Source organism: Limanda limanda, chromosome 3, assembly GCF_963576545.1.
Source record: "Limanda limanda chromosome 3, fLimLim1.1, whole genome shotgun sequence".
NCBI classification, from domain to species: Eukaryota; Metazoa; Chordata; class Actinopteri; order Pleuronectiformes; family Pleuronectidae; genus Limanda; species Limanda limanda.
Genome location: NC_083638.1, coordinates 33,224,425 through 33,327,413, shown reverse-complemented (window position 1 = coordinate 33,327,413; position 102,989 = coordinate 33,224,425). Strand labels below are relative to the sequence as shown.

The 102,989-nt window shown below is 39.9% G+C and overlaps 6 protein-coding genes and 1 long non-coding RNA gene across 8 annotated transcripts; 3 read left to right on the top strand and 4 right to left on the bottom strand.

The window, feature by feature from the left end:
- Positions 1–2,896: 2,896 nt before the first annotated feature.
- Positions 2,897–3,684, top strand: LOC132998193 (uncharacterized). Its single transcript, XR_009677981.1, has 3 exons — positions 2,897–2,970; positions 3,289–3,423; positions 3,617–3,684. It is a non-coding gene; the product is annotated as an uncharacterized LOC132998193 (long non-coding RNA).
- A 32,666-nt stretch (positions 3,685–36,350) lies between these two features.
- Positions 36,351–41,623, top strand: znf414 (zinc finger protein 414). Of its 2 annotated transcripts, XM_061068248.1 has the most exons (5): positions 36,351–36,543; positions 36,745–36,855; positions 37,409–37,514; positions 37,608–38,149; positions 41,153–41,623. In XM_061068248.1, exons 1-5 carry the CDS (start codon positions 36,495–36,497, stop codon positions 41,320–41,322), a joined length of 978 nt encoding a protein of 325 aa, XP_060924231.1. In that variant the 5' UTR covers positions 36,351–36,494; the 3' UTR covers positions 41,323–41,623. The 2 variants fall into 2 exon arrangements, with proteins under 2 accessions (XP_060924231.1, XP_060924232.1); XM_061068249.1 differs by lacking the exon at positions 36,351–36,543 and having other exon boundaries at positions 36,759–36,855; positions 37,414–37,514.
- Positions 41,624–44,413: 2,790 nt separating this feature from the next.
- Positions 44,414–56,729, bottom strand: mtch2 (mitochondrial carrier homolog 2). Its single transcript, XM_061068013.1, has 13 exons — positions 56,630–56,729; positions 55,546–55,630; positions 54,979–55,085; positions 51,507–51,533; positions 50,593–50,649; positions 49,662–49,719; positions 49,404–49,455; positions 49,261–49,320; positions 47,766–47,859; positions 46,873–46,920; positions 46,725–46,792; positions 46,038–46,113; positions 44,414–45,242 (listed from the first exon to the last, which is right to left on the bottom strand). Exons 1-13 carry the CDS (start codon positions 56,714–56,716, stop codon positions 45,156–45,158), a joined length of 906 nt encoding a protein of 301 aa, XP_060923996.1. The 5' UTR covers positions 56,717–56,729; the 3' UTR covers positions 44,414–45,155.
- Positions 56,730–58,915: 2,186 nt separating this feature from the next.
- LOC132998657 (hatching enzyme 1.2-like) lies at positions 58,916–62,943 on the bottom strand. Its single transcript, XM_061068386.1, has 9 exons — positions 62,935–62,943; positions 62,739–62,830; positions 62,083–62,154; positions 61,804–61,959; positions 60,806–60,926; positions 60,541–60,719; positions 60,163–60,244; positions 59,870–59,994; positions 58,916–58,996 (listed from the first exon to the last, which is right to left on the bottom strand). Coding segments are annotated over exons 2-9 (810 nt in total). The 5' UTR covers positions 62,812–62,830; positions 62,935–62,943; the 3' UTR covers positions 58,916–58,994.
- A 2,696-nt stretch (positions 62,944–65,639) lies between these two features.
- Positions 65,640–69,930, bottom strand: LOC132998646 (hatching enzyme 1.2-like). Its single transcript, XM_061068373.1, has 9 exons — positions 69,922–69,930; positions 69,726–69,817; positions 69,070–69,141; positions 68,791–68,946; positions 67,793–67,913; positions 67,528–67,706; positions 67,150–67,231; positions 66,833–66,957; positions 65,640–65,720 (listed from the first exon to the last, which is right to left on the bottom strand). Coding segments are annotated over exons 2-9 (810 nt in total). The 5' UTR covers positions 69,799–69,817; positions 69,922–69,930; the 3' UTR covers positions 65,640–65,718.
- Positions 69,931–72,626: 2,696 nt separating this feature from the next.
- Positions 72,627–77,031, bottom strand: LOC132998625 (hatching enzyme 1.2-like). Its single transcript, XM_061068353.1, has 9 exons — positions 76,976–77,031; positions 76,780–76,871; positions 76,011–76,082; positions 75,732–75,887; positions 74,750–74,870; positions 74,485–74,663; positions 74,107–74,188; positions 73,820–73,944; positions 72,627–72,707 (listed from the first exon to the last, which is right to left on the bottom strand). Coding segments are annotated over exons 2-9 (810 nt in total). The 5' UTR covers positions 76,853–76,871; positions 76,976–77,031; the 3' UTR covers positions 72,627–72,705.
- Positions 77,032–96,734: 19,703 nt separating this feature from the next.
- On the top strand, positions 96,735–100,507 carry LOC132998455 (low choriolytic enzyme-like). The gene is made up of 10 exons (XM_061068111.1): positions 96,735–96,812; positions 97,467–97,497; positions 97,579–97,644; positions 97,923–98,075; positions 98,407–98,524; positions 98,677–98,855; positions 99,106–99,187; positions 99,518–99,642; positions 99,824–99,881; positions 100,290–100,507. The coding sequence occupies exons 1-10, from the start codon at positions 96,750–96,752 to the stop codon at positions 100,294–100,296; spliced, it is 882 nt and encodes a 293-aa protein (XP_060924094.1). The 5' UTR covers positions 96,735–96,749; the 3' UTR covers positions 100,297–100,507.
- The last annotated feature ends 2,482 nt before the right edge of the window (positions 100,508–102,989 follow it).

Below are 102,989 nucleotides of genomic sequence, written 5' to 3'. Positions count from 1 at the left end.
ATTGCAGCCCAAAAGCATTATGCTTTGGTGTGACAAGACTCTCAACTTGTTTTATGAGCGGTGCAAATCGGACATTGTTTATTTGGATGCGACGGGCAGCATTGTGCACAAAGGAAAGGGGCAAACTGCCCTATCTATGTGTACGAAATGTTGGTGAGACATCCATCAAAAGGATCCTCCCCTGACCACTTATCTGACAAATGACCACACCACAACATCCGTGTCGTATTTCCTGGGGTCTTTTGTGACGGACTTAAGAAGACTCCACGAAAAAAGAGTGAATAAAAGGCCAGCAATGTTGATCTGTGATGGCTCCATAGTCCTCCTGCAGGCACTCTCCTACAACTTCTGTGGATTCAGCCAGGAACTGCTGTGCAAGTACTATGACATTGCAACCGGACAAGGGCAAGAGGACTCAATAGGGCTTCCGATTTTGCATCGCTGCTTGAGTCATGTGATTAAAAATGCAAAGGACCTATGCCGAAAACAGTGAGTGATTGCTGTATATGCTGAACATTTTCTAACATCATAACATGGGACATCTCTGTAAAACTTATTTTACAAGCTTTGTCCTTGCAGTGCCTCCCAACATTACCACCTGGCAATGCATGTGTTTGGCCTCATGTCCCAGGCTACAACACTAAAAGACATGGATGAAGTTGTCATCAGTGCTGCCATGGTGTTTTCCAGTTCCCACAGTGAGAGGAATGTTGAAAAACACTTCCAAAATCTCCAGAGGCCGTTGTTAATAGCAGGACATACTGGCATTGATGACACAAACATTGTGGAGCAAGACTTTGTGATATGTGATCATTGTCTCAATTGCCACCCTTTTATAGCAATAATTAATTGTTGTCATTGTTATGACTGTATTCACATCCATAATTATAGCAAAATGCAAATTGACTACAATCCTTAAGCAATGACGGTTTACATTTGTTTCCAAGATCCAACTCAAGAAAAAAAAATTCTTATTATTTTTTCTAGAATGATGTGGGACCAACACCGTTCCAACATCATTTTGAGGAAGTCATTCAGAGGGCAGAGCTTGAGCAAGATGGGGATCCGAATGTCTATTTCAGCCCAACATTCATCCCAACATTGCTGAAATACTTCCTTCCTCAGGCTGCTCTTTGGTCTGGCTTACTCCTGGGTTAGTCCTCTTCTATGGCATGTGCTTTGATAGATGTTTGTTTTAATAGCTTATTCAGTAAATAAATTAAAATTGCATTATCATTTGGCAGGTGACCTTGGACGCCACGGAATGGGTCCTGTGTATGACAGGCTTACTCAGAAGTTCAAAATAACTGCCCGTAAACCCACTCAGGTACTATAACACAAAAGATCTGTTTGAAAAATTAAAAAGCATTGCATTATTCAATCCTGGATATTACAGATTTGAATGCAAATAAGGTGAATGAAGCAATTTTTATGTTATATAGCGTACTGTACATGTTGAACTCCAGAATTACACCAATGGCTGAGGGGTAGAGTGGTCGTCCTCCAACCTGAAGGTCGGCGGTTCGATCCCCAGTCTGAACCATCTGCATGCCGAAGTGTCCTTGGGCAAGATGCTGAACCCTCAATAGCCCCCCATAGAATAACAAAGTGCTGCAAGTAGATGCACTGTATGAATGTGTGTATGAATGGGTGAATGTGAAACTGTACTGTAAAGCGCTTTGAGTGGTCTTCATCAGACTAGAAAAGCGCTATATAAATACAAATCCATTTACCATTACCAAAGACAACAAAACACAAGGAATAATTGAGAAAAGCCAGTGGGACCTAAAAAAGATCCGCTTTCAACAGAGACAGCTAACCAGACTGGACGATTTTGTACATACATACAAGCTCACACTGAATGCCCTTCTAAGGGAATACAGTGACTCCTGAAGAGGAAGAAGAAGGTAAAAAATTGAAGCTCTGATATATAAACTATACATGAAACTATTGGGATTGTTGGCTTTTTTTTTATAAAATAAGTCAAGTGAAATGTACTTCAGCAGTGCAGTAGCTGAACTATTAACATTGATTTACTCTGTTTGATCAACTGTAGACACACCGTGTGGATCTGGAGCGGTGGAAACAACGACATCAGAAGAAGAGAGGAGTTTATGTGTCCCCCCTAACAAAGCCTTTTGTTTTCAAACAGCAGAAGAAAAAGGTAAACATTTTGTAGAGCTATCTATTATCATTCCATATGTTTAAATAGCTTAAAAATGTAATCGATAAAAAGTTTGTGTCATACAGAATCTTTTTGTGTTTCTCAGACAACACAGAAAACACACGGATTGTCAACAAGCGATCAGTGTCATGCTCCATCACAGGTCATCAATTGTGGCAAAGTTACACAGGGACAGGAAGCTAATCAAAAGCATTAATGTTCAACAGCTGTAAATCAAAAGCTTATCGTTGCATTTTGTGCTTTAAACACTTCCGTGACCTAGTGAATTGCCATGACATGCAATTACCGAAACGTATTTCACCATGTTGGTGGTATGAAAGCATATAATGAAAAGCTTCCAATAATATCTAACAATTTCTATATCTAGAAACCAACAGACAAGGTCACTACCCAAATCCAATCAGACATGACAGGCCATCATGAGGAGGATATAAAGGGAAGTATTGTTCAAAGTCCAGTGGATGCTCCATCTCAGGTGAACTTAGTGTTCAAGTGTTATCAATACGTCCAATGCAATCAATGTATCTGGGATGTAAATTGTACATTTCATTCAGTGCATGTATTCATACAGGATGTGTTTAACTTATCATCTGTAAATTATTTATTTATCTACTCCAGCAAATAACTTGTATTATTTTTATGACCCTCAGCTCAAGGAATTGTGGAAAAGAAGTGACACAGAAGTGGTTGTGTCTGTGGTCCCCTCTCAAATCAGAGGGAACAGCTTCGTAATCCACCACAGTGAGCTGCGGACACTTAGACCTCACCAGTGGCTTACAGGCGAGGTATGTAGTCCTATTAATATAATAAAACAAATTACCATAAAAAAAAAAAACGAAATGACCCAAATAAAACTCTCCACTATACATTAATCTAATACCTATGTCATGCTGCTGACTAACTATAATGTGGGTGTTTAAATATATCCCCAGTCAAAACATTTTCCATAGTAGTGTACTAATGTGTGAATTTGTGATTCTGAATGTCAAGCATGTGATTGCAAAGTATTATGTAGACCTGTTTATTATGTAATTACAAATGTATATTAAATCAATTTATGATGTTTGATTGACTTTCTGTCTGTATCTCAACAATCTCTTAAGGTCATTGAGTGTCTTTTGCATCCCTTTTCCAATGAGCTCCATTTGGGGAGAATGATTTATATTCTAAATCATTACACGGCTGGTGTGATCCTCTTTGGGAAGAGAGAACAGATCAGGAGGAACACTTTGTCTAAGGTGACTTGTTTTTCTTTTGGGGATACATCCAGAGGTTTAATAACTGTCATATGTTAGCTGATGTTTGTGTGACTTTGTGTACAGTATGATAAAGCAGATACAATTCAACAGATCTATTGTAACTATAGGATATTTCCAAAAACGTCAATATAAAATGTTTTTATCAGGTTGTTCATTTTTGGATGTGTTACAGATCAACTTTGACAACTATAAAGCAATTGTGTCTTTTGTGAACATACACAATTCCCACTGGAAGCTTCTGGTTAGTAGTGATTATATTTATATTTATCTTGATTGTCTTTCATTTTCTTCTGGATGTCGTGAATAATCTTTGAATGATATTTAATGTGTTTCCAGTACATCAATGCAGCAGAAAAAAACGTGTATTTGGTTGACCCAGCACGCAGGTCCACAGAGCTGACAGACTCAGACCATGCTGCAAAAAGCTTATGGTACTTACGCAATTTCAACCATTCAGCCTATATAAATTATGTCAATTTATGTCACAATTCTGGAACAGGTAGTAAAAGGAACGTTATCAAGGAGGCAATGGTCAGAAACAGGCTTACAGTATGAAGCAACATCCGTTTCTGATGAGAGCGTAACAGCTGGCTCACCAGTACATTCAAAATAATAACAGGCACGTGTTTAGCAAGGCCAGCAAAAGCTTTGTTTTAAATTCATCTTTTCCAACATTAGAAATCAGAATGTGTTATATTGGTGTCTTAGCATTGAAGTCCAACTTCAAACTCATGTGTAATCACTGATGCTGAGTGAACAGAAGACATTCCTACTGAAAGCAAGGTTTGAGAGCAAAAACCATTGAGTGCTGATTATTCATTGCGGATATTTGAAGTTTCTTGAAAAGTTTAGAAAAAGTCTTTCACGGTATGAGTATAACATTGTTCTGTATCATGTCCCCTTCAATTTATCATGTCCCTGTTACTAGGTAAGAGGCAGGAGGCTGAAGAAGCATGTTAGGAGTTTAATTGTCATTGCAAAAACAAAAAAAAAACACTACAGCCAACAAGGCTTTCTAACTAAGTTACGAGGCAACCTTCAATCTATTATGTAGAAATAAAGAAATGAAAAGAGAAAAGAGGTAATCATTGAACACATCAAATTCAAAGGAGGTGTTCTGCAACACCCACTGCAGCAGGATGGAGATAGCTGTGGGGTACTTGTTATCATGGTAAGATTAATATTTATTGAAATGTTAAGATTTTCCAAAATAACTATAAATTTTGCATTTAGGATTTAATCTGTTTTACAGTATTTCCAACCGCCACATTTGGCAGACTTTGAAAATTATCCAAAGTACATAACTTATTGTGTCATTGTTTAGATGGCAAACGCAGTCATGGAGGCCTTTCCGAAAATACCAAACATTGCATTTGGTACAACAAAGACAGAGATGGTACATCAGCGTAAACATTACGCTCTGCAAATACTTAAAGCCTCAGGTGGTTGAGGAGTGTTTTTAGTCATTATGTGATATTGTAGTAGTCAACGTCTTAAATGTGTATTTGTATTTTAGTGTTTGACATAGATAACAACTGTGCCATGTGCTCAGCGACAAAACCACCAGGTCCAGGGCCTTCCTTCACTGACTGGGTATGTTTTGTTTTTTTACTCTTGTCATTGTTTGTTTGTGCATTTTGTACATTTTAGAGATGACAGGAAACGAGGGTAAAGAAAGATGGGAAATTACATGATACAAAGGTCTCTGGCCGAAGTCATTCTCATAGATTTCATAAAAAGGTGGCTAAGTCAGCCTTGTATTTCACATATATACTTTTTTCTGTTAGACAGTATGTGAATGCATTGCAACACACAAATCCCATCAAATCCGTATTAATCTAAATTCCCTGTTGTAATCACACAAAAATTTTGGTGTAAAATATATAAAAATGTCTGTTCACATTTCTGTTAACAAATGGACACAAACCAAAACGTTTTGGTGATTGTTATTCTTCATTGTCCATCGCTGTCTCTCCAAAATGTTGCTCTTTGCTATTATCAGCAGCATGCTACATCCAATTCAATTCAAGCGTTTATTGTCATTAAACAGCTGTACAACGAAACTTAAGTGCAACTCCTCTCAGTAGTACAAAGAGACAATAACAGTTGACTAATTAAAATAACAATGAAGAAATATGACCATGACAACAGCAATGTAGTATTTGGTTAAAGCATGGTAAAGCTCGTAAACATGAATAAAGCCTGCTAGTGTGGTGAAACATTTGAAATGATTACTAAGCAATTAACCTCTGTCTGTATTAAAGGTGGGAAATTTGAATTTTTACAGATTCAGTGTGACAGATGTAGCCGGGGGTTTCATGCCCAGTGCCTCCAGATGGACACAGCCCAGCTTCAAAATGTGCAAACCGCTGACTGGAATTGCTGTCTGTGTCAAAAATAATTCCACAATCAGTATGTGCTATGTCATTTTTTTTTATATGTGACACTGTTTTCTTCGTCTGTGTATGAAAGGGTCGCCTAAAACACATATTTTGCCTTTCATAGTATTACCAGCTGCAAAAGCAACGATGGTATTGTTTTCACTTTGTGAGTCTGTGTGCAAGTCCCCAGGTGTTTATATTGCTATCTCTCTGTGGACAGATTTTCTCATCCCAATAGCAACCGTGAACGATGCAGTCACAAAACTTTACAGGTGTTTATTTTATATCAAAGTGAAGGCCGCGTTTGAAGATGGGTGTGGCCCAACAATGGCCCCTGAATTACGAGGTTAAAAAGAAGGGGTTGATCAGGACTTTACGCCCCTTAACCAATTTAACGTCATGCCTGTTTAGGTTTTCTAATTTTGTTTTCGTTGAGTGATGTTTTGTGTTTTTACATAAAGGTTTGAGGTTCCCATTTTATACAAAATGACATAACAAAACGTTTTACCTTGTTATAAAGAACAAAGCTTTTGACAACTACTCCAGTGCTTTATTTATGAAAAGTATTTTTTTCCTCCATTGTTGGCGTTATGTATGTATTTTGTTATATATTACCTGTACTTACAAGTTTTGCAATGGTGAAATGGTGATAAATAATCAAGCTCAAAGGGAGCAAAGGAGCCACAGTTGGTGCCAATTCAAAAAATATTATAAAATACAACACTACTAATTGAACAGAGCATAATTCATAGGAAAACAAATTTTATTTGTAGTGTAAAGGGGTACCCCTAAGCATTATCCCTATAAAAGGATAAGATGATAAACAAAATGCTCGCCATAATTAACATATACAAAGCGAGTCTTTCACGCTGCGATCAAAAGAAATTGAAAAGACATCACTTTGGCAAGATTGATTTTTACATATGGGTGCGGCTGGAAGAGAGGGTAGGACAGTTACAGATTCCAATAAAAGGGACTAGTCATAGGAGTGGGAATAGAAGCATATCAGTCTCACTCCGGAATTATTGAGCAAACTGTTTTTATAGTACTTAGTAGAAATATCCAGAAATTATGTATTACACAGTAGAAATGTTGCACTTTACTTTGAAAAATCTCTTAATCTATACAGTAAAAATGTCTGATAGTCTGTGTGTGGGTAGCCTGAGAGGTCCTGGACACAGGCATATCAGTCTCTCTCTGGAATTATTGAGCAAAGTCTTTTTATAGTACTTTGAAATATCCAGAAATTACCTACTTGAAGCTACAAATGTGTAACTTTTATTTAGTAAAATTTCTTCATTGATTCATTGATTCGTAAAAATGACACAGGTAAGACAATATATACTTTTTCTGAATATAATCCAATACATTTTACTTTCAATTATGCAGTTTTTATAGGCTCCATGTCAACAGTTTATTTTGAAAACCGGACGTAGGCCCACATGTGTTCTTCCTCTAACTTCGAGTACTCAGCTGCCGGTCTGGGCGTTTTGGATGCGTTTTCCATAAATGTCAGTATATGAGTGCAGTAGAATTTCTGTGTCGGCTGATTTGACCACAGAGACGCGAGTGTCGGCTGGCTTGACCGCAGTTACAAAAGCCATGTGGGATGTATTCCACTATTGGTTCCCACAGGAGGCTGTATGCCTTGTGTTGTGAATAAAATGCTAGACACCATTTCTGAACAACAATATTCAAGTTCTGTTAATCGAACAATAACCAAACACGGTTCCTTCGCGAAGGAACTTTAAGTTTCCTCAGTGCACGACAAGCTGACTACTACACAAACGTGAGGAATTGCATCAAAAACCAGCAAACATCTTTTATGCACAATATATTTGTGCTTGATTTTTGGGGAAATTGCCCTATGGAATAGTAGTGTTAACGTTTGAGTAAATGACAATGCACTATTTGAAGGGTAATAATAAGAAATATGATTAATCATGAAATTATAATTATGATTATTATTGTTGTTATTGTTATTATCATAATAATAATAAAACTGTGAACAGTTGAGTTTCTCTAAACTCTTTAAAAAACTCCGTCCACACATACATACATACATACATAAACACATACATACATAATCAGGAAGATTGACAGAACTCAGCAAGAGTTTGTCGAAAAGTTTGTTGAAAAATCTACTATATCTATAAACCGAAATTAGTTATTTTGAAATCTACTTGCTTAAACCAAATTCTTGCTCCTCAGGAAGACCCATCAAGATTTACCCTTAGAAAAAAAACAGAAAATAAGAGATGAAATTAAAATTATTTGAACAAATGAAATTGTAAAAGCAATTCAGTCCAGTGTTTTATTTTTAAGAGTAACAATTGAATTAGTAGTTCAACCTAAAAATGAAAACAGAGACCTTAACTTGACAACTGCATTTTTCCCATTGTGTTGGTGAATGACAGTTTTAGCTTTTCATGACAAAATATGTAAAAGCAACATCAAGTTAAACATGTATGGTTGAACATCTAAGTAGCCATACAGGACACCACAGGGTCTTTGACAAGTTTTTGGGGTACTCAGCATGGAAGATATTATAGAATACAAAGGCAAATCGTCCTTTGTATTCTATCAAGGGAGATGTCTAAGCTGCCATCATCAAGAAACATCTAACTGTCATCCATCTTTACAGTGAACTCCTGCTCTGTAGGAAGGAATTGGTTCATGCAGTCACTCATAACACATGTTGGTGCCAGATAAACTGGATTCTGTAAAATACGTAATAAAAATAGTCTGACACACTGCATTGTCCGAAAATGAGACAAAGTTTAATCTAGTCGGCCTGCCACTCCTAAATAGATCCTTTTAAAGCAACCTAAGGTCCTCAAAAATACTAGCCTGATGTTGTCATACTCATTATTCTAGTCAGAATATGAGTCTGATACTGCTCCATTGGGCTGTGATTATGGGGCGTGTTTCAACTGAACCAGGAAACAAAATGCCTCTTCGCTCAATTGGATAGACCTACAACCAATCAGAGCAGGGGCGGCTCCTGGCATAGGCGAAGTAGGCGGTTGCCTAGGGCGCAAAATGCAGAGAGGGCGGGACAAGGGACTGATTTATCATGACGTGACACATGCAATATAAACTGATACATTCACATCACAACATCATCTTCTAAACCCGGGGACGCACTGGAGATAGAAGCGCCGTGAAGCGCCACGAAAGCTGTCCGCTTCCTTTCCGCACCCATGTTAAATAATTGGCCTGTTCGCACCGGCAGCGCTGCGGCCGGCTCGCGATCTGCTGCATGGTTTCGGGGTCTGTTCTATTTTTTTTTCAAATCGGGCCGGAAAACACACTGAAAATTGACATATTTTAAACGATATAAGTGATATATTATATACATGATTAAATATACATCCCATACTTTCGATTTCTCCGCTGTTCTCCTGGAGTTTTATTTCCCTGTTTATTGCCGCCACATGATAAAAATGTTCCCATCTTCAATTATGTACTTAATCCCAGTGTTGGGAGTGTAACGCGTTACTGTAATTCCACTACTTTTAGCGATAACGAGCATGTAACGAAGTATTTTTTTAAATCAAGAAACGCAGTTACAATTACTGACATTTAAATGAGTTCGTTACTCGCGTTACTCTCTTTTGTGAAAAATGAACACTTGCAGACAAGAAGACAAGGTTGGACGTCAGACAATATTTTCACGGACCGGCCGTTAAGGTTCGGCTACGGAGCCTCACCACGGAGTCCCTTTGGTACGGCCTCTGGTGACATCGGTAGATTTTTTTTTAATTTAACAAAATTAAAGCTCCATTACGCACACGATGCGCTTCGGTGCGCGTTGGAGATGTTGTTTTGTTATTTAAAATAAACATTAATTTGTTAATAAAAAAAATAATTCCACCGATGTCACTACAGATATGATGTCGGAAATGGCAACAGAGTTGTTAGTGCTGTTGTGGCGATCTCAGGGTATTCTGCCGTGACTTTAATCCAGGACACCGCCAGAGTTGTTTTCTCAAACATACTTTTCAGGTCGCCGTCATTTGCGATCTCCAGCAGCTGATCTTCTCCTTAACCAGACCTGCTGGATTCACCTGGTTTGTTGACAAATGGGTCCGACAAATACCGTGTGCGTTTGTGTTCAGCGAAAAAGTGACGTGACCGAGACAAGCATCTTGACGTGCATAAAGCATGAGTCATAACGCAGAGGATCCGGTAATTTTTCAAAATAAAACGGTTTTATTTTGAAAAATTACCGGATAATAGATTAAACAGAAAACATGTAAAATGTTTATTCTTTCTGTGCGGCCCGGTACCGAATTTTGTCTGCCTGTGTGTGCATCTGTATACAGTCCAAAAGTTCTTGAGGATGCATGACAATTTGCGTGTGTATGTTGGGGGGGGCGCCATTCTGAAATCCCGCCTAGGGCGCCAACATTGCCAGGGCCGGCCCTGGATCAGAGCAACGTAGTATGTGACGTATGTCAAGCGACGCATAGTTGTCAGTTGTCTGTTTCACGAGTTTATTCACTCTCTAAATAAATCAATGGAACTGCTGCAAATGCCGCTCGTATCTCCACCGGAGGCAAAGCCCCCAGGAAGCAGCTGGAGACCAGGGCTGCTCGTGAGAGCCCCGGCCGGCGGCGGCGTGAAGAAGCCCGCTACGGATCTCTCTCAGAGCCTCGCTACCGGCCCGGGACCGCGACCGGCCTGTAGCGGGGCTCTGAGAGAGATCCGTCGCTACCAGAAATCTACGGAGCTGCTGATCCGCACGCTGCGCTGCAGAGCTCCGCTGTCATGGCTCTGCAGGAGATCAGCGAGGAGGAGAAACGGCAGTTAATTGTTTTTTTCAAGCATACACTCACTTGTTGCTCCAACATTAACCGCAACAGCGTCCCAACTTGTGTCTTTTTTGTCTCATATGTGCTGAGGAGCGTAGGCCCCCCCCCAACTCTCTTTTTATTTATATGACTGCTTGTGTGGCCGCAGCATCGGGGCCAGCTGATAAATTAAACTTTTTATGAATCCCGTAGGAGGACGGCTTAAACATCTTTTCGATCTACAAATGCCTTGATCGCGTTCCTCTGTTCCTGTTTCAAAAAGAATGCGCTGTCGATGTCTCTGAAACAGACTCGATGGCAGTGACACATCTCAGCTCTCCAGCGGCAGGCAGCGCTCTTTGGTGACGTGGTTGATAACGTCACTGTAGATCATCTGTCCATCATCGTAAAGCCCGCCCTGACGATTTGATTGGATCGAACCGCTTCGGTGCGATCATAGTTTCTCCCCAACGGAGCAATGCCAGACCGAACTTCACGAACTCAAATGTTGTGGGCGGGGCTAAGTTCGTCTGGCACCCAGGCTACAAAAATACCTTTCCACAGCAAAGTTATCTGCACAAAAACAATTTGTCTGCTGCACCTTGAGTGCTATGGATGTTCCAGCCCCAGCACCATCGGTGCTCAGGCCCTAATGAACCTACATGAAATGTAGTATAAAAAAGCATTAACTTCAAGGATTCCCAGTCCATTTTTTTAAGGAAGCTCAATAGACCTTTCCCAACAGTTAGGCAAGGAGTCTGATTGATCAGATTCTGATGAATTAGAAAACAGAAGTATTATTAAGCACATCATCTATGGCTTTTAAAACATGAATTTGAAACCTCAAAATAGAATAAATGTTATGTCTGAATAATTCGAACTACACAAAACTCAAAATAATTACAGAACGTGAGACAGAATCCTTCAATAAACAGCTGTTGTGCGTCCCCTTTGAAGACTGATGTTAGGAGGAGTACTAGAGCATTGACAATCTTGCCTGAAAGAAGCAAAGACTCTGCAAAAGACAACGGTGATATTCTCAATAACACATGCCATGGAACAATAAATGTAAATTAATTAATATATATATATAATCTGTGCAGACTGCAGGTCAAACAGCAGTGCAGAGCTTCAAGCTCCTCCATGATCTGCAGTAGTAGTGATAACTTCCGGACTAGTTCATTACACAGTTTGAGCAAATCTGGCAAGAAATCACACTGATAATCATTATAAACAATATAATTGTAAAATATAACATTATAATTGATCTTGTTATAGTACAATATGCATTTGCTGTTCTCCGACATGAGTTTAACTTTTAAAATCATTTATGAAATAAAACTAATGATTTTAAAACTTTTTTGTAATCATACAATTAGCCTTAAACATGGAGAAATAAACTAATTCAGCCATTTTATTATTTGCTGAATTGTGTGTCTGTCATGGCCTTTACTTCACTAACAGCCTGAAGAATGGTTAGCTAACCCTAACTAGAAAGCTAATGCATAGTTCACTCTTTAATCAAACAATGTGAGACAAAAACATTACAATGAGCTAAAGCTGTCATTCTGTGTGAAATGTACTCACAGTTAACTGAGACTCTACCACCGATAAATAATTTCATCACATTGTTTGTGTCACACCGCGGTGAGGTTTGTCTTGTCTTGGGGTTTTTGTCTCGTAACTTCCTGTTTTATTTTGAAATCCTAACTCTCCTCTCGTTTCAGGTCACTTGCCTTTCCTCATGTGTCACCGGTCTGATTGTCTCTGATTGTTTCCACCTGTTCCCTTCACCCTCATGTGCTTATAGTCTGCGTCTCCCCTTTGTCTTGTGCCGAAATGTTTCGTTCTTGTTCGTGCACCTAAGCCTTACCCACAGTCATTGTCGTTTTTGCCAAAGAGTTTTTTGCTACGCCACGTAAGTTGTTTTCTGTTTCCTCCTTGAGAGTGATTTTTTGTTTGTTAAAGTTTTCCAGTTTAGCTTTGTTTTGTGTTGTTTGTAAACTGTTTTTCTTCCTCCCTTTTGGAGCGATTTATGTTAAGAGAGATTTAGCTAGTTTGTTGAGCCTCCTGTTTAGGTGAGCCTTTTCTTTTGCCCCATTTATTAGTAGTTTGGTTTTCCTCCTTCGGGAGCGCTTTTGATTTCTTGCTCTTGCCATTTGTTTGTCCTCCTTCGGGAGTGGTTTATGTTTAAAAGCTTTTTCTTTTTCTAGTGTATGTTTTGTATTTATTAGGAAGTTCTTTTTCCCCAGTTATTGCTTGCCAAGTATTATATTATTATATAGATATAGTTAGTGAGATTTTCATAGCCTTCTTGTTTATCACTCTGCATTGAGGTTCTGAAATCAATAAAGTGTGCTGGTACGTGATATTCTCTGCTTCTGAGTCCTCATTCCAGTCCAGGCCTGACATTACACTTCGGCCAGTATGGACTCAGCAGGGATGACACAACTCACGGCAGTCCTGCAAGCCCAAGAAGCCCGGCTCTCCCGTCAGGAGGAATTCCAGACCGCTATGGCATCCCAGATGGGGATTCTCTCGACACAACTTCAGAGCCTGAACGATTGTCTGGTGCAGATGACAATTACAGCACCCGAGCCTCCAGTAGCAGCGGATGCTACACCCGTGGTTCCCGTCCTGACTGTGCCAGCCGTTGGAGCGGGATGCAAGTTAGCCCCACCAGCACGATTCGCTGGTGAATTACGATTATGCAAAACATTTCTCATAGACTGCTCCATACACTATGAACTAAACCCCAATGCTTTTCCTTCTAACCGAGCCAAGATTGCCTTTATGATTTCCCACCTTACCGGAAGAGCCAAGGCATGGGCCTCGGCAGAGTGGGCCCGGGATTCGCCAGTTTGCCAATCCCTCACAGACTTTGAAGCGGCGCTGCAGAAAACTTTCGACCTGGTAACGACCGACCGGGAGAAAGCTGGGGAGCTGAGCGGGCTGAGACAGGGCAACGACTCCGTTTGTGATTACGCTATCCGTTTCCGCACTTTGTCGGCGGAGAGTGGCTGGAATACAACGGCCTTATACGACGTGTTCCTGAAGGGGCTGGCAGCTCCTATCCAAGACCTTCTGGTTCCCTTGGACCTACCCACAGATCTCGACTCACTCATCGCACTCGCAATCCGGACAGACAACAGAACCCGTCAACTCAGGCAGCAACGTCTTCCGAGACCCACAACGATGGAGAGACCCCTACGCACTCAAGCACCAGGATGGTCAACCACCCGTCGATCACCGCCAGAGCATCGTCATCATTCCCATCCGGAAGGAGAGGGAGAGCCCATGCAGCTAGGAAGAGCTCGACTAACACCCGGGGAACGACAGAAACGTCTGCAGGAGGGCCGATGCTTCTACTGCGGTGAACCCGGTCATCTCGTCGCCACCTGCACTGCCAAACGGACCATGGTGGTGAGTGAATTCAAGGTTTCAGGCACCACCTCACGCACTCTCACGACAGTCCAGGTAATGCACCACACCACCACTGAACTCAAGGCGCTCATAGACTCAGGGGCTGATGAAAGCTTGATGGTCTGGGAACTAGCAGAACAACTGGGCCTTAGCACAGAACTTTTAGCTAAGCCCATCAGAGCTAAAGCTCTTAATGGACAGGAACTGTTTACTATCACACATATCACAGCACCTCTCAAACTGTGCATTAACCATCACCGGGAAAACATTCGTTTCTATGTATTCAAGTCACCGTCACAGACTCTAATTTTGGGACAGCCATGGTTATTCCGTCACAATCCCCATATAAACTGGAGAACAGGAGAGATCCTGGGCTGGGGAGGGGACTGTGTGAGCAACTGTTTGAACCCCTCAGTTTGGGAGGAGGAAGTTACGAACATTAAATTGATCTCTGTCAATCCAGCCGCAGATCCCAATTACCCGGACCTGAACTCTGTGCCTTCCTGCTACCACCACCTCAAAGAAGTTTTTAGCAAAAAAAAAGCCCTCTCACTTCCTCCTCACCGACCCTATGATTGTGCCATTGAGCTGATTCCGGGCTCAACCATTCCCAAAGGCCGCCTGTACGCGATTTCTGGGCCAGAGAGGGCAGCCATGCGGGAGTACATTGAAACCTCCCTGAAAGCGGGTCTGATTCGCCCCTCATCATCATCAGCCGGAGCCGGTTTCTTCTTTGTGGGGAAGAAGGATGGCTCCCTAAGACCGTGCATTGACTACAGCCCACTCAATGACATCACTGTAAAGAATCGCTATCCACTTCCTCTTATGTCATCCGTGTTTGACCAGCTCCAACAGGCCAAGATCTTCACCAAGTTGGATCTTCGCAACGCCTATCACTTGGTGCGGATCAGAGAAGGTGACGAGTGGAAGACTGGTTTTAATACACCCAGTGGACACTATGAATATAAAGTCATGCCTTTTGGTCTCACAAATGCTCCTGCTGTTTTCCAGGCTATGATAAATGACGTGTTAAGAGACTTTCTTGACCATTTCGTGTATGTTTATTTAGATGACATACTTATCTACTCCTCTGACCTGAAAAAACACCAAGACCATGTAACTCAGGTACTGAAAAGACTGCTAGAAAATAAACTATATGTCAAAGCAGAAAAAAGTGAATTCCATGCCGACACTGTCTCCTTCCTGGGCTTCATCGTAGCCCCTGGAAGTGTGCAGATGGACCCGGCTAAAATTAGCGCTGTGGTCGAGTGGCCTACACCTGATAGCCGCAAAAAGGTTCAGCAGTTCCTTGGGTTTGCTAACTTTTACAGGCGGTTCATCAGAGGCTTCAGCGCAATAGCTTCCCCTCTCCATGCTCTTACCTCCACAAAGGTGCAGTTCCAGTGGTCTCCTGAAGCTGATGCTGCTTTTCGGATCCTCAAGCACCGCTTTACCTCGGCTCCCATCCTCACCCTGCCTGACCCTCAACGACAGTTCGTGGTAGAGGTGGACGCCTCCAACGAAGGAGTCGGGGCCATCCTCTCCCAGCGGTCAGAGCAGGATGGTAAGGTGCATCCTTGTGCCTTCCTGTCACGGCGGCTATCCAAGGCGGAGCGGAACTACGACGTTGGTAACCGGGAGTTGCTGGCGGTCAAACTCGCGCTGGAAGAGTGGAGACACTGGCTCGAGGGTGCTGAACATCCATTCATTGTCTGGACTGATCATAAAAATCTGGAATAGATCAAGAAAGCCAAAAGACTCAATTCTCGCCAGGCCAGGTGGGCGCTATTTTTTAACAGATTCTCTTTTTCTCTCTCATACAGGCCGGGGTCCAAGAACGTCAAGCCAGACGCCTTGTCTCGTCTCTTCGACCCCGAACCTGTTGCCAAGGACCCAGAAACGATCCTCCCACTTACCTGTGTGGTTGGAGCACTGACTTGGCAGATAGAAAATGAGGTTAAGCAGGCTAATGGTGAGGTCCCATCACCTAGTGGGTGCCCAGATAATCGTTTGTTTGTCCCAGTTGAATTGCGCCCACAGGTGATCCACTGGGCCCACACCACGCTGCTTTCCTGCCATCCGGGAGTTCGAAGAACGATGTTCGCTATCTCCCGGAGGTTCTGGTGGCCCTCCATGGAACCGGAGGTCCGGGAATACGTAGAGGCTTGTTCGGTCTGCGCCCGAAACAAGACGACCTCCGGGTCACGCATGGGTCTTTTGCAGCCACTTCCCATCCCCTCCAGACCGTGGTCCGACATCTCGGTAGACTTCGTCACGGGGCTTCCGGTCTCTCAAGGTAACACCACTGTCCTCACAGTGGTGGACAGATTTTCCAAGATGGTTCGATTCATCGCTCTGCCAAAACTGCCCTCCGCCAAAGAAACGGCGGAGATCATGATGAACAATGTTTTTAAGGTTCACGGATTTCCCAAAGACATTGTCTCAGACCGGGGTCCCCAGTTCGTCTCCCGGTTCTGGAGGGAGTTCTGCCGGCTCATCGGAGCTAAGGCCAGCCTGACCTCGGGTTACCACCCGGAGGCCAACGGCCAGACCGAACGCCTAAACCAGCAGCTTGAAACCAGCCTCCGGTGTCTGGTCTCCCAGAATCCCTCGACATGGAGTAAACACCTGGTCTGGGTCGAGTATGCCCACAACCTACTGCCCACCTCGGCCACAGGTATGTCACCATTCAAGTGTGCATTTGGTTACCAGCCCCCTGTTTTCGCAGACAACGAGTTGGAGGTGTCTGTGCCCTCCGCCCATGCCATGGTTCGCCGCTGCCACCGCATCTGGGCAGCCGCCACGCAGGTATTGATTCGCCAAGGGGACAGAGTCAAGAAAACTGCGGACCGCAAGAGACGACCCGCCACCGCCTACCAGCCAGGACAGAGAGTGTGGCTCTCCGCCAGAGATCTACACCTTAAAGTTCCTTCCAAGAAGCTGGCGCCGCGGTTCGTGGGCCCGTTTCCCATCATCAAGCTCATCGGTCCTGCAGCAGTTCGCCTTCGTCTGCCCCGATCCCTCCGTGTTCACCCCACCTTCCATGTGAGCCGGGTCAAGCCCGTCAAGGAGAGTTCGATGGTTCCAGCCGCTACCCCTCCGCCACCCCCTGAAGTGATTGAAGGCGGTCCGGTATACAAGGTCAAGCAGTTGCTGGCGGTTCGCAACAGGGGTCGAGGTAAACAGTATCTGGTGGACTGGGTAGGATATGGTCCTGAGGAGAGGCAGTGGGTTCCGTCTCGTCACATTGTAGACTCTACACTCATTACAGACTTCCACAGGGACCACCCTGACCAGCCTGGGCCGTCAGGAGTCGGCCCTAGGGGGGGGGTACTGTCACACCGCGGTGAGGTTTGTCTTGTCTTGGGGTTTTTGTCTCGTAACTTCCTGTTTTATTTTGAAATCCTAACTCTCCTCTCGTTTCAGGTCACTTGCCCTTCCTCATGTGTCACCGGTCTGATTGTCTCCACCTGTTCCCTTCACCCTCATGTGCTTATAGTCTGCGTCTCCCCTTTGTCTTGTGCCGAAGTGTTTCGTTCTTGTTCGTGCACCTAAGCCTTACCCACAGTCATTGTCGTTTTTGCCAAAGAGTTTTTTGCTACGCCACGTAAGTTGTTTTCTGTTTCCTCCTTGAGAGTGATTTTTTGTTTGTTAAAGTTTTCCAGTTTAGCTTTGTTTTGTGTTGTTTGTAAACTGTTTTTCTTCCTCCCTTTTGGAGCGATTTATGTTAAGAGAGATTTAGTTAGTTTGTTGAGCCTCCTGTTTAGGTGAGCCTTTTCTTTTGCCCCATTTATTAGTAGTTTGGTTTTCCTCCTTCGGGAGCGCTTTTGATTTCTTGCTCTTGCCATTTGTTTGTCCTCCTTCGGGAGTGGTTTATGTTTAAAAGCTTTTTCTTTTTCTAGTGTATGTTTTGTATTTATTAGGAAGTTCTTTTTCCCCAGTTATTGCTTGCCAAGTATTATATTATTATATAGATATAGTTAGTGAGATTTTCATAGCCTTCTTGTTTATCACTCTGCATTGAGGTTCTGAAATCAATAAAGTGTGCTGGTACGTGATATTCTCTGCTTCTGAGTCCTCATTCCAGTCCAGGCCTGACAGTTTGACTGAACCAAAAGTGGAGTTACATGTATTTTGAAGAACCTGTCTCTTGAATTCACCTCCACAAAGAACCATAAGCAGCAAAACAAGGTTCTTTAGCGAGAAAAGGTCCCCCAGGGCACTCAAAAGTTCTCCAGAGCACACAATTTTTCATAGATTGTATAATATTGTATTGACTTAACCTTATGTAAAGTGCCTTGAGATAATATATGTTATGATTATCATGCAACATGCAATGACTTGCACAGCTGTACAATGCTTTCTATATCTATCTTCAAGGTGCAATCTTTTAGCGCTTCATTTCACTACAGCCCATAATACACAGGTGTAATGTTCAAGTCTTGCATTAAAGTCAAATCAGGTTCTGTTTTGGCTTTTCACTGGCATGCAGAAAAAAATTTGAATGTTTAACCCCCTTTTGTTTGCCATCTCTCACAGTGCTGTGGTCAGAGAAGGAGTTCCATGATGCTGTCAAGAATAACAACACAGGAAAAATGCAGGAACTGATCAAGAAGGGTGTGGACATCAAGGCCAAAAATAAAGTAAGCTTGCCAACAGACAAACATGTCCACCTTTCTGGGCCTTGCCAGTCATTGCTTCAAACACAGCATGTGTTTCCACAGCAACCTTGTTATTAGATGTAACTGAAAATCAATGCAGACTTCATTCAAGAGCTTCTTATCATCTTCTCTGTAATGTGTGCATCTTTTAATGTTTTTAATTATTCTCCAATTATTAAATGTCATATTACCTGCTGTATAAGGGTGTTAGTGCAGAATGACTACTCCAGTGCTCAGTACTTGTTGTCTCCTCAGGGGATTTAACTTTTCAATGACTAGTGAATGTCAGCTAAAATGTCATGTTTTGACAGGTCATTAATTTTAGCCCAGCTTACAGCTGTAAAATATAATTCCCACTTATCGCAGACTCTCTATTATGCAGTTTCTCAGTTGAGCATCCGAATTAAAAAGATTTTCACGATATAGTGTAGTGGATATTTTACTAAGAAGGAAGAATGAGTCCGACCCTCTGGAAGTAGCGTAATTTCTAATCAGAGAATCGGACTCAGTCCACCTTCAATATATAGCCCCATGCATTTTAAAATCCTCCTTCTTAGTGTTTACATTCTCATGATCCTTTGGGTTTTTATTGTCCCTATATGTGTCTCTTCACTGATCTTCTCTGTGATGCATGATGCTACACCATTTCAGTAGCTGTTATGTTGTGACTCAAAGGTCACTGGGGATGTTAAAGATGCAAAGATGGAGATATTGCATATAAGATATACCCATCTTGGATGTGTGCTGAGAGGGTGTAGATGAAATGACACTACCACCAGAAGGCCGGATTCAATTCTTCCATTTGATTACAGTGCATTGTTCAGGAACAGCAGCATCTTGCGATGTCTCAGCCCAAGCATGATATCAGATTTTTTAGGCCATCTGAGGCATATTTATCATTTCATCATTCAAACACTGAGTTTTCCTTTACAAGGTGAAATGTATGATTTTGTAACATTATACATTTAGATGTTGGTATAATGTGAATATATCATGTAAAAACATGAATATATCTTGTTATTACCGTATTTCATGTTATAAACTGTATGTCTTTTTCTTGCGCGGCAGCTTCTGTACCTGTTGACAGCAGATACTTTAACTGACATTTCAGAGACAGTACATTAATATGGCAAAATTGGACACAGCTGTTGAAGGTACTGTGGAAGTGTAGTCACTGGTAGGACTTACGAGTCCACCATTAAATGCAATTAGTTACAGCTATTTTGGAACTGCTATTATAGGCAAAGAACAAGCTATGTGTAACCAGTGGAAATGTCACATGTAAACAGAGGGCTAAGGTGTCACTGAACAGTTGCTGCTACCTGCTAATAGGTGCAGGTGATGAGCATAATTTCAAGGCTCAGTTTTGATTAGTCAGTATCTGAGCTGTGCATGAACTGTGAAGCCATGTCTGTCTCTCTGTCTGTTTGTCTGTCTGTCTGCCTTTGCACAGGTAGACCGGAAAGCACTACATTGGGCAGCAGGAGTTGGGAATGAACAGGCTCTTCGACTCCTTCTGCACCATGATACTGAAGTCGATGAGAGGGACATTGTACGTACACAAGTGTGTGGTGTTATATTTCTGGAAATTCATTCCCCCTTTTGATATGGCAGACTTACAGTATATGTATATTTACATATTTCTTATGTTTGAGTTTTGTATAATGTAATATTTAAAATGTTCTTTGAGTTGTATTTTTTGGTGTCTCAAGATTTGTAAATGTTGCTCTAAAGATTTTAAAAAAAAAAGATTTGCCATTGCTCCGGTGTCTTCGTTTGCGTTTTTATCAGTTAATATTAGTTAATAAAATTAGTCAAATATGAACTTTTATTAAGAAGGTCCTCTATACAGTATAATAGACTGTTACTGTTATTACAAGTGTGCTGTCATTTACAAAATAAAGTTTTTCAATTCATAAATCAGACTACAACAGTAAGTCTATGACAGTGGTCAGTGCTCTCCAGACTGATTTGACATTCATTCAGTTTAAACCTATTTGCTGCACCTAAGGCCTAAAGGACAAACTCTGATAACAGTCTTTAATGTATCATGGGTACCCCGCCGAACCTGTTATTTATATTTTATATTTAATCAATACATTTGTTGACAGGGAGCCTGTGCACATACAGAATAATAGTAATTTATTCAAAAACAATTAAATAAAAATAAAAAAGCACCCCAGAAATAGGGCACCTTCTCTCGAGGAAGAAAAGGGGCAGGGGCTCAAGCCCCCTTTAAAGTCTACGTGTGAATGTGTATGGCTAGCAGGGGTTGAAAACTCTTGAAATGATGCACATAATAACTTGAGGGTGTCCCCTAGAAAATTACAATGAAGTAGCATCTCTTTGAAGTTTCTCCTGCATGTACAAAACCTGGGGCCTGTACTACAAAGCAAGTGTAACGTACCCAGGAATTTATTTCCAAGATCCAGCTGGACTTAACCTAACAATCACAGTCAGGCTAAGCGGTCACACGAAGCCGGTTATCAACTCGATAAGTCAACCTAGGTTTTCCTCATCAAGATCTGAACTCATGCACATAAAATGGGTGTTGTTTACTGTATATGACCAATCACACACATAGACAAGTGAACTGGCGGCAGAAACACATATTTAACAGAGAGGATCAAACTGTTATATGATAAAAATAGTAGAAAAACATCTCATTATCCAGGCTAGAGGAAACAAAGTTACAGCTGCTAAATGCAGGAAGGACAGCTGACTGTGTGAATGTGTATATTATGGAGCCCCCGCTGACCTTTGACATTTGTAAAAATATATTACATGACCACAACATAATAATGGGCTTAATTTACTAACAGTGCCTACGCACAAATCTGTGCTTAAACAATGCGTACGCAAGTTTGAGGCACGAATCTGGGATTCATCCATATGTTTGTACCTATAGATTTGTTCCTATTCTGCAAATACATTTATAACTTCCTCAGACCAAGCATACGCACAGATGAAGGCCTGGCTGTCCTAGAAAATGTAAACACACACCCTTTTAACTAAATGCATAGTATATTAAAACTCCATTTATAAAAAAAAAAAGGTAGATAGACAGCAATAATTTAATTTAATCATGCATTGACCAAATGTATTAAAAACCTATGAAATTGACGCCTTTTCACACTCATTATCTCTATAAAAACCTGCTGAATTCATATTAATGTTTATGGATAAACCTGGCGTCGCTTTTTCTGCAACAATTAAGTTAAAACACTGCGTTAAGTGGTAATCTGCGGGAGGAACTCTTCTGTCTGCTGGAGCGTGTCTGTGTGTGTTTGTCTCTGTCCCTATATGGTTATTAATCCATGATGTTGATTAATGTCTTCGGATCGTTCCGTCACTTGAACCCGGATGTCCTGACTGTGCGCGGCACGTTACGTCTCCTGTTGTGTAGCATGTTTAAACATGTGCTTAATAAACCCTAGAGGGAATCAAACAAACACAAATTAGACATCAGTCCTGTACGTGTCCTAATAACTTGTGATCAGTGATGGTGTTTATTGTTAAAGTGTAAAGTGAGCGCAGGGCAGAGGGAGTGAGGAGGAAATAGACAGAGAGTCAGACAGAGACACAGGACGGCCGGACCTTTAATGTGCGTCTGTCTGACCATGAAGCAGCGGTGTTATAATTGTAGCCGAGCGTTTCCTTCGCATATACTGTAAGAAACAGCCGGACAAGAGAAGTAAGGACAAGAGAAGTGCTTATTGAATCGGGACAACACACCCGTTTACTTTTCTTCACTCGTGAACTCTCTTTTGATAGACCAGAACACACTTCGGTTAGAACCCACTCAAAACAAGAGTCCCAACCTACACCCTGCTTATAACAGGAAATACCCACCAACCTTCCAAAATAAAACCACTAAATAAAATTGCTTGGACAGACATGTGGAAATCAGCACTGATGAATGACTGTTGCCCCAGAATCCACCAGTATGTTGACTTACGTCCGTTTATTGCATCCTTTCACATATGAGGTGCTCTTTACCCTCCAATGGCCCATACATGTTGTAGCTGGTGCCTGGGCCGCAACATCAGCTACTGATTGGCTGAGTCCTCTCTTTTGGGAGAGAGAAACTGTACGCCGTACTGTCTCTGCGTTTCATCATTAAAGGGGCCCCTCGCAGGTCTCGGGCTGCCAGTTTGGGGAGGGGGGTCAGTTATTGTCTTGGCCCCGGTAATATTGTCTTTCACTGGAGGCACCCCCGGTTTCACTTTCACGGCAGCCATGGTCAGGGGAGCATCCAAAAGCCTCTTTTAGTTTCTCCTTTACTGCTGAAGAGTCCTCCACCGGAGGTGATTAACTTTAGTTATCCCATGAGTAACTTTATTTTTCCTCCCCAGTGAACGTCAGGAGCTCAATCATGACGTTGCTTGCGATGAATATCTCCCCGTGCTGCACTCTATGTAGTCTAAAGGGATCAGTGGCACGCCGCAACGTCTCGATATATGTTGTCGTTTTTCCAATTCCTTCACTCTCTAATTGGTATAGTGAGGTTGAGCGCTGGATTTCAACGTGGAATACTGCACAGAATATCTGTCCACCACTTTAGATAGAGGGGGCTAGCTCTGGCTAACATTAGCTAATGGGCTGAAAATGTATGAGCTGCTTCGTTCGTTTTCACAGTGCGCTTATCTTGCGATGGGCTTCTGAGTGGGCAGAATCCCACCACTGCCATGTAGACCAGATTGATGTTTTTTTAAACACCATCTCTCCCGAGGGCGCGCTACAGAAAAGTGTGTGTATTGTGTCTTCCCCCTCTGACGCCTTCAATTTCTACTGTTGTGGGATTCTTTTGTTTTTTACCTTTTGGGTGTCCTATAACTTCCACTGTTTAGGACACCGCTCTCTTCATGACAAACAGATGTCCTTGCATGGCAATTTAGAATTATTCTGATTAACAAACGCATGTTGGTGAGAACAAAATAGGCTAGTGCGCACGTGTAATGAATCCGGCAGCAATCTTTCTGCGCACATGTTAGTGAATGAGGCCCATTGTTTTATAATTCACTTATCCTTCCCCTTAAGGAGACAGTGTAGTGTCACTTTTGTGAGGACCGACTGTCAGAGAGAGAGCGGGAGGGAGGGATGGATGAAGCTGTCACTAGGTACATAGTGTCAGGCAGTCTTGTTGAATTAAGTCTGTGTACACCTACTCTCAGTCTGACCTTATGTATAATAATGTTAGCATTGTTGCACAATTTGATAATCAATTGTCAGTGAACATCCTAATACTCCTACCTAAGTCATGCATTCAATGCATTCAACCCTCAACAAGAGTAAGGAAAAAATACCACAAAAAAATCTTTTAACGGGGGAAAAAGAACATAGAATTCTCAGAGAGCCACATATGCGGGATCTCTCTGCCAGGACGGAAAGAAGTGTAATAGATTCAGCACATGCATCATGGAGATCATGGGACCCTACTGGAAATGCTAAGAAACTGGGTTTGTCAATCTAGAGCTACAACAACTTATCGATTAACAGTCGACTTCAACAACTGGTCAGCTTGTTGGAAGAAATTAACCACTAGATGGAAGCAACCCTTATTTAGCTTAAGAACAGGGAGAAAACAGAGATCATGCTTATGGGTTTTAAAGCATAGACATTAGAGATGCATAATATATCTAAAATTTACCGTCATCCAATATCAACATGCACAATATACATGGCGCAAAAAACTGCTTGGACTGCGATAAATGGTGTTCAATGTGCCATGTATTCACACTCTGCATGTCAAAATATCTATCCAATCAGATGAAGCCCTGCTGCCCTACATAATAAGTTAAAGATATTCCGATCATTGGGCCTCATTTAATAATATGTGCGCAGAAATATTGTTACTCTCCGCAGAAAACAAGTGTGTGCTCAAAACGCGCCGGACTCATGACACGTGCCCACCAGCCGATTTGGCTACTACCATGCGTATGTTTGTGATCAGAATTATTCTAAATTGACAGGCGCAAATCCTCTCTCTGCAATTGGCTTACCGCCACGCCTCGATTTCTTCATATAAGGACATATACGTTTTTTCATGAAGACAGCGGTGTGCTGAACAGTTGAAATTATGAGATACGGCCCAAAAGGTAAAAAACACAAGAATTTCACAACAGCAAAAATTTAAGGCGTCAGAGGTTGAAGACACAAAATTAGAAAATGTCTGTAGCGTGCCCTCCGGAGTGACGATGTTTTAAAAAAAAAAATGTCTGGGCTGCAATAACTGAGGCCCTGAATGTTGTTCACATGCTTAGCACTAGAGCTGTGGACATTTCTCTTAGATGCATGGCGTCAAACTGGAGGCTTTTCACAGACTTACTGGGACATCCTGATAATAAAGAATTACAGTCATCCAGTCAAGAGGTAATAAATGCATGGACAAGTTTCTCAGCATCCTTCTGAGACAGGATGTTCCTAATTTTCACAATAGTGCGCAGGTGGAAGTAAGCTGTATATAGAGACTTGTTTTATATGTGGGTCAAATGACGTGTCCCGGTCAAACATAACTCCAAGGTTCCTCACAGTGGAGCTATGGGCCAAACTAACACCATCCAAGGAGACTATCTGGTCAGACAGTGTTTCTCTGAGATGTTGAGGTCTAATTACAATTACCTAAGTTTAGTTTGAATGGAGAAGTAAAAGTTCTGGGTCATCCAGGCCTTGATGTTCTTGAGACAATTCTGAAGTTGAACTAAGTGATTAGATTCATCAGGCTTCATAGACATGTACAGCTGGGTGTCTTCTGCATAACAATATTACAGTCTTCCCTTTGATTTTTAACATTGCAGCTCCTTTCACCTAAACCCCCATGCAGCCCCTAGTGCCTAGTACCTAGTGGGTGCATGTTTTAGGAGGACCAAAAATATGAGCTACTAAGATGTCACATTATGTGTCTCTTGAGCTCATGGAAATGACCTTCACCTTCCACCTATTTTCACCTGAACTATACCGTTGTTTCAGTATTTACTGTGACCTTTAGCAAAACATATACTAGAGGATAATGAAAAAACCATAGTGCTGTCAGTTAAACGCGTTCACCTCCAGTCTGACCTGCTCTCGCTTTTTGTTTTAATATTTCGCCAACTAAAATACATATTTTTAAGCTAATAGGCTGCGGCTATATGTTATTTATTTCAAAATAGGGTACTTCTTATTTCATACATTTTCCACAAATATGGGGAGGACTCAAATAGCCCTACAAAGTTCCGTGTTTAATTTATTTCAAAGTAGGCCGACACTTGCCTGTGTATTTAGTTTGTTTGTTATTTTGTTGCTTGTCTGTTTGAGTAGCTAGCTGAAAGCAAAGAAGTAGTAGACTTACCTTTTATTGGTAACCTAACTGTTATGGTTCATTGTTTCTGAAATAAGAGGCCTGACTGCTATGTTCACAGCAAACTTGAAAAAAAGAAATATCAAGCCATGGTTTAACTGCACTATAGGCTGAGTCCTTGTTTACCTGAAATGTGCACTTTATAATTTAATTTGTACCGCCCTGTTTGGCAATGTTGTTTTTCAATAAAATAAAACATTTGCATAAAGCAAGCCAATCTACTTTTCCATGTTGATAAGAGCATTAAAACGAAAACAAAAATTATAGAAAAAAATGGAAATGAAAGGATATTTAGAGTAGATAAAAATTTGCGATTAATTTTGAGTTAACTATGACATAAATGCATTTAATCGCGATTAAATATGAAATTTAATCGTTTGACAGCACTAAAAAACAATAATACATCTTATTTATATACAGCTTTTCAAGAGGTTAAAATACATCATTGATGGAAACATAATACAAACAATATAAATATATGTAAAACCAAATACTAGACATTTCTTGATGTGATTTCAGATTTAAATTTCAAGGAAGACGATGAGAAAAAAATTCTGAAATATGCAAGCCTACATACCTCAACACCATCAACTGTTCATACCTGGACTATATCTTAACTCTATGTGGTGTGGAATAGCCTCACATTTGGATGTAGACCAATTCATAACATATTTGCTTATACTGGAGATCTTTTTATGTAATTTGAAGAAAAATTATTTCTGATTAAAAAAACTGCCTCATTCATTATTGTATTAATTTGGTTGAATAAGTCAGGCTGCTGCATATCAGCTACTGATTTGACAAACATAAGTGATGGGATACTAAAATACAGGTGACAGCAATGTTAAATTGATTGTGTGAAGTTATGTAGGTGTGCCTACCTGGGGCTATGAAAGCTTAACCAGTGCTGAAGCAGTAAACACCTACAGTTGCAATCAGAAATATTCAACCCCCTCACCTCAAAAGACATTATAGTGATGTGGATGAAAGATAATGACTATAAATGACCAAAAACCTCATTAAACATCAAAAGATATTTATTGATACATATTTGAGTTATTTTGACAACAGAAGTAGACTTAACTTTGAAGATCAAATGAAATATGTAACTCTTTTAACACATGTGCATGTATTATTCAACCTCTACTCTGCGGCACATCCTTTAGCTTTCATAACTTCTAACAAACGTTTTCGGTAAGTGCGGACAAGCTTCTTACACCTCAGGTGCAATAGGCGGATTCTATATCGTGCGGGCTGATCGTAGAGGGAATGGCGGATCCTTTGTCGCATTGGCATCGGATGGCGGTGGACCAGGACCGAGGCGGCAGCCCATGATGGATCCTAATAAGCAGCAGTGGTCAATGAATGTGGACTAAAGTGGCCTCTGATCGGGATGGCGGATCATGATCCTGCTGGTTGCTGACCATAGACTATGATTGCAGCAGGACAGCTTGACATACCGTATTGAAGTTATCCTTCAAAATGTTTACCCTATCAATGCTACTAAAAAACTTTAATCTTGTTTCCTACACTTGACATCCATTGCACTTCTGTCCGTCCTGGGAGAGGTATCCCTCACATGTGGCTCTCTCTAAGGTTTCTACATATTTTTACCCTGTTAACAGGGTTTTTTTAGTAGTTTTTCCTTACTCTTGCTGAGGGTTTAGGACAGAGGATGTCACACCATGTTAAAGCCCTATGAGACGAATTGTGATTTGTGAATATGGGCTATACAAATAAAATTTGATTGATTGATTGATTGATTGACCTCTCGATCAGAATCTTTGCCCGTCTTTCATGTGCAAAAGCCTCTAGCTCAGTGATGTTTGATGGCTTCCGTGCTGCAAATGCCTTCTTTAAATCCCACCAAAGATTTTCGATCAGATTTAAATCTAGTGACTGAGAAGGCCACTCCTGGACGTTCCAGGATCTTTTTCTCAACAAAGCTTTGGTTGATTTGGAGGTGGGCTTTGGATCATTGTCTTGCTGGAAAGTCCAATCATCACCAAGGTTTAATTTGTCAACAGAAGGCATCACATTCCTCTTTAAAATGGTCGGTATTGAAGGGAATCCATGACAGCTTTAAAAACAACAATATTATATAGGGGTTGAATAATTGTGACATAGCTATCTTAACTAAATTTACTGTTATACACAAATACTACATCATGCCTTTTCTGTGTTGATTTTATGTATCACTCAACTCATAAAGAAGTCATCCGAAGCAGAATCTTGCTCTTTGAAAAAAATGTAATTGATAAATCCTTAAAATCTTTTGATTTGCAACTGTATGTATCGATTTACTTGGGAAAAAAACACTTTGCTTAAATTACATGAGTAAATGTTTAAACCCTGTAATAAATTAAAGTGAAATATTTATGCTTTACTCTGTGTTCATTTCTTTGCTGTTAGACTGTTTCTCATACGACCTTTATCTGATTGCATTGTGAAACAGCACTGTTATGCAAGCTTGATGTTACACAACTTAAACAATATGATATGGGTGCCACTTAGGCAACAAGAGCTGTATGCTTTGCTGTGACTATAATTTGACTGAACCTCAGATAAAGGAGACAGTTATTATGTTCGGACTTCAGTAACCAAGGTACTCTCTACATGATCTGATGTGCCCACTATACTTCAAGTCCATTGGATCCTTTTGTGTGTTTCGATTAGTGATTTGAAAGTGGACAGTTCTGTATATTCTCTGATGTGCTAGATCTGTCACCCCAGGTTTGCTGCTTGCCGTGATGGAGATAGGAGGTTAGCATCAGGAGCAAAGGCTGCGGAAAGGAGTGTGGTGGTGGGCATAGTGGTATATCTTTAGTTGAGAAGAACTGAACTAAATTTGGTACAAACATTAACTTGAACTCAAAGATGAACATATTTGATTTTGGTGACTGAAAGTCAAAGGTCAAGGTCACAATGACCTCATGTTACAATTTCAGTTGTCAAAAGGTCACAGTGACCTTTATCTGAGAAACAGTATATGGAGATATCTACATAGAAACTGCACTGGTTGGCGGAGGCATACAACTGCAGTGCGGTAATTTTAGTTAATTTTTAAATAAATGGGTTAGCTTATTTCTACCATCTATAAATAGTAATTAATACATTTTGTCACAGCATGATACACAGAGAAATCGGCATTAATGGTGGCATCTTGTTGTCTCACCATCTGACGAGACAGCTGAAATCTTAACTGCTTAATGCTCAGATAGTGTCCTTCAATGTTGATCTGCAAGTCATTTTGATTGGTTGGTCCTTGTTGAGAGGAGAATCAAATTTATTCTTGCCAATATCAGTTTACAATCAAACCTTTTTGTGTAGACATTGTGTTTCCCCTGTTAAAAGTTTTTGGGGTTTTGTTTTTTTTCCTTACTCTTGTTGTGGGTTAAGGACAGAATATATCAAACCTTGTTAAAGCACTATGAGATTAATTTTGATTTGTGAATATGGGTTTGTGAATATTTGATTGATAAACAGAGACAAAGGACATTGTGCAACAATGAGATAATTTTTTCCAAAGTATCTGTCTCCACTGCTGAACATCTGACACCCATTACTGTGTAGCGTAGATTTTCTAAATTGAAAAAAATAAAACAGTTGGGTGCCAGACAGGGCTTCTTCACCTAATAAATAATAATGTTAATATCACCCGGTGAGAGCGTTAACCCAGATAGCTTATTTACCTAACTACAAAAGGCATCAAAGAAAAATAAATCACAAACAATCAATTCAGTTAATCAATTTATATATAATTGAATTATTCAATCAAGTTAACAATGAAATCAAATATTAATAAACAGACAAAGAACTCATAACGACCAAAATATCCAGTAATCAATAGCAACAAATTCCTTTCCAAATAAGAACATATAACCTTCCATTAAATAAACATATGAAGAAGTTTCCATTAAGAGTTCATGGTGAGTATAGTCCGAGTTCAGATGAAGTCTGAGATTGTGTGTGGGGAGTGTTCAGGAAAAAACCTGTATAAATACAAAAGGCCATTCAGTTCATTATTCGAATTTCAGTTTAAAGATTTGTTAGTACACATACTGAATGGGCACTTCTAACATGCTATGGTGCCATGTTCAAAGCTCAGACCTGAAGCTTGTACGAATAACAAATGTTCCCTGAGTATTCAAATCAAGGTACAAGGAGAAAGTAAACAATAAGAAATATACTTGAGGACGCAATCCCCATACATGTGTTGTACTGAGTCTACCAACCGAAACTCGTTTTTTTTATGTAGTTTGCACTGTTTGTATCTTTTCCTGTGGAAAAGCAACGCAACTATGTTCAAAGACAACTGAGGCACACCTTGTGATATTTTGGGACATTCAATATGTACAGTACAACCTTTCAAATAAGCAAATGCGGTAACCTCCCTAACTCTATCAGAAAATTATTCCCTTGAATTTTTTCTTCTATCATAATGGTATGTATTTTAATTCTGATTTAAACTTGTAGGTATGAAAAGCTTTAAAGAGCATGGTCACCGTATGTTGTTAATCTGGCTTCATAGTGTTGGGGTGGCAGGGAAGAACCCAATCAAAGGCCTCTATGAGGGGCTGGTGGAGATCTCTTGCACAGACCTGGCAGGTGAGCCCTTCAAACAGTTTGTGTTCTTCCTGTCCTTTAGTGCTTTTCATTATTCATACATTTTATATAAGTACCACATACTGTGTGGTTTGAACCAACTCCATGCATAGATCAAGAACTATAAAGTTGCATTTTGACAATTTTTGTTCTGATCCAGTTCGTGTGTTACTGTCTGGGAGGTGGTGGTGGTGGTTGTGGAGTGTGCAGGTGCATGATATCCTGTATCCTTTGTTTTAATCTTTCAGAGTGCATCAGACAGAAGGCAAACGCAGAGACCAGCTCTCCTAAAATGTGCTCTGCAATGTGAAGACAACATAGATGATAATACCCTGAACTAACCTAATAAAATCACTTCGTATTGAATGATACATGTTTTGCACTTTTCTAGTCTTGATAACCAGTGCTTTGTAGTACATTTACCCATTCACAGACACTGATGAACATGTGAACTAATGGGCAGGTGTGTTCAAACTGACATTTTCAGACATTTTTATCTTGTTTTACTTACAACTTCACCTCTGGTTTACATATTTTTATTTACAAAAATATAAAGAAAAACAAAATAACTTAATCTATACTTGGCTTAAATTGGGGAATCCTATGGTGAGTGTGAGACATGATCATGGCCATTAAGTGATGTCACGCCTGAAACAAACTTGACACAGTGTGTCAACCTTTGGAAGCGTGGCATTGTAGTACCATTTTTTGGTTCCTCGCTTCAACTTGTTAAAAATCATTTGACTAGTTACAAAGCAAGCTTTATTAAAACTAGTATCGGTTTTAATAAAAAACTGTGGCTGAGGGGTAGAGTGGTCGTCCTCCAACCTGAAGGTCGGCAGTTCGATCCCCAGTCTGACCCATCTGCATGCCTAAAGGCCAATTTACGGTTCTGCGTTTTTAAAAAAACGGACAGATAAGACCGCCCTATCCGTCGTGAAACGCCCTCTCCGAGCGCTACGGAGAGCTTTTCGTACGCGTCTGATTTTTCTAACTATCCGTCTTCTTGTCGGATAGCCCACAGACAGCTCTTGGCTGTGATTGGTCCGCGAACGACATCATTTCCGTATTTCACATTTCCGGACCTCAAACTTCCTGCTTCCTTCCCTGTGTCACAAAAACCCAAACACAACTACAATTCTACGATTAATGTGTTAGTGTGTGTTAAGCCAGCGGAGTTGTCCGGCTGACGGTGGCTCGTTAGAGCACTGACGGCATGTGTGCACGGTCACAGACGGTTAGAACGAGCTTACAAAACGGCGCTAAAAGGCTAGGCTAGCGGGCTAGCAACCATGCTAACTGCGGTGGTAACAGTGCAAGAACCCGCCGTCACGACTTTAATTCCACTTCTATCATGACACTGTTTCTATAATACCGTCAGGTTAGAAGCAAACACTGGGTAGTAGTTAGTGTCGGGAGTCCCTGCTGACTGTGTGTGGAAGCTGGGGGGGAGCTAGCTCCGGGTAGCTTCTAGCTACATGTAGCCTCAAGCAGATTCAAGCTGTGGAATCAGCAACACAGTTCGGAAACAAGACCGGGGAACCTCTGCGCTAAGAAACGATAACATCAGCATTTTGACCCGCTGGGTGTCACTTTATTTAGTTCTGTTAGTTGCCATGGTTCAGTGTGTGGGAGGCAAGCTAACAGATGTAAACAGAGACACGTGGACTTCTTCTTCCCAAATGGGGTAGGCTTCTCTGAGCTCGTCTTCCGTTGCACCACCTATGGGTTTGGCGGTGAATTTTTTCACGTACACTGGTCGGAGAGGTAAAAATCAAAAAGACTCTTTGCCCCCCGTCGAGCCCTCTCCGAGAAACGGAGAACGTAGAAGTATATAAGAGCCTTAAGTGTCCTTGGGCCAGATGCTGAACCTCGAAATGCTCCCCATAGAATAACAAAGTGCTGCGAATAGATGCACTGTATGAATGTGTGTGTGAATGGGTGAATGTAAAACTGTACTGTAAAGTGCTTTGAGTGGTCATAAAAGACTAGAAAAGCGCTATATAAATACAAAACCATTTACCATTTACTACAGGGATCACAGGACCTTCAACAAAAATGTCATTGATGCTGAAACATGAAATGGTGCAGATGTGTTTTCTCCTAAGTGTGGGCTACCTTAAACATATTGGTGTGTATATGTCTCAATTTTTGTCTTTGCATGACTTCATAAGCAATGATGGCATTTTTAACATTTGTTTCTCATTCAGTCTGAACATATATAAGGGAGTTGGAGACAGTGGTTGGACAGAAACCATACACAGACCTAGAAACACTGTGGGGCACTAATGCAGAAAAAACATATATAACCCATATATCATCCTACAGAAATCCTCTAGAGTTAAAAATACTCTCTGGCAATACAAAAATTTCAGTTTTGATTTGATTCATTTGAAACAGAATCACGTCATCCTTGAAAGAACCAGAACTGGTGTTGATCTCTCTCTCTCCCCCTCGCTTGGACTTACTCCTCTCTCTCTTCTCTACCTCCTTTTCACCGACCTCCCTGATTATACCTGTTTTGCATGTCTTTTTTTATGGCTTCATTCACAAATGATTGGGTTTAAAATAATTGCATGAAGTGTATAAATATTATTTCCTCCAAAGTTCTTTGACAAAGTAAAGACACAAGTATTTATAATGCTTTAAAAATTTACGGGATTTATGTATTGTGTTAGGCCTATAGGTATGACATTTAACATGAATTCCCCATACTCTGAATATACACCATCAAGAACAGAGTGAGCATGTTAACAGTTTTGCTGACAAACAGCCTGAGTATGTATGTGTAGGGTATACATCTAAGGCCAATTTATGCTTGTACGTCTTTTCTAAAACGGACAGATAAGACCGCCCTATCCGTCGTGGAACGCCCTCTCCGAGCGCCTCGGAGAGCTTTTCGTACACCTCTGATTTTTCTAACTGTCCGTCTTTATGTCGGAGAGCCCACGGACAGCTCTTGGCTGTGATTGGTCCGTGAACGACATAATTTCCCTACGACGTCATTTCCCTACGACGTCATTTCCGGAACTCAAACTTCCTGTTTCCTTCCCTGTGTCACATCAAACCCGAACACAACTACGATTCTACGATTAATGTGACGTGTGTGTTAAGCCAGCGGAGTTGTCCGGCTGACGGTGGCTCGTTAGAGTACTGACGGCATGTGTGCACGGTCACATACGGTTTTAACGAGCTTTCAAAACGGCGCTAGCGGGCTAGGCTAGCGGGCTAGCCACCATGCTAACTGCGGTGGTAACAGTGCAAAAACCCGCCGTCACGACTTTAATTCCACTTCTATCATGACACTGTTTCTATAATACCGTCAGGTTAGAAGCAAACACTGGATAGTAGTTAGTGTCAGGAGTCCTGCTGACTGTGTGTGGAAGCTGGGGGGAAGCTAGCTGGGAGGGGAGCTAGGTAGCTCCGTCTAGCTTCAAGCTACACAGAGCTTCAAGCTGTGGAATTAGCAACACAGTTCGGAAACAAGACCGGGGAACCGCTGCGCTAAGAAACGATAACATCAGCATCTTGACCCGCTAGGTGTCACTTTGTTTAGTTCTGTTAGTTGCCATGGTTCAGTGTGTGGGAGGCTACCCGATAGAGATAAACAGACACACGTGGACTTCTTCTTCCCAAAATTGGGGTAGGCTTCTCTGAGCTCGTCTTCCGTTGCGCCACCTATGGGTTTGGCTGTGAATTTTTTTCAACGTACAGTGGTCGGAGAGGTTAAAAATCCAAAAGACTCTTTGCCTCCGTGGAGCCCTCTCCGAGAAACGGATACGTAGAAGCATACTGGAGCCTTAAGGTAATCTAAGGCATGGGAAATTTATGTGCACAAAGTCACCTTTAAAAAAGTTAAGCAGGTCCCTCATGAGACCGCTCATGAGATAAGTGATTAAATAAAGATTAAACAATTGTGTATCTTAAATGTATAAACTTTAAGTGTAACTATGTACTTGGCATGAGATAAATAAAAAGTCTACTTTGAAAATGTCTCTTGTAAATCTGGACCTTCATCTACATGTGCGGGTTCGTACATGTGAGCTTATGCTAACAAAACGTGATGGTCCAAACTTGAGAATAACATCTAATAACACGCTTTGTTATATGTAAACTTTTTTTTTCCCACCGTAGATGGGCCCAGATCTGTGCTGGAGTCACTTTTAATACCGTAATATTTTTCACTAACCATATCCAGTCACTATTCATCTTTCCACATCCTAATCCAGTCAGGTGCAGGGAAGGGGCTGGTATCCATCCACCTCTGGTGTAAAAAATAAAGCCTGTTTGGGGAAACGGGAAGGATCAAATGGTTGATGGTGACAGGCTTGCTGTGTCAGACAGAGAAAAAAGGTGTGTATTTGCTGCAGGACGTAGTGGGGTACACCTACATGATATCCACAGAAAGGGAGAAGAGAGAGGAGGACCAGACAGCTCTGTACTACATAACAATGTGTGAACTTAAAATAGCTCTACAAGGTAGTGTATACAGCTCCAGCAGATGTGTTATGCAAGGTTCTTGCAGTTAGTGATTAGTTCAGTTATGCCAAAGTGTTGGAAAAAGGCAATCATACTGACATATATGTAAATCGATGGAGAAGATACTAGTTTGTGTATTATCTTATGTATTGGAACAAGAGTAATGATAAGTATGGATATTGTAACAATGTATAACTGGGTTAAGGACTTTTTAACTGATAGAAAAATGAGTCAAGATTTAAGAGTTTATTGTCATATGTAAAACAATTACATTTAGCAGTCGCTGGCAATGAAATGCTAGGGTCACAGGCTATCTTCTAGAAATGCTAAGAATATTACACAAGCAATAAAATATAGAATAAAATAAAGTAAATATTGAATAGAATATCAAAAGGTTGGAGCAGAGGTATCAGGGGACTGTCAAATAGAATATTGTGTCCCTCAATGGAGTGTAAATCGTCCCTGTTTTGTTCAATATAAAGATCAATTATATTTTTGCCAACTGAGAACCATGAATCCAATCTGTATTATGTGCAGATGATGGGAGTATCTGGATGAGGGGAAGAAATGTCTCATGTATTAGAAAATATAGGAAAAGTAATAAGGAAGGTGGAAAATGGTCTTAACTTACAGACATCAAGCTATCAACAAGCAGGTCTTGTTACATGATGTTCCCTAATAAATTCTGAGAAGCTAACATTATATGGTTAGCTGGAGAGGGTAAATTAATTTAAGTATCTTGCTTGATAACAAATATACATGGCAAGTATATCAACCATCTAGAGATAAAAATGGTGTGTTTATCCCTGAGTTCAAAGTATCAATCTCCAAAAGAATATTCAAGCATCTATCTGTATTCACAGCAGAGATTACAGCAGCCATTATTGGGTTACAGTGGGTGAGACCGGACAGGGTGGCATTAGGCACAAAGTATACAATCTATAAGAGAAAATTTGATGAGAACAGAAGGAGAGAGAATAAGAGACATCAGGAGGCAGCCACTACCATTTTAAGACACTGTGCTGATGATTTCTGATAATTTGAGAAATTTGTTAAGTAACGTGTTGTGTGATGTGATGTTAATCACACTTGTACAGTAGTTGGCGGTATGCACCTTAATTTGTTTGCAATCTGCCAGTAAATCGAGAAGAAGAAGAAGAAGAAGAAGAAGAAGAAGAAGAAGAAGAAGAAGAAGAAGAAGAAGAAGAAGAAGAAGAAGAAGAAGAAGAAGAAGAAGAAGAAGAAGAAGAAGAAGAAGAAGAAGGTGTACGTGCAGGATGGTGTTCGTAGTGCATTCTGGTTCTTGTAGTCCTTTCCTAACCTTCCTCCATTGTCGTTACTGCTGAGAATCTACTCTACGACTGTAATGTCTTCAGGGAGCACAGTGTTGCCGGCATCTGAAAAGGAAAGTGGAGGTTTGTACTCAGATAAAACAGATTCACGCCAAAGTCATCACGCGCTTTCATGCTAACGTATCTAACAACTTAAGCGATGTGACGATGCTAGCCGGAGAGCGAGTTAGCATGCTGACTACAGTGCAGTTCTTTTGTTATCCTACAGTTGTATTATTAATACACTTGCGTGCAACATTTTCAAGAGCCGTTCATTTCTTTCAGGGAACAAGAGGACGGCGTGTCCGTATCCCGGCTGTAAGAGAGTGTACACAGACACTGGCACCCTTGACCGTCACATACAGGACCATGAAATCCCTGCTCAGTCTCTCCCTGGTGAGATTCTCTGTTATGTTGTGGGCAGCGAAAAGACATGTTGGGGTTAAATGAGTACTTATGTCACAGGGGATTATTTCTCTTGCGTTATGAAGTATTTGTCCAGGGCAGGCAGTGGCGGATCTTTCATCTCACTGCGGGGGACGATAAATAGAAATGTCACCAATGGGGACCAGCGAATGTACATATGGCATAGTTGTGAGTAGATAATGAGTGAATTTTCATGTTGGGTGAATTATTCCTTTAAGGAAGATTTGGGATACCGAAATTTGACTAGACATGTCCTTGAGTTTAGGTCACAGACAAATTGTTCACCATTCATTTCATTTCAAAAAATTTTTCCAGCTCCATGTGTATCAGTGTGATATCCCCTATATAAAAGAAACAGCATTGTGAGTGATTATATTGTTAATATTGGAAAATTGTTACAATTTTCACCAAAGTTAGTTTTTAACTTACTGTTACTGGCTATACATTTTAGTTTGGGTGTGAAGAGGAGATTGTAAGATGCGGTGCAACACATGACGCTAGGGGAACACTGTTCTCTCTTTAGGAAAGATCTTGATGTGCTCTACCCTCGGCTGCAGTGGTTCCTTCCCTAACATGCAGAAACTGATGGAACACATGAGACATCATCACAAACCCAACATCTTCTACTTGTGAGTGGGTCTTTTTTTTATTCGCAGCTGAGATGCATGTTCACATTAGTAAACTATCCTTAGAGTCATGGAACATTGCCTCCCTTTATAAAGGTGTGAGAGCTGTCGCACAAAGTTGCGATCCTACCGTGGCCTCCTGACTCACCTGCATACCTGCTCCAAAGTACCACGGGGGAAATCAAAGCCAGCTGAACAGACGGCCCATCAGCCTTCTACCGTGATCGACCCAAACATGGTCTCCATTTCCATGGACCAGAAACCCCAGTGGAAGGATTCAATGTCTACACCCCTGCAACCTTCCTCTCAAATCCCAAACCAAGAGGGTTCCTTCCACATTGCTGTTCCTCAGCCAGACTCTGCTGTTCACCCTCTCCTTAGTCCCCCTTTCTCATCTCACCAAGATCCCCGCCTTCCTCAACTACATACAGAGGCAGTTCCCCAGTCTTTGCTAAAAAATGGAGACTCTAATCTGCCTCTATCCCTAAACATGGATGGCCCATCAGCAGCCCCAGACCTCTCTGATGCCCAGGGTCAGAACCAGACACAGAGCAGGTCTCCTGAGCCCATCCACCATGCTCCTGTATCAACCCCGTACTCTGCTCCCGGGTCCTCAGCAATCTGGAAGAAGAATCAAGGTGAGCCTTTTCCTCACCTACCTTGTTTGGGACTTAATGATTTTTCAGTTGAGTCCAGACAAAAAAAACTTTTCAAAGGTGGCTTGGACAAGGGCTGCAGGATATTAGGAAAACATGCGTTATATGATAATAATAGTTGAATAACGCGATGACGATATGATAAATATTTATAAATCCTTGGTCCCTGGCTACGGACGCAGAGATCACAGGACTTGACAGCCCGAAAGAGAAGGCGCACGCAGGTAGGCATGCCCAGCTACACTAAGTGCACACACAGTCTTCATTTTGGTACTTTTCATACATGCTTGGACCTTGAAAAGTTATTTTTGTTACAGTTTTCAGCAGCTCTGTCAGTAGTTCCCTGCCCCTGCCTGTGACTCCATAATTCATGCTGTGCACTGCGCCAACTGCGCCGCCATCTCCTTTAGCTCGACATACAATAATTAAGTTTAGGGATTCTGTGGTTTTTAACCATCTGAGTTTATACACATGTCCGATCACACTGTGTGTGTGTCATTGGGAGAGAGAGAGTGAGGTCAAGAGTGAGCGGGATGGCTGATGAATGCGTGCGCTGCTCTGATGAAAGATTGAACCAAGAAAAGTATCTATTATTAAGTGATGATAAGTGTTGATATTGTAGCTACAAACAAATCAATGTTTAAACTGTAGCGAGTCAGAGATGTCAGCTGAGAGAAAGAGATCAACTGCTCGTGGCGATGAATTTGACTCGGGACAAACGTGATCACTTGAAGTTTCCACATTAGAATTTGGTCTGGAGGAGGCAGAGCTAGAATTGATGTGTTGGGTGTGTGTGAAATGTACTGTTTCAAACACTTTTGGAATCAGTCCACCATTGCTACATTGTCTTATCCGGCAACTGTAACAGATTGTCCACAAAAAGTGCTATAATATAAGGCTTTACATTTTATACAGCCTCTCACCTGCTACAGTTTCACAATGAATTCAAAAAGTAATTTTACTCTTCTCAGGGCCATACATGGTTTCTTTGCAGTCAACCCCACATTAACAACTCTGACGATTATATTTCTCATATAATTACAATTATTTTTATAGATAGTCGAGATATAGAAAAACCCAACAGTTCCCGCAATGAGCAGCACTTTTGCGACCTGGGAGCGAAAAAACTCCCTTAATAACTGGATGAAACCTCTGGCAGAACCAGACTCATTGTGGTCAGCCATCTGCCTGAGTGGAGAAAAATAGGGAAGAGAGGAGATGTAGGTGGAAAAGAGGGGAGAGAGTCCAGGAGCAGTTGTGTAACCATTATGTTTCCGCTCTGAGAGACAGTTATAATTTCTAAATTATAAAAAACAATATAAAATATATTATATTAAATATAATCAAATTGATTTGGGAAATCAGTGTCAATACCATGTACTTAAAGTAAAAGTGCACAATAGCCAATTTCAAAATAATAATTGACAGGTCAAAAACACAGAAAAGGATTAAATCTACTTTATTTTAAGATGCCTTTTACAAAAGCTCTTTATTTTGTTTTAAAGGACAACCTTATTTTACTTGAAACAAGAATTTTATTTTATTATTAGAGTACCCTCCAGTTCAGTGTGAAAATTATTAATAAATGTGGTTGAAATATTAGTGTAGTGTACATACTTTATTTAATTTATAGTATGTCAGTTTCTGACTTCATACAGACTTAAAAACCAAAAAGTTACTTGAATTTTGCTTCGGTTTTCATGTCTTTTGTTGTTGGACAGCTAACTGTAGATGAATATATTCTATTATTTAACAAATCATTGTAATATTACTCAAAACATTTTTTGTTAGATTAATTGATAAGTACAGCCCTACTTTATGTACAAAAGTTTTTTACTTGATCGTACAATCATCCTGTGCCACTGCACTTCAGTTAAAACATTCGATACAAACCCCTACAGAGAAAAGTTGTATATAATGTACTTAGGCGCATTACTCTTGAGGTCAACAAGTGACTGCTCCTCTGATGTTTTCTAATCACTCATACGTAGAACAGATTTTTATAACAACCTCCTGAATTCATATTTACGTTCCTGGATTTACGTCTCCCTGCAACAAAAAGTTTAAACACTGCGTTACCTCATAATCTGCCAGAGGAAACGTATGCGTGTGTGTTCACATACAAACAGATAAACAAGGGATAATCACCATATAGTCCTATATTGTAAAATTGTTATTAATCGATGATGTTGGATCATGACTCTGGAGCGTTCCGTCACTTTAATCCTGATGTCCTGGTTGTGCGCGCCACGTTACGTCTCGTGTTGTGTAGCAGGTTCAAATATGTGTCTCATAAACGCTAGAGGGAATCAAAAAAACACAAAGTAAACATCAGCACTGTACATGTCCTAATAACTTGTGATCAGTCATGGTGTTTATTGTTAAAGTGTGAAGTGAGCGCAGGGCAGAGGGAATGAGGAGGAAGCAGACTCTGACACAGGACGACCAGACCTGCTTAAACAATAAATGTAGCCTAAAACATTGATCGATTATGATTAGTGATTGTATCACCTCTATTCAGGAGCCCAAACATGAGCATGTGTGCTGCTGCTGCTCCTCCTACACTCTGTGCTGCGTGCGTCACCTAACTTGACTTGGCTGTAACTCTATTCCAGCCACATGATTGGTTTGGTGATGCGCTGTTCTCATTATCATTGGTTGTTTGTGTTGTCTGTCAAAGAAGAGTAGTTATGAGTAGATAATGAGTGAATTTAAATTTTTCACTGAACTATCCCTTTAGTAATAGTAGCAACAGTAGTGGGAGCTGGTTCCACAGGAGAGGAGCCTGGTAGCTTTAGGATCTACCTCCCATTCTACTCTTACAGATTCTTCGAACCACAAGAGAGCATCTGTTTTGGGAGCGAAGTGATGTATTTGAGAAATATGGTGTAATGAGCTCTTTGATATATAAAAGGGGCTCATATGTCATGATCTCTTAGAAATTATTCCTTTGTTGAGAAATAAATTTGCCTTTTCTTATGTTAGGTAGGGTGTGCAGTAGACGCATCCTTTGGGAGCACACTAAAGGATGCTACACGTGTGTGCAGTGTGGTCACACATCATTCAACCGCAAGGACATGACTCAACATATCAACGATCAACACAGCGGAAACAACCATGCAGAAGATTCTGGAAGCTCAGCCAACAACACATAATGTATAAATATGATACTCATTTGTCTGCATGAAACATGATGGAAGGGACATTTTAAACCAAACACTGATCATGGTTTATGTATAACCCATCATTCTGAGAGTAGAGCCTCCAGCAGTAAGGTGCTCACTGATTGTTGGTTTTCATTAAAAACATTTAATTAAATCGTTCCATTGCTGCCAGCCACAAAGAGACTTTCATTTCACAAACCTGGTTATACTACCATCAAAATTGAATACCATACACAAACATAACATGTGAAATTATAGTGTCATATTTCAATAAAACTTGATATTTTTTAAATGTCCACGTTTCATTTATATTATGAACTTGTTTACTTCTATTTCCAATCAACAAACGTGGTTCAGGTTCCACCCCATTGCCGTGCGTGTCAAGGTCCCTCCATAATATGGTAAATGGTCTATTTATATAGGGATTTTCTAATCTTGATGACCACTCAAAGCACTTGCCATTCACCCATTCACAAACATTCATACAGTGCATCTTTGGGCAGCACCTTTTTCTGGCTATAAAAGGTCTTTGAACAAAAAATAAATAAAAAGGTATATTTGGTACTTGCTAATTTTACTAGCAGGTATGTGTAGTCAATGCATCATGTATTGAATATATATCACAAATTCAATTTAAAATGTGCTTTTTAAATGTATTTAAAACTATATTACCCTTTCACTCCCCTCTGCGTCTGCATCTGCCAATTGGCTTGTTGCCCCCTCATCAGAACAGCAGAGTCTACACATCTTCCACCGCAGACTAAAAACATCTCTTCAAACTGCACCTTGAATAATAACAAAATTCCCCAAAAAGTTCAGATTTAGTAGCACTTATATGGCATTTACCTATAGCACTTTGTAGTTTGACTTTTTTTGAAGAAAATTGCACTTCCTTGGTTCTTGTACTGGGTTTGTACCCTCATAGTTGAATGCACTTATTGTAAGTGGCATTGGATATAAGCAGATAAATTAAATGTAATTGGGCAACAGTTTCCACAATTTTAATTGATGCCACTCAACTCAAACAACTACGACATGACAGTATGTCATTTTATTTTAATGTAAAACTACATGCAAAAAGCTCATTCGTAAAGTGCTTCTTTCTCATGCTACTTAAGTTCAAACACACATTTCACTTATACTTTGACTTAATTATTTTTACTTCCAGCTCAGCCACTGCTTTGATTCTAGTACATGGATGCATAATTACGTAGTCACATGGAAAGGTTTTAATTCCTGAGGGAACAGGGAAAAATAGAAATGACCCCAAACATACCAATAAGCAGTGATGGGGAGTAACGGAATACATGTAACGGCGTTACGTATTTAGAATACAAATTATGAGTAACTGTATTCCGTTACAGTTACAAATTAAATAGATGGTATTCAGAATACAGTTACATTGTTGAAATCAGTGGATTACATGACGGTACTTCTCGAGTTTATTCACTCTCTCGTAAATCCACCGGCGGCAAAACCCCCAGGAAGCAGCTGGAGACCAGGGCTGCCGTAAGAGCGCACCTTCCCCCGGCGGCGTGAAGAAGCCTCACCGCTACCGGCTCGGGGCCGGGACCTTAGCTCTGAGAGACTTCCGTCGCTACCAGAAATCTACGGAGCTGCTGATCCGCAAGCTGCCCTTCCAGCGCCTGGTGAGAGAAGACCGACCTGCGCTCCCAGAGCTCTGCTGTCATGGCTCTGCAGGAGGCCAGCGAGGCACGCCGGGTTCACACCGGACGCTGAAGCGCCGGGCAGCGCTAATAATATCACCCGTTGATCCAGAAGTATAAAAGCATATGGTCACTTGTTGCTCCAACATTAACTGTAACAGCGTCCCAATTTAATGTCATCCATCTTCAAGAACTTCTCCGCTGTTTGCTCCGTTCAATGTCGGGTGTCGAGGGTAAATTACGTATTCTCCGCCCCCCTCTCTTTTTATCTTTATGACTGCTTGTGTGTCTGTAGTGGATGGGCAGAGGGGGGCATTTAATAATGTGATCGGTAAAATTGGTAAAATTAAAACTCCAGGACACCAGAAGGGGAATACAAACTATGGGATGCAAACTTTATCATTTATATCATATAAAATGTCATCAATATCGTTTCAAATCATTTTTCAGTGTGTTTCCTGGAGCGATACGCTCGCGTCAAGCGCAAAAAAAAATAGACTCGACGCCGAAACGATCGCTGCACGGCGCGAGGCAGCCTTGGCGCAGGGGGGGGGGGGGGGGGTCCTTCAGCCTCCGGTGGGGCCGGCACAGAGGTGGGAGAGGATGGGAGCCGGATATCCAGCTGGCCCGCCGCATCGGCGGAGAGAGAGTTTAAACTGCTGCTGCTCCACTGACTATAACAACGCCGCAATCATACACTTAAAAAATGCAATACAAACCGGAAGTATTCCAAGTATTCAGAATACGTTACTCAGATTAGTTAATGTAATGGAATACGTTACAGATTACATTTTTGGGCATGTATTCTGTATTCTGTAACGGAATACGTTTTGAAAGTATCCTTCCCAACACTGCCAATAAGTTGTTTTTCCATTGGTACTGGTCCACACTGGTGATGAACTAAACACAGGAAACAGCTGCAGGAGGCGGAAGCCAAGTGGGCCAGAATAAATAATCAGATCAGTGGTCCCAAACATGCAGTTATCAGTTTCAAAACCAGTTTGTGATCTGGGGCAGCATAAGCACTGGTTCATTAGGCTAAAATAACAAGGAAGACATGTCAATAATGAAGGGCTTTGTCTCAGCTGTGTGTATGGCAATACTGTAATGCTCAAGACTAGAAAATCTAATATATATATATATATATATATATAAATAAATAGAGCATTTAGTCTGTAGTATACTGATTAAAGGATGAGGCTGATGTAACAATGTGTCTCCTATCAACATATCCAGCAAAATCATCCAACAGTGTGTGAGTGAGATTGTGAAAGTGACTCGTGCTCTATTGACCGTAAGAAACAGAACCTCCCTTGTCCTTCAGCTCATTGAACATCTGTACCCAAGCAGCTCTCCATAGTACCCTGGTTTTGATAGTCTTCCAAAATCTACATCAAACACCTTTACAAGAGAAGCAAGGTCCAAAAAGCGTTTTTTTATTTGGGTAAGTCAGGATGAGTTTATACCAGCACTTAAGTGTTCAGTGTCAGAGATTTTGGTCAGTATGGGCTCTTCTCCATGCCCCTGTACAAGAACACATGCTCCTGGAAAACCTCCACGTCAGAGTTTTTCACCTCCTTTTCATAAGCATTACAAGCCCATCCAGCAATAAGCTTTAGAATAACTAACACAAGAAGACAATACCACATGACAAGAGGTCCCACTTGATCATTAGTGTGAATTTTTAGACATTACCACATGCAGACTGAAGTGCTTTTTTTCAACAAACAATCCCATCACACGGAGGAAGGGGAGTTATTGATAGATCACGATAGATAATAAAAACATGGGGGATAACACATTGGTCTGTCATAACAGTATGCATGGGTTGTTTGCAACTACAAGTCATCCTCCCATCAATTTTTTAGTACATGTGGGTTTCAAAAGAAGAGATCCTGATCCATCTTACTGTATTATTAGCCTGCAGTTTCAATCTGTTAATACATTTCTATTAATAAAACATCCTGATGGAGGTAAACTGGAGACTATATATATATTTTTTAATCACATGGTGGCCAGTTTTAAGAAAAAAAAACCCTCAGAGTAAACAAGTGCATACAAAGAATGACGTGCTGACTGTCCAACCCGAGTTCAGGTATTGTTGATTTTTTTCTGTTTCATTATCACAGCTATGTTCAGCTGAGTTCTCTTGAGGCTTCAAAAAAATCTCTTCTGTTCAATTGCATACATCTTTCCTGCCGGACGTTTCCGAAAAAATAAACTGTTTCCTCTGCTCATGTTGCCCTGGAATGAAGAGGAAACAAGTGTTTAGTGGTGATGATGTTACAGTGTACATGGATACTAAAGGTCAATCAGTTTCAGGTCTGTAATTATTAAAAAATAACTTGGTGAAGGCATAGGAGGAGATCAACAGGGCTTTTAACCCCACATTTGGATAACTGAGTGCATCTAATACATACCATAAATATTCATACAAATGGCCCACTAAACAGATTAGGTGTGAAAGCACTATCACATACAAGATCTGGTCTGTACATAAGGAAAATACTATTGAATTTGAACTTCTGGACCACCTGTGGTTATACTGTACTGCAGGGGTCTTCAACGTTTTTCAGGCCAAGGACACCCAAGCAGGGACCCCCTACTATACATATGTGTGCATTGCAGACTGAATTGACTGACTGACTACATGTTCTACCTCTATTAATCCGTTGGCTACAATATGTAGGATTCATGTTAATATGTTTTTAAAGACATTTATATTTGTGGGAATTTTTTTTTTTATTACAAATATATTAAAAATAATCAACCTAAAATTTCGACACCCCCTGTTGAAAACCTCTGCTGTACTCCATAAAAACACAAGTTCCAAAATCATTACAGAAGCTAAATTGACAACTTTTATCTTCTTACAGTTTGTATAATGTGATGAGCTTTACTTTAGACTTCTGACCAATAAAATTGTTAAGTGAAAACCATGTACAATGTGAAAAGTACTGAAGACGATAACATGCATTGATTTATGTGATAGCTGTATCTGGAACATCTATCCAGCTGTTTTGTATATGATGCAGTTACCTCTCTGCTTAGATGTCTCCAGCAGTCCACCCAGGTGGGATATATTGATGCATAGGGAGGCAGGCCTCCAGCGAGTCTGAAGAACAGTGGAAATGTAAGGCTCAATCCCATTTCACCCTTTCTCCCTACCTCTTAGCCCTTCCTCTTTGTTTTGCACGTTAGTGAATAGGGAAAGGCTTTCCCTATTGGGTCGGAGGGGGAGGGCCAAGTGTTCGGGCAGAGATTATTCAGACCCACACTTCAAACCGAGGACTTTGAGAATTTCCCAGAATACCTTGTGAATCACCGGCAAAATGGGAGATAGACCAACAAATGTAGTATTTTCTCCATTAGTAAGGATTTAAAAATGATGCTGATATTGTATATATCTTAGTTTAATATCATTTAAATTACATTACATTATAGTCATTTATTTTCACACGATGCACTTAATTGAATTAGCATATAGCAGCGATGTTACTGATCTTAAATGCTTTTCTAATAACAAAGCATCCTGGCATGGTTGTCTACAGAGGGGGGACACTTGTGAAGACCATCATCATTTACCACAGAACATTAAACAGGGCATCCAACAACCAGCGGAGAAAGTAGAATCGTGGGCTGACGGGCGGGTCCGGTGTGAACAGCCAGACGTTAGTCTGTTTGATCGGACACTTGTGAGGATTTACAAATATTATGTGAACTCACCCGCAGTTATTGACAGCCATGAGGTTTGACACCAAAACAAAAGGGTATGTGAGCATACTGGCAAAGAACTGAAAGAAAGAGCAGAGGAGGAACATGAACAAACAAGCTTCAAACAGATGGACTAAGATCATGCATGTGTGAGACTCACCCCTGTTACAGCCTGGGAGCAGTTCTTAATTTCGCCTGTGTGACTCATCTGAGCAGAGGAACAGATTCACTGTTATATATATTCAAGTTGAAAATCATGTATGAGGTACTTTGGATAACTTTTGATACCAAAATAACGTAATAACAGTCAATGGAAACCAAAATCGTAAACCAAATGAGGACTGGATTCAAAACCACACAGAAAATCTAAGTAAAACATTTAAATCACAGGCTCACAATGTGAGTCAGTAGAGTGTATGGCCAGGGGCGCCGCTAGAAATATTGGGCCCTATGAAAGAATATAATACTGGAACCCCCTAGCAAACCGAAACCACCCACCAACATGAAAAAACATTTGATGATCCCCTGTTCAATAATAAAGAAAAAAAAATACTACAACAACCCAACATGACAACCCCAAAATTAGCGAGATAATGAGTAAATATACATTTTCAAAGTGACTTATGGACCTGTTGTCCAATATATATCAACTTTTTTTAAACACAATAGTGAATTTTACATGAACAAATTAGTAATAGCATGCTGCATGGTGATGAATGCATAAAAATTAGGAAAAGGTATTTAGAGTAACCTGCTGGTAATGGTGTCCTAATTTCGATGGGGTATTGGTTATATTTAAATAGATCTTTTTAAGATCAGTTAAGTTGCATCGTTTTACATTTTCAGCTTCCTAACTTTTCTTCCAGCTTTTGTGCCAATTACTTAAATTTCAAAAGCAGCAGATGCAGTCTCATACTGTATGCTACTGGTATTTATTTGAGTATATAGGACTAGTGTCTGACAGTTTGATCACAGGGCAATCAAGTCCTTAAACCTAACCACTACAGAATACAGAGCCCCTAAATGAACTGTGATATACAAGAAGCAGCATACCGAGTCATCAATGGCGTATGTATTGATGAGGTGTGCCAGTAGGTTGCAAATCCACAGGGACAGCACATCACCGAGCAGGCGAGGAATCAAACCACTAGGGTAAAAAAAAAAGCAACATAATATCTGATCAAAGAATCTTACATACTGGATACAAGATCACAGACAAAGTTTAGGTTACAATTTAGGTAGCCACTGATCTGGTTTTCCTTTCTCAGGCTTTCTGTCCATGTTATGGGACCTGCCAGGTTCATTTATACTCATCCCATCGATCTCATGTGTTCACATTTGGCATTAAAATGTGTCCTGAATGGGACAACTTGAGATCTAATGCGACTTCCCCACTAAATATGCAAATAATAATGTGTGGAATGTTTGTTCGCGAAGATCAAATTATGTTGTTTTAACCCAGTCGCAGATTACAGATGTGTCCAATGACATTGTGTGGGTAGCGTTGTGTGTTGGCGAGAGAAAGAACATTATGCATTGGTCAGTGTTGATATATTTTGACAATGGCAACAAACAACATATGGGCACTGAGAAATACAAAAAATACTTTACATCAGCTGAGTGGGCAGTGCTTCATATGTGGCCCATATGCATTCTCCTGATATTCACATAGGAAAAAGAATGTGGCCACATCCATCCAAGAGCACCTCCGAATGTGGTTTCAGGGATCGGATGAGGACGTACTCAGATGAGTACTTAGCTCGGATCATTTGTTATCAGATCACTCACAATGAATATTAATACAGACCACTATAAATAGTGTTCCACAGGCCTGTCAATATATTTGGCTCATCAGATGGAGCCCTGCTGCCGTAGATAATAAATTCTAAGATATTGCGATCATTGTCAGAAGAAGAGAATAATTAGACAATAGAGAGAAATGAGAATTTCAAAACAGAGACTTGATGGTAAATGTATGTAGAGCTGGAGGAGATGGCGGTGAGGTCAATTTGGTTTGATGCAGTGCACAGCGCGAATGATGGAGACACAGAGAGGAGCAGAAAATTACTGACAGAGCCACTAAAAACTGCCAAATAAAGAAATGTTTGAATTCCAAATATGTATGAAAAGACCACAAATTAACACTGTAGGTGGACTTAGGCCATACCCTTGTTGATTTTCTCCATTAATAAAGATTTCAAAATTACGATAATGACTAATATCTTAGTTTAATATCATTTCAATATTTTATGGTCACTTTTTTCAAATCAACCTTATAAGAAAGATTGCAAGCATGCTCTTGTCAGCATGGTTTTAGGATCTCAACAATGTTATTAAAATGACATCTCTGGCAAAAATGTGTCGTCTGTTTACATCAACGACAACTGAAGATTGGGACTTGGTGGAGCTGTGCATGGCTCCCTGCTTGTGTTACTGGAATATAAAAACTATGTTGATGGGACATACTGAGCTTTTGTAATGACTCACTGGACTCAACTTAAGGTTCACCATTAAAGAAGAGAAAGAGAAAAACGAGTGTCAAACTTACGCAAAGAAGCCCAGTACGCCTTCTTCTCTGTAGACTGTGATGATGGAGTCAAACACACCACTGGGAACAGATGGAGAGATGAAAAGATCTTTCAAGTTTGGCTCCTCTCATTGTGACATTTGTCTACAATGTCAAAACATTACCTGTATTTTGTTTCTCTCCCAATAAACTGGACCATACACCGCAAAGTAATCACTGAAACACAAGTCAAGGAAAACATACTGACAAGAATTATCTACCCACACAGATACGTATGCTAACATTAAGAAAGTAAACACCTGAATGTCTCACAACTGAAACCACATCATTGCTTTCATACAACCCTAGACATCTAATGAACACAGTTGAAGTGAGTCAGATAAAAGCATCGGTTTGAGCTGTTGCACATATTCATGACATACCATGAAAGGGATGTGTGACAATCGTGGCACAGGAACGAGCTATCATTTCTTTAGTTGTCTGTGGAGACAAAATGAATTTGTCAGTAACACTTAAAACTGAAAATGTTATATAAAATATATCGGAAAATATTTTACTCATATTTAATGTAATAATGAAAGGTTATGTTGTTTTTGCAAAGCCATTTCACATACAAAAGGTAAAAGGTGCCCTCTGGAGGTTCCTTATATACAAACAAGTTATTTTCATATGCAGTATTTCTCACTAAAACACAGTATCCTTGTTAGGTGTCATATGTTTTAAATACCATAAATGGAGCATTATTTAAATCCAGGTTTTCTAGCCAGTGGTTTACATCTTATTCACCGTTGTGTGACAATGCATATTTCTAGTAGTTATGACTACACACCATAAAGATACCATTTTGAACACCATTTATCACAGTTGAAGCAGTCTTTGGCGATATGTACATCGCACATGTTGATATCGCGATGATACATTTCCGCTATATTGTGCAGCCCTAGATTCAACAAGCATCCACTTTTGGGTCAAATGACTCTTAGGTCGACACAGGTTATTATTAACTCCGGCTCAGATTTGCAGTGATGGACAGGTGACACCCAGGTGTACATGCTCATTTGGCAAGACAGCTAGGTGAGACTGGCTTCGGCTTTCAGTGTGTTAAGCACCTGGGGGGAAAAAGAAAGGCAAACTCCTCTTTTGGCAAGAAGTCAGTTGTTTACCTGTATTTAAACACATCTGAGTATACCTGTTAATTTAGGTTTAAAATAGGTATAGGTGACATTCATAGTTGTCCCTGTTGTGTGGTCCCTATCCAGTTGGAAGGTGAAACTTTACTGAGGCCAAATAGTTCAATCTTTGTCTTGGTGTGTTTCTTGCCGGCAACATCTCATATCTGTACAAGGATCTTACCTCATTAACAACATGCTGAAGGGAGCCCTCCACCGCCTTCTGTTGGCTTCCCAGTACCTGGGTAGAGACAAACCTTATGATTATCTATCGTTTTAGTGTTTTTTCCAACTAAATCTTTTTCAGAAAGAAAAACTAGACAGACGACTTTTTTCGAGGATTTTCGGACCACTAGAGCAAATCAATCAGCGTTTCAGAGCAGAAGTTGGTTTGTACTGCTTCCGAGTGTCTATCCAAGTGTCCTCCCTCCCCACTCGTGTTTCATTTAAACACATTGGAAAAAAAAGTCCTACAAAGCATAGCCATCCCATCCTGTTTACTGAGCCGCTAACATATCCTATGACAAATGTTTAATATTGTTGTTTGGTTAATTTTCTTCATGTTTTATGTATTAAGGATATCTTAACATTTCTTATTGTAATTTGTTGTCATGACAATCTAATAATGTACCAAGGTAGAGGTTTACTTGGACCTAGGGGTTGGCAACATATAAAATATACTAAATGTATTATAGCTTTTTCCAACTGCACCCTTTTCACATCAGACAGCTCACTCCCCCGCACATCCAAAGAACTCTCCTGCGCCCATACGTATTTTTGTATCAGTAGAGGAGAGAAGAGACTCAGAGCATGGAGAGACTGAAAGGAAGTGAAGAGCCCCAGCGAGCTGACGAGAGTTCAGAGACGGTTATTGACATGTTCATGTTCATTGTGAACGCTGAACCAAACAAATCAGTTTACAAATGATTAACATGAGCGGCGTTCACTCCAGTGATAGTGGATACATTTTGTGTGTGGGTCTGTGCTCGGAGCGACTTGGAGTTTACACAGACACATAGGACCCGGGGTTCTGCCCCCACTCACTCCGCAACACAGTGAGATGCGAGGCGTACAAATGATGAATAAGAAAAATCTTACCTGAGATGTGCCTTGTTCCTGACACCACTGTAAGACATAAGCAGTTCACAGTTTAAAAACGTGTGAAATAACAGTTGGTGAGTTATATTTAGATACATAGACATATAACCCTTTAAATACTACTAAAATGCATCCTGAATGTGTGCTTAACCAAATAAATCCAAATGTGAAGACACCAAAAACTATCCAGGCTGTAGTCAGTAGTTTGTCTGGTGTAAACATCAAGCAACACACATGTGGAATCTAATCTCCAACAGTACGCATTACACCCACTTCTACTTGTGTTGCCATATTGCATGTTGAGCTGCTTCTTGCACAAAATACACTGAATTTGCCTACAGTAGGGCTGAACGATTAATTGCATTTGCGATAAAATCGCGATATGATAAAACGCGATTTCCTAATTCGCAACGTGCGCAATTATAACGTGCGAACGAGAGTCGGGCACCGGTCAGACACGCAATCCTAGAAAATAACCACTCTTATCTTTACCACAACATATTCAAGCCGAAGCAAAATGTGGTGTTGCAGGCCAACTCGTAAGGCCAACACAAAACGGCAGACACACCAACAAAAGTATATTGACTAATCCAAGTGGAGTGTGAGCCATCAGTAGAGTAGGGTGTGTGTGAGTGAACATGAGCTGTTGCAAGGTGCATGTAAACCAAAGGGTAATAATCCAACTGAATACAACTAAGGCTGCAACATAACCAACCAGGGGCCTGAAGAGAAGGAGATGGACAGGGAGAGAATGTTAGTGAAGGTCACACTTTATAGACTGTGGACACTGGGTCCAGCTCCTCACAACAGAAAACCCACGTACACCCAGAACAAACTGACAAGGAGGAGCAGGAGTCTTGGAAATATCTCTCATTCAATTCAGCTTTTCCTGCATAAAATCGCATTTTAATTTCTCAGTGCGCCTCATCTTTTCCATCTCCGTTTCATATTCTTGCCTCATCTTGCATCTTGCAAGAGCAATCTGCTTATCTTTCTCACCATCTAGTTTTAAAAGAAACAGCTCTTTCTGTGGCTCAAAAGCAAGCAAACGCCCAGCAGTACCAACTAGACTAGTACCAAAACTTTTTGTTTTTTGTCGTGGTATAGAGAATCATGGATGTTTTATGGTACTGGTATCAACTACAAAATGTTAGGTATCGTGAAACTCCCTAATGAGGGTACACAACATATCCTTGTTACACACACACAGATGATCCGTTTCCTCTTTATTAGAGCTGTCAATTAACGGCGTTAACGCAAACCCATTTTAACGCGTCAATTTTTTTAACGAGAGTTAAAGCAGAGCTGCAACTGCAGCTTCAGTATCTGTGTTCGGATCCAGTCTGACCTGCTCTCGCTTTTTGTTTTAATATTTCGTCAACTAAAATATATATTTTTAAGCTATTGTAGCGTCCACGCTTCCACATGTCACGGAACTTCTTCGGGGTTTAGTAGCTTTTATTATCCTCTACACGGACATGTGCACTCCGTCACTCGCACACATCAACAACACTTCACTTCCTCATTGAGCCCCGATCCCCGAACAACCCCATCCTATTGGTCCAAACAGTCACATGCTCCACCCAGACCCCTTTACTGACCCTCAGACATCAGAACGCTCCTTCAACACAGCGTTTTACTGAACATACGTCAAAACCAAACATAAACATAAACCCAGTCCGTTACACTTTTAGGCTGCAGCTATATGGTTTTATCTATTTAAAAATAGGGTACTTCTTATTTCATACATTTTCCACAAATATGGGGAGGACTCAAAAAGCCCTACAAAGTTCTGTGTTTAATTTATTTCAAAGTAGGCTGACACTTGCCTTTGTATTTTGTTTGTTTGTTATTTTGTTGCTTGTCTGTTTGAGTAGCTGGCTGAAAGCAAAGAAGTAGTAGGCTTACCTTTTATTGGTAACCTAACTGCTACGGTTCATTGTTTCTGAAATAAGAGGCCTGGCTGCTATGTTCAACGCAAACTTGAAATTTTTTTAATATTAAGCCATGGTTTAACAGCGCTATAGGCTGAGTCCTTGTTTACCTGAAATGTGCACTTTATAATTTTATTTTGTACCGCCCTGTTTGGCAATGTTGTTTTTCAATAAAATAAAACATTTGCATAAAGCAAGCCAATCCACTTTTCCATGTTGATAAGAGCATTAAAACGAAAAAAAAATGATGGAAAAAAAAATAAATGAAGGGACATTTAGAATAGATAAAAATTTGCGATTAATTGCGTTTAATCGCGAGTTAACTATGACATAAATGCGATTAAATATTTTAATCGTTTGACAGCACTACTCTTTATAGAAGTGTGCTCTCTTACTTCCTGGCAAATCCAGCACCATTAGTTTAATCCACCAAGGAGAGCACAAATGTTACTTTAAAAACATAAACATACACTTGCTCCATGAGCTTTAAAGGTGACATATTATGAAAATTCCACTTTTGTAGTGCTTCTACACATTAGTTTGGGTATCTGGCATGTATACCGTCCCAAAAACTCTGGAAAAAAAAACCTCCCGCGATTTGTTGTGGTTCCTCTATGTCAGAAACGATACGCTAGATGGCGTCAAATGGGATTTTGACCAGAGTCGACGTCATAGTCTCGCCACACGGCCCGGCCCCATCAGCCCGGTTAGCTCGCAGGCTAACGCTAACGGGGGAGCCGGCCGGTCAGGTCAATTCGAGGAGGGCTGCTTTAGACAGGGTAAAAAGGGTGCTGTTTTAAATGATCCTTGTGGTATTTTGACCAAAATATGTTTCAGACATTTCATTTAAGACCCCAATGAACCATATCAACTGTGGTAAAATGGGCATAATATGTCACCTTTAAGTCATCAATGGAGAAAATAATTGACAAATCAGTATTAATACAAATATCAAATTAATCTCAATCTCATTCTTCATATTAAAAAAAACATGAATTACAATTTTAAGGAGAGAGAAAACTTATGAATTAAACATAGATGGGATATCCTTTTTTCAAAAATTTTCCAATAGTGAGAGCAGAAGTTTAAACTTATCAATACTATTTTTAATAATTTATCCCTGAGGCCTGTTAATAGCAGGTTTCAGTGGCCATCCTTACTCATGTGTGGCACAACAGAAGAGTAACACTTTTAGACTGTCAGCACTCAGCAAGAACACTCATTTATGTTGAGTTATAGTGCATTAGTTAATTACTGAGATGAACGCAAATCGGACATTTCAGTGTGTCAGAATCCCCTGGCCTAAAAGTGGGAAACTGATATAGTCAAATGAGTCCTCTCAACAAGTGGTTAAGTGCGTGTGACATACACTTAGAGAACAGTACAGACATGAATTACTGAGAGTTTTAGAGTTAAAGAAATTTTTTACAGGCAATACCAGTTGCACTAAACATAATTGAATCCCTGTATTAATCTGAGGAAAAAGCTTTGGGTGTAATACAATATATGCATGGAGAACTCAATGTAGTCAGACCTACCTGCAAAACTTTGCTGTGCACAACGGTGCCAATGGTGCCTGCACAGAGCCTTGGACCAAGTCCTTTGAAGAGCCCTGCTTTTCCATCAATTTGGATTATGTGTTTTGCTAAAAGATTCAGAAAATAGGATAGAAGGATGTGAAAAACAATGTGATGACATTTTAGTTAAATAAAAACTGTGACCTAAGATCTGAGCTGTCACTGTAAGAGATATACAACACAAAGTTGTCAAATACAAGTCATACAATATTTTTTGGACTGGTACACAAGTAAACATTTAGTGTATCAATGCACTTTAATGGGGTTATGAACAAACTTAAAAATGTAAAGTAATGCAATGCTGCACTGATTTAAATTGCAAAATTTCAAGAGTGTTAATGACAACATTATCCCAGCATTCTGTGTACTGTGCTCAAGGGAAGGTTTATCAACATTCACAATTCAACACTAACCATGATCAGATCTGCCATAAAAACTTGCCAAAACATCTACTACTGCCTTCTTAGAAGCATTGAAATAAATACAAATACTGATTTCAATTGTGGAAAGGCCTCGAGTCAGACTCACCATAAGCAAACAGTCCAGGGAGCTGGTAAACTTGTCTGCCAAACAAGTTCCTGCCCATGGTGGGAGGGAGCGGCTCATGTCCTACCTACCAACACAAACCATAGTAACAAGTGAAAGACGTGTACAGTAAGAGATCCGTGTAGCGGCTCTTTGAATGAACCTTCATCATATCTCCGCATTCTGTGACTCTCCACTTCCCCCTCTCTGTTTAGGTAACTTTGTAAGTTGCAGTTCATTTCACACGTTTGCTTTAAGACGCTAGTGTTAGCTAGTTTAGTGGGCTAAAGGTGAGATAGGCCCGCAGGTCCCGAAATACAAGGCTGTTAAAGGGAGATTAAAAAAATGTATTGCTATGTAGGATCAACGGCTAAAATGCATAGAGACAGAAGACAAACCGTAGACTAATAAGACAACTGTTAATACAAATAAAAACTAGCGAATGTAAGTGTATTGGTTCCTGACCCTTCACTGTGAGTGGACAGTACGAATCACTTCATGTTTTCATAAGCGGCGGCAGCCACACTGAGGCTGTGAGCTCAGACAGCAAGACGGAGCTGCTAAACTGTCAGCTAACTAGCTCTTATCTCTAGCAACTATTACGATTTGACTCGCTAGACACCAGGAAACCGTTTACGTGAATATGTCTCGGGGCGATTGATTGTTGCTCAACATTGTGTATACACACATTAAAAGACACAACACTGCATTTCGGTGTGAACTTTAAGAATGCGTTCACCCCCGTCGCTTCCGCCCACTACAGAGTGTTTTGGAAACAGAAGGTCATTGGGACAATAGCCGCAGTATAATGTAGTTAGAATTTGTGCTGCTGTTGTTCACAAAGATGCTGAATTTTACGGTCTGTGATGTTGATTCGTTAACAGCCTTAGGCTATTGTACGTGCTTTTAACGATAAGCGAGCCAACATTAAACTGCGGTATTTTCGATGGAGTTTGATACTCTCCTCTTACTAGCTTACTGGCTAGTTGAGCTAGATGAGATTTACAAAGGCGAGCAAACAGTTATTAAATTAGCTCTTGAAACGTTTGCACGTTAGCACGAATAATTCTAATTCTAATCCCCGTACCTGGATCAGGACTTTGATGTACATCAGAGGCTGGGAGAGGACGGTGAACCCTGATCCCAGCAATACTTGGCCACACGTGTCCGCCATCTTTGGAGAGCCAGGGGAGACAGGAAGCTCTTCTGGTTCTTCTTGCGGCCGAGGAGCCCACAGCGCCTATGTTGCGTCTGATTATAACGGCACTGCCATCTAGCGTTTACAGCCAGAACTCACTCACTGGCAGAGCTTAAAATGAACACTCACAACGATAACATAAAGGTTAAATAACGTGAAAGTGAGAGTACTACCTCTAAATCAGAACATAGTGGTGAAATGATTCAACCAACCTGAAGACAAGTTATTTTATCTGTGGATCTCTGCCTTGTCTTTTTTACCTGCCTGATTTATTTCCAAAACAGTATTTTTGGGGTCAAGATTCTTGCTTTATCCATCAGCTGCCATTCACCCTGCCTCTGCTTATTCAGCCCCAATCAGCCAGCGATTAAAGAAGGAACATCATAGAAACCAGGGACTATGACATGAAACCACATTCATTCAGTTGTGTCCATTCATCCTGCTTTGTGTTAATAAATATTTTGCTTTTTACCTACTCCTGTTTTCCCCACCTGTGTTCAACACATTGAGTCCGACATTCTACCATATTAAAAAGCCTGCAATGTGGAGATGCAGTGGCCGCTGAAGTGGTGTCCTGAAAAAGTCTTAGCGCACAATATGAAAGAGTTCATGGACCATTAAGCTGCAAACACACCCCTCATCTACATCAGCATTCCAGAGACATTTACCGGACATTTAAAGTCCCAAGGAGGTTCAGCAGCTTTGCATCCAGATCACGCCTATGTCTGAAAAACCTAATCAACCTCTGCACATCCCACAGTATGCAATCTCATGATGATGATGGTTAAAATAATGAATGGTGAAAAAAATAACCAACAACAACAAAAAAACATTTTTAAATGTGTGTATGCACTTCATCAAGTTATTTAAATCTTTATCGGTAGGGGTCCCATTTAGCCAATTTATAATATGTGACATAATATTATCTTTTTTTTGGAAAGCAACTTGTGGTGTACATTTAAAAACTGGCTACAAGAATGGCATGAATACAGTAATACATGATTGTTACTACATGGTTTATTGTTGTTAATACAACTATACTGAAGGCAGATAGAAAAATAAGATTAGTAAGGGAAACATCCAACATCTGTGCTATCTATGACTACCAGTACCGACTTTTTGGAAGTGAAAAGTAATTTGATAATTCCTGTGGTCATGGGCCAGTCTAAATACTACAGAAACACTTGTAAATGTCAATACAATACATGTCGCTGTATGCACTATATGAATGTGTGTGAATAGGTAAAAAAAACTGTACTGTAAAGCCCTTTGAGAGGTCATCAAGACTCTAAATACAGATCATTTACATTAACTCAGTCAAAAAACATTCGGATTGGGTTAATTGGAAACTCTAAGTTGCCCTTAAATGTGCATGTGAGTGTTTATGTCCCTGTATGTCAGCCCCGCAATACACTGGCAAACCTCTTGCCTATTGACAACCAGGATTTGCTCCAGCCATCCTTAAAGGATAAGCGGTATAGATAATGGATGGATCGATGTAATCTGATGATTAGATGTGCAATCTATATCATCTTAAAATTCTTTTGAACTGAATGTGAAATTCTGAATTCACTGTTGTTCATTCTACCACATTGTGAACTGCAACATTGGAACCATGACAAAGGTTTTTAAAAGCAACACCCTCTGAAAGAGAAGTAGAGGATATGTGTTTAAAAAAATGTCTTGGGTATGATGTAAATCAAGTACAGGGAATAACAAAAGCCAATCACATCATGTAACAAAAACATATTGTGGTCTATGTCAGGGGGAAGTCAGGTTAAAGGATTCACAGGTGGCTGTTATGTGTCATTGTGGCCAAGCAGCATGGCAAAAGACAAGACAAGAAGGAGCAGAATGTACAACCAACCAAAAGAAATGATAATGAAAAACATAAGCCGATGTGGCCGTTTTGTTTGGTCAACCTTAATTCCTGTGAGAAGAAGTCTGGTTTTGATATGACAACCTATTTGTGTTTTATGGGAACATTTTTTAATATATTCATCTGAATTTCATCTATCAACTTGAGATATGATAATGTCAACATTTCATGTGAGATCAGGCTAGAAACGCAACCAGTTGGTATTATAAAAGAATAGACGATTGAATGAATATGCCTCATTTAGTTGAAGCAATATTAAATGGATGCTATGAAAGAATGAAAGCAGTCTCCTGTGATTCAGTCTCAATACATTTATTAGGTGATGATTGAATGTTGTGCTGGTGTCAACAGGCCTACAGAACATTTGGGCAGGCTTCCTGTAAAACAAAAAAGCAAAGGCAGCAAGTGGCGTTTTATTTCTGCTGCATAGATCACGTAATTATATTTAAAGCACTCCGACACCGTTGTTAACTCATATCACCACAAACTCTCTTGACATCACTCGCTTGCGGTGAATCCAGCGGGTGATTCCCTGCTGTGGTCTCACATCAATGTCACCTGGATTTCTATTGACTTTATACTTGGATGTCAGGTGAAGAAAGTCCACAGAAACATGTGGAGCATCTCACTCCGACATTTGCGTTCACACAGGGACACTCCCCTTCCTGATGTCCTGGCTTCCTCCAGCCAGGACATCAGTGTTAAAATGACTGGAACGGTCTCGATTCATGATCCAACATCATCGAGACCAGGGTAAAGTCCGAAAACTCGAGGGTGGGGGCTGCTGGCTCCATGTCAGCGGCTCGCTTCTGGTGGACGTGTTGCTGCTGCCTCTGCTCTATGTGACTTTTGACAGACACACAGACAGACAGACAAAGGGATCGTGTGAAGCTGTGCAGCTGCCAAATTCTGGACGCGAGTCCAGCCGGGAGCTGCACCTCTGCGCAGCAAGCACCGGCAGGGTGCTTCCGCGCCTCGGCACCTCGGCACCTCTCCCTCTCCTCGCGCACCTCATCACAGATGGTTCTAGGTATAACCTTTTACGGTGGGTTTTTGGCAGAAACCATGGAAAGGGTTCTACGTTGCACCTTTCTAAAAATATTCTACCAGGGAAAAAAATGGGTTCTCCTGTGGACAAGACACATAACCCTTTATGGTTCCACTTAGCACTTTTATAAGTAAGAGTGTGCAACATGTTGAAAAGTATTCAACACAAACTGGAGTCTGGCACTATGCATGTGGACACTCACAGCACTTGTAGAGCGTGTTGAGCCTGGCAATGTCATTGCGGCTCATCTCCCTGGCATTGCCAAAGGACACATTGGAGTTAGGGATTGGGACCATGGTGGGCTGGTTGTTCTTAGAGAAGGCAGTCCTACAACAAGACAGCAGCAGTTAGGTAGTTAAACAGCATATGCTGCACACACACACACACACACACACACACACACACACACACACACACACACACACACACACGAACACACACACACACATGTATGATAAAACATGAAAGGGCTGGTGTTCAACCAGTTGTTCTCACTTGTGGTACTGCATGACTGAGTTGTAATCGTAGGGAGTGCCCTGGTTGAGGGTGGCAATCTTCCTGAAGTTGTGCTCCATTCCTGAAAATAAAAAAGGTTGAAGATTATCTTTGTTAGAAACCTGAAGTTAAACAATGAGCATCAATTTCATGTATGATTAGGATTCTTTGATCTTTGATCTCAAACTGTGTGTTTCTTTGACTGGATTATACAATACCACAGTGTATACTTGGCAGCATTGTCTATCATCGGTGATGCTTACCAGTTATCTATTCATGAAGTGTACATTATATCTGAGTTTATTTGATCTTATCAGTCTGCAGTTTACTTAGTTCCCTCTCTATCTCACCATTGGGGAAAATGAATAACTCCATTACCAGACTGGACATTGTGCAGCAGGACTTTGATGTGGTTGTCCCTGTCAGAGCGGGTTTGTTCATGGTTGAATCCCAGAGCATGGAGCAGCTCATGCTGGACGGTTCCATGGTAAAGGCATCCGCTACGGGCCAGAGACACCACCTGCTTACCACCACGACGTCCAACAAAGGAATAGCAGCTGGACAGGATGAGACATAAGTTGAAGATCAGTGAAATTTGACAACAGCTTTCAAGTCAAACTCTTCATTTATATAAATTTCTCACCCATTCTGGGACTCAATGCTTAGCCAGTCACGGTCGCTGCTTCTGCTGGGCCTGAAGTTGATGCAGGAGAAGGAGGAGAAGGACTCCAGTCCACGGGTGATGATGGCTCTCTCTCGGGAGGCTGGTAGTATGGTACCACACAGCATTATGTTGTTTTAACATCCCACATCACAGAAAAACAGAGGAACATGTTGGCAGCAATGTACAGTATTATGCCTATATAAGCTATGTGGGAATTATGCTCTGCACTAATGGAACAATTTCATGTTTCACTTTAATGCAAGATGGATTTTGTCTTATTCTGGTACGAAGTGTCTTTTGAAACGGTTCAGGTGTCTTAACAGCAGTTGACAATGAAAGTCGCTATGCTAGGGGTAATTGGAGTGTGAAATTTAATATATTAACTGTTATTTAAAGTAAAGGTAATTCAATATATAAGTGCAAAAACTCTTAACAAATGATCATAACATAATCAAATTGGAAATAAAAGCTAACCTGTCTACATTTAGTAGGCTACGGGCTGCCAGAGCCATGTGTGGGCTGTGATGTTTATGTTGTCTTTAAGCAGGGCAACTATTTCAGTATCTAGCTCAGGCACCACAAAGAGACATGGAGATTTGCTTTATGATTCGGTCCACCACCCAGTAGGTACTGGCTGTGTAGGAATTTCAAAACTCAACCCTCCTTATATGTTGAGAAAACTTTGTCTGGGTATCTCACTATCAGGGTGCTCATATTTGGGCTAATAAGGTATATGTGTAAGGTTGTTGAACACAGACCCTTGTTTCAAGGATCTACTCAAAAGTATACTTAAGAAAGCTTTTTGGACACTTTAAAGTCATTCATGTCATGACTCCAGAGGACGAGAGTGATGCAGGAGTTTACAGTTGATAATTGGCAGCAAACATGTTTGATGCTGGTAAATAAACTGTTTGATCTATGGTCAATCTCACTCAAACCTTTTGACACTGCGGTTCTACTTTTCATCAGATACTCACAGAAGTGATTAGTGATGTAATACGGAATGTAGACCTTCCCGTCACTCCACTTGCCCCACATGCAGCCTCGGCTGGTGCAGGGGTCAGCATTTTTCTCTGCCTCGCTGCCAATGGCAATGTCTCCTCCAATCAGTATGGGATCATTGTTGGAGCGGACTAAAACACATCATGTAACATTACATAATTTCTTTAAAAGCTGTTAAAGTATCACTAATAAATAATGAGTTGAAGAAATTTAAGCATCAACAGTCTACATGAAAATCTTCAGCTCACACTCACTCAGATTGCTGTTGGCTCTTTCTAGAAGTTCCGAGACGGAAAGCTCCCCTGAGTCCACCTCTGAAATCTCCTCTGCTCAGTGAAATCATCAACAGCAACACAATGTTATTTTGCAGAAAAATACAACAGTCCTAATTCAGTGCATATCAATACAATAGGTCTGATTGTACATACCTGCCTGCAAATAGGAAAGAAGAAACAAACATGTTGAGTTATTAGAAAAACAACATGGAATTACAGTCAACAAACTTACTCTGTCAAATAACCCAAAAATGTGCCTTAAAGATACACGTTCACATCAAAAGTAATAAAGACAGGAGGTTAAGAGATGCCCACTTTGCATAATAGAACATAAAGTTATTGTACAGTTAAACAAAAGTCTAGAGATGAAAAAAAAAAAAAACTCTGTATGAAAGATATGTTGCTGTCATTTATTAGTGAGTAAATGCCTAAGCTTAAATCAGAGAATTAACTAAATGTTTGTGACTGACAGATGAGAGGCTTCTTCTGTGACAGAGGAAGTTTATCATGGTTGAGACTGACAGTTAGACATAAGTTTCACAAGCAATTTAACTCAATGTTAATTATGTCTAAAACATGCAGCTTTTAACGAGTAATAACATCTATACTGCGATAAAATGGGCCTTTGGATGGGCTTACCTCATTGCTGGCCCAACAGCAGGCAGAGAGAAACAGTAGAGTCAGAACTGAGACCTTGAAAACAGACATGTTAGACCTCCTAGCAGACCTACAGGAAAAAGAAAGCATTGAGTTTGTCTTGAGTGAAAAAACCGAATCAAAACCAAACAATCAAACTTTGATCCTGTTGTAGACATTAGCAGCCTAGCTCACCTGTGATCCTCTATGTGGACATGTGTATCTGTGGTTTGGCTTCAGGTTTTTATAGATATTCTGGTTTGTTGGTTGGACCAAATATGGATTATCTGAGTACAGTAAAGCCTGTAGAGTCAGCAGAACTAGCAGGCTTATCAGTCTCATTACATATAGACAGATATAGAGACAGAAATACCCCCAAAGCTTTATCAGTGGGAAAAAGGACGTTTGTTGCATTTGCCATAGTAACAGGTGGAGAAATGGATGAAAGTCACTGATGTCCTCAATGTTTTCTCAATATTCTGATTAAGCACAGTGTGATACCTGTTTATTTCTCAGGTGACCCCAGGTATTTTATACTTTATTAATGAAACTGACTCTCCAGTTCTACAAAATATCAGCAACATAAGTACAGTGTAATGAAATATAGCTTCTTTCCATATTTCCACCTGTTATAAAGGGACAATGTATAAGAATAACTATATCATCTAAGGCAGTCTTTTACAAGCAAAACTGCAAACTGAATTGCTATTTAATACATGGCTCATTCCATTAAGAATGCTGTACTGGATACTATTTGTAAACATTTACATTTGATGACTTGTGTTTCTTTACCCAGCAGCTACAGTCAGTTCTGTTAACGAAGGCCAACAAGCTGAGAATGCAAAAATAACATCAACTTTAGCTGCTATAGTTTACTCTGAATTCCATGTTAAAATAATAGTTAGAGCTGGTTCATGTTTGTCTTGGACCTGCTCTTAGTTATGCTGCTATTGGACTAGAAAGTCGGGGGACACATGGACCTTCTCTTTCCTCTTCTCCTTTTTAATCATATTAAAGAAATCAATGTCTCATCAATACATGTTATTGACTTGACTTCTTGACTTCTGTTCAACACATTCTCTATTAAACAGATCATCAACACTTGCTCCTCTTCTGCTTCAGAATTACTCTGTTCATATTGTTGAAGTCTATCTTTTAGTTCATTAACCATGCTTTTCAACTGTGCCATTTCTTGCCTTTATATGACAGTCTCCGGAGCTGAAGGGCAGATTGCTCCATCCTGCGTGAGGGCCTTGTCGTACAGTTCTGTATGGTAGTCTTGGAGATAACCTGGTGGCCTAAGAGAGGCCTTCCACTTCTTTCTTCATGTGAACTCTCTAGTTTGGCTCTTGGATCCATATCCAGTCTAGAGGTTCCCTCTGGCTCGAAGGACCATGAAAGGAAGACTATAAACTATTTTGATTCAGTTCTGCCGTATTACTTATATTATATAGATTCTATATTATAGAATCTCAAGCTGGTGTGCACATTCAAACACGTGAATCTAAGAGCCATTCAATAATTTATTAGTGGTTAGGTTGATGAAGGGCTGGAGAAAGGGTAGGAAGCATGGTATAATTATGATTTGTATTAATACATCCTCTAGGTTATGAAGTAATGCTTCAGGCCTTCCTTTAGACAGGTTCTCTTTTATGGTTCTGCCATAACAATATAGCATGGTTGGTGTGGCAGCATGGTCTCCAACAAAGGCATTTGAAGAGGACACACCCAGCCCTCGTATAGCCTCCCCTTCTCTAGTCTTCTCCCCTGTGACAGGTAACTCTCTCCGCTCACTCCCAGTCTCATATAATGATCATTTGGGCTTGAGATTCTTGAACAGGTCCCATAAAGCCAATTTATATATGTATACATCTATATATTTTTTTAATTACTATATTTAGCTTCACAAAGAAAAAGACAAAACAGTCAATAAAAACAAAAGTATGTACTGTACAGAGATAAGCTACAGCGTTACAGCCTATACTAATTCATCATTCAGAATAAAAAAAATTAAGCGTACAGCGTGGAATAGCCAGAATTGGTATTGTGCAAAGTTTGTGGTGTCATTTGGGAATGTTAAGGTGCCTATAAATTGAGCCAATTTATATTTTAAAACAGAATAATATCAGTTTTTTGGAAAACAACTTGTGTTGTACATTCAAAAACTGACTCCATGAATGTTACTACATGGTTTACTTTGCTTTAAAGCTATACTGTAGTCAGCAAGCAAAAACATTGAACATCTGTGCTATTTATGACTACCAGCACCAATTTTGTGCAGTTGAAAGATAGTCTGATAATTCCTGCAAAGGGCCAGTCTAAATACTACAGAAATACTTGTACTTAAATGTCCTTGGGCTGTATGCACTGTATGAATGTGTGTGAATAGTTAAAGAAAACCTGTAGACTGAAGCCCTTTGAGTGGTCATCAATACAAGAAAAGCAAAAAATAAATACAGATCATTTACATTTACTCTGGCAGTCCAAAAAGTAAAGTCAGGTTAAGGATTCACAGGTGGCTGTTATGTGTCATTGTGGCAAAGTATCAGGGCCAAAGACAAGACAAGAAGGAGCAGAATGTCCATCCATCCAAAAGAAATGGGGAAATGATAAACATAAGACGATGTGGCTGTTTTGTTTGGTCAACCTTAATTCCTGTGAGAAGAAGTCTGGTTTTGATATGACAACCCATTTGTTTTTTACAGGAACATTTTTTCATATGTTCATCTGAATTTCATCTGTCAACTTGAGATATGATAATGTTAACATTTCATGTGAGATCAGGCTAGAAAAGTAACCAGTTGGTGTTATAAAAGAATAGACGATTGAATGAATATGCCTCATTTAGTTGTAGCAATATTAAATGGATGCTATGAAAGAATGAAAGCAGTCTGCTGTGATTCAGTCTCAATACATTTATTAGGTGATGATTGAATGTTGTGCTGGTGTCAACAGGCCTACAGAACATCTGGGCAGGCTTCCTGTAAAAACAAAAAGCAAAGGCAGCATGTGACATTTTATTTCTGCTGCATAGATCATGTGATTAAATTTAAAGCACTCCGACACCGTTGTTAACTCATATCACCACAAACTCTCTTGACATCACTCGCTTGCGGTGAATCCAGCGGGTGATTCCCTGCTGTGGTCTCAAATCAATTTCACCTGGATTTCTATTGACTTTATACTTGGATGTCAGGTGAAGAAAGTCCACAGAAACATGTGGAGCATCTCACTCCGACATTTGCGTTCACACATGCACTTCCTCTGGAGAAAACAGGGACGATCTGCGGAGTCTAGTGCATATCTGAGACGCCAAGCCAGGACATCAGTGTTAAAATGACTGGAACGATCTCGATTTATGATCCAACATCATCGATTATCAAGGAAATGAATATGGTTTTCAGTTTATCAGTCTCCCCTTCTAAACAACCAGTGTTACATCACTTAGACATATTTTCTTAATCAAAACATTGGTTATTGTAAAAAGGTTTAAGTGATGAATGAAAATAAATAAATGGGATTCAGTAAATTTTAGCCTGGTCTGTAGAATATGCCAAACTTTTCGATACTTCTGAAAAGCGGGTTAGACGTAAAACCCTTAAAATATCATATATTTCTGAGCCAGTGGTGTGGATTCCAGAGGAAATCCATAGAATATACAATGAACACAAAATGGGCCTTGAAAAATCCCCTTGGTGGAATCCAGATTAAACCTTCTGAATAAAAAGGGGTATCATAGAAACCCATGTTTGAGTGCCACATGAAATTCTTGATTTTAAAAGGATCCTCAAGCCATGAAACCATAGAAAGGTTATCTGTAGAACCTCACATAGGGTGGGTCTCTGAGTGGAACCCTTCACAGATGGTTCTAGGTATAACCTTTTACGATGGGTATTTGGCAGAAACCTTGGAAAGGGTTCTACGTTGCAACTTTCTAAAAATTTTCTACCAGGGAAAAAAATGGGTTCTCCTGTGGACAAGACACATAACCCTTTATGGTTTCCACTTAGCACTTTTATAAGTAAGAGTGTGCAACATGTTGAAAAGTATTCAACACAAACTGGAGTCTGGCACTATGCATGTGGACACTCACAGCACTTGTAGAGCGTGTTGAGCCTGGCAATGTCATTGCGGCTCATCTCCCTGGCATTGCCAAAGGACACATTGGAGTTAGGGATTGGGACCATGGTGGGCTGGTTGTTCTTAGAGAAGGCAGTCCTACAACAAGACAGCAGCAGTTAGGTAGTTAAACAGCATATGCTGCACACACACACACACACACACACACACACACACACACACACACACACACACACACACACACACACACACACACACACACACACGAACACACACACACACATGTATGATAAAACATGAAAGGGCTGGTGTTCAACCAGTTGTTCTCACTTGTGGTACTGCATGACTGAGTTGTAATCGTAGGGAGTGCCCTGGTTGAGGGTGGCAATCTTCCTGAAGTTGTGCTCCATTCCTGAAAATAAAAAAGGTTGAAGATTATCTTTGTTAGAAACCTGAAGTTAAACAATGAGCATCAATTTCATGTATGATTAGGATTCTTTGATCTTTGATCTCAAACTGTGTGTTTCTTTGACTGGATTATACAATACCACAGTGTATACTTGGCAGCATTGTCTATCATCGGTGATGCTTACCAGTTATCTATTCATGAAGTGTACATTATATCTGAGTTTATTTGATCTTATCAGTCTGCAGTTTACTTAGTTCCCTCTCTATCTCACCATTGGGGAAAATGAATAACTCCATTACCAGACTGGACATTGTGCAGCAGGACTTTGATGTGGTTGTCCCTGTCAGAGCGGGTTTGTTCATGGTTGAATCCCAGAGCATGGAGCAGCTCATGCTGGACGGTTCCATGGTAAAGGCATCCGCTACGGGCCAGAGACACCACCTGCTTACCACCACGACGTCCAACAAAGGAATAGCAGCTGGACAGGATGAGACATAAGTTGAAGATCAGTGAAATTTGACAACAGCTTTCAAGTCAAACTCTTCATTTATATAAATTTCTCACCCATTCTGGGACTCAATGCTTAGCCAGTCACGGTCGCTGCTTCTGCTGGGCCTGAAGTTGATGCAGGAGAAGGAGGAGAAGGACTCCAGTCCACGGGTGATGATGGCTCTCTCTCGGGAGGCTGGTAGTATGGTACCACACAGCATTATGTTGTTTTAACATCCCACATCACAGAAAAACAGAGGAACATGTTGGCAGCAATGTACAGTATTATGCCTATATAAGCTATGTGGGAATTATGCTCTGCACTAATGGAACAATTTCATGTTTCACTTTAATGCAAGATGGATTTTGTCTTATTCTGGTACGAAGTGTCTTTTGAAACGGTTCAGGTGTCTTAACAGCAGTTGACAATGAAAGTCGCTATGCTAGGGGTAATTGGAGTGTGAAATTTAATATATTAACTGTTATTTAAAGTAAAGGTAATTCAATATATAAGTGCAAAAACTCTTAACAAATGATCATAACATAATCAAATTGGAAATAAAAGCTAACCTGTCTACATTTAGTAGGCTACGGGCTGCCAGAGCCATGTGTGGGCTGTGATGTTTATGTTGTCTTTAAGCAGGGCAACTATTTCAGTATCTAGCTCAGGCACCACAAAGAGACATGGAGATTTGCTTTATGATTCGGTCCACCACCCAGTAGGTACTGGCTGTGTAGGAATTTCAAAACTCAACCCTCCTTATATGTTGAGAAAACTTTGTCTGGGTATCTCACTATCAGGGTGCTCATATTTGGGCTAATAAGGTATATGTGTAAGGTTGTTGAACACAGACCCTTGTTTCAAGGATCTACTCAAAAGTATACTTAAGAAAGCTTTTTGGACACTTTAAAGTCATTCATGTCATGACTCCAGAGGACGAGAGTGATGCAGGAGTTTACAGTTGATAATTGGCAGCAAACATGTTTGATGCTGGTAAATAAACTGTTTGATCTATGGTCAATCTCACTCAAACCTTTTGACACTGCGGTTCTACTTTTCATCAGATACTCACAGAAGTGATTAGTGATGTAATACGGAATGTAGACCTTCCCGTCACTCCACTTGCCCCACATGCAGCCTCGGCTGGTGCAGGGGTCAGCATTTTTCTCTGCCTCGCTGCCAATGGCAATGTCTCCTCCAATCAGTATGGGATCATTGTTGGAGCGGACTAAAACACATCATGTAACATTACATAATTTCTTTAAAAGCTGTTAAAGTATCACTAATAAATAATGAGTTGAAGAAATTTAAGCATCAACAGTCTACATGAAAATCTTCAGCTCACACTCACTCAGATTGCTGTTGGCTCTTTCTAGAAGTTCCGAGACGGAAAGCTCCCCTGAGTCCACCTCTGAAATCTCCTCTGCTCAGTGAAATCATCAACAGCAACACAATGTTATTTTGCAGAAAAATACAACAGTCCTAATTCAGTGCATATCAATACAATAGGTCTGATTGTACATACCTGCCTGCAAATAGGAAAGAAGAAACAAACATGTTGAGTTATTAGAAAAACAACATGGAATTACAGTCAACAAACTTACTCTGTCAAATAACCCAAAAATGTGCCTTAAAGATACACGTTCACATCAAAAGTAATAAAGACAGGAGGTTAAGAGATGCCCACTTTGCATAATAGAACATAAAGTTATTGTACAGTTAAACAAAAGTCTAGAGATGAAAAAAAAAAAAAACTCTGTATGAAAGATATGTTGCTGTCATTTATTAGTGAGTAAATGCCTAAGCTTAAATCAGAGAATTAACTAAATGTTTGTGACTGACAGATGAGAGGCTTCTTCTGTGACAGAGGAAGTTTATCATGGTTGAGACTGACAGTTAGACATAAGTTTCACAAGCAATTTAACTCAATGTTAATTATGTCTAAAACATGCAGCTTTTAACGAGTAATAACATCTATACTGCGATAAAATGGGCCTTTGGATGGGCTTACCTCATTGCTGGCCCAACAGCAGGCAGAGAGAAACAGTAGAGTCAGAACTGAGACCTTGAAAACAGACATGTTAGACCTCCTAGCAGACCTACAGGAAAAAGAAAGCATTGAGTTTGTCTTGAGTGAAAAAACCGAATCAAAACCAAACAATCAAACTTTGATCCTGTTGTAGACATTAGCAGCCTAGCTCACCTGTGATCCTCTATGTGGACATGTGTATCTGTGGTTTGGCTTCAGGTTTTTATAGATATTCTGGTTTGTTGGTTGGACCAAATATGGATTATCTGAGTACAGTAAAGCCTGTAGAGTCAGCAGAACTAGCAGGCTTATCAGTCTCATTACATATAGACAGATATAGAGACAGAAATACCCCCAAAGCTTTATCAGTGGGAAAAAGGACGTTTGTTGCATTTGCCATAGTAACAGGTGGAGAAATGGATGAAAGTCACTGATGTCCTCAATGTTTTCTCAATATTCTGATTAAGCACAGTGTGATACCTGTTTATTTCTCAGGTGACCCCAGGTATTTTATACTTTATTAATGAAACTGACTCTCCAGTTCTACAAAATATCAGCAACATAAGTACAGTGTAATGAAATATAGCTTCTTTCCATATTTCCACCTGTTATAAAGGGACAATGTATAAGAATAACTATATCATCTAAGGCAGTCTTTTACAAGCAAAACTGCAAACTGAATTGCTATTTAATACATGGCTCATTCCATTAAGAATGCTGTACTGGATACTATTTGTAAACATTTACATTTGATGACTTGTGTTTCTTTACCCAGCAGCTACAGTCAGTTCTGTTAACGAAGGCCAACAAGCTGAGAATGCAAAAATAACATCAACTTTAGCTGCTATAGTTTACTCTGAATTCCATGTTAAAATAATAGTTAGAGCTGGTTCATGTTTGTCTTGGACCTGCTCTTAGTTATGCTGCTATTGGACTAGAAAGTCGGGGGACACATGGACCTTCTCTTTCCTCTTCTCCTTTTTAATCATATTAAAGAAATCAATGTCTCATCAATACATGTTATTGACTTGACTTCTTGACTTCTGTTCAACACATTCTCTATTAAACAGATCATCAACACTTGCTCCTCTTCTGCTTCAGAATTACTCTGTTCATATTGTTGAAGTCTATCTTTTAGTTCATTAACCATGCTTTTCAACTGTGCCATTTCTTGCCTTTATATGACAGTCTCCGGAGCTGAAGGGCAGATTGCTCCATCCTGCGTGAGGGCCTTGTCGTACAGTTCTGTATGGTAGTCTTGGAGATAACCTGGTGGCCTAAGAGAGGCCTTCCACTTCTTTCTTCATGTGAACTCTCTAGTTTGGCTCTTGGATCCATATCCAGTCTAGAGGTTCCCTCTGGCTCGAAGGACCATGAAAGGAAGACTATAAACTATTTTGATTCAGTTCTGCCGTATTACTTATATTATATAGATTCTATATTATAGAATCTCAAGCTGGTGTGCACATTCAAACACGTGAATCTAAGAGCCATTCAATAATTTATTAGTGGTTAGGTTGATGAAGGGCTGGAGAAAGGGTAGGAAGCATGGTATAATTATGATTTGTATTAATACATCCTCTAGGTTATGAAGTAATGCTTCAGGCCTTCCTTTAGACAGGTTCTCTTTTATGGTTCTGCCATAACAATATAGCATGGTTGGTGTGGCAGCATGGTCTCCAACAAAGGCATTTGAAGAGGACACACCCAGCCCTCGTATAGCCTCCCCTTCTCTAGTCTTCTCCCCTGTGACAGGTAACTCTCTCCGCTCACTCCCAGTCTCATATAATGATCATTTGGGCTTGAGATTCTTGAACAGGTCCCATAAAGCCAATTTATATATGTATACATCTATATATTTTTTTAATTACTATATTTAGCTTCACAAAGAAAAAGACAAAACAGTCAATAAAAACAAAAGTATGTACTGTACAGAGATAAGCTACAGCGTTACAGCCTATACTAATTCATCATTCAGAATAAAAAAAATTAAGCGTACAGCGTGGAATAGCCAGAATTGGTATTGTGCAAAGTTTGTGGTGTCATTGGGGAATGTTAAGGTGCCTATAAATTGAGCCAATTTATATTTTAAAACAGAATAATATCAGTTTTTTGGAAAACAACTTGTGTTGTACATTCAAAAACTGACTCCATGAATGTTACTACATGGTTTACTTTGCTTTAAAGCTATACTGTAGTCAGCAAGCAAAAACATTGAACATCTGTGCTATTTATGACTACCAGCACCAATTTTGTGCAGTTGAAAGATAGTCTGATAATTCCTGCAAAGGGCCAGTCTAAATACTACAGAAATACTTGTACTTAAATGTCCTTGGGCTGTATGCACTGTATGAATGTGTGTGAATAGGTAAAGAAAACCTGTAGACTGAAGCCCTTTGAGTGGTCATCAATACAAGAAAAGCAAAAAATAAATACAGATCATTTACATTTACTCTGGCAGTCCAAAAAGTAAAGTCAGGTTAAGGATTCACAGGTGGCTGTTATGTGTCATTGTGGCAAAGTATCAGGGCCAAAGACAAGACAAGAAGGAGCAGAATGTCCATCCATCCAAAAGAAATGGGGAAATGATAAACATAAGACGATGTGGCTGTTTTGTTTGGTCAACCTTAATTCCTGTGAGAAGAAGTCTGGTTTTGATATGACAACCCATTTGTTTTTTACAGGAACATTTTTTCATATGTTCATCTGAATTTCATCTGTCAACTTGAGATATGATAATGTTAACATTTCATGTGAGATCAGGCTAGAAAAGTAACCAGTTGGTGTTATAAAAGAATAGACGATTGAATGAATATGCCTCATTTAGTTGTAGCAATATTAAATGGATGCTATGAAAGAATGAAAGCAGTCTGCTGTGATTCAGTCTCAATACATTTATTAGGTGATGATTGAATGTTGTGCTGGTGTCAACAGGCCTACAGAACATCTGGGCAGGCTTCCTGTAAAAACAAAAAGCAAAGGCAGCATGTGACATTTTATTTCTGCTGCATAGATCATGTGATTAAATTTAAAGCACTCCGACACCGTTGTTAACTCATATCACCACAAACTCTCTTGACATCACTCGCTTGCGGTGAATCCAGCGGGTGATTCCCTGCTGTGGTCTCAAATCAATTTCACCTGGATTTCTATTGACTTTATACTTGGATGTCAGGTGAAGAAAGTCCACAGAAACATGTGGAGCATCTCACTCCGACATTTGCGTTCACACATGCACTTCCTCTGGAGAAAACAGGGACGATCTGCGGAGTCTAGTGCATATCTGAGACGCCAAGCCAGGACATCAGTGTTAAAATGACTGGAACGATCTCGATTTATGATCCAACATCATCGATTATCAAGGAAATAAATATGGTTTTCAGTTTATCAGTCTCCCCTTCTAAACAACCAGTGTTACATCACTTAGACATATTTTCTTAATCAAAACATTGGTTATTGTAAAAAGGTTTAAGTGATGAATGAAAATAAATAAATGGGATTCAGTAAATTTTAGCCTGGTCTGTAGAATATGCCAAACTTTTCGATACTTCTGAAAAGCAGGTTAGACGTAAAACCCTTAAAATATCATATATTTCTGAGCCAGTGGTGTGGATTCCAGAGGAAATCCATAGAATATACAATGAACACAAAATGGGCCTTGAAAAATCCCCTTGGTGGAATCCAGATTAAACCTTCTGAATAAAAAGGGGTATCATAGAAACCCATGTTTGAGTGCCACATGAAATTCTTGATTTTAAAAGGATCCTCAAGCCATGAAACCATAGAAAGGTTATCTGTAGAACCTCACATAGGGTGGGTCTCTGAGTGGAACCCTTCACAGATGGTTCTAGGTATAACCTTTTACGATGGGTATTTGGCAGAAACCTTGGAAAGGGTTCTACGTTGCAACTTTCTAAAAATTTTCTACCAGGGAAAAAAATGGGTTCTCCTGTGGACAAGACACATAACCCTTTATGGTTTCCACTTAGCACTTTTATAAGTAAGAGTGTGCAACATGTTGAAAAGTATTCAACACAAACTGGAGTCTGGCACTATGCATGTGGACACTCACAGCACTTGTAGAGCGTGTTGAGCCTGGCAATGTCATTGCGGCTCATCTCCCTGGCATTGCCAAAGGACACATTGGAGTTAGGGATTGGGACCATGGTGGGCTGGTTGTTCTTAGAGAAGGCAGTCCTACAACAAGACAGCAGCAGTTAGGTAGTTAAACAGCATATGCTGCACACACACACACACACACACACACACACACACACACACACACACACACACACGAACACACACACACACATGTATGATAAAACATGAAAGGGCTGGTGTTCAACCAGTTGTTCTCACTTGTGGTACTGCATGACTGAGTTGTAATCGTAGGGAGTGCCCTGGTTGAGGGTGGCAATCTTCCTGAAGTTGTGCTCCATTCCTGAAAATAAAAAAGGTTGAAGATTATCTTTGTTAGAAACCTGAAGTTAAACAATGAGCATCAATTTCATGTATGATTAGGATTCTTTGATCTTTGATCTCAAACTGTGTGTTTCTTTGACTGGATTATACAATACCACAGTGTATACTTGGCAGCATTGTCTATCATCGGTGATGCTTACCAGTTATCTATTCATGAAGTGTACATTATATCTGAGTTTATTTGATCTTATCAGTCTGCAGTTTACTTAGTTCCCTCTCTATCTCACCATTGGGGAAAATGAATAACTCCATTACCAGACTGGACATTGTGCAGCAGGACTTTGATGTGGTTGTCCCTGTCAGAGCGGGTTTGTTCATGGTTGAATCCCAGAGCATGGAGCAGCTCATGCTGGACGGTTCCATGGTAAAGGCATCCGCTACGGGCCAGAGACACCACCTGCTTACCACCACGACGTCCAACAAAGGAATAGCAGCTGGACAGGATGAGACATAAGTTGAAGATCAGTGAAATTTGACAACAGCTTTCAAGTCAAACTCTTCATTTATATAAATTTCTCACCCATTCTGGGACTCAATGCTTAGCCAGTCACGGTCGCTGCTTCTGCTGGGCCTGAAGTTGATGCAGGAGAAGGAGGAGAAGGACTCCAGTCCACGGGTGATGATGGCTCTCTCTCGGGAGGCTGGTAGTATGGTACCACACAGCATTATGTTGTTTTAACATCCCACATCACAGAAAAACAGAGGAACATGTTGGCAGCAATGTACAGTATTATGCCTATATAAGCTCTGCACTAATGGAACAATTTCATGTTTCACTTTAATGCAAGATGGATTTTGTCTTATTCTGGTACGAAGTGTCTTTTGAAACGGTTCAGGTGTCTTAACAGCAGTTGACAATGAAAGTCGCTATGCTAGGGGTAATTGGAGTGTGAAATTTAATATATTAACTGTTATTTAAAGTAAAGGTAATTCAATATATAAGTGCAAAAACTCTTAACAAATGATCATAACATAATCAAATTGGAAATAAAAGCTAACCTGTCTACATTTAGTAGGCTACGGGCTGCCAGAGCCATGTGTGGGCTGTGATGTTTATGTTGTCTTTAAGCAGGGCAACTATTTCAGTATCTAGCTCAGGCACCACAAAGAGACATGGAGATTTGCTTTATGATTCGGTCCACCACCCAGTAGGTACTGGCTGTGTAGGAATTTCAAAACTCAACCCTCCTTATATGTTGAGAAAACTTTGTCTGGGTATCTCACTATCAGGGTGCTCATATTTGGGCTAATAAGGTATATGTGTAAGGTTGTTGAACACAGACCCTTGTTTCAAGGATCTACTCAAAAGTATACTTAAGAAAGCTTTTTGGACATTTTAAAGTCATTCATGTCATGACTCCAGAGGACGAGAGTGATGCAGGAGTTTACAGTTGATAATTGGCAGCAAACATGTTTGATGCTGGTAAATAAACTGTTTGATCTATGGTCAATCTCACTCAAACCTTTTGACACTGCGGTTCTACTTTTCATCAGATACTCACAGAAGTGATTAGTGATGTAATACGGAATGTAGACCTTCCCGTCACTCCACTTGCCCCACATGCAGCCTCGGCTGGTGCAGGGGTCAGCATTTTTCTCTGCCTCGCTGCCAATGGCAATGTCTCCTCCAATCAGTATGGGATCATTGTTGGAGCGGACTAAAACACATCATGTAACATTACATAATTTCTTTAAAAGCTGTTAAAGTATCACTAATAAATAATGAGTTGAAGAAATTTAAGCATCAACAGTCTACATGAAAATCTTCAGCTCACACTCACTCAGATTGCTGTTGGCTCTTTCTAGAAGTTCAGAGACGGAAAGCTCCCCTGAGTCCACCTCTGAAATCTCCTCTGCTCAGTGAAATCATCAACAGCAACACAATGTTATTTTGCAGAAAAATACAACAGTCCTAATTCAGTGCATATCAATACAAAAGGTCTGATTGTACATACCTGCCTGCAAATAGGAAAGAAGAAAAAAACATGTTGAGTTATTAGAAAAACAACATGGAATTACATCAAAAGCAGGGCCGGGTCTAGGCAGGGGCAAGAGGGGGCTTGGCCCCCTCAAATAAATGTTGTGCCCCCTCAAACTAAATCCCAATTTATAATAATAACAATATAATAAAGCACAATGCCCCCTCAAGATTTGTGGCTGCCCCCTCATACATGCCTGTCTAGACCCGGCCCTGATCAAAAGTAATAAAGAAAGGAGGTTTTGAGATGCCCAATTAGCATAATAGAACATAAAGTTATTGTAGTTTAACAAAAGTCTAGGGATGTTTAAAAAAGCCACTCTGTATCAAAAATATGTTGCTGTCATTTATTAGTGATTAAATGCTTAACCTTAAATCAGAGAATTAACTAAATGTTTGTGACTGACAGATGAGAGGCTTCTTCTGTGACAGAGGAAGTTTATCATGGTTGAGACTGACAGTTAGACATAAGTTTCACAAGCAGTTTAACTCAATGTTAATTATGTCTAAAACATGCAGCTTTTAACAAGTAATAACATCTATACTGCGATAAAATGGGCCTTTGGATGGGCTTACCTCATTGCTGGCCCAACAGCAGGCAGAGAGAAACAGTAGAGTCAGAACTGAGACCTTGAAAACAGACATGTTAGACCTCCTAGCAGACCTACAGGAAAAAGAAAGCATTGAGTTTCTCTTGAGTGGAAAAACCGAATCAAAACCAAACAATCAAACTTTGATTCTGTTGAAGACATTAGCAGCCTAGCTCACCTGTGATCCTCTATGTGGACATGTGTATCTGTGGTTTGGCTTCAGGTTTTTATAGATATTCTGGTTTGTTGGTTGGACCAAATATGGATTATCTGAGTACAGTAAAACCTGTAGAGTCAGCAGATCTGGCAGGCTAATCAGTCGCATTACATAACGACAGATATAGAGACAGAAATACCCCCAAAGCTTTATCAGTGGGAAAAAGGACGTTTGTTGCATTTGCCATAGTAACAGGTGGAGAAATGGATGAAAGTCACTGATGTCCTCAATGTTTTCTCAGTATTCATGTGTTGCCCTCATTTAACACTGTGTGATGCATGTTTATTTCTCTGGTGACCTCAGGTATTTTATACTTTATTGATGAATCCATATTTATGTGCTTTAATCAAAAAGATAACCATAAAGTATGACACTTCAGTTTTACCAAATTATAGCAATTTATGAAATACAGCTTCTTTCCATTTTCTCTTATCAAGGGACAACGTAATAGAAGAACTATATAATCCCAGGCCGTCTGTTCCAAGAAAAATGACAAACTGAATTGCTATTTAATAATGGCTCATTCCATTATAAATGCTTTACTGGATACTTTTTGTAAATTCAATATATCTACAGGAATAAAAAATGACGTGCTCTTACAGGTGTGTTTGTTTATGTGGCCAGAAAAAGGCTTATCAACCACAGTGCTACATTTGATTACTTGTGTTTCTTTACCCAGCAGCTGCAGTCCGTTCTGTTAATGAAGGCCAACAAGCTGAGAATGATAGCAAACGTGGATTTAGCTGATAACAGGCTATAGTTTACCCTGAATTCCATGTTTAGATGAATTGTTATCTTGTTTTCTGATAATTATAGAAAAATGTCCAAATCCTGTTGGGTTTAATGCTGGTATAACCTTAATCTTTCCACGTTAAAATATGTACATGTAGTGGCACACAGAAACAGACTGACAGGGTTAGGTTTTGTGGATATGCCACTTAATCAGTTTAAGCATTCGATCAAGCTTGCTAGATGTTTTTAATGCAAGTGAAAATATGAGGATAGCATTTCTTATAAGCACCGTATAAAAGTCAGGAGTCACAATAAACAACAAACATAATGAACTTACAGTTCACAACATCATGTGTTCAAATGTTCTCCACTTTAATATAAGGTTTTCTCCTTGTATATTCCTCACATTATTAGATTATTTCAACATTTGAGTCCTGTATATTTTATTTTATTATTTTAAATCAAATCTGTTTAATGTTATTTCCTGAAAGTAAGTGACGATTAAATGTTTCCTCTGTATAAACTGAAGACATCTTTTCTTTGGACGTGTCATCTGTTTTAAAGAGGAACTTTTATAACTGACAGCACACAGCCTATAGCACTCTACATGTTGTGCTTTTCTTCTTTTATAAATAAGGTTGTATTTAAAAAAAGCCAAATGTAAGTGTATCGGATTGTCTCTGCACCTTGGTTCTCCTTTTCTAACTCCTACTTTAATCAATCAAGCAATCTGCCAAATCGATTGATTCATTAATGTAAGTGCAGGTAGAATAGGCCAAAGCTAAACTTGAATGATAGTCTACACATGCACTCAATTTCTTAATACTCACTGATAATGAATCAAGAGATTCTCCTTAAAGTACTTGGTCATTAGATTGGCTGTATATGATAGTGTTAAATTATATAATAATTAATGTATGTAAGATATTGAGTATAAGCAAATCAGGATGAAATATAAAAACATATCAAGTGATCTGCATTAGGTGCAAGGTACACTCCTGATCAAAATCTTAAGACCAGTTAAAAAATTGCATGAATTTGCATTTTGCACTGTTGAATCTTAGGAAGGTTCTAAGTAGAATTTCAAAATGCAAAAAGAAGAAATGGGAACAAGAGCCCAAAAGTTGTGAGCAGGCAATTTATTGAAAACAACAATTGAACTGAAGTAGGCTGTTTATCAGCTGATCAAAAGTTTAAGACCACAGCTAAAAAAAAAAAAAAAAACCTCCTAAAACAGAAATTAAAGTGTCAAAAACTGACTCAGTAATGAGTAGCTCCACCATTATTGTTGATCACTTCAAAAATTCGTTTTGGCATGCTTGATGCAAGTGTTTCCAAAAGGCTAGTGCGAATGTTGCGCCAAGTGGTGAAGATGGCTTCACGAAGGGCATCCACTGTCTGGAACTGAAGTCCATTTTTGTAAACTTCCCTTGCCATCCATCCCCAAATGTTCTCAATTGGATTAAGATCAGGGGAACACGCAGGATGGTCCAAAAGAGTGATGTTATTCTCCTGGAAAAAAGTCTTGGTCAGACGGGCATTGTGAATTGGAGCGTTGTCGAGCTGAAAAACCCAGTCGTTACCACACAGACGAGGGCCCTCAGTCATGAGGGATGCCCGCTGCAACATCTCCACATAGCCAGCTGCTGTTTGACGCCCCTGCACAACCTGGAGCTCCATTGTTCCATTGAAGAAAAAAGCACCCCAGATCATGATGGCGCCCCCTCCACTGTGCCGCGTAGAAAACATCTCAGGTGGCATCTCCTTGTCATGCCAGTAACGTTGGAAGCCATCAGGAACCTCAAGGTTAAATTTTTTCTCATCAGAGAATAAAACTTTCTTCCACCTTTGAATGTCCCATGTTTGGTGCTCCCTTGCAAAGTCTAAACGGGCAATTTTGTGGCGTTGAAGGAGACGTGGCCTTTGAAGACGTTTCTTGTTTTTGAAGCCCTTCCTTCGCAGATGCCGTCTGATGGTTATTGGGCTGCAGTCAGCATTAGTAATGGCCTTAATTTGGGATGAGGATCGTCCCGTGTCTTGACGGACAGCCATTCGGATCCTCCGGCTCAGCGCTGGTGAGATTTTTTTGGGTCTACCACTTGATTTTTTGGTTCCATAACCCCGAGGATCTTTTAAGAAATGCAAAATGACTGTCTTACTGCGTCCAACCTCAGCAGCGATGGCACGTTGTGAGAGGCCTTGTTTATGCAGTTCAACAATCCTACCACGTTCAAAGACGGTGAGCTTTTTTGCTTTTGCCATCAAGAGATCTTCACAGTGTGATTACTTGACAGGAAATGACATGGAATCCAAGTTTTTGCACAGATTTTGGCTTTTAAAGGCTGTGGTCTTAAACTTTTGATCAGCTGATGAACAGCCTATTTGAGTTAAATTGTTGTTTTCAATAAATTGCCTGCTCACAACTTTTGGTCTCTTGTTCCCATTTCTTCTTTTTGCATTTTGAAGCTCTACTTAGAACCTTCCTAAGATCCAACAGTGCAAAATGCAAATTCAGGCAATTTTTTAACTGGTCTTAAGATTTTGATCAGGAGCGTATAACTGTGTCTTTATCCACCTATAAAAAGTTTCATCTCTTTGTTGATCTTTGCAAACATGGATAAAAGAGGTCCAGGGTTATATAAATGGTTTTGTATTTATATAGCGCTTTTCTAGTCTTGATGACCACTCAAAGCGTTTTACATTCACCCATTCATTCATAGAGTGCATCTATTCACAGCACTTTGTTATTCTATGGGGGGCCTTTCGGGGTTCAGCATCTTGCCCAAGGACACTTCGGCATGCAGATGGGTCAGACTGGGGATCGAACTTCCCAACCTTCATGTTGGAGGACGACCACTCAAGGACTCAGCCTATAGTGCAGTTAAACCATGGCTTAATATTTTATTTTTTTCAAGTTTGCGTTGAACATAGCAGTCAGGCCTCTTATTTCAGAAACAATGAACCGTAACAGTTAGGTTACCAATAAAAGGTAAGCCTACTACTTCTTCGCTTTCAGCCAGCTACTCAAACAGACAAGCAACAAAATAACAAACAAACAAAATAAACAGGCAAGTGTTGGCCTACTTTGAAATAAATTAAATACAGAACTTTGTAGGGCTATTTGAGTCCTCCCCATATTTGTGGAAAATGTATGAAATAAGAAGCCTATTTTGAAATAAATAAAAACATATAGCTGCAGCCTAATAGTGTAACGGACTGGGTTTATGTTTATGTTTGGTTTTGACGTATGTTCAGTAAAACACTGTGTTGAAGGAGAGTTCTGATATCCTGAGGGTCAGTGAAGGGGTTGGGGTGGGACATGTGACTGTTTGGACCAATAGGATGGGGTGTGACAATCCTGAACTAGGCAGGGGCTCAGTTGCAAAGAAAGCACGTGAGTCAGAAAAATAAAGTAACAAATAAAACTTTACTTAAGTAGTCCAAAGGTAACAAGTCCATACAGGGAACAGGCAGAAATCCAATGTAGTAAATCCAAGCAGAGTCCAAAAACCAGGTAGTCCAAACACAGAAGAATTCGCTGGAGAGCATGTACACACACAGGAGACAATGACAATCTGGCAGAGGGTGAGGGGAAACACAGGGTATAAATAGGGAATGCTTAATGACAAACAAGGTACAGGTGTGTGGGGAAACCAACAGGAAGTAAAGCTAGACACAAGACACAAGAACCCAGACACCAAAATAAAACAGGAAGTGAAATCCAAACAGACACAGACTGAACAGATTGTTACATGGGGTTGTTTGGGGATGTCAGGCCCTCATTGGCTGGTTTTGTTGGGGGTCAGGGGTCAATGAGGAAGTGAAGGGTTGCTGATGTGTGCGAGTGACGGAGTAAGAGCGAGAAGTGCACATGTTCATGTAGAGCAGGGGTGTCCAAACTACGGCCCGCGGGCCAACTGCGGCCCGCCATCCATTTTTAATTGGCCAGCATCAATGTCTAAAAATATAATGTATAAAAAAAAAAAAAAATTTAGTAGCGCTCAAATGGCACTTACTTAAAGCACTTTGTTTTGGTTTATGGGGCCAGGCTTCTTCGACAGGGGAGAGGCCGGTGCATGCTTTTTGTAACTATACGACAAAGCTACGCAAGCCTCACGCACTTGTCAGAAGAGATCGGAAAGTATGAACACTTGTATAACCCGTCACTGACTAAATACAAGGACACGCAGATGACCTGCAATTCCTGGAAGGAGATCTCGGCTGACGTCGGTTTGCAGGTCGACGATTGTACGAAGCTGTGCAGAATGATCAGGGACAAATTTGTCCTCCAGAAAAAGTAATAAACAGTCGACAAAGATTGAATTGCTTTGCTGACTTGCTAGCTGTCCCTCAGAACGCCACCACGCCATGCCCCCCTGCCCTGAGCGACACGACTGTCAACAGTCCACTCCAGGGCAGGGGGGCGTGGCGGCGTGAGTGGCCCAGTCCTTGGTATTTTTTTCTGTATGTGGCCCTCGGGACAAAAAGTTTGGACACCCCTGATGTAGAGGATAATAAAAGTTACTAAACCACGAAGAAGTTCCGTGTCCTGTGTAAGCAGGGACGCTACAATAGCTTAAAAATATATATTTTAGTTGGCGAAATATTAAAACAAAAAGCGAGAGCAGGTCAGACTGGATGCGAACCCAGATACTGAAGCTGCAGCTCTGCGTTAATCTTGCATTTAAAAAATTGACGGCGTTAAAATGGGTTTGCGTTAACGCTGTTAATAACGCGCTTAACTGACAGCACTACTAAATTCACAACCAGAACAAAAACTCTAAAGGCTGAGTGAAGGTCCCAGATGCAGCCCTCAGCACAGTATAAACAGCTGTTTGCAATACAACTATAGTTTAGGCAAAGTAAAATGCAGGCAGTAGATCAGACGGTTCAGTTCCGGGGCAGATATCTCTAAAGGTTCAGACTCGACCCAGGGATTCAGGTTGAGTGAGCATAACTGAGAAGCAACTGTACACACAAAGGATGCAAGGGTATTGGCACTCCACCCACAGGGGGGAGGTCTCTGGTGGAGAGCCACACGTTTTGACCAGCCTATTGGGTGGAAGCTTAAATGTGGCCGTGGTTGACTGAGGTAGAGTAGCGGTTGGCAAAGCAGAGCAAGGAAGCTAGTGTTTGGGCCTAGGACGGACTGGCGCCTGCACTTCTTACCATTCCAGCACCTGTCTCGCTTCGTTGCACTGCGGTGGTAGTTTTTACTCTTACCAAAGGTGCTTTATCATCCTTGCTAACTCTCCCGGGATCATTGATGTGCTGGTTCACATTACAATGAAGTAGTTCACTTTCATAATTAATTTTAAAAAAAATGTTGAAATAAGTTCACAGTTCCAAAAATAAACTAATCCAAGCTCATTTGTTCCATAATTTAGGTGACAAAGCTACAATCATGTAGTTGTTAATCAATGGTGTCAAATCATGACTGCTCTGGTCACCTTAATACTGAGTCCTGACTGTGTGCGTCACGTCAGCAGGAGTGTGGAGGGAGGACACAGGAAACTCAAGCATGGTACAAACCAACCTTCTGATCATTGAGCAGCTGTGGACTGTTGGGGAAACTATGTAATCTCCATCTGATCTTCAACAAAGTCCCTTTCTTGCTGCTTCACCTTGACACTCCTCTCATCTCACTATGTTAGTCACTCAGAGTGAATGAGTGGGGGCAGAGCCCTGATGCCTGTGTGTGTGTGTGGAACATCTTCAGTGAACGCCGCTTATGTTTACGTTCATCAAATGTAAACTGATTTGATCAGTTCAGCATTCACAAAACATATGAAGTGTACATGCGCAACACTGCACGAGATCAATATATTTAAAGGGGACATATTATGAAAATTCCACTTTTGTAGGGCATCTTCACGTTAATTTGGGTATCTAGCATGTCTACCGTCCCAAAAACTCTGGAAAAAAACAACTCCCGCGATTTGTTGTGGTTCCTCTATGTCAGAAACGATACGCTAGATGGCGTCGAATGGGATTACGACCCTAAAATACGTCATAGTCTCGCTACACGGCCCGGCTCCACCGGCCCGGGTAGCTCGCGAGCCAACGCTAGCCGGGGAGCCGGGCTCCCCCCGGCTAGGGAAGCTAACCGGGCCGGTGGAGCCCCGGCTAGCGTTAGCTCGCGGGCCGTCCCGACTCTGGTTCAAAACGATATGGTTGCAAGATTGTATCTTCGTCTCCAGTAGCCATATTTCTACAGAGGTAATGGATAGGAGGGAGGAGGGGTGAGGGGGAGCACTCAAAACAGGTCAATCTAAGGGGGGCTGCTTTAGACAGGGTAAAAAGGGTGCTGTTTTAAATGATCCTTGTGGTATTTTGACCAAAATATGTTTAAGACATTTCATTAAGACCCCAATGAACCATATCAACTGTGGTAAAATGGGCATAATATGTCTCCTTTAAACAATGAACCTCTCTGTTTTTGTAATGCTTGCTCCTTCAATAGTCGCCTCCTTTTATATTCATAGCCAGATAATTTTGGTTGACTAGACAAGCTGCAGTAACCTTTCAATGGATTTTTTTTCTCAAAGACCATCTCTGGACCTACATACAAGTCTGAAATGAGGTTAAATAAAGTTAAATTGAATCGACCACTGGCTCTTGAGAGCTGGGGGCAGGAGGCCTTGAAAGAGTAAGCTGCAGGTATAGCATGACTGACACGTTCCTCAGCACTTCACATTTCGCCGCCCTTGCCAAAGTGCCGCTCTAAGCAATTGCGTAGTTCGCCTATATGGATGTGCGGGCATTGGGCCTAGGTCTGGCAGCAGCAGTGGAGAAAGGCCTAAATGGACCGAAATTAGATCTCCTATTCCAGAGCCAGAAAGAGTGGAGGTTGGAACTCATGTATGCACTGGAATGGGGAGAGTCTGGTGGAGGAACTGGTCAGGTAATTGTGGGCATACACCACAGGAAATGCCTGAACCAGGATGAGGAAGTCTGGAAAACCAGGCACCACAGGGCCGTCTGCAGCTCCTGGTTGACGCCAAGAACTCCTTGTATACGTTCATGCGGTGATATGCCTGGTTTGCCTTTTCTGGCACAAACTATAAAGACAGTAAATCTGACTGATTTGTTTTTATTTTGTAGTTTGGTATAATTTATGAAGGTCAAATGTCTGTCTTATGTACAGTTCTGGGGGAAACTGAATTTTTGACAAAAAACAAACATCACATGTGTAGTTGCAATCAATATTAAGATAAAGATAAGAAAACATTGTAGAACAGAATAAAGTCACTGTGTCAGTAAAAATACGATCCAATCAAATACCTGAACATTGATGCTGTTAAATGTTTGATGATGATCACATCACGTCATTCTTGTTCTCATCTGGCACTTGAACGGCACCGATCTTGTAGGAAAAAAATATGCATTATATGTGTGTCTGCTACTACACATATTAGAGTATTTTTACACTGCAGATGACCTGCATCACATAAACCCCTCTTTGATCTGGAACAGCTGGAGTTTTTGATCAGAATGATATTGATCTGATATTGATCACATGTTGAGCATCATCGATGGAACACATTGAGTGTTCCGTTGCATAATAGCGAGACACAGTTTGACAGTGAGGACATTTCTCTAATGAGTGGCATTAGAGACGTCTGGTCCTAGAGGTTGTCAAAGAAACTGAATTCACTCAGATAAGAATGTATTTGTTTCATATAGAACATTATTGAATCTATATATTTTATGGAGAAGATGATTAAATCTTTGTTTCATATAGAACATGATAAAGAGGAGACTAGTGGATCTTTGAATAGCCTATCCTGCAGATTGAGCCTCACAATCCTCCGATACCAACTAAGTTTTAAGATTGTGTAAGAATGGCAGTGCTAACCACAAACAATGCAGCGTAAATTGACATGGCTGCATACTTTGGTTAAACCTAACCTCCTTGCATAGTACCAGTTAACCAGGCACGTGCACAGATTGACCCCTAGTGGTACTCAAGCACCAGCCCTTTTGCCCTGGAGGAGAAAGTGCCCTTCTGCTGGAGTCCAATTTTTCCTCATTCATCAATATTTAAGAATAAAAATTACTCTCTCTGCCATCAATTCCCCCAATGTGTTTTGATATCTGACGGGGCATTTATTTGAGTTCTTGTGAGAATTTCGCCCCGACATGCTCCGCGGCGCTCACAAGCCCCTGCTGGCCCCTCCCTCCTCCTCCTCCTCCTCATGCAGCTGAGGGCCAAACGGCTGCAGCCTACTTGCTCTCTGACCCGCAGCATCAGACAAACAGGTACGACGCTGTGTGTCCAATCCCCTGACGGTGTTTGGTGATAAATTAACCACAACATTAGCGCTGAAAACATTACGTCGCAACTGGTCTGACTTTTCCTAAAAAATAAACTAACAAAAACTTCACGAAATCCGTGATTTCAAACCCTTTCCAGCTGTTTACTGACGTTTTTCATGTTTAATGAAGAAAGAGGGAGAGAGATACAGACAGACAGACAGACAGACAGACAGACAGACAGACAGACAGACAGACAGACAGACAGATTTACTGTTCTACAAATTAGACAAGTTCACTAGGTTTGTTTAATTTAAAATAATAGTAATTATTGAAATGAAAGGTAGGTCTTAAGTTGAGCTATGTGAGGTATATATTGTGGTATATTATAATGCTCCCTACCCTGTCTAGTGCCCCTGAGCAAGGCACCTTCCTCCCCAAACATCTGCTCCCCGGGCGCCGTACATGGCTGCCCACTGCTCTGTGTGTCCTGCACCAGATGGGTTAAAAGCAGAGGTTCAATTTCCCTCCTTGCATGAGTGTAGTTGTGCATGTCTGTGCATGTGTTTGGGACAAAATTAATGTAAATAAATAAATGTATCTTAATACTTCAACTCTGTCAGAAAACAGTAAACAAAAATATGTGTACTGTGTTGTCAGCTTGATAGAGATTATGTAAGTCACTCTTTTTTTTTTTTTTACAACTTTATTTATCATTTTTCCATGTTGAAAACATTTACATCATTAGTTATGCATTTCTTACAAAAGTTGCGCACCCGCCCCCCACCCCAACCAGATGGCATCCCAACAAATAAATCCACAAAAACACTCACGTATCACACTGACAGACAGAACACCAAAAGAAGAAAGCAAATATAGACAAATACAAAAAAGAGACAGGCCAAAGGAAAAAAAAAAATAATAATAATAATAATAAATAAATCAATTTGAAAAAAAAAAAAAAAAAAAGACTCAAACCAATCTATGTTGATCATTATGTTCATAACACCAACATCCAGGACCTTTAACATAAGAAAAAAAGTCCCAACAGTCAGAACATAAGCATTGAGAAGACTAGGACGGCAATCAGAGAAGGAAAGAGGGAAAGATAAATACATATTAAATAAGAACAAGGATTCAGGCAAAAGGCAAGCTCTTGATATGTGTCATGAACTGTGACCAGGTTCTGTCGTATTTAACCTCCGACCTGTGTACTGTATATCTAATTTTTTCCAAAGCCAATCCCAACATAACCTCTCTAATCCAATGAACATAAGCAGGAGGATTCTTCCCCTTCCAATTCAGCAAAATCAGACGTCGGGCATGCAATGATGCAAAGGCAATTGCATTTTTATGGAGACGGGACAGATTTAGCTCATCCCTTACTACACCAAAGATAGCTATCAAAGGGTCAGGCTGCAGTGTTTTGCCAGATATTGCTGAGAGTGATTGGAAGACTGAGGTCCAGAAGCCATACAAAGATGGACATGACCAAAACATGTGTCCCAAAGAAACAGGAGAATATTGACATCTAGGACAGTTTGGTGTAACATTAGGGTATAATTTAGACAGTCTATCGTTAGAATAATGCAACCTGTGGACAACCTTAAATTGAATCAAGCCATGTCTGATACAGAAAGAAGATGTGTGTATACGCTGTATGGTATTTTTCCAGGTGTCTTCTGGTATTACTTCTCCAACCTCTCCCTCCCATGCTGCCTTAATTTTGTCCCACGAATGAGGGCAGCCATCCAGAATTAAAGCATATATTTTTGATATTGCTCCTTTATTGAGTGGATTAACATTGAGCACTGAATACAGTAAATCTTTAGAGGGTGGGGATGGGTACCCCGGGAAAAATTTAGAGGCAAAACTTCGAGCCTGAAGATATCTGAAGTAATGAGACTTTGGTAGATTATGATCTTAACATAAAAATTTAAATGATGCAAAGCCATCATCGGTAAAGAGATCCTGAAAGTAGACCAAGCCCCTTCTGTGCCAAACTGCAAATGCCTGATCTATTTGAGATGGTGCAAAAAGATAATTAAACATTATTGGAGAGAAGCTACATATATTTGTCAAATTAAAATGTTTTCTGAACTGACGCCAGATCTTAATCGAATTTTGGACCACCAAATTTGAGTTCAGTCCAGGTGCTTTGATATTTACTGTGAGAGGGGCAGTTAGGACCGAAATCGGAGAAACTGGGAGTGTAGCTTCCAGTTCCATATCAGTCCAGACCGGACCCTCCTTATCTGCGAACATGGTAATCCAATATGTCAGCTTGACAATATTAGCTGCCCAATAGTAAAATAAAAAATTAGGTAAACCCAAACCACCATCAGATTTCACTCTCTCCAGGCTTGCCTTCTTTATACGTGCAGGTTTTTTATTCCATATGAACACAGAAATAAAGCGATCCAGCCGAGCAAAATAGGATTTTGGGAGAAAAATGGGAATCATTTGGAATAAATAAAGAAACCTGGGCATTACAGTCATCTTCACTACATTTATCCGCCCTGCCAATGAGAGTGGGAGATTTGACCACCTATCCAAATCAGTTTTGGTACGGTCCAAAATCGACCTAAAGTTATACTGAAAAATAGCTTTAATTGAACCTGCTATTTCTATTCCCAGATAAGTAAATTTGTCATTTTCAATTTTAAAAGGCACATTTTCATAAGTGATCTGTTTTGCCAGATTATTCAGTGGAAATAATAAAGATTTTGACAAATTAACTTTATACCCCGATATGCTACTGAATTTTTGCAACCAGTGGAGAAGGTAGGGCATGCTCTCAGTTGGGTCTGATATTTGCAAAAGCAGATCATCAGCATAAAGCAAAGTTTTATGGTTTGTTTCACCCCTGGATATACCTTTTATCCTGTCATCTGATCTAATAGCAATCGCCAGTGGTTCTATCGCAATATCAAACAGAAAAGGCGACAGACAGCAAGCCTGTCTTGTACCTCTGTGGAGCGGAAAATATTCCGAAATCAGGCCATTTGTCCTGACTGCCGCCATGGGTGTTGAATATAGGACCTTGATCCACTTACAAAAAGTTGGCCCCATTCCAAATTTTTCTAAAGCTGCGAAAAGATAGGTCCATTCAATTCTGTCAAACGCCTTTTCAGCGTCAAGGCTTAGAATAACTTCAGGTTGTACTGTTGAATGGGGGGAAGTGTAAGTCACTCTTGATGCACAAAATAGATTTATCTCATTTACAAAATTTACAGCACAATGCCAAGAAAAGACAGACTCCAAAAGCAGAAGGACAGGGAACTGCAGCAAGCAGCTCAGGGTAGCATCTTTCTTTTATATTGTATCAGGCCATTAACTAGTAAAACAAATGAGGGAGAATCAGTAAGTTTTTATTTATTTATTATTATTATTTTTAATTTCATAAATAATTTTGGAGATGGGTGCCCTTTTTTTTGGTTTGAGCACCTGCCCCCCAAAATGTCTGTGCACGTGCCATCAGTTAACCATGAATTTACTCGTGACGTCACAGAGTTACCCTGATGAGCCAGTAAAATTGCTTCGTAGTTAAGGCCAGTAAAACAAAACAAACAATGTGGTGAATGAGAGTAACATGCTAACATCTAGAGCTAGCAAAGGCAGACAGTGAATGGTTGTAAAGGGACTAACTAAGTTACACCTGACTGGGGAGAAACCTGAACAACATAAAAAATGGCTTCTACCTTTCTCATCTCCCAAAGATGTTCAGTATCCAGCGTCAGCACAGCCGAAACCACAATCAAAACGATATGTTATCAATCCCCACTAACTTACCTAATAGAAAACTAAAAGAAAATTGAGTTGATCATACTTGCTTTGTAGAACTATTTACAACATGTACAATTATTTACAGAAACAGAACAGGATACTCAGATCTGCTAAATCCACTAAAAAAGCTATCAAACAACAAGACATGGTCAGTGGTCAGAGAAGCAAGAAAGAGAGAGCTGATGGTTTTTTAAGTTGGCGCCATCAATTTCTAGTCAAATCTCCGGACGCTAAAGCCTGGAAGAGAGCAGAGGACAGATAAACATATTTCTATACAGCTTCCACATGGGGTCAGAAGTGAAGTAACACGATGAGGATCATGGTGAAGTGTAACCTTCTTGTAGTAACACAAAATTTAAATGACAGTTAAATCCAATCTGCTTCACCATATATGTCCATAATGTACTCCATAAATAGACAATGTATTAATTTCTCACAAATGGTAAAAAATACTGAAAGAAACCGTATCGATTGTGAATTAAAGCTATAACGTAACAAGGTTAGAAACATGCATGATTTTGTTTGTCATTAAAAGCATTGCATATACAAGTGTTGTATGAATGTTTGTGCGAATGGGTGAGTATGACTTGAACTGTAGAGCCCTTTAGGTAGTAGCTAAACAAACCAGTCCATTTACAGACACAGATTTCTTAATTTTTGCAGAAGGATGTTCTCGTATATTTTTGCCTATTTAAGAATCCAATGCCATTAATGCTATATTCATATATATAACACATACAAAAATGCTCATTAAAAAGTATTTTGGTTCACCTGAGTAAAAAGGGAAGAGTAGGCCTTTGAATGAAAACAGAACATATGATGCAGTACTGGGGCAAGGTCTCACTAGTTCTTACATCAATAGTCATGTCACAACACAAAACCACAGTGTCTCTATTTAGTAATTTCTTGGTCTCATCTTGAAATATGATGAATATATGTTGCAGCAAGCTCACATGAGATCTGCACTGCCTGCAGAAGTGTGGTCTATAATACAAGGCAATGACATACCCATGGATCCTGATATTAAAATGTATTATCAAGTCAGATTTATTAGTGTAGAGCCAAATCACAACATACTATTATATAGTAAATATTTAAGACTTATTTTAAATATAATTACTCTTTTTTATTACTTTTTATTCACATACAATTTACGTTACATTCCTTTCGATTCATTTATATTTATTTCATAGTTGTTTCGTAAGCTAATTTACTTAATATTAATTACTTTTATAAATATGTGATATAGTAGCTATTTTTTTTGTTTCCAGGTATCTACTTACAATTGCACATAGCCATCACATACTTCAATAGATAACAGCAGATACATATTTTATTTCTTTGCAGTACATTTTAAGTGTTCGTCAGTCTTCATGTCGAGGAGTCTGTCAGTCAGAGTAAAGCAGGAAAAGACAGATTCTTGTAATAGTTTTCGATGTTCATACTTATTAGATTGTGTTTTCATTAAGACGGTCTCAAATGATGTCAAACAAATGGCTTTACGCAAAATCTAAATGCAAAGCAATTGAGTTTAGTCTAGTTTTTTTATTCCTTTGTTCCTTTTTTTGCAAGACTTTGCAAAACTGTGTATACGTACCACATAATGCAACTGTGTGCAGTTTGGAGAAGTTGTAACACACAAAACAAGCTTTTGCAACTCTTAACGTCTGCTTTTATTCACACTGGGTTTGTGTAAATGTGCAAATCTTATTGTTGTAACAAACATGAATGGAAATATTTTAAATTAATTTAATTTATGTTGTAGCATGTACCTGTAGATGTTTTGTGTATCTCAGTTCAGTTGTGCGCCACATGAAATTAAGGCTTTATATTTTTACAGGTAATGGGTAATGTTCAACATGTGCTTTAATGATATTGAAAAGTAACACATTTTATTGTTGTATGCCTAAACTTTTCTGGGCTTTCATTGGTAGTAAATCAGAGGAGGTCAGCTCCATATAGCCTAATTCACAAAGCCACATCACGGATATTGGAAAGGATGTTGCGTTCCACCGATCTTGATTGATTCCTGGAAAGATAGTCTGATAACTTACAAGAAACCTTCAAAGATGCTGTATTCATCATTAAAATAAGAAAATGAGAACAACCCCAGGTTCCTCTTTAGTACAGTAGCCAGGCTGACAGAGAGTTAGAAGAATTCCCCACGTCCCCCAAAGAAGAGCACAGCTACTATGTACATTGCATAATAATAATTATAATAATATTACATTTTATTTATAGAGCACAGTACTCAGACACATTACAAAGGTTGAAATTAACATAAACATTTACATACTAAAAATATAGAACACACAACATACATCACACATTAAAAGCAGTTCTGAAAATGTGATTTGTGATTTGAACATTGTGAGATAAGTGCATTCTCGGATGTGTTTGGGAGTTCCAGAGGGAGGGGGAAGCTACGGAAAAGGCTCTGTCGCCCCAGGTCCGATGCTTGTTCCTGAGTGGATGAGACAGGAGGTTAGCATCAGAGGAGTGGAGCCGACTGGATGGAGTGTGTTGGTGGAGCAGGTTGGTGAGGTAGGGGGGAGCCTGGTTATGGAGAGCTTTATGAGTGAAGAGAAGGACTTTGTACTGGATGCTTTGTGGGATGGGGAGCCAGTGGAGATAAACCTTAGAACTAAATGTAGCACCAGATTCTTATTTAGACAACATTTCTACAATACATCTTAACTATTCCTTTCGTCTAACAATCCAAGAAGTTTTTTCTTTAATTATTAGTTCTACTGTATATTAAATCAGATTAACTGTCTATGTACCACAGGCTTTTAAGGTAGCAGTAATTAAACCGCTGCTTAAGATGCCCATTCTTGACCTAGATGTTATTTTGGTTAATGTTGCGTGTGGAAATCAAGGGCAGGAGTCGTCGATCTCAAGTTAAAATTAAGCAAGTTTATTCAGAGGTCACAGGTCAGGAAAATGCGGTGTAGAACAATTGAATCATGCATGGTCCATCAGTTCTATGCAGTTAAGCTGCAGAGGAAAAATAATGGCTGCGAGACAAACTGCGCAGACAGCTTATATATCGATACTGGGCGTGACAGAAGTTCGTCGTTGGGTCCTCCTCCTGGCGTCCACTGGGTCTTCTCCCTGGCGTCGCGTGTTGATGACGTGCACGCCATGTTGCGGTTGTTACTAGAGTTCATGAGCATATTGATTCGGTGTGTGTGCTTATTTTATGTGTGTGTGAAGTGAAGTGAGGGACGTACCATGCACAGGAGAGAGGATGTCTCAGTATTTAATATAATGAAGTTATTCATGAAAGCACTGTGAGAGAAAGCCTCCCCTACCTCTAATCTGCTGTGTATTAGACTCCCTGTTTGATACGGAGTATGAAAATGTTCTATCAACTAGCTGGAGATGTGTGTGTATCTGAAGTTGAGGAGCAGTATGACGTACTGTTATGTGTGAATGTGTGTGCGTTTACGCTCAAAGGACATTATGTGTATCTGACTACACGTTAAAGTGTGTGTATGTGTGTGAACAGTGGTGTATTGTCAATATTAATATATACATATATCAAACCTTCCCATCATTTCTAAAATCCTTGAATAAGAAGCTGCAGCTAACTCGTGATTATTTTCACTAAAATGGTGATTTAGTATCCATCACAGTAAAGAGCAGCATTATTGTAAGTCAATGTACTTGTCTCTATACTTGTATCCAGGAAGACGTGTTTCTTAGTTCTGCATTTGATACCGTAGGTCACAAGATTTTTTTACACGGACTCAACCAACATGTAGGGATTAAACACTAGGCTGGTTTAAACTGCATTTATCAGGTAGATTACAATTTGTTAATCTTAACAATGATTCCTCCATGCACACAACAGTTAGTAATGGAGTTCCAAAATTCTGCATTAGCTTGGCCTCCAGGTTTACCTCTGGGCTTTTTTTTTACTAGGATATTTGACTCACACAAAACTCTCTTTAGGACAGCCTTCTTCCACCTGCACAATAAAATGAAAATGAAAAACATTTTATCTCACAGAGATGCTGATAAATCAGCCCATGCTTTTGTTTTCTTGACTAGATTATTGTAATTCTTTGGTCCAAAATGCAGATGGCAGACCATAACAGGTCTGGTTCTGCTAGACGTTTTTCCACAGTCTTCAACAGTCCCCAAATCGTGCTCCTTGTTGGAACATATTTGCAATTTATTAGATATGATATTTAAATGCTGTTATGAATGGTGTTATTCATTAAGAAATCATTTTTGAATTCAGTTTTATTACACCGATTATTTATGATAGTATGAAAAACGTATTAATGGGTTACAGTTTCAGATAAGCATAAGTCATCTGGATGTATTATTTACAGTATTAAGGCCGTTTCTTTTAGAAAGTGAGATTTTTTGATTTACTATTAAGCAACTGTGGGCGCTATATAAAAATTGTGAAAGTGCTCAATCAATGGAGAGATGCACACAAAATGTGCAGACCCAGACCAGTTCATGGCCAGGGGGGTATGCTGGAGCTCAGGTGTGATTCTTCCCTTCACATACCATATCGTATCAAAATTAGATTGAGGATGATTAAAAAAAAGGTTAAAGGTTGTTGATGCAAAACTATTTGTCTTTGTGTAGGCTACAGTACAACATACACTTCCAATATCATCAAAACAAAAAAGAGACTCAAAATCAAAATTGAGTCCTGTTTTGTTGAGTAAACAAGCTTCCCTATATGGTATGTTTATAATGTTAATAACATACATATACATCATACATAATCATAAGGATAACACAAAGAGAGGGATGGTATATACCAGACATGGGCAAAGTACGGCCCAACTAAATTGTTAGTTTTTTTAAACTAACAATTTTGTAGCGCTTAAATGGCTCATACTTATAGCACTTTGTAGTTTTGCTTTATTTTTGAAGAAATCATACTTTCTTGATTCTTGTTGTTCCGGGTTTGAACCCGCGGGGTTGAATGCACTTATTGTAAGTCGCTTTGGATAAAAGCGTCAGCTAAATTAAATTTGCCCGGGAGTGTGGTGTATAGGGCTCGAAAGGGCACATGATCTCCCTTCACTTTTTCCCTTTGCCCTGTGAGCCCTTCTGTAAAATGAGAGGATCAAGGAAACGAAAAGTGGACAATGAGTGCCGAGTGTTTAACACGGAGTCAACAACAAAATACTTTTTCACTGAAGTCCAATCGAAGGCTGTATGCCTGATATGCCGAGAAACTGTCGCAGTTTTCATGGAGTACAACATCAGCCGTCACTTTGCTACGAAGCATGCTAACTACGCTAGCAAGCAGTCAACGCAAGAACGGGCGGCTGCAGCTCAGAGGTTGGCGACTAATTTACAGACTCAGCAACATTTTTTTTCACAGACAAACTGCGATTAAAGAGTCATCTACCAAGGCATGTTTTTTGGGGGGGCATTCTAAATAGCAAAGGCTAGCAAGCCTTTCTCTGAAGGCGAGTTTTTGTTAAATGGCCTTGCAAATAAGTGCTTTGCTACTTGGTTAAGGCTAAATCCTTTCATGTAATGATTTTTCCATGTCATTTATATTAGTTCACAAAAACACTCGATCCATCTGTTCCTGGCCCGGCCCCTCTGTCAAATTTTAGAACCCATTGTGGCCCGCATGTCAAAAACGTTGCCCACCCCTGGTATATACCAACCCTCTCTTTGTGTTATCCTTATCTTTTATCCTTTTAACCAACTGAAACCAAAACCACTCGTTATGTCCTAGGTGGTGTTATCGTCCACTTCTCATATCAAGTAAATAAATAACTGAAAAAGAAAAGCAAACAAAAGAAAACCAACAAAATTCTCTTAGTTGGTATTAGTAAAATAGTCTTATTTTGTCTGTAGTGCTTATAATAGTATATGTTATACAGTACTAAATACTGAGGAGACTTCAAATTTCTTTTTAATGGTTATTGTCTTTTTCATCTTTAAATAATAACATGTATTTTATTCTGTGTAGTACTGTGTAATGGTATTTGAACTGATTTGCAATTGATCTTAAAATATTAAATTGAAATGTCCATGTGCAAAACACTGAATTCCCAAATTGCCCGTGATGGATCTGGCATTCCTTTGTGAATGATCTGTGGTAGAAAGAAAAATGCTGCATGTAGAAGCACTGTATGAATGTGTGAGTGAATGGGTAAATGTGACCTTCTATCCAAATCCCAGCTGACATTGAGTGAGTGAATGTGGCTTAGTAGTGTAATTTAAAGTGCTAAATCACTGCAGTCCATTTACCATTAACTGACCATAATATTGCTTGTTAAATTTCATTACCTCCATGTTAAATCAACATAATTTATATTTAAGTGTATTCTAGTTAAATTAATGGATTTTTCAACAAACATTATCTCTTCTAATTAACTCTGCTATGCAAATGAGCATAAACTTGAACCCTTTGTGTATTCTGGTGCATTTTTGAGTCATTATGTGAATTTTCTGTACTCTTAAGTGTGCAGCAAGAGGTGTTTTAATATTGTTATTGTAAGGCTTACTACAGTGAATGAGTAGGACAGGCAGATTCATCCATTTGATCCATAAGTCAAATTTGATATTATTGTGTCAGGATTGAAATTTCTTTAAACATCCGATAATTTACTGTCACAGTCATGTTTTTGTGTTTCCATTTGACTTTTCTCCATTTGACTCTGATAACCTTAATCACTCAATATCCAGAAATATGGTTAAACAAAGGAGGTAAAAAGCAACATTTAGCTTATTAATTGTTGAATTTTACCTTTTAATATCAATGCTGCTCACAAAGACAAACAGCAGAAGATAACGTCCACATCTTACACAAACCAAAGTCTGTCTTAAGTAATAACTGCCACTTCCAGTTGAGGTAAATTTGTCAATACGTCTGTTGAGCAGTTGACTGGTCTTCCCTCCTATATATGTTTGAACACTCCTTCCAATGAGCATTTTCTTGGTGCGCAGCTGCTGTCTTCAACCAGCCATGATACTCCAGACTGCTGTTCTCAGTGCGTTCCTCTGCTCTGTCTACAGCTTCACTATACAGGTAAGCATTTATAAATGGGTCCATGTGAATATGGACAGATCAAGAGTTTATCTTTTCATAGGAGTTCAATTTAAAGTGTGCAAGCCTTGTAATATCTTACCAAATTTAGATTTTGTTAAAAGGTTCAGTGTATAAAATTTTGTGACATCTAGTGTTGAAGTTTCATGTTGCAGCTGAAAACTCTCACCTCACATTCCCCTTCCATGTGAGATGTGTCTTCAATCATTAAAACTCCAAAGGTGTTTAGTTTGTCCAGTCTGGACTACTTTAAAAACATGGCAGACTCCGTAGAGAGGATTATTTAAATATGAAGGGCCAATTCTAGGATAAGGGAAACAACAATTTCTACATTTTACATGATTACACACTAGCAAAAGCATCACTAGGATAATTTTAAATATAAAATTTCTGCCAGTAGATCCCTTTCATCTAAATCATACATACTGAACCTATGTATATAAACACTACATATATTTTTGTAGTATGTATATAGCCCAAAGAATAAGCTGACTTGGACCTTCTCTTCCCATATGATTTTGAAATTAAATTTCTGTGGAAACTTAACTGTCTCTCTTAACCTATTTCAAATAGTATCACCTTGGTTCCTCCTTCACTAATCCATATCTAACAAATGTTTGCACTGCCTTACTATAGGCTTCACTGGAAAAGACAGATGAATACTCTGGTAAGACTTGGCTACTTTTCATAACTAAAGTATTAGTTTTGTGTAATGCAACTGATACACAAACAAACTTTTTTTCCACAGGCAACACCATTGCAGATGATGAATTCAGCGTTTCCACACTGTTAGAGAAGGCCAATTCTAATATTGGTATGTTCATGTACACTGCATGTCAACCGGCAGACTGTATGTACTGTATGTATATTGAGAAACTGACAAAAACAATCAAACCATTAAAAATAGTACTAGATATTCATTAAGATGTAGCATAATGCTGGTATTACTAACTTTGAAGTATACAGTAGAGATACTTTCAAATAGAATCCTCTGTGTGGAGCTTGTTTCAGACCCATATATGATCTGCCCTTAAAACATCACAGACAATGAAATATAGAACACAAAAAGATCATCCTTTTGTGGTTTTGCAGGAAAGAACTTGGATGAGCCTCTGGTGATATTTGGAGACATAGCAGTGCCAACAGGTCTACAAAATGCTGATCCCTGCACAGCACGCGGCTGCCTGTGGCCTAAATCCTCTGATGGCAATGTGTATGTACCGTACCGCATCTCAGGACAATACTGTAAGTTTACGTATAACATGAAGGACTTTTCTTTTGTTTCTGTAGCAGTAAATATAACTGACTAAGAATCGCATAATAATACCAGTACTTATAAGGTTGTGGTAGTAGTAAATATCTGGCTAGTAGCAGTCGCTGTAGCAGCTATATTGTAAAAGTATTAGTTGTAATGCTAGTGATGGCAGTACTTACTTAATATTATTAATGGTTGTAATAGTTGTAGTAGGCTAGTATTAGTTTTAATAACATTATTAACAGCAATAGAAATAGTAACATACATTAGTATGATGATAAAATTAAAGCAAGTCACTAAACTAATTTTTTTTCTCTTTAGCCCAAAGAGAGAGAGATACCATTATTGATGGTCTGCGTTCATTTGCTCAATCTACCTGCATCCGATTCACTCCCCTGCAGAGGCAGAGGGACTTTGTGGACATCAAGTCTCTGTCAGGGTATTGACCACACAGTGCACTTACCACATATGCATACATGACTGCACGTATAGACCCTATCAACACCTAGAGCTGACAGGTGTTTCAGGTCAAAGGACACAGTGTGGGATGGATCTCAAAAAGTCATTTTTTTATTTACTGTTCACACTCAGGTGTTACTCATATGTTGGGCGTCGTGGTAATGGCCAGACGGTGTCTTTGAGTCGCCGGGGGTGTGTCTTCCGTTCAGTTATCCAACATGAGCTGCTCCATGCCATTGGCTTCAACCATGAGCAGACCCGTTCTGACAGGGATGAGCATGTTCGTATCCAGTTGCAGAACGTAATTCCAGGTGGGTCATGTTCATCAACTATTTGAAATTGTTTTTCATTATGCAGAGTGCAACGCATACAATATATAAATACAACTATCATACTTCATACTTATTTCGGTAGGTAAATGTATATGTGAAATATCTGTAGAATTAGCAAGCATGGACAGAAATTATTACATACCTAATTTCCTGCAGATTTAAGTCACAGGTCTGACAAACTGTAATGAAAACAGAGATGTATTATGATTGTCCTTCGGCTCCCCTGCAGGAATGGAGCATAATTTCAGGAAGATCCAAACAAGGAACCTTGGTACTGCCTATGACTACAACTCTATCATGCACTATACAAGGTAACATGTTAGTTCTCCCTCTGAACCTACTAATCATATTCTCAAGTTCATCTTTATGTGGATGACACAGTTCTGTATTGTAGTGCCTCCAACATTGACTCTGCTATAAATAGACTGCAGATCTCCTTCCACATGCTAGAGAAGCAGTTAAGTGACCTTAAGCTAGTTCTGAATTGTGCCAAAACCAAATGGATAATTTTTACTTAAGCTAGAAGCACTGATTTTAACAGTTTAAAACTCTGCTCTAGAAATAGAGTAGAGTAATAAGTACCTAGGCTTGTATGATGAACTGTTGAAACCTCTCATCGTGACTGATGTTTTGCACCACAGGTATGCTTTCTCCAGGAACAGGGAGCCAACCATCGTTCCAATCCCTGACGCCAATGTAGCCATTGGCAGGGCCAGCCAGATGAGTCCCACTGACATCGTTCGAGTGAACCGCCTTTATCAATGCAGTACGTAACATTTTTACCAATTTAAACCGACTACCAGACTTTCTCATACTCTCTCCCTACTGTACTGACTAAATGAACAAACGTATGAACACAGACCTATTTACCATATGCACATGGTAGCAGTGCCATAAAGAAACCAAGCAGCTTTTACAGTTTTGCTGCCTTTTGGAATTCATTGCAGATTCAACTGTCTCCAGACCTGGTGTGCAACCTGTGCAGAGAGACCATTTGAAATTAAAGTAAGTGGGTTCAGAAAAATATGTATATTAAGTTTTCAGATTGAAGTTTCCACCCCTTTAATCTTTACAGATACAACTACAGAAAGGACACACAGGAAAATAATGACATAAATTTATTGATATGCAGCCAAGGGATAGTTCACTGAAAAAGGAAAATTCACTCATTATCTAATCACCACTATGCCGATGGAGGGGTGGGTGAAATGTTTGAATCGACAAAACACTTCTGGAGTCTCAGGGGTAAACTTTGTTGTAGCCGAATCCAATACAATTGAAGTAGCTGGCGACATCTTCTTCAGATTTAATATAACAACAGAAAAAGCTTGCCTCCATACTGCTCGTGTGTGTGTGTCTGTGTGTGTGTACGTGTACTTAAGCATATTTATCAAAATCTCTTTTTTCCGACAGGAAATGAAGCGGAAAGGAAGACTGATGCAGCTTTTATCTGCAAGCAAACAGTGAAGTTTGTGCTTTGTGATGAACATGCTTTGAGTCAGAAAATCTAATCATAGCTTTTGTGCTGTTCCAATAAGAAATGAAGAGTAGCAGCTTTCCAGTGTTACCATTATATTTACCCTTAAATGAAAAACTGCTAGCCAACTTGATTGAATGCAAAAAAATATTAAAGATGCATATTCACATATCTTAACCATCTCAGTCTGTTTCTGTGTGCCATGACATTTTAACCTGGAAAGATGAAGGGGATGTTCCAGTTTTGACTCCACAGAAAAAAGATAAACATTTATCTTGAAGTGGGTTGAGTTATTTACACTTTCTGTTATTCTCACATTGTTGCCCTTCATGAACCGGGCCAAGTGTAGCTGTTTGGTACACAAACACAGGTGATTAAACATGGAACATTTACTGATAATTTTTTTTCTGACCTTGCTGGATGCCAGATTCAGCAAACAGAGTATGTCCCCATAAACAAATACACATGTTAGAACAAGTCACTTTTTCTTTTTTTTTGTCTGCTTTAATGAAAAACAAAAATAACAACCATCTATTAATTCTATAACACCACCAGATTTTCTAGCATGATGTCACATTTAATTTTTACACTGAACAAAGTTGAGCCAAACTTTGTGTATTGGTGACCTTGATACTTTATAACTTGTCAGGACTTTACAGGCACAAAACATACGACATTCTAAAGGAAATGGGGATATTAGTCACATTGTCATTGTTAATATCGTTTATCATGGATTTTCATTCCAGAATGATATAAAACACTAGGGTTGTCTGTGAAAAAAACTTGAGGTATTACATAAGATATAGTGTGGTTACATTTTTTACAGAATTCAATAGAGAACACATGGAGGATACACTGGAAACATACTGCTGTTGATGGTGGCAAATAAATAATCTTTACCATAAAGACATTTTGAATATCCACATTAGTTCTTCACAAGGCAGTATTTAAATCAAATAAGTCATAAAATCATCAGATTTAAAATACAATTAAATTAAAAGAAACTTAAATTCAAGCATGATTGAAATCAATGAGTCAGCGGACTTAATTTCCTCCACCAGATTGTTATAGAGCCTTTGAACCCTGATAGTAAACACTCCGTCCCCTATAGTAGATTTTTTTGGCTTTTAGATTGGCACAGATAGAGTCTTCTGCTTGTCAAGATATGAACTGGTGAGTAGGATACTAAAAGATGTATAAAATGGAGACAGGCATTGAAGAGCCTTAGTAGGATCCGTAGGATCTTAAACCAATTACTTATACAAACTGAGGGCCAGTTTTAAGAGCTGGATGATATGATCATGTTTCAGAATTCTGTCAAGTTTTGAGTAATAATATAGATTTTGGGATAAGGAAGGAAAACAGGCAGATTTTTTAAACTTGAGTTACTGTCAAACAAGAAGCAAAGATTCCTTGGAACTGCCTTTATGTGTTTTACTAGGGAACCATGTGGTATCATTTGTTTTGGCTTTTGCTGTAATACTTTGTATTTCTGTTTTTAGCATCACATCAGCGTCACCAGCTATCGAAAGGTCATTAGTAACCTTCAGCAGGGTAGTCTCAATGCTATGGTACTTCCAGAACCCAGATTGAAACTAAAAAAATAATGATAATATTTTTTGATACTAAACATACAGTTGCAATCAGAAATATTCAACCCCCTCACCTCAAAAGACAATATAGTGATGTGGATGAAAGATAATGACAATAAATGACAAAAAAAACTCATTAAACAACAAAAGATAAATTATTGATACATATGGAGTTATTTTGACAACAGAAGTTGACTTAACATTGAAAGTCAAATGAAAAATGCATCTGTTTTAACACATGTTCAGACGACCAGAGGGGGATCCAGTGTAAAGATCCACCTTCTTTGTGTTAGTGAGGACTCGAGCAGCAGCATTTTTAATTAGCTGCAGCTTTTTGATCTGAACACACCATTACAATAGTCAAGTGACATGATGACATTCTGCAGTGCTAAAAAGCTATACAACCACCAGTGGCTGTGGCTGAGGGGTAGAGTGGTCGTGCTCCAACCTGGTCGGTGGTTCAATCCCCAGTCTGACCCATCTGCATGCCGGAGTGTCCCTGTGCAAGATGCTGAACCCTGAATGGCCCCCCATCTCGACCCAGATTTTTGTGGCCCCATGGTTGAGTGAAGATTCAGGGTTCGCCTCTCCCCTGTTTGAGCAACAGTACAAAGTCAGCCATCCATGGTCGCTGTAAAGCAGGGCCCCATATTGAGCAGGGAGTATATTTAAAAGCAACGTAAAGGGTGATCCCCTCTGATGTATTTGGTTGCAATTTGATGAATGACCTTGTCTCCCCCTCACTGCAGATTAAGTGCCAGACTGCTGTTTTGCCTAATTCCAGTGTTGTCTGACCACTGGTTTCTGCTTTGGTTTTATCCTGTTGGTCCGACATCTCATGCATCACATTCCTGATGGACTGTTCAACCTTTAATCGTATTGATTGTTGTTTTTATATATTTTATTGTTACAACAGTGTCAGTTTTGCTTTGCAGTAACATTTTGGTATGGTGGTGAGGTCTCCAATCTGCCTCATTATTTGAGATGTGCATGGTAATTCTTTAATGATAATCATGCACCCTTGTCTTTTCTTTTTCATTTTAC

Coding starts and splice junctions, on each gene's coding strand:
- znf414 (XM_061068248.1), top strand. CDS start 36,495: ATGTCTTCAGGGAGCACAGTGTTGCCGGCATCTGAAAAGGAAAGTGGA. Junction 36,544..36,744: donor ATCTGAAAAGGAAAGTGGAG/GTTTGTACTCAG, acceptor CATTTCTTTCAG/GGAACAAGAGGACGGCGTGT. Junction 37,515..37,607: donor AAACCCAACATCTTCTACTT/GTGAGTGGGTCT, acceptor CCCTTTATAAAG/GTGTGAGAGCTGTCGCACAA.
- mtch2 (XM_061068013.1), bottom strand. CDS start 56,716: ATGGCGGACACGTGTGGCCAAGTATTGCTGGGATCAGGGTTCACCGTC. Junction 49,456..49,661: donor TGTCACACATCCCTTTCATG/GTATGTCATGAA, acceptor CTTGTGTTTCAG/TGATTACTTTGCGGTGTATG. Junction 46,114..46,724: donor ATGGCTGTCAATAACTGCGG/GTGAGTTCACAT, acceptor ACTGTTCTTCAG/ACTCGCTGGAGGCCTGCCTC.
- LOC132998657 (XM_061068386.1), bottom strand. CDS start 62,811: ATGTCTGTTTTCAAGGTCTCAGTTCTGACTCTACTGTTTCTCTCTGCC. Junction 62,155..62,738: donor TTGGGCCAGCAATGAGGTAA/GCCCATCCAAAG, acceptor TTCACTGAGCAG/AGGAGATTTCAGAGGTGGAC. Junction 60,245..60,540: donor GCTGCACAATGTCCAGTCTG/GTAATGGAGTTA, acceptor TTTTATTTTCAG/GAATGGAGCACAACTTCAGG.
- LOC132998646 (XM_061068373.1), bottom strand. CDS start 69,798: ATGTCTGTTTTCAAGGTCTCAGTTCTGACTCTACTGTTTCTCTCTGCC. Junction 68,947..69,069: donor AAGAGCCAACAGCAATCTGA/GTGAGTGTGAGC, acceptor GATGTGTTTTAG/TCCGCTCCAACAATGATCCC. Junction 66,958..67,149: donor TCAGTCATGCAGTACCACAA/GTGAGAACAACT, acceptor GTCTTGTTGTAG/GACTGCCTTCTCTAAGAACA.
- LOC132998625 (XM_061068353.1), bottom strand. CDS start 76,852: ATGTCTGTTTTCAAGGTCTCAGTTCTGACTCTACTGTTTCTCTCTGCC. Junction 74,664..74,749: donor AGCATTGAGTCCCAGAATGG/GTGAGAAATTTA, acceptor CATCCTGTCCAG/CTGCTATTCCTTTGTTGGAC. Junction 73,945..74,106: donor TCAGTCATGCAGTACCACAA/GTGAGAACAACT, acceptor GTCTTGTTGTAG/GACTGCCTTCTCTAAGAACA.
- LOC132998455 (XM_061068111.1), top strand. CDS start 96,750: ATGATACTCCAGACTGCTGTTCTCAGTGCGTTCCTCTGCTCTGTCTAC. Junction 98,525..98,676: donor GACATCAAGTCTCTGTCAGG/GTATTGACCACA, acceptor GTTCACACTCAG/GTGTTACTCATATGTTGGGC. Junction 99,188..99,517: donor TCTATCATGCACTATACAAG/GTAACATGTTAG, acceptor TTTGCACCACAG/GTATGCTTTCTCCAGGAACA.